Source organism: Strix aluco, chromosome 2 (genome assembly GCF_031877795.1).
Source record: "Strix aluco isolate bStrAlu1 chromosome 2, bStrAlu1.hap1, whole genome shotgun sequence".
NCBI lineage: Eukaryota > Metazoa > Chordata > Aves > Strigiformes > Strigidae > Strix > Strix aluco.
Genome location: NC_133932.1, coordinates 50,995,570 through 51,138,098, shown reverse-complemented (window position 1 = coordinate 51,138,098; position 142,529 = coordinate 50,995,570). Strand labels below are relative to the sequence as shown.

The 142,529-nt window shown below is 38.2% G+C and overlaps 2 protein-coding genes and 2 long non-coding RNA genes across 9 annotated transcripts; 1 reads left to right on the top strand and 3 right to left on the bottom strand.

Moving 5' to 3' along the window:
- Positions 1 to 3,471: 3,471 nt before the first annotated feature.
- LOC141919340 (uncharacterized) lies at positions 3,472 to 17,828 on the bottom strand. Its single transcript, XR_012621943.1, has 3 exons — positions 8,991 to 17,828; positions 4,655 to 8,808; positions 3,472 to 4,123 (listed from the first exon to the last, which is right to left on the bottom strand). It is a non-coding gene; the product is annotated as an uncharacterized LOC141919340 (long non-coding RNA).
- Positions 17,829 to 21,155: 3,327 nt separating this feature from the next.
- On the bottom strand, positions 21,156 to 31,830 carry EIF1AX (eukaryotic translation initiation factor 1A X-linked). Its single transcript, XM_074814681.1, has 7 exons — positions 31,624 to 31,830; positions 30,070 to 30,153; positions 28,158 to 28,261; positions 26,494 to 26,544; positions 24,848 to 24,929; positions 24,651 to 24,742; positions 21,156 to 22,524 (listed from the first exon to the last, which is right to left on the bottom strand). Exons 1-7 carry the CDS (start codon positions 31,637 to 31,639, stop codon positions 22,519 to 22,521), a joined length of 435 nt encoding a protein of 144 aa, XP_074670782.1. The 5' UTR covers positions 31,640 to 31,830; the 3' UTR covers positions 21,156 to 22,518.
- Positions 31,831 to 33,435: 1,605 nt separating this feature from the next.
- Positions 33,436 to 114,244, bottom strand: RPS6KA3 (ribosomal protein S6 kinase A3). 6 transcript variants are annotated; one of them, XM_074814677.1, is made up of 23 exons: positions 113,991 to 114,053; positions 99,769 to 99,825; positions 88,302 to 88,453; positions 75,972 to 76,088; positions 73,638 to 73,719; positions 69,732 to 69,812; positions 68,636 to 68,715; positions 66,119 to 66,225; positions 63,768 to 63,805; positions 63,234 to 63,376; positions 60,039 to 60,109; positions 56,039 to 56,127; positions 55,708 to 55,772; positions 55,503 to 55,605; positions 54,598 to 54,722; positions 52,458 to 52,583; positions 50,570 to 50,659; positions 46,149 to 46,307; positions 42,514 to 42,675; positions 42,246 to 42,322; positions 41,035 to 41,152; positions 38,749 to 38,889; positions 33,436 to 37,581 (listed from the first exon to the last, which is right to left on the bottom strand). In XM_074814677.1, the coding sequence occupies exons 3-23, from the start codon at positions 88,338 to 88,340 to the stop codon at positions 37,459 to 37,461; spliced, it is 2,136 nt and encodes a 711-aa protein (XP_074670778.1). In that variant the 5' UTR covers positions 88,341 to 88,453; positions 99,769 to 99,825; positions 113,991 to 114,053; the 3' UTR covers positions 33,436 to 37,458. The 6 variants fall into 6 exon arrangements, with proteins under 6 accessions (XP_074670778.1, XP_074670780.1, XP_074670781.1 ...); XM_074814679.1 differs by lacking the exon at positions 88,302 to 88,453 and having other exon boundaries at positions 113,991 to 114,244; XM_074814680.1 differs by lacking the exon at positions 88,302 to 88,453 and having other exon boundaries at positions 52,458 to 52,580; positions 113,991 to 114,244.
- A 169-nt stretch (positions 114,245 to 114,413) lies between these two features.
- LOC141919337 (uncharacterized) lies at positions 114,414 to 119,077 on the top strand. Its single transcript, XR_012621940.1, has 2 exons — positions 114,414 to 117,171; positions 118,718 to 119,077. It is a non-coding gene; the product is annotated as an uncharacterized LOC141919337 (long non-coding RNA).
- Positions 119,078 to 142,529: the final 23,452 nt, after the last annotated feature.

Genomic DNA, 142,529 nt, shown 5'->3' with positions numbered 1-142,529 from the left:
AACTTATGTCTGTAAGGCCCATCGCGTTGAGCCCTCTGATTGGGAAGGTGTTTTATTGCAGACGCTGGTTATTCTGCTTTCTTCATCTGATGCCCAGTTTGTCCTTCTGTGAATGAAACTCTGGTAATACTTGCTCCAGATTGTTGTATTTTAAAGTGTTTTTCTTTCTTTTATGGTGTGTTGTGCACTGTTAAAATCAACACCATTTTGGGTTTCTTCTGTGGAAAAAATTTTTCCCCTCTTATGAAACATTTTCAGCAGGTGCTGTATTTAAACAGGTCTGTGCAAATATTCATACATGATCTACAGTAGGTGTTGGTCAATGTAAGTCAGGGAAAATCTCAGAGGTAAATCTGCAGAGAGGTAAAGTCTTAAAGTCAGTTCAGGATTCAGGCAGAAGGAAGCTGGAGGGACTGCTAATTTTGCCACCTTAACAGACATTAAAATAAAAATTGTCAAAAGTGTAAACTAATTTTGAAAAGCTTGGCTTCTTTTTTCCGTGTTTTTTGTATCTTGTGGTTGTATCTATGGGACCAAAGCCATCTATCCCTAAGAGTGCTTCTGAGGGAAAACAGAATGGTGAGCCCTGAGCAAACTGGCCAAATCTACAATGTAACAAATCTACAGTGGTCCAGTTTCTGCTCTATTTCACCATTTTGAATCAATAGCCAACAAGTTGAGAACCCATAAAAGTGAGGTAAACAGAATGGCTGCCCGTAGTATTTCAGTTAGAGCAACTGGCCCAGCATCACGCAGACACTGTGTGCCAAAGATGGGAAATCCAGTTCTCCCAGGCAGTATTTGCCTGCTTTAACTTCAAAATCATCCTTCCTTTTCTAAAACTGCTTCAAGTCCAGTGCCTCATAACTTCTGAATGAAACTGAGTGCTCACACCAAAGTATTTTTATAGACGATACAAATTCATCTGAAGAGAAGTACTCCTCTTGATCAGGTAATTTCGTGTCCTCCAAGAAAAACACAACATGACTCAGGAGTTAAAAAGAGTGTTTTAACACATATATCAGAAACTGAAGAAAGGTGGTGGGTATAACTAATTATAGTTATTCCTGATTGTTGAAATATTAACTCACCAACTTAAGCATTCCCCTAAAATAGATTATAAATCATAATTATACTTAGAGAGTTATTGAGAAATAAGGTTTGCAAATGACAGAAATGCTCATGTTCTAACTGATAAGAAATCTTCCTCGTGAGGGATCTGTTTACACAAAAAATTCATGGGCACTGAGTCAATAAACTGAGACATGGTATAATAACTGAGAAAATCTTTTTTTCCCAGTTGCTTGAAACCTTTCTATAAAATGTGTTGGTGGTGTCAGTCTTGAAGCTAGATATCAACAACAAAATGGTGCTCTGTTTCAAAACCACAGGTTTGAAATCAAAAGTCATGGCTGTATTTCTAAAGGACTTCTACCTTTTAGTTATGAATGTTTTTATAAAATATAGCTGAGTTTTTCCTGGTGAAATGGCTTTGATTTCTGTTTGTCTCTTGCTGTCTAAGAAACCATGGGCAAAATATCCGCAGAAATAAAACTATCTTTTTAAGTTCCCTTGATTGAAGAGCAGGACCAATGTGCAGCTCAGTCTGGCAAAGTCTGAACTACATCTGTCTGCTTTATTTTTGTGTACTTCCATTGCTAAGAAATGTCATTCAGCGAATAATATCAGCCTAACATTAAAATAATTTTTAGGATTAATCATAATGCATTGTTTTTGTGTTTGCCATTTTAGTGTATTAAAAGTATATTAGTTCTCCTCCATGTGAAAATATATATTAAAAAAACCCTACATTGTTAAATCCACATCTTCTACCTCTACCCCAATATCCTGTGCCATATATGATTTTTTTATACTCCCAGAATGCCTTGAACTAGGGGCATATTCTCACTTGCCTCATACATTTATATTATCTTTTGATGTTCAGCTGGAGCTATTTGACTTGGAACAGGTTGACACTAATGGGGTCAATCTTCACAAAAATAGGTGAAAACAGAGAATGAGAGGAACTCTCTCATCACCTTGTCCTTCGTTATTTACTGACGGCACAGGCATTTTAAGTCATGTACAAACATAGCCCTGCCTTACACACCCTGCTTTACTGAACACAGTAATGGGATAAACAATAGAGGAATGCAGCACAAACCTATTTCACACCTGATTTAAATTGAATATTTTTTCATCAATGTCTCATTGAAAGGGTGATATATATTATTTCTCCAGTTCTTCCGTAAATAAGACCTTCCTATCTACCACCAAATACCTGCTCTTCTCCACATTCAAAACATTGTGAAGCACGAATCTTAAGAGCTGTGTTATTAATTGCTTTGCAGATTTATGGCCAGGTATCATTGGGGATATAAACAAGTTAGATTTTGATGAGTTTTTGATTGCTTTTGATTCTGGCATTAAACTACAGGTACTTTACTGCAGTATTAGGCAAAGAAAAGGCACAAACTCTGTTAGCTTTTCATGCTTTAACAGGATGTGACACAGTCTTAGCATTTGCTGGGAGAGGCAGGAGAAGATAAGTCTTGCTTAGGAAGGAAAGAATGTCTGCCCTGCAGCCATAGAAACGTTTCTCCATTTCTCTTCACCACCTGCTGAAGTGATTGATATTTGCCTGAAGGATTTGAAATTATTTGTAGTATTTTTGTTTAACTGCACCAGCGTACTTTGCCAGGAGGAGGAACATTCCTTCCCCAGCAGTACATCTATTCATATAAGTGAAGATTATGTTATATTCATAATATGATAGAAGGATGGACAGGAACATATCTACATCAGATTGATAATGGGCTGTTTTCAAGGTTATGGAATATCAAGTCCTAAGATATTTCTACTCTGATTGAATGCCTAAAATAGCATTAAACTAATTAAGTTTAGTTAACATTGAATAATAATTATACTGCATCAAATGGCAAGCAGTCAGCAGAGAATTAGTTTTTTACTTTTTTGGTTAAACTAGCATCCTGTGTATGAGAAATTAAGTCACCTTGAAGGGAAGGGAGGTCATGACTACCATGGGGATACAAAACCTCTGGAACATACAAACCGTGTAGGTCCAAGAAGCTAGGTGGTCTTGAGACTACATAAATTTATGAGTAGTACTGTATGTGCACAGAGGACTCTGCCTCACACTCACTGTGGGACCATTTGCATGCTTCGTGCTTACCCCTTCACATAAGACTGGTAAGTCCAGTGCCTCAGCCTTTCTGAGCACTATCTGTAAGATAACTCTGGGAGAGACATAATAATTGGAGGAGAGAAGTCAGTGTGGCTTAGGTCTGCTTTCATAACTACCTATTGGGAATCTACAACAGACCCAGATGTGACGTAAGAATATACTTAATACCTGCCCAGCATAGGAAAACAGAAGTTGAATTCTGATTGCTTTTTTTAAAAGAGAGAGAAAGAACATTGTAAAAGATGAGGATTTTATTTACTTTCATAATCAGTTTTCATTCTTCCTTAACTTCCAGAGACTGTGACATTTATTCATGTATGTGACTTGGCACACTCGAACATAGAGAATGTGACACTGGTCACAGTGATTCTGTGGTTGCTTCAAAGGAAGGTAAATCAGGCTATGCCTGTAGATGCTTACAGCCTAAAGGTCTCCTGGTTACTAAAATGAGATCAGTAATTTTGAAGCAAGCAGTGTTTGAAAAATGGTTGAGCTGAGCATTAAATCAATAGGTATAAAATATTATAGTGAACATTTTAACACAAAAAGGGTCTATTGACAAAACTTGTTCATCAAGAATGAAATGGATCCTCAGGCTGAGCTCCACTGACTTCAACACAGCTAGAAAAAATTACACAATCTGAACAGAAAAATCTGTTATTCCCGTTTATAACGTATAAACACTCAGCAAAGAAATCTTAAATATATATGCTAAAAAGATAAACTAACAACTATACAGAAGTCTCAGAGATGTACTTAGATAGTTGTCATGCATTTCAAAACTTGAGTAAACATCAGACATTAATCAAACATTAACTTACCTTAATTTCACACGTTAAAGATCACTCCCCTGTACAATGAAGGATCAATTTTCTGCCTCCCTGCCAATCTGGCAATTCATGGAACATGCTGCTTCCCCTAGATTTGAATTTTATAGGAATTATAACTAAGCAAACATAGTGAATGGAGTTTGTAAATGTTTACAAACCTCTGTAGCCAACATAAGAGACCTGGTAATTGCTAGTGGTTAATAAAAATAGGCATAACAGATTCTGTGGAAATAATGTAAAGGACAGTACCAAATGCATAATGTTGGTTTTGCAGTCATTTAGTGTCTTTTTGATAATTTAGTCTTCCCACAAACACACCCCTTGAAAATCAGGTCTAATTATGTCTAGTATGTATCTTGTAATTTCCTTTTTTTAAAAATTTCTACTGTTTATCAGAATGTTCAAAGTTTGTTTTTAAGTTAATTTGTGATAATTATGAGAGCAGTTATTTATTTACTCTGCCTTCAAACTCAATTTGAAGATACAACCTGATGCAACTAACCCAACTAGTTGGAAAAAAATTAAGATGGCTAAAACCAGTGTTTCTGTCAATGAGAATTTTGCCACTTCAGAATTTCTTTTCATTACGAATCAGTTAAAAATAATGGAAATTACTTACTTGTAGTTAAAAAATGTTTAAGGATTCTTCATATTTCTTCCTAGCCATATGATAGAAAGTTTTCATAGCACTCTTGCATATCTTGTTACTGCAGTGTAGTATCTGTTAAGACATCTAGGAATAGGTAGGTCTTCAAATCTGAGGACTTAAACTTTTCCATATTTATAGTTACTAAGGGTACTTCTTTTCTTTTCCAAATGACATGACAGAGATCAGCATTCTTGTCTAAAGCCAACCCCCAGGCTCTCTTAGGTACTGCAGGCTGATACTTCAGTACAGTATTTTTTATACCTTTCTTTAAATGATTTTAACTCAAACGTGATCCATGTTATACATACCATCCCTTTTCATTCTCTGAAGTCATTAATGCATAACGCTATTTCACCATCTTTATTTTTCTCTTCTAGCTTTCCTAAATGATACATATACTTCCATCCTGATATTCCAGCCACAACCAGAAACCCTCCACCGGCCTCTGTATTACACATTCAGACTCATTTGTTCTGGACTCTCTGTTTTGTTGTACCAATATAATAGCTTCATACTGGCCACCACAAGAGGCTAATTTTTACTTTCCCACTCTGTATTAGCTAGCAAGTGCTCTTATCGGTATTGGCACTTTCATTCCTCTGACCCTCTGATATTTCCTTCTTACTACATTATCATCATGCAGATTAAATGAGCCTTTCCCAGCTTTGTTCCCTACTTTTACATTTAAGCTCTTATCAATCAAATTAGCCTTGATCCCAGTCCAGAACTCAAACTATTCGGTGTATGATCCTCTTACAAGAATGTTTCCCAGTGGCAGAACAACCCTAAACCTTCCTGTAGGGTAATCTGTTGGTATTCACTGTCTAGTTGCATCTTTCCTCTAAATCTTTAAAGACCAGAAGAATTCCATTCCATTTTTATTGATATTTGCATTAACCACATTTATCAGGGTTGTAATTTCAGACATCTTTTCCATGTCTTCCTACTAGCAAACAATTGCTTCTGCAGCAGGAGCAATTTTCCCATGTTCATTCATGAGTCTTGACCCGCTGGAGCAAAAGTATGCAAGAGTCAGAAAACCCATCTCCTATGTGGTTTAGATTATCCAAACTAAATAAAATTATTCTAATACCTTAAGTAAACCACTACCACTTAACAGACACCAAAAAAACCCCCAGTGTTAGGTACTTAGCGTCAAAACCAGGAAGGCCAAAGCCCAGCTGGAGCTGAGACTGGTTGGCACTGTCTGGAACAGAGCAGATTCTGTGGGAATTCTAATTGGAAAAGCAAGTTCAAGGAAAATGGGCTCCTGCTGATGGAGGCCCCTAGTGACAACAGGTGTCAGTGAAAAAGCTGATTAACTCAGTGCCTTTTTTCTGCTTCTGTCTTCACATCCAAAGCCAACTCCCAGACCCCTGCCTGTACAAGCACAGTTGGGGAAGGAATGGGGCAGCCAGCAATGGGGGAGCAACAGGCTAGAGAAACTGGATGTATTCAGATCCATTGGGCTGGATGGGAATCACCCCAAGCTACTGGAAGGCCTGGTGGGCCTGAGTGTGAGGCTACTATCACTCTTCATCTTTAAAAAAGGCAAGAAGGAGGACTTGGGAAAGTCATGCCAGTCAGCTTCACCTCAGTCAATGGAAAGATCAGGGAGCACATAATCAGCAATTGTCAACCCAGAAAGGCAAACCGTGTTTGACCTGCCTCATTGCCTGCTGTGATAAAATGACTGGCTCTGTGGGCAAGGGCAGAGTGGTGGGTGTAATATAGCTTAATTTGAATTTGACTTTTGACACCACCTTCCCCAGTCTTCCCCTCTGGAAACAGCAGAAGCATGGACAGACTATTCAGATGAATTGAAAACTGGCTGTAAGGATAGCACTCAATATTTGGCTGGCAATTGGCAAAGCACCCTGGGGTCAGTACTGGCACCCATATCAAATGCCTTCATTAACAATCTGTCTGCAACACAGAGCTCATTCTCAGCAGATCTGCTGATAACTAAGTTAGGGGAAGTGGCTGCTGATTCATCCCAGAGGACCCTGAAATACTTGAGGATTGGACAGAGACCTCATGATCCTTATAAGAAGTATGGAGTTCTAACCCCATGATGGGCACAGGCTGGGAAGTGGCTGGCTAGGTCATAGTCCTGGCGGTTACAGTGCACACTGGGTTGAATGTGAACCTGCGACATGTTCTTCTGAATGAAGCTACATACTGGGTTACATTAGAAGTGTGGCCGGCACCTAAAGAGAAATTTGCTGATAATCTCTACTTGGTACTGGTGAGGCCATACCTGAAATAGTGTTTAGCTTTGGATACCTCTGATCAAGAGGGACATGGCAAAATTGGAGAGAGTTCAGTGAAGGGCTACTAAGGTGGCTATTGAGGAGAGGCTGAAGGAGCTGGACTTAGTGTGGTAGAGAAGGAAGGTAAGAAGTGAGGTAACATCAACCTACAACTGTTTGAAGTATTATTACAAAAGTGACAGAGCCAAACTCTTCTTGCTACTGCCAACTGGTCTAACAAAGGACAATTGCCATAGTTTACAGCTTGGGAGGTTCAGACTGGACATCAGAAAATAAAATCAACAAGAGGGTAGCTGGGCACTAGAACAGGTTGTCCAGAGAGGTGGAGGAATGTATGTCACTGAGGCTTTTCAAGACTCGGGCAAAGCCAAGAGTGACATAATCTAGTGCTGAGCTGGTCCAACTCAAAGATAGCCTCCACAGGTGCCTTCTAACCAACATTTTTATCTTGCAGGAGGTCTCAGGTCTTCACAACAGCTTATTACTAAAGCCCTATTATTCAAATAAACTATTAACTTGTTTGTTTTCATGAGCGGTGGTAGAAGATTGTCGCCTAGCCTGTTTGAAGACAGAAGATTCAACAGATGGGAAACACCATGTTGAGTTACGTAACTGAGACAACACCTCTCATCAACCCACTTTCTGGAGTTAGAACTATAACAAGAGACTCTAGCTAAGGAAGGGCATAAAGCCACAACTTCTGCTCCACATCCCTCATTCCCTTGCCCTGGCACTCGTCCACCTTTCTGACTTACTTTTGTCCTCCACCACATTAAAATCTAGATCTAGACTCAGTTGCTCCTTCTGCCATGTCCAAAACAAAGAGAACTTAAATTACTAATTAACCTTTTTCTGGCCTACTGTTATCAAAGCATTATACAACCTCTTTGCTTTGTGGGAAATGCTTTGGTATAAATTGACATATTCTGCTGTGAACTATATCAATTTCATACTTGTCAGCCCAGTAGTTTCCCACACTGGGAAAAAAAGGTGTGTCTTTCTCAATTGCATTAAAGTTTTTTTTCTCCATCAAATTCTGAAGATCATAATTTTCCTTTAAATCTGTGGACTGCCATTGCCTTTATCAGTTAGGAATAAGTTGCACGTGAAAGACAATTGCTTCTGAACAAAATATAAATTTGCCAGTTCTTCAATATAGCTTGACATGATGGAGCAGATCAAATTGTAATAGTCCATTTGATGCTTAAATCTTAATAGAAAGGTAATTTCAAAATTATGATTCTGCCCTCAATACAACAGAGCTATAGGGCACCCTCTGAAGCAGAAGAAATTGAAGCAACTAGACCTATGAATGAATGTTGGTCCTACATCTTTGACCCTCTGTGCTGGCCATAGACTTCTGTTCTAGCAATACTTAACGGTACAGGGGAGAATGCTTTCCAAAGGGCATGAATCAGATGGACCTGCATTCTTGGGGATCTAAAGAATGGAGGGTTTTTGATACTTGCAAGAGGCAAGTGGCCATGCTAATGAGAGTCTACATGATTTCTATAATCTTAGACAAATAACAATAAGGTCATTTACAGTCAATATGATTTTCAGGTGTCACCACTAAAAGAACTTGCTTTACCGTATTCAGGGGAACACTAATCTGCTTGTCTCCTGTTTAGAGGTGTGGGACCGACCCTCAGAGGGTAGTATATATCCATATATTCTACACATCTGAATTTTTCCTTTTTTGATGGATTTGACCTTGGATCCAGTATTCTAGGTTTCAGTGGAGAAAGGGTACAACATGATGTATCTAAAGGACAGGAGCAGAGCAGCCATACTTGGAGAAACTAGAAGCAGAAGACTCCTGATGGGATGCACCCAACGCACCTACGAGTGCTGAAAAATCAGATATTTTGGTTTATAATGTATAAACATTCAACAAAGTAATCTAAAATACATATGCTAAAAAGGTAAATTGATGTAACTTTACAGAAGTTTCAGAGAGATGTATTTATAGATCGTTGTCATACATTTCAAAACTTGAGCAAACATCTGATGTTAATCAAACATTAACTTACCTTAACTTCAAAGGTTAAAGATCACTGTCATGTACAATTAAGGATCAGTTTTCTTCTTCCCTGCAAATCACGCAATTCATGGAATGTGCTGCTTCCTCTAGGTTTGAACTATGTAAGAGTTATAACATCATGGAGCTGATGTCATTGTGAGGCCACTCTCACTAATCTCTGAAAGGTGGAGGTGATTGGGGAGATTCCTGGGGACAGGAAAAAAGCAAAAGTTACTGCTGTCTTCAAGAAGAGCAAAAAGGAGGATCCAAGAATCTACAGGGCAGGCAGTGTCACCTCAGTCCCTTAGAAGCTGGTGTTGCAAATTATTTCCAACCCTATTAAGGATAAGAAGGTGTTGGGGAGTAGTCAGCATTGGTTTACAAAGCGATCATCATACCTCCCTTATTATGAGATGATACGAATGACTTGGTGGAGGAAGGGAGAACAGTGGACATTATTTATGTTATTTATGTTTTATGTTGAATTGAGCAAGGCTTTCAGCACTGTGTCCTATAACATTCCTCATAGACAAACTGATGAAATAGGTAAATGGACAGTGAGGTGGATTGAAAACTGGCTGAAGTTCCAGGATCAGAGTGTTGTGATCAGTGGCATGAGGTCAAGCTGGAGGCCAGTCACCAGTGGTGTACCCCAGGAGTTAATATTCCTCGACATCTTTGTTAATGACCTGGATGGTGGGACAGAGTGCACCCTCAACAAGTTTTCAGACGACACTGGGAGGAGTAGGTGATACATCAGATGGGTGTGCTGCCATTTAAAGGGACCTTGACAGGCTGGAGAAATGGATCTACAGAATCCTTCTATAGTTCAAGGAAGGAAAATGCCAAGTCCTGCATCTGAGGAGAAAAAGTGAAGTACTTGAGGATGTACTGCAACAGTGTATCTGACCTCCTTTTTCTTTCCTTTTGTGGAAGTCCAAGCAACAGAAGTCTCCTTTTACCTGCATTTTGCCCTCGTCTTATGCAGATCCGGTACCTGATCCAGCAGTACAGTAAAAGCTGGTGCTGTTTGAACCACCAATGACTGTTGTTTCCATTCGTGTGTCTGTGACAGTTGCTACTCAGCCATGGAAGAGGTCTTCAACTTCTGACACTTAGAAGACTGATCTGAAGCTAGTGGTATGTCTTAGACTCTTTTGTATTAAATATTGCAGATGGAAAACTGTGACTTCAAGGGTTTGCTGATACCAAGGCAGTGACAAATAATTATGGCCTTTGAGTAGATACAGGTAGCCAGTTTAAAATGGGGCTTGAATAGACAGGCTGTCAGCAACAACAGTGAAGTTATTCCAGCAGTTGCACTTGTTTATTTCCTCAGAAGGCACCTCCCTAGAAGAAAGGCTGCGAGCTAATTAAGTAAAAAGATGAAGAAATGATCCTACAGAACAAACACTCAAACTGATTATAGACTTAAGAAAAATACTTTGTTTAAACATGAACTTAAAAATAATTCCAGAACCTCACAACTCAAACAAGTACACCTCTGAAGGTATGAGAAGTATGTCCTAGCCTCTATACTAGCATTCACTTTTCTCCGCTGGGATTCAGTAGATATAAATCAGACCTTTGAATCTTAGCTGGAACTTAAAAAACCAAAACCACTGAAATAATAGATAAAACCCTTTCCATGACCATCCTATGCAGCCAATCCCTTTTGGCAACCATATAGTTCTGACAGAAAACAAAACCAAAAAAAACTTTAATAGAACAAAAATTGGCAACTGAAAGTTGAAGAAATCTTAGGAGGGTAGCCTCAAGACAAAATAACTTGAATTTAAAAAAAGTCCCAATCTAAACTTGAGAGATAAGCACATATAAAATTTGTTATCTTGTGGAGGATTCTTTACCTGGTTCTGAAATCTGCAGTGACAGTCTGAATCTCACTTACTCTCCCAAATATGTTCAATGGCTATTAACAAAACTAGCTTCAAAAAATGCACAGTTGAAAAAAATTTTCAAAAATCATTCACAGGGAGTAATTAAAACATGATAATTTTTTTTCCCAAAAAAGTTTTCAGATCTATCTATCTGTGGTTATGACAGTAACCAGTACCATAGTCCACAGTGCAGTTTTCACTAGAGGTATAGGCACATCTGACTGCACTGAAGATAAAAGCTAGTCTTAAAAAAAAAAAAGAACCTCTAAATTTTTTATAATACCTCTCAATTATATTTTTTCACTTCGTGCAACTCCTCTGCTGAGAGAGTCACTCAGTTATCTTCTCTATCAGGGAAGTGAGTCAGGAGTTCTTGGATTCTTGGAGGTAAATTCAAGTCTTACGATTCAGATCAAGTACTCCAATGGCTTGGTAGTGGACAAAAAAAATCATACGCCAGATGCTTGTTTCAGTCTGCAGTGAAGGACAGTTATGTTGAAACTGCATTCGAAATACCACGTCATTTTGGGGGTCCCCAGCATGAGAAAAATGAGCGAGTCCAGCAGATAACTAACAAGACTGCTGAAGGAACTGGAGCACATGATACTGAGGAGAGGCTCAAAGATCTAGGTTTGTTCAGTCTGTAGGAAAGAATAATGAGGGGAAATCTTACTCCTGTCTGCAACTACGTAATTGGGGTGGAGGGGAAGAGAAGAAAGAGCCAGGCTCTTCTCAGGTGCACACTGTGGATGAACAAGAGGCAATGGACACAACTCAGAACACAGAAGATTCCAATAAGATGCAAGGAAGTTATTTCTTTTTAGCCATGAGGTTGTTCAAACCCTGGAACAGGTTTCCCAGAGAGGCTGTGGAACCTCCATCCTTGGAAACACTCAAAAAGCAACAGGAAAAGGCCGTGAACAAACTGCTTTATAACTGGACCTGCTTTGCACAGGAGGTTGGACTAGCAACACCCGGAGATCACTTCCAACCTATATAATTCTGTGAGTCTAACAACTACTTAAGGCCATGATTTCCTCAAAGTCTTCAGATGCTTTACCAGCTTACAACAGTCTTCATACCTCCACTGCTTTTCTCACTTCCAAGTGCCTTTCTCCTTCAGCTGGGCAGGCACTAATGCAACCTGAACAGGGGAAGTGACCCAGCCTAAAAACAGGTTTGCAAAAAAAAAAAAAAAGTTTTCTTAAGTAACTTAACTGCCCTGAGATGGTTCAGAATGTGCTGCACCAACTGTTGTATTGGTACACTATGACAGAGGTTCAAAATGAACATTGACAATGAAAATACCTAAAGATCATTTATACAAAAACATTGTCTTGCCAATGAACAGTGTTAGAATTTTTATTATTTCAGAAACTCATGTTTTAATAAATGTTAGTTTCCAACCCTTTTCTGTGCCAGTTATACCAATGCAATATTGTTCTGCCAACACAACTGTACAGAAGTAGAGTAACACAAATACCAACTTCATAAAGTGGTCAATACTCAACTCTATACCAATAAACATGAAACTAACCTTCAGTACCAGCAGGGGACTAATTTCACAGAAGAACTACGGTGGGGGAACTTTAGTTGAAAAGACTCCCACGCTACTGCGAATTCAGCTCAGCCCAAGAGAGAACACAGTTTCTGTGGCTTCTGATTTCTTATTATTGTATAATGGTACAACATAGTAATATCTGCTGAAGAAATCATATGGATATAGTACTTCAGCTATGTAAACTAGGTGCATTCATTATCGTTACCATGAAAAATATTAAAAACTATGTAAACAGGCAGGAGCCACTAATCTGAATCTCTGATTGATATGCAAGATGTAACAGTCCTTCTGATCTCCACTGGATCTCATTTTCTCCTCACATACCATGTTCTTCGGTGTGTTCTGAGGATCAGTGTTAACTCCCCAAATATAGTGAAAGTTTACATTTCTCAGAATTCTAGTCTGGGGAGTGCTCAGAGGTTTTCACCCTGTCTCTTTAGGCATGCATGCATCATCTACACAAGAGGCTCAAAACAGGGACTAGAGTACACTTAGCCTTTACTCCACAGCACAAAAAAGGAAGTTATTCAAAACCTGCCATCCGAAGACATATTCTCAATGTGCTACGCATAGGTGTGATTATTTGAGCTGGAAACATTTTTAGACCTATCACTACTTTCCTCTGTCAAACTATACAAGCAACCTACAAAAGGGAAAGAACATACCCCATCTTCTGGATGCATCTCATACCCAAGTTTTGTTGAGGGATTCAAAGGTAAATACAAAGGAAGGATGTACATTTTAAATAGCTTCCGATTTTCAGTAAATGAGTTAACTTTTTGCTCTAGATTGTCATGGGGTGGATGCCTCTAAGCTGTATATCCCCTACACTTTTACCTAGCCTCATACAGCTCAATTATGGTCTTGCAAACCTCTAAAAATAGAGACTGGAGGAGCACACAGCCAAGTCCACCATTGTATTTAAATGCTTTTGTTACGGCACACCAAGTGAAAGTTTGAACAGAGCTTGAGACAGTATTTCTTCACATCTCAGTGACAGCAGCAGTTCTTGAGAACACCAAAGGCTTCAGAGAAGCCCTGTGCAGCCCTACCACCACAGGAGGTGGTTCTGCTCTCTGACAAACCTCAGCAGACTGCTAGCAAGCAAGGCAAACACCACCACAACTCTATGAGGAGAATAATGAAGTCTTTTCAGATGGGGTAGGGAGCGCACAACATGAGCCTGGAGAGAGACTTGACTTGGAGCTGAAGGTTTAGCACTTTCCTAGCATGTGATGAATAGAACTGACCTCAAGGTTTTCTCAGTCATGATTCAAATATTCTGTGAGCATATATAGAGCTCTCAGTGATTTACAGCTGAGCTTTCTAACAGAACAGACTCCAAGGGGAAACTGCTTTTGACCAAAAAGAACAAATCTTGTGCTGCTGTCTTTAAGCAATGCCACTAAAATATGTATTTCTGATTGGAGTTGAGCACCCAATCCAGATTGCTGATACAGCCCCAGAGTACACCTGTGCAACCTGGTCACTTGTTGGATCAAACACCTCTTTCCTGACTTTTTCTGAGTGACTTCCATCCTCACTCCCCATTTCCCTAACTGAAAAGGGATGGGTTTATCATGACACAGTGAGCTCCAAGCGCTGGAAGTGGGAGATCATACAAGAAGAGAGGTTTTGTTGTATGTGACCTGTTTCCCACATTCATCTCTATCTGATTTTGGTTATTTCAAAAGCATGAAGAGATGGTCCAGATGGTCCTTTCAGTCTGACAGAGATTGGATATTTTCACATGTTTATCAAGTGCTCAGTTGATGTACCAAACCTGAAATATTCCAAGATACTGCAAGAGATGAAGTGCACTTACTTAGAGCCCTATTACTTAAGATTAAAAAGAGACTAATCAGTGAAGTGCAATGTGGTAGAGACAGGACATGGAACAAGAAACAGAATTTACTTTGCCACCTCTGGATTTCTTAATCCATAGGTTAAAATTTACTGGAAAAAGATATTGGTGGGGGTGGAAGATCCATGCCCAATACATTTCAAATCTACTTTCAAATCTACTTACTGTACTAGTAACTTCCCTTAGGCACTCCATCTCTTGTCACAAGAAATAGGCTGTTACTGGAAGAAAGAATTTAGTCTAACAGAACAGTAAGTGTCGGCTTTAGTAAGTTAGGTGTCAAGATAAGATACCTCTAACTGAATTATGATTAGTGAGTCGTGTGCTCTTTGAAGTAGTTGCCATACAAGGCAATTTAAAAAACATTTCTGAAAAAATATTAATATACGGCTTGATAAAGCATTTTCTAACTATAATGTCCACATTAAGTTATTCTGAAACATAGACATTCAGGTATGGCATACAGTTACCAAAGATTCCTTGATCCTTTGAGGTTTTTGCAATAAGACAGGAACTCAGCTAAACAGCTTTATTTCTGTATGTCTAAGTTGTAATTACACATATATACGCTGCCCTTGAGGAAAGTATGGTTTTTGAAGAGAGAAAAAAATAAAATATGCTCTCTTGGCAATTGGAAGGAACATTAAGTGTCATCTACTCCTTAGGAAAAATAGTAGCTGATGCTCCTACCAAGTTCATCCACTTGGTATGTTGAGGTAAAATAAAAAGAATATTATTTTTTACAGGAAGGACATGGAAAGGATAATTATTAGGGCATATTAAGCTATCAGGAACAACACTATGTTCCCATGATAACAATATTTCTCCTGATAGAGGAAATAGATACAAAAGTCCTGTGAGAAATCTCAACAACAATCAGTACAAGAGAACCAGTGTAATGTGTGGATGGCAAAAAATGAAGCTAAACAAATGCACGTGACCACCCAACAACAACTGAGAAATAATGAGTTCAAGGACTTTGAACCAGAAGAATCAGGTTTTCATAGGAAGATGAAGAGATATTTACTTATTCTTACTGTGCAATATGAATAAAAAATATAAGAATGTAAACTATAATTTTCTACAGTCATATGTGCAAATGATTATGTGAGTACAGAAAAAAAAGAATGAAAAAACTATTCAATTAAGAGTAAATATTATTTTGAAAACCAGTAATAAGAAAATTACCTGTTTTAAGGAGGGCTTGGGTATTACAGCAGGAAACTATTAGGTGCCATACTCTTCTTCCTTCCCCCTTATATTATTTTAATTGATTTAGAAGATTTCAATCTATGCAAGTAATCAGAAACAGTCACGCTGTCTTCTCCATATAAAATTATTGGCTACTTGGCACTCAAGCTGTTTCTTCTAAATGCTTCCCCATGCCCTAAATCAGACACTATCTTCATTTTTTTGATTCTTTAACATCCGCCTGTAATATAACTATTTCTAGGTTAACCTAAGCTGCCTACAGTAACACATATTCAGCTACTGGCTATATTCTTTCCATTATTAGTTACCATACATTCTTTTCTGTATTATCCTATACTAAATACTACAGTTAACCATGACTTTTGTACTCCTAAACAGTAACTTTATAGCAGTTTAGTTTAAAACATTTCATGAAGCCCAAGATCACTCTTCAGACCTTTGTAGACAAAAGGTACACCTAGCAATATGATAGCATCAATTCAGATTGGGGAGAAGAGAGAAAAAGGAGGAGGGAGTTGAAGATTACACCATAATTAAATACAGAGGGGCACTAGCTAATCTTGGCTTTTTCCACTTACTTTTCTGCAACTGTTTCATTAGGTGGTGGTAACAATACACTATTTGTTCCACTTCCAGGTGGCATACTCACATTTTCAGTGAAACAATCCCTATGCTGTTACGCATTTCCAACACCTCTGTGAAACTGATGCCCTGTTTTGGGAAGAGGTTTCTGCTCACTCGCCAACACTCTGGTTAACAGTAATGGTCCAAAGACACATTACTAGGTTGCAGGTGGTATAAACTGCTATTAAGGGGATGGACCTGACAACCACAGTGGGGTACAGGGTGCCCATTACTTCTGACCCAGTCACTCAAGTGGAATACAGTAAGACTGGACAACCACACCAATGGGTCCTAGGGCATCTTTTAAGATGTTTGCAGCTATCAGGGCTGGCAGAACCATCTAACATCTTTATGAATACTAAAATCAATAGATGCACCCATAGGTTTTCATTTCCCAAAGTGGCTAGTGCCATTTAGGTGTGAAGAACCAAATGTTCCATTAAAACATTCATAAGCCATGGGTTCACTGAGAATAAGATACTGCAGGTCCTTCTGGTTAGGCTAAGTCTAAACGATACCTCTCCAGAGCTTAAGAAGCTATTTACCAAATCCAGGGGGAACCTGTCCCTACACACACTAACTGATCTACAGCTTCTTCCTTTTCATTTCTATTCAGGCTTGTAAGTTGCAGTCAATTAGCAGCAGAAAACTGTGAGGTTATATTGCCAATCTGAAGATCCATCTCTAGATATTCCGTCAGACCCTACACAGTTACTTAGTACTGGCTACTTCTGCCATTTTCAGCAAAACTTAGGATCTAGCTGCCTATTGTTATTTGCTCAAGACACAAGGGTCCCTATGACTGAGCTGTTGCAAGACTCCCTCTGGTCAGCTACCTGCTGCATCAGTTGATCATTAACATCCCATACCCATTCCAGAGCTATTTGACAGGGCAATTTGAGACAGCTGCTGTCCATAGGTTCAGAAGGCGGCAAGGTGTTCCACACTGTTGCAGGGTCTTGAGCTTCTCGGTGAGTCTCCAGGACTACAGCTTTAACCACGGTAGCTTCTGTATACATCTCCAGTTCCAGCCATGAACAGGGGGGATCTTCCCACTGGGTGCCCTGGTTTCGGCTGGGATAGAACTAATTTTTTCTTCTTAGTAGCTAGAACAGTGCTGTGGTTTGGGTTCAGTATGGTATTTGGTATGAGAAGAATGTTGATAATGCACTGATTTTTTTAGTTATTGTGAAAAAATCAAGGACTTTTCAACTTCATATGTCCTGCTAGTGTGCAGGTGCACAAGTGTCTGGGAGAGAGCACAGCCAGAGCACCAGACCCAAACTGGCCAATGGAATATTCCATATCATAGAATGTCACGCTCAGCATAGAGATGATGGTTGACTGGAAAGCTGGCTCTCACTTCTGGGATTGCAGTTTTGGGATTCTCACTTCTCTGGGACTGCTAGCCATCAGTCAGCTGGTGGTGAGCAATCACATTCTGCACTACTCGTTTGTATTTTCTATTATTATTATTGTCATTATTATTTTATTTTACTTCAATTATTGTTTTCATCTCAACCCACAAGTCTCCTTACCTTTACCCCTCCAGTTCTCTCCCCCCATTCCCTGGGATGGGGGAGGGTGAATGAGCAGCTGTGTGGTGTTTGGCTGCCAGCCAGGTAAACCACAACACTGGGTCAAGCAGGAAGAGAGTAAAATGATTCTCAGAAACATTGTTAATGCATCTTTTGCCACCCCCCCCCCCCCCCCCCCCCCCGCCATGTACTACAATTCGTTTTAAAGCCTTGTAAGACAGAAGCTGTTTCCTGAAGTGCTTTGCAGCACTTGGCTTTCTTCTCTAAGCACAGAGGCTAGACACAGTAACTGCAGAGTCCTGTCTTAAGGATTGTCACAAAGCTGAATCCTCTGTGACAGCAGGTACCACTGATGGTGGAACGTATGTAACCTATGCAGGTCTGGGTCTCCCACACCGATCCTCCAGTACATCTGCTGCTCTTTGCTGTATTTACTACAGATGGGAACAGCAGTATTCATCATGGGTTGCTGCTAGTGACAAGCTTGCACCTCAGCCCATGCTTACAAGCTTGAATCAGCTTGCTCTTTAGGAAGATGACCTACTTCAAAAACCTTAAAAAAAAAATCTTAAGTATTTCCATTGCTGGGAACAATTACTGCAGACACTGGGCACTGCAGAGAACCTGAAACCCAGCGATAGAAACTCCTTCCTCCGAGAAGTTGAGGTAATCTGCTTGCTCTCAACTGCCAAGGTCAGTTTGGTTTTTTGCTTGTCTGCTCCCTCCAGAGGCCAAGCACGCAAAGGCATTTTGCTGATGATCTTCCTCAACTGGGAATAAAATTCATTAACTTAACCATAAAGAAAAGTAGAGCTGATTAAGGAATACAGATGCTAGTGATGGCAGAAGAGACTCCTATACCATCACAGCCTAGAGACACAAATACAAGCTACTCACTTGTACAAGAGGGAAGAATGAGTGCCTACAAAATACAGTAAGAGTACTTCAAAAGAGAATTTACTGTTAGGCAAGTAATGTAGTAACAGGCCCCATAACTGTTAACAAGTCTCTTTCAGCTTCTGATTAAGATTTCCTTTCTTGAGCTGACAGCCTGGATATAAATAAAACTGCTGTACAAGTGTCTTCTCTGTCTACAAACACATTGGAAAAAGCATGAAGAAAAGCTAACTCATAGGACAACACAGTCTGTGTATTTTTTGAAAGTATTTTTGTCCCACTAAGCATCTAAAGGGAAGTCTGAAAACATATACGGTCTAATTAAAACATCTGGATCCCAAGCATGGCCCAGGAGCAAACAAGCACTTGAAAGGAGAAGCAGGTCTTTAGATGCTTCTAGTGGTACCCTGATGCTAGTACCCACTTCCTAGATGGAATTACTACATGAAGGTACTCACTATTTTCAGCTTACCTCTCTAATTGGTTGAGACTATATTTTATACTCACAAAGTTGATCTTTGGCATTAAATTTGATGGGCAAGATATAGCACAAACAACCTGAATTAATCAATAGGAACTCTGACTCATGCTTGCTGTGATAAAAAAAAGAAAGGCATCCTTCCCGCTCAGCTCTTCTCCCTCCTTCTCCAAAGAGAAGGGCATACAAAGCCTGAAAAATAAATTCTGAAGATTCATTGTTCAGTATCAAAATGAGAAATCATTGCCAACAGCTACCTTCACAAAAGCCAGCAATGGGCCTCAAGTTTAAAGGGATAAATAAAGCTGCACTCAGACCACCCCAAGATTATTTCAGGTAATACCTCTCTCTTCCCACACATCTTCCAAAAGGCTGCACTTATTTTAACTTTCAAGTCCTCACTTCTATGAAGTGGTCAGACTACCTAAAAGAGAGCATAGCATCCACAGATGAAAAGCTAGGCTCCTGTCCTCTAGTGAACCACAAAATACAGGTATTCAAGTTCTGTGATATTCACGTTCAGTAACAGCAAATAATTATGGCTTAGATTGGAGGTTGCTCAACAGCAGGAAGAGCTGACACCCCAACTCACCTGAAAACAGGGCTTACCTTATCCCCAGAGGGCCCCAGGGAGCAGCAGTCCCAGCACCGGTTTGTAATGCAGCCGTGCCACGAGTCCTATCCCTTCACCAGGAAGAACCTGGTCTGGAGCACAGCTGGGTACTGCACCGAGCAAACGGGCACCCTCAGTCACCAGCTCATTTTCATTCATGGACATCACTCAGATGACAGAGCAATCGTTGTGCCAGCCTAACCTCTACCAGGTTGTATGCTGCACACTAAGTGTGTGTGCGTGTATATATGTGGTACCATATCTAAGTATGGCACTAGCACGTAGTACCACATATATACATACTAGCGCTATCAGTAGTAAGAAGTAAATGGCACAGAGCTTAACAATCATGGGTTACCTCCTCTTGCATAAGGAGGAGAGGTTTTGGTTTTGTTTAACGGTATACTTTTTTCAGTTAGTATGTCTGGACTATATCTGCTAAGGATGAGGTGGAAAAGCATTAGGGCTGTCCAACCAAATGCACAGCTGCCCCTGTTACAAGGTGAAGAGACAAAGATACGGAACAATGAACAAAAATCACGTTTCAAAGTTTCAACCACAGAGAAGACTTCAAAGTGGGAAACATCTTGGAGAACACAGTTTACACTTTAGCTACAGGAAATTAATTTTTCAAATCCCGCTTTCAGTTTTAGACTATAGGTAAAAGCCAGCAGCAACTCCCAAAGTTAAACAAGAATTATTAAAAATTTATCTAGAAAATACTCTTTAGAGATGAAGCACTTTTCGTGGCTTTACAGTCAGCAGTCTTGCAATCCTCTACCTGGCAACTGCTGTTCTACAACTGTTCTTTGCACGGAGACACTGAAAAGAGAACTACTTGTGCTAGCTGTTTTTCCCCCCTAAAGAAAAGAGAAGGGTCAATATAGATTGGGCTATGAAAGGAGCTTTAGCAGTGGACAGAGAAACAAGATGAGGAAATATATTCAAGGAAAGCAACACAGCCTGGCATGCAAGTAGAAACCAGATGGTGTTGAGCCAAAGCATTAGTAAGAAATTAATAGTTAAACAGAGTATTTCCTTAAAAACTCTGCAGAGTTTAGGCTGAGCCAGACACGAGCCTGGGAGCAATAAAGATTGGAGGGAACCTCAGGGCAAACCGTAACCAATTCTGCCAGGAAATTTCATCTTTGTCCCGCAGTTGAAGTCTCTGTTATACTGGAGAACTCTGGTACAGGGAAATATGTTGAGGAAACCAATGAGCTATAGAATGGTTCATAAAACCTTATCCTGAAATGTTACAGCATTTATGTTGCTTCACAAATGAACCTCGCTGGCATACAAAGACAGTAAATTCATATACTTTAAGATCAGTGGAGTAAGAATGCTGTACTCGTAGTATCTTTTCCCAATATTTAACAAGTTTTTACAACAACGAAAAAGAGAAGACATTTTCACAAAAGTTCTGGAAGTTCAAATCAAGCACTGAACTCCTCCTTAAAAATCATGTAAAGCAATGAGGCCACTCCATATTTAAAGCCATTTTGGTTTTATCTATTGGGGTAGTCACTTTACATCATACCAAAAAGACTGCATAACGAATACAAGTGTCAAGAATCAGATTTTTATGGCACAAAAGGAAGTTTTCCATTAACCTGCTTTCAGAGTTGTTAAATACATAATTGAAGACAAACTAAGGCTACCACAAAATAATATTTGCATGATGATGTTAGTCTTTATTCAGCTTCTTAACTGATTCCTCCAGTCTGAAGGTGGAGAAGAATCTTTCCATTAGTTTGTTTCAGCAATTTATTCTGGATGAAAAGATTCTTTTCCTATGTTTGACACAATTTTATTTTCCCATTCATATTGTTATTCAAAGTTCATCACATAAGCTTTAATGTTGTACCTTACAATGTATGGAATTTAAGATTAAAATAAAACTCTACTCTTAACATAACCTTTTCTATAATGTAAAAATATTCTACATGTTTAATGTATTAAGAATTGTAACCATTCACTTTGGGGAAAAACTATTTTATGCATTTTTCAGTACAAACCCAACAGTTAAAAGTTTTGTATTAACGTATCCCTGTTAAGTTGGGTGTCACCCAGTGTTCATCTTCTGCAACTACGGCGTGACTACTGCACTTACAACACAGAAGAGCTATGCGTACAAGACAGTTTTCAACAACTGCAAATTTGAGATGCTGCTTGCTTTTTATCTTTGCTTCTCCCCTACCCCTCCACTGTGGCAAATTTACATCTTTGAAATAATGAGTGTTTTTAATTATCAAAATCAGTATAAAAATAGCAGCATGCTACTAGACATGAAAAGCAGATTCATCATGCATTATGAATTTAAATGCAGATTTCCGCCTTCCTTTTATATTATCAAAATCTTTTTAAAGTTAACATCAAGGCAAGGGGTATAGGGACAGACACTGCATAGTATGATCTGATACTAATCTGAACTGGGTATTTGTATTTAATCAAAATCCATGATAATTACAGGGTAAACAATTTTTATTTCAAAATACAAGTTTTAACTGGAATTGTAGTGATGAAAGCAGAAGAGGGAAAAACACAGTCTTTTACAGCCCATGTTACTGTATCTCACTTACACGCAGAGGTAAAAGCTCTAACTGCTGAAGAGAAAATATTTGTGGCATTTCATTGAACCTTTGTGATAATCCAGCGTTATCCATTTCTAAAGAAATATAAATACTTTAAAACAAACATTGAAAATAAATCCTTTTGATGTAACAAACTACACTCTTTACCGAGAATTTTCAGTCTTCTTAAAAGAAAGGGACTTCACCCAAAAATAATCAAAGTATCAATGTAGAACAATCCTTGGAGGAAAAAAGTCGGAATGTAAACCTCTGTTCCAAATTAGATCTGAAAAGCAAAAACACCACACGATGTATTTAATTCACATGTAGTTTTCATTATGCAACTCTGCCTTTAAGCTGTTTTTATGGTTCTACAGGAGACTTCCTGAACTCAGTACAGTACTGGTTTTGCCTCAGCTCACATCCCGGTTTCGTAACGTGTGAACAATTACTCTCTTCTTATGTCCTACCACCACTATCACAATACTATAGTTACACAGGTGAGCAATTCTGCCAATTACATGTAAATAGTAGAGACCTGAATTAGTCCACGACTCTCAAAAACAAAACCAAAACCTAGTTTAAGGGTAACTTCCCCAAGTAGTGACTATCCAAATTAATTTGGTACCAAAATGAAGTTTTTTAACCATTCTTCTGACATAAACAACAAAGGAAAGGTGCCACCAAGTCTTTCATGTTAACTATGACCTTGGAAGCTGCACTTCATTCTATGTAGACTAGGATGATCCTCAGAGAGGTTATTCACATTTTATCTCTTTATACCTTTTTCTTTCTTGAGGCATGCTATTAATATCATATTGCATAGCTGACAGAAGCTTACAAACAATCACAGTGGCTCACTTAAATATACTATCCCACACAAAGATCCATTAGTTTGCAAATTTTACTATTTCAGTATTCCTGCAGCTACTTATTGCTTTGATGTCTTACAACAGCTTCATTATTAAAAGCATGTAGTACTAGAAAGTGTTTCTCTCTTCAGTAAGCTCAACCACTGACAGGTCCAAAGCACAATTTTCAAAAGCCTGAAGAAAAATTCAGATCAAATCACGATTTTGATATTTTTAAAATATTTGATCTGATACATCAAATATTGAGAACCTCAAAAAAGTCAAAATAATGTAAGCATTTAAAGAGAATTAGTCATATTACCAACTCAGAGAGAGGACTAAAAAGATGAAGAATTAAAACATAATAATATACTTAGAACAGTCTAGCCAATTAAATTAACTCACTGGCTTGGTAAATTACTAATCCAGTCAGCCAGTTGGCCCTGCCCTGCACACATTCATCTCTCAACCGTAAAATAAAGTGCATCATCTTAGAAAACACCTCACAGCAGATTCTACTTCTGCAATTTACTATATAATTTGAATTATAACAACTGTACTACTACAATTTAAGAGTGTGCATGGTCAGCTACTACAGCTTAGTGATACTGTGACAATCTGAATTCACAATTACGGTTAACTTTAGTAACTACTAAGGTGCAGCTTTTTATGATTTTTAGGTAAACGAAAATGGAGACTTAAAGTCTTTGTTTTTTAAAAACAAAAATCCCTCAATTATTTCTGTAGTTATTATTACATAGTGAGGTTGTTAAAACTCAGGGGAATCAGAAAGGTGAAAGCCACAGGTGTTCGTGCAATCTGCCAAAACACCTACATAACCTGTGACCCGTTCCAGCAGTTGGTGTCCAAAGTAGTGCGCATCAGCAGTTTATGGCTCACCCTGCCTCCACTGAAGTGGCCGCAGCCACTCTATGTGGCACAGGAGCTGACCCACCAGTCTTTGTGCCTGCTCCCCAAGAGGTCTTTCTGGCCTTCTGTGCAGGGGATGCAAGGAAATCCTACTAGTCTGCTAAACCATCCCGTATCATCTACTTCGCTTTCTGTCATGAGCTTGTTTTACAGAGAGCAGCGCTGAGGGCCACATTCAGTTCCTTAAATATGAACCTTCCCAGTTACATGTACGTACGCAGTCGTTGGTTTGTGTAACTGCAACGCCTCTCGCACGCACGCACACACACACACACGCAATCATCTGAACGGAGGCTGCTATGTAACTCTAGGTCTTTGGAGTCAAACGACTTTTGATTTTCTTTTAGGCATCTTAAGGGTAATGAGAAGACTGCTGCTCTCCATGTATGTTTTAATAGTATGATACTAAGCATACTATTTGCTTAGAGGTCAGCTGGAGGATGATTGTAGGACAGAGGTGAGAACAGAGAGCTGGTATGCACACATCCACACCACTTTCTGAAGCAGTCCCTGACAAGGTGAGCTATTCTGAACATTCATGTATTATTTTACTTGCTCTAAATGAAAAATAGCTTATTGCCAAAGATGACAGTTTCAAGCATATGATACAAAATACATATTTACTACTTACGTCATCAATATCTTCATCATCATCTCCAATATCATCAAACTGGATTTCATCATCATCTCCAGGACCAAATGTGTCTGTTTCATTGATTTTAGCTAAAAAGGAATTTAGAATGGTTAAGGAATGCACTTATATCAAGTCAAGATAGACTGAATATTCTTGTCCAGTATGAACTTCCAATTTGAAGTGAAAAAGATTACCATGTTCTGGAAGCTCCCCATATGCTTTCAGACTTCTGGCTTCATCTGCGTTGTACTTTAGAATAACATCAGCCTTGTTATCCTAAATAAGAATTTATTAGAATTTATTAGCAATCTATAAAGGAAAAAAACCTCCTTATTAACTTCGGCAGACTAGTAACATCTATATTATTTACAGAAGAGTAACACCTATATTATTTACAGAAGAATATCTTGTTACTCCCTCCCCTCCAGTTCCTTTAAATTTGAAGTAAAAAATGCTCATTTGTAGAGCATCTTCATTTATTCTGGGTGTAAGTCTTCAAGTGTAAGACAGAAATTTAGTTTCATGCCTTTGAAATTAATCTTTCTTCAGACACACACATTGTGAGGTATTTGATGGTCAGTCAGAAAGTGTCAAAACTTCCTAGTTTTAAGTAGTTTAATATATACAGTAAATGACAGTATCTCAAATGCTTTACAACTCTGTGTCCTGGTTTCAGCTGCGATAGAGTTAATTTTCTTCCTAGTAGCTGGTACAGTGCTGTGTTTTGGATTCAGTGTGAGAATAATGTTGATAACACACAGTTTTAGTTGTTGCTAAGGAGCACTTATCCTAAGTTAAGGATTTTTCAGTTTCCCATGCTCTGCCAGCGAGCAGGTGTACAAGGAGCTGGGAGGAAGCGCGGCCAGGACAGCTGGCCTGAAGTAGCCAAAGGGATATTCCATACCGTAGGACATCATGCTCGGTATATAAACTGGGGGGAGTTGGCCAGGAGGGGCAGATTGCTGCTTGGGCATTGGTCAGCAGGTGGTGAGCAACTGCACTGCACATCACTTTTCTTGGGTTTCATTTCTCTCTCTTTTTGTTATATTCCTTTTCATTACAGTTATTATAATTATTATTGTATTTTATTATTGTTATTATTATTATATTTTAGATTTATATTTTATTTTAGTTATTAAACTGGTCTTATCTCAACCCATGAGTTTTACTTTTTTTCAGTTCTCCTCCCCATTCCACTGGGAGGGGGGAGGAGTGAGTGAGCAGCTGTGCAGTGCTTAGTTGCCAGCTGGGCCTAAACCACAACACCCTGTAATGTACATTTCAGAAGCAGAATCTAACTTTGAACAACTGATGACATGACACTAACATTCATGAAAAGTATTTACCTAATGAAAATTTGACAACGGTTTTCCATTAACCTTTACATTAGGTAAAATTATGCTACTTCATTTTTGGAAATTTAAGCAGAAACTAATCTCTGATCAGCTGGCCTCTTAAGGTAAAAGCCTAAACATCAAGGCTCCAGAATTCTGAATACTACAACAACATGTTTGGTGCTTGGCTCAATCTCCCACAGGACCTAATCCTCAAACAGCTACACCTGGAAAAAAAGGCTCAGGTGTGATGTCAATAAGCACCTTCCCTCACAAAGTCTCAGGAAGCAATTTAGACAATTTAGAACAAGTTGAACCAGGATTTGTCATCTACTCTTGACAATCTTTCTGTAATACAAGGAAACTAAAAATCATGATTTAGCATAACTAAATACAAATTCAAAGAAAGTTAGATGGGAATTCCCTCACAATACCTGCTGCAATTTAACATTTAATAAAACTGTTTGTAAGATATTCTTCATTGGCAAATTACACTGAATTTTTACCTGGTAGTCTCTTAAGCCAACCAATATAATATCAGATGTATTTATCCAAACCTGAAAGAGAAAACATATGTTATACTGCAGGAATTCAACTTTTGTTGTATAACACAAGAGTCAAACAGTACATTTATGTTTACTGAAAGACACAAAATACAGCCACCATTTTCACTTTCTAACCAGAAAACTGGAAATACTCAATTTCATATTTTAACATCAAAACCAAGGTCATAAATACTCGTATTATTTCACGTGTAATGGGGCTATTACTAAGGTAAATCAAACTTCTTTGAAGAGCTTCCAGCCAATGAGGTGATTATTCAGTTGTAACTTCTGAGAAAACAAATAAAGCATCAAGCCACCACTCCGTGAACTGAGCTCTACAAGGGCAAAAATGAAAAAAAAAACCCTGATGAAGGGGGTGATGGACAAGCACAGTGAACAGCATGAGAAAATGAATGGAGTTGTTTCTAGCAACTGTCTATGCTAAGCAGTCAAAACAAAGCCTGAAGCCTGCAAGAATTTAAATGCACATGATAGTTCTATCCCACATCAGTTTGATTTTTTTTGGAGATGAAATATACTTCAGTTGAGATTTCCTTTCTTTTAGACAGGAGGAATAGCTGAGTGATGCTTTCTGTAGCAAGAAATTAATTCTGCAGCACCTAGCATTTATCTCACTTTCAACAGCTCATTGCAGTGCATTGCAGGCAGCTAGCAGGGCTCACATGGATACCAAGATATGGCTGTCCACCGGTCTCCAAAACCAGACAGGTGGAACAATCCAGAATGAACACAGTGAATGTCTGTTTTTACTGGGAACAGACTATCTGAGAGGGCCTCCTCCATACCATACACCAGCAGAGGACAGAAAGCTGACATCTGACAAGGGCAAGAGGGGACACCATCCAAAGATGGCAAAGTTAAGAATGCAAACACATACACCTGACTTCCCTGAAGCTACAGACTTTTGCAGATCAGCTTTGCATGAAAGTATTTTGGGAAATGATGAGGTGGACAATGAAACGATGGCATCTGAGGTGCCTGCAGGAAGCTATAAAGAAACCTTCCCAAACCACTCTTACCGAGCTATTCTCAGGTAAGTCACCCAGTGAGATGATGATAATTATTTAGTTCCTCCCCAGATCAAACTAAGTGGGGTATCAAACCCTGATTCTTATTGGTTTCAGGAAATAGCACACAAAAAAGGTGGCTTTGGACAATCCTTTTACACCTTTATTTCCTACTTTGGGTGTCAATCTTCATGTTAACAGAAGTTCTGCTGCTAAGTTCTGATCTAGTCTCAGATGTAACATACTGATTTTCAAAATGGTCAAGTTCCCCATCTACAATTAGGGAACTTTTTAATATTTGATATACATATAAGTTGCTAGAATATGAAAAATTAGTATTTCATAAGCAGACAAAAAAGTCTCCCCTGAAATATACCCATCTAAAGGCAGCCCTTCAACTAAGAGCTTCACCTCAAAAGCTAAAGACTGCCTATTGTTGTGCCGGCAAGACAAACAGAAGAACACACTAGTTTACTATCAAAAAAGAAGTTTAAGATATTAAGTACAGTAGAAATATTAACTTTTTTAACAAGCTACATACTTAAATTTTTACAATTACATAACATGCATAATGCTATTGCAATGCTTCAGAATTACCTTTTTTCTTAGTTTCCCTCTAATATGACATAACCTCTTCACACCATCAAAACATAATGCCTCCAGTCTTCCATTGCCTAACATCTTGATCACCTGGGCATATTCTGAAAGAGACGGTAACATATAGCAAAACTTCTAAACAAATACTGCTTCATGAAATAACCAATAACTTTCGCCACCATAACCAAAATTTGCTATAATGTTTTATCAAACATCAACAGCTGAGAGGAGCTTTGATCAGCAACACAGGCTGCTCAATGTACTGCAGTTCTCATATCATCATTGATGTTAATATTTTCAAACACTGATCATTCTTGGTTGTGTCCATGCTTCTGTTCCCTCCAAAATGCTTACTACAGGTAATTTTTAGACCTATCAAGTCACGCTCAGAGTTTGAAAGTTTATGATAGCATCACAGCACCTGTCCTGACAAAATCTGGCGCTATCATTGAGGGAAGAGGAGAAAGCAGCACATCCTGTGTACCCCACTGATACACCAAATCCCTTCTGCTGAGGTTCTGTGAAAAAAAATGCTGTTCGTGAAAGGACACGTTCTGGTGTTCTCAGAAACCATCTGAAAGACAAGTACCATGCTTCACCTGAAAACTATGAAGCTGCTCTCCAACACCCACCCTCAACCTCTCACCTTGTATTTTATCTCCTTCCCTCACTGAGTTCCAGAAATCACTACTGAAGTACTTCACACAATTAAAGTTTGCAGTATAATGTATTAGCATTTAACTAAAAAAAATAAAGCTTGTAAGAACTATACCATTATTATTATAAAGCTTGTAAGAATTATAACATTATCTGACCACCCATACTTGTCAGGAAAAAATATTTCTCAATTAGCCAAAGCTGTATTTCAATATCCTAAAATCTTTCCTTAGCACAAGTTAGATAGTCCAACAAACCACATGAGACTATTAATAACTGAGAATAATGTTTCATTAAGTAGATTTTACTTGGGAGTTGAAAAGGATTTTAAGTTTTATAGGTGCATCAACATCAACTCCTTTTTTGCTTAACTGTCACAGAATATCAGAAAGAGCTTAAAAAATGAGTTCAGTGGTCACTTCTTTTACAGTGATCTCAGTCAGTACTTTTCTTGTACTTCTAACAAACCAGCTGATTAATTGGTCACTAGGCAAGTACTCACATATACATGAGCAACAACAAGAGTGTGACACTCAAGACAGGCTAAGCCAAAAGGGAGGTGAGCTTACTGTCACCAAAAGGCAGGGGAGAGGGGAATCCTAGTCATCACCTTCCAGCCGAACACTCCTGTGGCTTACTTCACCCAGTAACATCCAAGCAAGGACCTTACCTATTGCTCCTGTTTTAATAATTGTTAGGCATCCCAACCTAGGAGCCAATTTAACCAAACCATCAGGGGACAGCGGAAGAACAGCGAGATGTACTGTTGTGCCAGGTCAGTGACTTTGGAGAGCTCATCAAGGGATCCAAGAAATGTTACAGTTGGTATAAAACAGAAAGCGGGACTGTGCATCCAAGAGGCAACAAATACTGGCAACACTGAACTACATCAGCTAAGCTAGCTGCTTACAGACCCTCACACAGAGATACTCAAGGGATTTCTAGGGAATGTTTACACACATACTGTATTACACATGGCACCACAGCAAGGTCAAGGAGAGGCCTTAGTGGTAAAGTGGTAAATTCTTAAGTGGCAAAGTGATTTAAAATTTCCCTTTTCCCAATGTCTTCCTCCCACACTCAACACGTCATTTAGAATTCAGATACAACCCCAAGAATACCTCTCTTTATTCCACAACAACTTCGTATTTCTCAGACATCCAGATGTTTTCTTTGTGCATTAACTTCCAATGTATGTCACTTACAGTATCTGACTGAAAACAATGACACTACCATATTATAGTTAAAAACTCACCTTGCCCATCTTCCTTGAACACCAGTTCTCTTTTTTCTGATTCATTCTCATTCTTACCTCGTCGTCTGTTTTTACCTCCTTTGCCTAAATTAAAAGGGTGAAAAAAGAGCATGTGTTACTATCTCTGAATATAATGAATGACTTATGAGGACTTCTGTGCTTGTTCTCTATATGGCTGTTTGAGTATCCTATCCAGATCTAGATTTTTTGCTTGCTGTTAACATTTTTAGCTCTAAGTTTTTTACTGAATAGTAATACAGTAATTAAAAGATTAGAGCCTCCACTATTTAAAATGTCCTGGTTGCTCTGGAGTGACGATAGCCTTCAACAAGGATTTGCCCAAGATCACAGAATGGTTTGGGTTGGAAGGGACCTTAAAGATCATCTAGTTCCAATCCGCCTTCCACTAGACCAGGTTGCTCAAAGCCCCATCCAGCCTGGCCTTGAACACTTCCAGGGAGGCCGCGGCCACAACTTCTCTGGGCAACCTGTTCCAGTGCCTCATCACTCTCACAGGGAAGAATTTCTTCCTTATGTCTAATCTAAATTTACCCTCTTTCGGATTGAAGCCGTTACCCCTTGTCCTATCACTACGTGCCCTTGTAAAAAGTCCCCCTCCAGCTTTGATGTAGGCCCCTTGGAAGGCCACTATAAGGTCTCCCTGGAGCCTTCTCTTCTCCAGGCTGAACCACCCCAACTCTCTCAGCCTGTCCTCATAGGGGACGTGCTCCAGGCCCGTGATCATCTTTGTGGTGTCCTCTGGACCTGCTCAAGCAGGTCCATGTCCTTCTTATGTTGGGGGCCCCAGAGCTGAACTGCCGTTTTCAGTTTTTGTGGCCACTGCTACCAAATGTCATAAATAATGGTGGGATGATCTGATGCTCATAACCACCAAAGAGCAGAATAACTTGAGAGGCTATTGTAGTGCTGAAATCCCTGAAATACTCAGGGGAAAACTTACGATCCAAGTGAAGATGCCCTTTTTAAAAGGCACACACGTGGCAACAGGGTTAAGTGCTCTTCATGAAAACACAGAAGAGTAGTTCATACTTCCCCCCTGTTAAAAAGCTGCTGCTCCCTTCCTCTCACTTTCTCTTCTCTTCCTTTAAGCAGCGGGGTGGGGGGGACGGCAGAAGCAGCACTCACCGGCGAGTACACCGAGGAGCACGCACACCCGGCCGCTCCCTGGGCCCCTGACAGCCAAGCCCCACCAGGGCCTCCCCCTCCCGGCCGGCCAGGCCCCAGAGGCCTCCGACAAGCCACTGGGCTGCGTAGGACAGGGGCTAGGCCGGGACCCGCGTCCGGGAAGGGCCGGGAGCGGGGAGGGGGAATTGCCCCGGCGGACCCGCCGGCCCGGCGGGAGGGCTCCTCCGCCCCCTCCCCGCACCGCCCGCCGGCACGGGGCCGCGGCGGCACACACGTGAGAGGCGGCGGCAAGCGGGAAGTGGGGCGTCCCCGGGCCTCCCCTGCGCGGCCGCGCCCGGGCCCAGCCTCGTCGCTACAGCGGAGGGACGGGCCGCCGTAGAAGGCCCGGCGGAGGGGAGGGCGCCTCACCTTTATTCTTGGGCATGGCGCTGGGCGCTCCGCCGCGGAGGGGCTGCGGGCAGGGGCGGCGGTCGGGGCTTCACACGGCTCCCGCGAAGCGGAGGCGATCGGCGGCGGCTCCTCGCGCGGCGGGACTGGGGCCGGGGCCGGGGCCGCGCTGACTCGTGCGTTCCGGCCGCTGGCGCCGCTCCGACCCACAGCGCCCCCTGGCGCGCGGGCGGCCTCGCGCCGCCCGGCAGCGCCGCCTCTGCGCACGCGCCCCGCGGGGCGGCTGCGCATGCGCCTGGCGCCTTCCTGGCAGCCCGCCCGCTCCCCGCAGCGCAGCGGTGTCGGGGCGGGGCACGCCTCGACGGGTAGCGTCATCGGCGGGCGCCGCGCGATTGGCCAGAACTCCGCGCCGGGCGGGCGGCGGCGGCCAATCGGGGGCTCCAGGGAGCGGCTGTGGCGGCGAGGGGCGGGGCCGGGCGGGCGCGGCAGCCGCGTGGTGCGGGCGGGGCCGGGCAACACCTCTGGGGGGCGCGTGAGTCTCACCGGAACGGGCCGGCGGGCCGGCGCCACCGAGTGCTGGGGTGATTGAGGCTTTTTTTAACAACGCCGACCCCAAAGAGCGGGGCCGGCAGGCGCCCTGGTGCCGCCCCCCAGCAGCCCGCCGCCGCCCCGGGACCGGTCCCCGCCTCCAGCCGCCGCCCTCCCGGCGCTCCCCTGCCCCCGCGCGGGGCCCAGCCGCAGCCTCCGGCACGGCGGCTCCCGGGGATGGCGGGGACTTTCTGTGGTGGATTTCAAGGAGCAGAAGGAGGTCTCGCACCTCCGGCCGGAGCAGCGGGCAGCGTCCGCCCCCCGAGCCCGGGGACCCGCACACTCACGCTGTTACAAACGCGCCGGATAAACGGTTACTAGCGTGAGGGTAGGAGAGGGGGACGGGCTGAAGTAAGGCACGATAAGTGTGCATCATTGGGGTGCCGTGTCCTATGGCCCTCCCTTCCATGCCAGAGCTTCTCAAGGCATACAGATTATCCAGTTTACATGAAAATTCATATAAGTTTTTCAGAGAGGCAGGACAAAGCCTGGTGTTGGCCCAAGGCCACACCAATACACATCTCGGATCCACGGTGGGAATTTCACTTGGGAGAGAACGCTGCTCTCCACCCCCTTGTTTTCTCTTGAGCTTTGTTGAGCCTGTTACCAACTCTCTTGTCCTCTTACAGTTTGCTTTCAGTACACTTGGAGAATAGAAGAGGAACATAACCAGAGGTCCTGCTATCACAAGTACTGTAATTTTATGTAGACTATGCAAACTTAAAAAAAAAATCTTCCATCTTTTCCAGGTTGCAAGGCTAAAAAGGATTACAGTTGTAAGCTTCCAAGTTGTGGGAGTTGCTGAAACATGGGCAGATTGCTTATGAAGTACTTACGTACATATTTCCATTTTTCAAATGTTTAAAAGTTCATTTGCAGGGTCCAGAGCAATGCAGGCATTGCAAGTATTATTTAGCAGCCTCCCTTTAAGTTGTACTTCGCAGTTGACTGGAGTCTTTACACGGTATTAAAAATACAATATTCTTGCACTTTGGTCTTGCTGTGTCATATATTGGGTCCAGAGCATCTACTGCATACAAGTGTTTTTCCTTTGTGTCCCTATTTACCTTACTAATAGTGATCTGACTAAATATGCTGTAATATAGTGACAACTGACAAACACTTATTAAAAACTTTCTGGTTGGAAATGCAGATGTGGTATGCTGCAAGTGTAGTTCAGTGTTAGTGATGAACAAACAAAAAGTTTCATAACTGAGCAGAACCAATGAGTAACCAAAAAAGCACTTTAAGATGGTTGAAAGTTTATTCATAGTAGAAATTTCAATTTCTTTTGAAGACTACAAAACCTGCCATGAGACAGGAGTACAAGCATTATCTTTCCAGAACTGTTCATAGTTACATCTGGAACAGTTCTAATTACACATTAATAGCATGATTGGAACATTTCCTAGATCAGACTCTGAATAAAACAATCATTTAAAGTATTCAGTACAATTTATTTTTTTTTTTTACTAGCATTTCAGTTCTATGACAGCAGTGACAAGCATCTAACAGATGCTAATGTAATGGTCTAGAACAAGGTACAATACCACTGTTTTCCTGGAACAGTACCTTAGACTCACTTACATGCCATGCTGAGAAAACTAGTATAAAGTATGATTGTATAGAATTGTAGAAAAATATTTTATCTGTGATTTTGTCATTTTTTAAAAATGTTTTAAGTAGTTTCCCCCCCCCAACTAGGTTGCAAAATAATTACATCCCTCATAAGTACACCTTCCCTTTGATTAGGTCAAGAGTATCAAGATAAAGCTAATCATTTACATCATTTTCATAAGTGAAAATTCATCTATTAACCATTGCTGCTTACTAAGGACCAGCATACTTTGAATCCTTTCCTTCCAATAATAGAAAAGCACAGCTTTAGTTGGTACACCACATTTACAAAAGCAAAACACACACAAAAAAATCCCAGATGCGTAAATCTATTTTCTTATGCCCATGTCTCTAGAAAAAAGTTTTAAATAGTCTCTTGAAAAACTTATAAGTTTCATTCAATGTTATAGTGATTACAAGTAAAGAACTTTGCCCTTACAGGATACAGATGACATTTAATGACTATTGCAACTACACTCTTCCCTCTGTTCTCTCATGCTCTCAAAGCACAGTAAGTGGTAATTTCACACTAAAAAAAAAGAACCACGGCCCACATATAGAAAATTCACCTGTATCTGCAGTCCTCCTTTTTTATCCTCTATGACTCTGTATCCTAGAGTCACTTGCTATGCTTTGCAGACAAAGCAGCAGTCCAGCAATGAATTCACACAGTGTGTCATATGTACTCACATTCTAATAGAAAGGTGCTGGGATTCAAAGAAGCATTATGTGGATTTCTTTATAGCTTCTAACAACTGCAGCTACAAAAACATAAAAATAAATGTGAAGGTTGTGAACATGGATCCAAAACAGGAAGTAAGGTACATAAAACCATGTAAATCTAATCTGTAAAATACACCTGCATAATCAGGCCCTTTATACCTTGGTAGCCCTTTATACTTTGGTTTAGAAAGTAACTTAAAAATATAGCGGATCTAGACTTCAACACACTCAAGTTAGCATGTGCTAAACTGCTCTGTTTTATTAGCATTTAAACTGTTCATCCTATGCTGCTATATACCTGACACAGTAGCAACATCTGTAAAGTCTAGACTAAATTAACAGCTTACTTGAGAATGTAGATACATAAAATACAGGAGTTAACTTTGCTTTGCTATTTGGCTAATGATCAATGAGCTTGAGGGCCACAAAATATTGCTAAAATAAAACTACTGAAAATACTTTTATATTATTTTCACATGGATATTGCCAATAGGGAAGCAGTTTAACACTTCCTCCTTTCGGGCTGTTCTTTGCTAGGTACCTGTATATACACACTGAGAACACACAAGAAATTTCTTCCTGAACTGAAATGCTATTATTGACACACTAGCAAGTACTGCTATTCCTTTATTTCAACAGTATCAGTTTTAAATGTTGTTTGTTGACAAGGTAAGATGATCTTCAGATTGACACATTTAAAAGCTACTCTGGAAGGTACAGTTTCTTGATTTTGATAAGCCTGATTTACAATCGCTAACAGGCTGAAAATATATTTTCTGAAAGGTAAGGTTTTACTGAATTACTCTGGAACTGCAGACACTGTCAAAGAAAAATTAAAAAGGTCTTCTTTTGCCTCTAGTTAAAGATGTTTCTTGAAAGAAGGGTAGATGCATCTGTACAGCTAAAGGGAACTTCAGTGCTAGAGGACCAAGTAAGGGAAAAAAATGCTAACTGCTTGGAAGAGCCATGTGTTCAAATTTCTGAGATCTAATTTAAAAATAAGAATCCTTATTCATAAAACCAATTCCTTAAGAACTATATGAGGAATTAAACATTTAACAGATTTTTAAGGGCAATAAAAGTGGGATCCTTTGCAAGTCTAACAAGGAAGCTTCCCCAAGGAACTCAGAAAAACTTGTGGCAGAAGGAATACTCTCACAATCATTTAGAGCAAATCTGTGGTGTCATAAAGATGATTCTCCCTTTCAACAAACCTCTGATGATTTCAGGGAAACTAGCAAATTAATGACCATAAAAGAAATATAATACCCCTAAATCAAGAAAATACCTTCTTATGCAAAACACAAAATTGCACCTTTTAAATGGTATTGTTCACATAGAGCTGTTCACCCAGATGCATATTTATTAAAGCTGGAATTCCAAATAGCCATTTTCATATTTGAATGAGTTGGTGTAGCGTATCATTTTGGTAGAGTGGGACACTCACTGAATCCAAACACACTCCAGTGCACCTTCTCATGTGGGCAATTTGATCTTTCAAGAGTAGCCATCAAGATGCACCTTTAATTACTTAAGACACCAAGAGGCCCAGAATATTAAAAGTTTAGATATTAGTATTTAAAATTAGTCTTTCACCCTCCTTACAAACTTGCTTCCACCTGGGGAGAAGTGAGAACACTCACTCTGAACAGCTTTGTCTTACCTGACTGGGACAATACTATTTTCCTGGCAAATTATAACGAACCTTTTCTAACCCCTGACGGATCTGAATGACTGTCCTCTCATTTTGCTTTGGATGTCAATTAAAATTATTGGAAAATAACTGACAGAACATTAGATCCAACCGCAATGAACACAGTTTAAACCTACTTTTTGCAGGGTTCTGCTTATTAGCGGACAATAAGTTTTGCAGTATCTTCAATGTTGCCTTTCTTCAATAATGCCAACATTCACTGAACAAATCCTTTGCAGCTTAAAAGTCACAGACTAGAGATAAAATATTAACAATGGATTATAAGAATAAACAATATAGAAATGTCCTCTATCAGAAAGTATTTAGCAATGATTCCTGAGTCCAGAGATTAGATGGGAGAGAATAAATGGGAGGGGGGGGGGAACAAAAGACAGTGAGATACGGAGCAAGTTATCTTTTTTCTGGGTTACACTACCTATTGAATATATAGCATGGTGAAAGATCCACTGTTTCAGTTTTGAATACTATAAACAGTATCCTGATTTTCATAGCATGACATGCAGCGTCAAAAACATGGAAATGTAGAAAAGACACAGGCAAGGAGAAATACATATTCATAGTATTACATTCAATAGCTGTTTAACAGTCAGGCTTCTCTTAGAACTGTCGAACAACACTGATTAATCCAGGTGAACTGTTTAATCAGACTTAATTGTCAAAATGATTAATAATATCTAAGTAAAACAAGGCATGTATACATTAAAGAAAACAGCACGGAAATGTACTGCTGTGAACTGTTTACAAAAACATACAAAATGTTGGATGGCACAAAGTATATAGTGCTAATATAAACAGATTGTTTAAGCTAAGTGCTTAACATAAACTGTCCATCTCTACCTGTAACAAAGAATATTTTAGGGGACAAAAAATATTCCTTATAAAAATAATGCTATGTGGTGCAGAGTGCTTTATTCAGTGTATTTTTGACAGAGGTGGCATTCATAATTCTTCTGGTTTATTCAGTTGTGAACATGATTGTTTTTGTTGTGTTTCCACTTGTCACTCCATTTGAAGCTCCAGTAAGATCAGTAACTTGCCATCAACAGTTTAAAGCGAGAATAGATGAAAGCAGCAGCAGCAGCAGGAGCAGCAGCATTATAGGTACCAGCTGGGACAGAGTGTGCTTGCAGGTATCTGTCAGATATGTGCTACCTGTCGCCATGATTTGTGCTATCATCTTATGCCATGGTACCAAATATCTGGTTGAGGTCACTTCACAGGGCTGTTGAGGTAATTTTTTTTATACCTCTCCTCTGAGCAAGAGTAGAACGGCCGACTGGCTCCAAAACCGGTGACTGATTACGATTCAAAGCAGAGTAAGTTGCTGCCATTGCACCCTGTGGGGCAGAGGGGACAAAAACCAAGAAGACCACTTGTGACTGATGCACACACTAGAGATCACACAGCTCTAAGTGCCAGAGATTCTGAACGAGTTTTAGCTTCCAGTCTACTTTCATCTACAAAACAGAAACGTACCACTGCATTATTCAAATACTAGTAGTGTTAGGAGTGAGTGTTTTTTAAGGTAATAAATAGTTTTCAGATCAATCTAAAGCAATTTTACCTTGCTTAAAAAGCCAAACCCAGAAGGTAGAAGATATATTGTTAAATTAAGTTCTCTATCCATGCTTTGCAAGATAGTTGGGGAATGAAATCCCATCGTTATGCTGTTTCTGCTCATCACTTATATAACCATTTTGGTTTTCAACAAAATAAAAAAATCGCCCACATTATTCAGCACATGAAGAATTATTTAAAAAGTTAGAAAGTTGTGAGCCGTGGAATCAGAACTTCCGCCTCTTTCCACCTGTGTGTTTTGGATGCTGGAAATTTCTAATAGGTGACTCAGAGAGAGTGTTAATTATATTCTTCAGATCCCTTTTATGTTGCATGACAGAGATTCTTGGATGTAGCACTGAAGGCAGAGTGGAATAGACAGAAGTAGAATTGAATTATTTTTGATTTCTGCTTGTTCAAAATGAAAAGTTTATCAGAGTCAAAACCAGATTGTGTTTCAGAGTGCAGAACAGTATGATACCATATTAATTAACACTGCCTTTTTGAGTTCTTTTTAGCTTATAATGTGATCATGAAGTATACTGTTTTCTTTTAGTCACTGACAATTAACCTCCTCTGAAACTGTAAAATTAGCCAAACTATTTTTCAGCTCCCTTGTAGTCACCTGACAACACTTTCACTATCAGAAGAATGATTTCTTCTATGCTGGCTTCTTAAGGCAGTTAAGCTTCCCAGTGTAAGTCAGTCCAAAATATTTCAGACCTAAGAAAATGAAAGTCTTTTGAAAAAGTGTTATCCATGAGTGGGTTCTTATGAAATCCTACTACATATTACAAGCTCACTATATGGCTTAGTGCAACTCCCACTCATAACAACTTTTAAATAGTATTTAGAGGAAACACATGCTACAGTAAATTTTTTTAAAAAACATCCTTTTGTTTACACTAATTTTGGCTACACAGCAAGCTGAACTAGTATCTATTTACCTTCACTAAATGGGGAGCATCCTGCCTGTTCAGCTGGTATTGAGGCAACTGGTCACAGTGAACTATCCAGGGGTGACCAAGAACTTGGGCTGCAGTCAATCTCTGATGTGGGTCAACATGAAGCATTTTTGAAACAAGGTCCTGTCAGTAATATACAAAGAGTTAATGCAAATAACAGTAAAACTTCAGCTTTAACACAGATTATAGTTCAAACTTGAAGATTTTAGTGCTATAATAATGTCAGTTTGAAACAGCTGGAAAACTGCCCAGCAATGCCTTAACACTGTATTTTTTAATTATGTGATTTAATGGATGTTTAGTAACACAACAGGAAGGCATCCAATTAAGTGAGGCAAAAGCCACAAACAAAAATATGCACCTTGGGCTAGAGTAGAGGCCCCACTATACCAGTATTTTAACAATGACAAATAGCAGATATGTAGGAAATAAGTATTGAAAAAGGAAAAATCAAGAAAACAGAGATGATCCTTCCGCTTGCATGACTTCCCTGTGTCTAACAATCTTTCAACAACTGTGCAAGGTGAAAGTTGAATTTTAGTACTCCTGCTGGCCATATACATACCTATAGGGATTTTTACCTCACCCCATCTGAACTAATTTTGCTGCTTATACTTTTTTTCCCCCACCCCTTCTCAAACATCTTTCACAGTTGTTTCACAACTAAGTTGTGAACCTCATGAACAGGTATTTAATTTTGTTTGGTTTTTAACTTCTGCAGAATATATTAATTGAATTATTCCTGATTGTCCTAATAAAATCATATGAGAAAAAAGGAATTAGTCTTTCCTTCTTTGTACCATCAGTAAGATGATCTCTTTTGTCTGTCATGTCAGTCAACTCTGCTGAGATGAAACACCGTATTCTATTTACTCGCTTTACATGGAAGTGGCTCTCGAGATCTGATCAGATTTTCACCTTCATTTTGGTACATCCTTTTCTATCACCTTTTCAACTTCTATTTTATCTTCTTCAAATTATGGTAGTGAGAATTGCATACGACACTCAAGATGAATTGTTGAAAACAAATTTATACAGCAGCATAATATTTTATAGATGACTTCAGATGTCAGTCAGTAAGGGTAAAGTGTAAATAACATTTCTACATTAAGCAATTACTTGTGGAGAAAAACATTTAGTTGACTACAACTAGATTTAAGATAATTGAAGTTACATGAGCAATACTGGACATTTTCATATAAAACACTATTTGTTTTATGTTCAAACTCTTTTTGAATTTCAAAGATATTAAAAAGGAATCTAAGATTTTTTTTACATGGCTGATAGGTTTTTGGTTCATTCTAGACTCCCAAGTACAACTGAACATAACGGCACTGAAGGAAGAAAAAGCCAATGCTACCAGATTAGTGTAAACATGTTATTCTAATAGGTTAATTTGTCAATCAAATGAATGACGTGATTTGTGGGAACATGGTGAGTTATGAGAATAGTACCATTAGAAAGCACATCACAAATCAATTAGCAAGAAAGAGCACAATATATTAGACGACCTTTTTGGGAAAACTAGCACTTTACTGTAGCTACCCAGAAGGGACATAAAGCATATTGCACAGTTAAGTTTAGAGTCTATTTGCTATAAAAAAAAAAATGTACTTCTCAAAAAAATAAAGTTGTCTAAAATTTTTACTTTGTACAAACACAGTAAGAAAATATAATACTTCAGTGGTTTTTGTTTTGTTTTTTTAAGTAGATATGACATCCTTAAGGACCAAAAGTTCTTAAAGAACTTAAAAGAATAAACTGCTCAAATCCTAATGAAAGAGTATGAGATAAACTGTCTTGGGTAACTCTGAAGAACTGACCCGAACAGAAAAATGTGAAAAACTATTTATTTTTCTAGTGTGAATCAGTGGAGGATATGGTAATGATCGTAATATTTTCATTATCCTGATTTAGACTATCTGTACGATTTTTTGAATATCGTGCTTCCACATGAAGTTTTGTTACAGCATTTCTCATCATGATTGCGCATGTGTGTGAATACTGATAAAATACACTATATTTCTAAGGACAGTTGTTAACCTCTATAGTATAAGGCACACCTTTTTTTCTTCCTACACACAAGTGACTGTTGAAACAGTGATCATAAATAGAGAACACAGTTCAAGGCACATAAAGGATCAGATCAGTATTTTAAAATAACAATGGGTGGAACTTAGTCATGTACAATATAACATATACATTATAAGCAACATGTTACATTGCAATCCATTTCCATTGCTCGAAGGACAAAACAAATATACTTGCCTTAGCTGTATCTGAAACGGTATTCCAATACCCACCGCTGAGAGAGAACTTTCCACTACCTATTCGGGCCAAAATCTCCTCTGGGGTATCATCAGGACCATTTGCAAACGGAGTGTAGCTGTTTAACCAAACAATTTCAATATTAAGAACTTTCATAACCTGGACCTTAATAGTTATTACAAGTCTGATCATAACATTCAGTGAGTTCAACATAATTATAGGCAACAGATAGTCAGATAGGTGTAAAAAAAAATGATTCTTAACACATGAACACGCATGCACTGACTACAGATCTGTTCTTACTGTATATATTCCCTCTATATCAGGTCTGAAAACCAGATTTTTCCTATAGCTAAGTACTGGATTACAGAAAGTATTCCTTAAGCCTTCATATTTTAGTGAAGTAATAAAACAAGCTGTTATAAAATTAAATGTGAAGAAATTATGAGGAGTCTGAAAAAGACTAAATGATGGTTTGATACTAGAGGAAGGAAGGTATAGCAATTTTCCTTGCTTCACTATAAGCATTCTTGCTGCTACCAGAATATCCACAACTAAAAAGAAGATATATTTAAAAACAAATATGTTTGTCACTTATTTATTTTAAAATGCCAAAATGTCTCTGAGGATGTTAACTCTTAACCAAAGTGGCAATCTGAATAATCCGGCAGAAAAGATAATCTTATTTGGCAGGTGCAATAGCAACTATCTTTTGAACTTGTGGAACTATAGCTGAATTTATTGTTCATCATCTTTTATACAACTAATTTCTGTTGCATAGATAAATGCATTTCTATGCATGTATTACATCCTAACTGCATCACTTCAAACTATTCAGTGGCTGAATTTTGCACACAATCATGCTTCGATGCATTGCAATTATATTTGCAACATGTATTTCCTTCAACATATATGCTGCTTAATCAGCTAATTTTCACATGAAACAATTAATTCTTACTCCTAAATCACTATAAAGCAGAAATGAAAACACCTAAAATAGATGAGATCATAAGAAGCCAAGAATTTTTCACATCAGTCCCTGTAAACTTGGATTCTACTGAAGGCAAAGCATGTTCTACGCCCACTGAAGACAAAATTGAGATTAATCAGTGCCTTGATAGAAAAATCTTCATCAGTGGGCCTACATTTATTATTTTTTTGTTTATATTGGTTTGCTATTCTACAGCAAAACAAACTAAAATTACCCTTACCCAGTAAGCATGGTGTAAAGTAGAACACCAAGGCTCCATATGTCACATGCAGCATCATAACCTTGCCTCTTTAAAACCTGAGGAAACAAACGTTTCTTCTGAGAAAAATGCTTAGAAATGCTTTGATCATGCCATAAAAATAGTGAGATTTCAAATTTTAGTGTTTACAAAGTGATTTAACTTGTTACACAAGAATGAAACAAATGTCTAATTAGCAAAAAAATCCAATAAAAATAAATCAAGGCATATAAGCTATCATGGTATTTACCTCTGGTGCAACAAAGTTTGCTGTGTAACATGGAGTCATCAGAAGACCATTTTCTGCTCGTAGTTGTTTTGCAAAGCCAAAGTCACAAATTCGAATTGATTCTGGATTACCAGATTCATCAACATAAAGAATATTGCTAGGCTTCAAGTCTCGATGCACAACCTAAAGAAATAAAACAAATCACTAAATACAATAAGCTAAACATATGAAAGGCTTTATATTGTAATTATAAATTCTGCTACCTAATTTAAAATCTCCAATCAGCAATCAGTTTCCAGATTTCCAGCTTCTAACATCAGCTGCAGTATTCTGATGCTCAGTGGTGTTTAGAGGACTACAGGTCTACCCAGGAAACTAAAGACCCCTCCAGACATCCCACTCCCCCTTAAAAAATTTGTACAGACAGTTCCAGATGTCTTGTTCTAATGGGTGAATATTTGTATTTCCTATTTTAACATGCATACACCTTTGGCTAGTAATATCTTTTGGAGTCATGGATATCCGCAGCTGCTGATGCACCACTGTGCTATGTAACAACACACTAGTTATTGCTGGAGTAACCCTATATATTCCATTTTCTTCATTCAGATAGTCTGAATTAATCTCAAGTGCAAACATTGAAGGCCTGATTAAGGAGGAATTTTAATACAGTTCTGCCAAAAAATAACTAAATATATCAAAGAGCAATGGACTCCTAATGGACTGTCATGTCAAAAAAAGCCCGTACTGGTTCCCAAGTGCCGTTTTGAAGGGGCTTGAGATGTAAAAGGCTTGACAAAAACTGTAGAAGTTGCTAAAGTTTTGGCAGAATCAATCTGATCTTATTTGAAGCTATGTTATAACAAGCCTGAGTAAAACCTGGAATGTGCAAAGACAGTCTTTGAAATCAGATGACCTGTTATATTTTCTTCACAAGCCTTCTAGAGTCTGCTCTCTGTAAAGAGCTGTAAGACAGCAGAGTGGATCTAAATGTTCTCTTTTAAATATTTAAATAGACTTGCTATGAAGGCCTTTATCTTTCTGATTGTTCTATGTATTTGACTAATAATAAACACAGCTTTTCATGATTAAATTTGAATAGAAGAGATTGTGGTGAAATATTTTAAGAAGAAAATCACATTAGAATGAGAAGATACCCCAAAACTCCTGCAAGTAAATGATGGGCAGAATCAGAAGTTCTATGCACTCCTCCAGGAAGCTAGCAGTGTTTCAGGAAAGTAATATAAGACCAAGAAGTAAAAGACTGCAGAGGGTCTGTACATTGTAAAGCCATTCAACACAGCAGGTCTATCTATTAGAGGCTTTTTCTGCATGCAAATACGCTGCAATTCTCAGATTTAACAAAGCAAATACTTAAAATTATGGAAATAAGCACCTTGTAAACTGAAATACAGAAGTGATATTAAAGAATTTGAGCTGGAACAGTAGATGTTAAGGGGAACATCCTGGCTTCAGATGTCAGTATGAGAGAACTGGCTCTTGATAGCCTTCATTTTTTAGTGTTCAGACAGACTAGAATCCTTTATTTTCTAAGTAATGAATGAAAACATCCTTTACTGCTCCAAGAGGCAGAAGAAAAAAACCACAGTTTTATTCTAGTTGGTGGGGTTTTTTTAAATAGATTCTAAAAGGGGCAGGAAAGGAAGAGGTGGGCAACAGAAGCAGCACAGAGCTGAGGATTTGGCAGACTGTTTCTACAACCAGTCTGCTCTAGTTGTACTTTTTTTTTTTTTGAAGGGGAAGCAATTCGCAAGTGGGCGGAAGAGTAAGTGTAACAGTCTAGTTCAAATCCAAATACTAATTCCAAGGCAATCAAAATGTTTATGTCAAAGAATAATAAAATACCTTCCTGTATTAAGCTGTTTTCCCAAAGGTGAATTTTAAAAAGATATCAGATGTTTAGATTATATTGTATTTTGCACAGAAATAACATTTTATTGTAGAGCAGAAGAAGAGAGCAAAACAGTATGCAGGACATTTCAGTTCTTTATTGTTTAGCATCATGTTTTGATTAGCAGTCTCAATCATCTACCAGCATGCAGAAGTATTCTGCTCCAAGATGACATGATACTTCTTGTTTATCCTTTTTACAATGTCTGCTGTGCCAACCCTTAATTGTTGTATGCTGGCCCTAATACTTTTAGAATGATTTGGGAGAGAGTTGGAAGTATTGCTTACCCTGAGGAGGAGGACTGCATTCCTGCTTAGCTAATTTTCAGTTCAAAAGTATCCTATGAATGTCCATGAGGAAACTCCTTCTGTGAAGGGTTGTGGAGGCTGCACACAGATTCAGAGTCTGTCAAATCAGATATTACCTAATACCATATTCAAATGAGCTATCTCCTCTGGTGTCCAGAACTACAAAAGGAAAATCCACTGAAGACAGGGAGGACTCTTCCAGATAAAAATTAGACTACTGAAGTGCTCACTATTTACATATATGGCCACCTTTCATGCAGAAGTGTACTTAACATAAGATGACCCAAAAATTTCCAAAAGTAAAAGTTCCAAAAAGCATGTGATCTAATGCAAATTAAAATGCCAATATTTACAGAGATCTACAGTAGACAAACAAACAAAGGCCCCTAAAATCCCTTGATGCAAGGACACTAGGTCTTTTTTGGCCACATGTGGTAAAAAGGAACCAAGTTATCATTTATGTTATTCTATTACTTATATTTCCAAACAGAAGGTATCGAGGTTTATTCATAATTCCCATGGATGCTGCTGGCCAAAGATTCTAGTCCTGTACACACAGGCTCAAATAAAAACCTACATGTGAGCAAGCAACTGAAGAAAGTGATGAATCACAGAAGATACACCAGATAACTTTGAGCGTAAAATTTCTAAAATAATAGCTCCCAGAAATGACAGTGTGTGCTGAAATGTTATTTGTTTCTTAAAATAATTTGAGTACTATGTGTTCCAAAGCATCTTTTCTTGGATAACGATATTAGGTGTTAGCAACTTGACTTTTTCCTTGCACCCTTGCTTTCTGCTTTTTCTCTATCCCCCTTTTCTTGTTTACTTAAAAATGCAACACGACTTGTCATTCTTGCCATGCTATTGTCACACCGGTCTCCTCTACCTTTGAACTACTTCTCCTGTCTCCAAATTTATTTCCTGAAGCATTAATTTTCTTTCTCCTAGCAGTCCACTGCAACTTCCTGACCCTATGGCACAGAAGTTAAAAGTCATAAGCCATGCTCTTCAAAACCAAGAAGTGGAAGAAATTGCAAGTGTGATAGGTGGTGGAAAATAAATTTTCAGGTTCTATCACAGGATGGGTTGAATTACATTAGGTCCTGTGGCTAAGCAACAGTACCGGTCCTACCATTTCTTCCTCACTTACTTCCTCTCATATCATCTCTATTAATCATTATCTGCATATTCCACAGAACTGCTGACAGACTGCATGAAGGACAGCAGAAACAGTTGCATAATCTCCGTTATCTGGACATCTACACAGCTTATGAGGAATGTTCTGATTTCGACACAAATGCCTGCTGCAATGTAATTATTTACCAGAAATGACTCAATTACCATACAGAAGAACACATCAAGATATGAGTTTATAATTCTGAAAGGGAAAAATATTAACATCTATAAGCATTTTGTCCAAGATGAAAACTTACCCCTTGTGCATGGAGATATTCAACCGTTTTTGTTATTGTGAACAGAACAGCACTAGCTTCTCGTTCTGAGAAAAATTTTTGCCTGAGGATTTTATCCAGCAATTCTCCTCCTTTCATAAGTTCTGTTACTACGTATACGTATTTTCCATCATCATACACCTGCAAAGAGTACATGAAGATGTAAATTTCAAAATATTTATTCTCTACTATCTTCCTGTGAAATGCATAGAGATAGTGCAGGTGCATCCACAAGCTTTCTTCAATTATTTTTCCCCATATTTCTCACCCCACACACTATCCAACCACTGTTCATCTTCAGAAATGAACACAAAACCTTCTACAAAAAGGCAGTACAGTAATGAAATAACATAAAAATACCAGCATGTAACTGTTTAAAGACAAAAAAAGATGAATAATATGTAGTTTTCCCCACATAGTTTTACTGAAACAAATTAAACTAGATATGGGAGAAATTAAGAAGTAGTAATAAATGGAAACTAGTCTAATTAAGGCAAAACCAGAGCTAATTCTAGAAGCAGTTATTGCACCAAATTACAAGTATGTTCAGTTGGAATGATCTCTGTTCAGTCAGACAAAAAGAAGAAATAAATCTAAGTTCAGCTCAAATGAAGCTCTACGAAGACTGAAGTTAATTCATGCAAAGCTGCGATAATAAAAGCCTACAACTTACACATTACCCTGCACATAAAGCCTAAACCAAAGTCTGAAATTATTAAAATATGTATATTTTAGTACTTATTTCTAGTTATGGAAAACAGCTTAATTTTTGCATGGCTTTTATCTTTTATGGAAACAATAGTTGATAATTATTTATATTATCACTAGGGGGCACTACAGACTGAACTATACCAAAACATATTCTCAGGCATACTTAAGCATTTCATTTCAGTTGCACTTTCTTGGGCTTTTAACTTAATCCAGAAAGTGGTTCCTGCTTTAGCAAAACCTTTTGCAGACTCTGCTCCCTATTATTTCAACCTATTTTTTACGGTGACGTTGGAATTGTTCTCTTCAGTAATACATGCGAAATAAAAATTAGTTTGTGTTTACGTAGAAACAATTATCCAAGTTGTAAAATAAATTTAGGGATAGATATCAGTTAAATAAAAAAAAAAAAGAGCATTCATCCCAATTTCCTTGTCTTAAGATACCTGGGAAATACAGGCTACTAAAAGTTTTAAGCTTAGAGATTTTTGTGCTCTTATAAATCCTTTTAGTATAGTCTTTCTCACCAAATAAAAAAAGGGGAAGAGTGTTAAAGAAATAATTCTGCAGGCTTTACAAGCTTATGATCTTAAGGAGAGGAAGACATGACAGGTTTCTATGTTCTAACAGCAATTTTTTCCCCCATGAAGTAAATGGCCGATCATCAGAATGTGCTTGTATTAAGACTTTAAATATTACATGGTGTTAAAAAGCAGAATTATCTAATTCTAGATACTAAACTGGATTTTAGATTTTTTTTTAATAGGCAAGTTCTCTGTAATCCTGGTATAACATGAGGAGATAAGCTTTTTTCATCTGACATGACAGAGCATACACATCTCAGTACTGCAGAGGGCATTCAAGCAAAATTTGCATTTGATTACTATTTTATCTGCTACCCCTTGCTGGTCCTGTCTGCCTGCCAAAAAAAAAAAGCCACCACAAACAAATCATGCCCCTCACCCCGATTTCTCTAATGGTATTATCAATTTAGTTGTTTGCATTAAATGCTGTTCAAGTTTTCTGCACAGTATTGTGCTGAGATCATAAATGTGATGCTTGTTTTTAAAATGAACTCCTGGCACATGCCAAAGATCAGTCAGTATGTCTTCTCTACCAGGCAAACTGGAAGAAACTATGGTGAGAAACAGATGCAGGCACATGAACAAAATATAAGGTAATGAAGAAAGAGAACATGTTTTTTGCAAAGCGAAATAAGATTTCACATACATATTAGGCGGTTTTTTGAACTCATAATAAGCACTTGGACAGGGAGACTGGATATACTGTATTCAGGTTTCTAAAATGCTTCTGGAAAAGATTCTTCAGCCAATGCTTTAAATAACTCAAAACAGGGCAAAAGTTCTGTTATAGAACAGTAACTAATAGATAAAAAGGGTAAAATACATATAATGGTCCGGCACAGGAAGCTTCTAGGTAATGGTTTGTTGGAAGCCGTGTGCTTCCTCCATTCTTACACTGTTTCCTAGGCATCCACTAATGGCCACTGTCAGAGGCAGGATATTGGATAAGAAGGACATCTGATTTAGCACAATATAGCTCCTTCTTTTGTTTATATACTGTGTAACTGAAAAAGACCACTGATAACAATCAGAAGGAAAAACCCCAGAGGACTGTGCATTGCAGAAAGAATTTGGTCTTTTGAATATCCATTGTTTCAATCCAAACACCTTCAGAATTAAATTACACAAAAAGGCTGAGCAAGAATGAAAATTTCCATTCTAAGCTAAATTCAAATATTACTGCATTCATTCTTGAAATACAAGAAAAGAAATAAATAATTTCTCACAGAACAGTGATTTCTAAAGGCATGTACTTAAATGCTGAAACATTTTATGTTGGCGCTTCAAAATAAAAACATTTGAATTTTGGTGTGGAACTGAATAAAAAATTGAGCCAAATCAACATTGAGTTTTACCTGTACAATAATACATAGAGCTATTGATGAGGTTGAGACCTGAAGGCCAAGTACTCTTTATTCTTTCCTCTGAAAGCTGTAATAACACACCACTATATTGTGGGATATGCAAGCAATCTACCCCATGCATCTATATTAGAACAATGAAAACTTAAACCAATGTTAAATTCTTACAATAGTGGATCTTATACAAATTTCTATTACATATGAATCCTTTTACATATTACATCTATTACATATGAATACTTCTTTCCTTACACTGGACATACTTCCCTAAACTCTGCTTGGGGAATTGATCTGGAGTAGAAATAAGTGAGAATTACAACCTTTCTTCCTCTGGGGACTTAAGGGTTTTTTTTGTAGTCTCCTTTTGCTATTTGTGTATTACTGTTGGTGTGAATGAAAGATGGCTCCTGCTAGAAGATGACCAATGATGATGAAAAATTAATTACAAAGTAAAATAATTCAGTATATGTGGCAACTTTTCAAGGCTGCCTGGGCTTCTCTGTTCTCAGTGTAAAATATCACAATGCTGAAGTTCAGGTAAGTACTCCTATTCCTTATGTTTGTCTTCCTGCTTGAATAACATAACCTCTATTATGAATTAAAGTGACACATAAACCTAGCATGCAGCACTAAAAGCAACATGAATGTTGATGCAGGTTCCATGTTAGCACAGCTGCTTTCAGGTAGCTTTACCGTCCAACCATGTGAAGCAGAACAAATGATATCTAGCTTGCAATAAGGTAAGCTCCATGGTTTGCCCCCTTGTATATCTGATTGACTTTGTTCTCCCAAGAAAGGGCCAGACTACATGATATTGATAAAGTGAAGACACATTACAGGAGAACTTTAGGCAGAGTTCTCTAGTATTCATCTCCACATTATTTACAAGCTATTGTTTTAATAACTTCAGAATGTTTGAGAACCTCCCTTCAGCTGAGCTCAGCTTCCTGGAAATGGTTAGCTCTTTTGCTTGAGGTTTGGTTTTGGCGACCAGAATACTTTCATGCAGACTAAGAAAGTAATTAAGCATGTGCCTTTTTGATTTTTAATCCTCTTTAATGCATAATTAAAGCATAGGAGAGAAAGACAATTTTCTGTTTCTGTTAGATCATCAGAATCTACTGTTCACTATGAAAAACCTCTACCTCCCAACTTATGTTATTCTTTGCTTTTTATGGTCAAAGTGTTTCCATGCTCAGAGCAAATCATACAAGAGAAAAATAGCTAGATAATCTTCCATACAAAGATCAGATAAAGATACTATGTAGAAGTGATGACCGTGGATATGAAAAGATTTTGTGCACCACTGAGTAATACTCATTACTGTCCATGAAAATTACCGTGGGTATTGTGTTAACAGTGAGTCCTCAGTTATGTAATGTACTTTAAAATTGCTTTTGACTAATGTAAACAAAAGTACGTTCTAAGTTAACAAGGCAATCAAAAAACTTTATTCCTTTAAAAACAGAGCCAATGTTGAATGAATTATTCCTGTGCTAGGATTTATGAAGGATGAATTACTTGACTGTTTAGGATTACACTGTACCAAAACATGAGCATCTTTAAAAGAGAACAATGAGACATCTCAGTAAAAAATTGGATATTGTTGAATTGCATTAGAATGTTGCTTTATTTTTAAATACTGAAAAACATGAACATACATCTAAAATATGTAGTTTGTCATCTCTTAAATTAGAAAGTGATATGCAATTACAATACACTAAAGGATGTCTTTAAACACACTACTTACATCTTTTAGGGTAATTATATTTGGATGCTGTCCATAGCGCAGCAGGATTTCAATCTCCTCTGTTGGATCTCTTTTACTCTTGTCAATAATCTGTAAGAGCAAATAGATACATAGGCATAATTCTTCTTGTGAATATTATATAGTCTAATACTTTGGTGTGCTTACTAGCATAAGCAGATAAGCAACACTTATTGTTGTTGGTAAAGGGCATGGATTATAACTAAAAGTTTGTTAAACTGGAACAGCAAGGCAAAGCAAAAAACATTGTAAAAACATGGAAAAATCTTTCAGTTGAAAACAATTTTGGAGGATAAATGATCTGATCCCTCAGGCTGTAATAAATAATGCAAGGCTGTTCAGTAGATAAGACTTCAGTCACCCATCATTTAATAAAATAGGAAGTTTCTAATTTGACATGAGATACTGTTTTGACGATGGTAATGAATGGATTTTCACAAAGCTAATCTCAAACAAATGTTTAGTGTAGCAAAAGAAAAAGCAGGAGAGTAAGGGAATCAAAAATAAGACATTGAAAAAATTTCTCAGAGTTAATTCAGGCAACCATTCTGTTATGGAAGTTCATTTGAATCTCTGGAGACTTGCTATCAGGCTCTGAAGTTCTTCCTGTGCAAACAAGAAAAATATTAGTTTGCCCTACTTAAAAAGTATTCTTATTCTTCTTTTCCTTTTTTCCTCTCCCTCTGAACTGTAGGATTTCCTCTAATGTCTTCTCTATCTTTGTCTTACCCCTTCTTCGTCTTGACATCCTTAAGCCCTTAACTGCTACCAGCACCATCCTAACACATTGGACACTGATCACCTTATTCTTTTTTCATGATTCCTTGCGGGAAAAAAAGCCACAACAGAGGCAACAGAAAAGTAAGACAATCTTCACAATAAATGCTACGGCTTAGAGAATTAACAGCAATGCCAGTACTTTCTGCCAGTTTCAAGAAATTACTTCAAATTGCGAGCACAGAAGTCAAATCCGTTCCTGGCCAGAGTGAGAATAAAAGACAAGTATGTAACTACCAAACTGAAATTGGAGGGCTTTCAGTGAACAATCTACGTACAAGGATACAGCAAAACATACTAAAATATGTAAAATGCAAAGATAAATTCAGTAGTAAACTGTTCAACAATTCAAAAAAAGAACCACTTCATAGTACAGGATTTAAATTTCTCTCTCCCCCCACCGCCCCTTTACAGTCTGCTAATCCATACTCCTGCTTTCATAGTAACCGTTCAGCCCCAAAGTTTTATATGGAAAGACAAAAAGTTAACCTATCATTCCACTTCTGGGAACTCTCTGATTTCAACTAAGAATTTAATGCCTTCAAAGAAGCCCCAGAAAACCCAATAGAATAACATAAAAACTTTAGAAACCTTGTTAAAAACTGACAAAGACTTTAAGTTTATTCTGGAAGGTATACCAGACTTAAGCACTGTTATGAACTCCTAGCTTTCTGACAATTTATAAATCTACTTCGGAAGCATCTATAACTATGTTTAAATAAAAGTAATCAATCACATTTTTAAAAAAATGATGAAAAGTTGTGCAAGTTTTTCATAGCACGTTTCCTTCTAGAAGCAGTCATGTAACTCCCATCAGTTCTACCGTAATTACACAGGTGTTTCAGAGACTGCAGATTGCTTTTCACGACCCAAACCAGCATATGGATAACAAACCCCATAGCAACTCCGTATAAATATCTGCCAGTAAATATTCTATTTGGTTGATTAGTACAATTCACATTTTCATCTAAAATCTTTTTATATTAAAAAATTGTTCTAATTTGCTATGTTATTTATGGCAAATAAATTAATGATGTCCAATGTCTATGATGCTAAAACCTGAAAACAGTGTGTTTTATAACAAAGTAATTACCTTTACAGCATATTCCATGTTTGAGGCTTTATGAATACATCTCTTGCAGATAGAGTAAGACCCAACTCCGATATCCTCCTTTACTTCATATCCATCAGTAAACTGAATGCTGTTCCTGTGCAACTGCTACCAAAATAATATTATCAATTGATGAATATTCTAAATATATAACTGACCTTTATATTAAAAATAAGTTTTTGAATTCCTACGGATTTGCTTCAGGTTTCAAACTGAGGGCTGTACTAGCTCAAAGTGGTCTAAATAGCCACTACCTTCTTTTGATATTAGTATGAGATAAATTATACACTAGACACTGTAAATAATGCACACTATTTTAGAAACTGACAACGTGACTCTTCTGGTTACTGATTTATTAATTTAAAGATAGAATCTCCAAAACAAATAAGACCAGAAGACTACATGGTAAAATAATGATAAAATAATGATAAAAAATCTTCACTGTTTCTATTATCTGAACAGATGAATGCCAGCTGGAAAATTCAGACATACTGAATAGAATCAGATTAACCAGAAATTGCATGAAATGGCAGTCAAAAATCCTTTCACAGAAATAAAAAGCTGAAAGAAGGACAAGTGTTCACTCTTGCAAGGGAAGGAAATGGTGTTCTAGTGTAAAGAGTTTGTGCAAAGGATGCAAAGCATTTGCAGGAAACCATCTGGGTATCCTGCAGCACTGAAAAGAGGAAATAGGAGTGAGGAAGCGGTTGAGGGGCACAGAGGAAAGGCAGCAGAGAAAAAGACCTTTACAAGAGAAGGAAGCCATATACAAAGAGAAAGAATTTCATCTACAAAACTATGTGGGAAAGGAGCATGGAAAAGCTTGCAGAAAATTTTAGCAAGGCTTCAGGGCCAGAAATCATTCTGATGCGTATATCAAATCAGACACCTCCTTCAGAATAAAAAAAGATCCAAAACCCCTTGAAATGTAATGGCTTATTACACACGAAACAGGTAATGTGTACAAAGAAGCACGTCATGACTATTCTAGACATGAGAGGATTAAAGAAATAAAAGAACTATTCATGTTCTGAATAAACTGTTTCTGAAAAATTCTCTCAGACATTTGCAAAATATCCTTGCAGTGAAAAATATAAACAAACCCAATCGTACAGCATACATTTTTATTCCTACCTATACACCAGTAAGTTTTCAACACAATTTAGATCACCAGTTGGTTTTCATGACTCAGTCTTCCTTGCTAATTAGAATTATTAAAAGCAGAAAGAGGAGGTAGAAATACAATTTTTGCAGAGGTCTTCCAGTTTTCTTTCCTGGACATGCATCTGCTCCTTTCCCACTGGTCGTAAACTCTCCAGTGTTGAAGCATACTTTTAGGATAACCTCAGCCTCGTAAGGAGGCAAGGCATGCCTCTCCCCATTCTAGCATGAGGTCCACCTTTCTTGCCTCATACAAAACTGCACCTAACCAAAGGTCTGTTGTCCAAAAATAAGCAGTTATGGCAGTAATAGAATATATAAGAATAGCAACTGTATTAGGCTATTAAATGTGACAACCTCACAATTATTAATATGGGAGACTGTATTGGAGTCATTCTAATACTGCTAGGAAGCCAAAGCTTGTCTGCGTACTGTAACATTGACTTGTATGATACACTGAAGTTAATTACAAAATATCACAGATTAGCACATTAACTTAAAGTGGCTTGGGAGGGACAGACTATGTCCTGGGTCATGGGTTCCAAAACATATGGCAGCCCCAAATATCCAAATACAATTCACAATTGTACTCCAGTGCCTCCTACTGCACTGCAGGAATCAACTGATATTTTCATGCATAGGAGAAAAAGATCGAGATGTCTGTTACTCCTCTCCACCTTGTAATTATGGCTTGATATTAAAGAGTTAATACAGTACAGATGGTAGAATGTTTTCATTTGAGGGTTGAAGCGTATTCACACCCATGGCTGCTCAGTAATTACACAGGTCCTGCACCTTCAGAGGTTTTCTATGGATAAAATAATCTAATTTTTACTTTTCTTGTATAAAGCTGATAATGACTTTGTCGTGGTACTTCCTTCTGTGATGAAGGAAACATCCCTCCACCAAGAGACAGCAATACTGCTTTATTGACTTTTTTTTTTAAAGCAGAGGTACTCACCTGGACAATTGAATGCACTCCAACTGTCTGCATTGCTTGGCTTTCATCATCTGATGCAATAGCTACAAAACTAAATCCCCGAAAAAGTTGATGTGCATTAGCACTAGGTGGGATACCAGGTGAATCTGAAAAACACATCATCTACTTACAAGCAGTTTTTAAAATGTATAGATGAGATTATGTCTACTCCGAAGAGCAAACTACAGCTTTATTGTATAAAGTACAGAGGAGCTGGAATTTGCAGAAAGTGTTTCTGAGGATCAGAATAGAAATAGTTACTGAATTGTTTTGCATATACCATCTAGATGATCACACAACTGATAATCAATGACTACACAGATCATAGTACTGTCAGACAATACTATTTACATATAGCAGCATATCCATGTTACACTTATGGATGAGAAGTCTCAAACACCGAAAATCTGTAAAGACAAAAATTTCTATCATATTTTGAATGGATCAGTGTAAAACTATGCAGAGATACATTGCCTTGAAACAGCAGCTTTGCCACCCAAAGCCTGAAATGACTAAGCTTCTACATATAAATAGTATGTAGAGTCACCATCATGAATTAAATGAAGCCACAGAACATAGCCTTTAAAGACACGGATAATATTTTTGAATTTAAAAAAAAACGAGATTACCTTGGTAAGTAAAATTGAATTTATGTGTATGTTCTGTTGCTGAGGATTACTTTATTTCTAACACAGGACAACTGAGTTGTCCCTCATGATATATTTATATCAAAGACCACAAAAACTTTTACGAACAATGGAATACTTGTCTGTGAGCATTTACTTAGCCCAGCAACATCTGCAAGAACAAGACACTTTACATAAGCTGAACAGGAACAGTGTTTCTAGTTTTTTAATATGTAAATTGTTTAATTCTTCTCTTTTTACCTTTTGGAGTTTTTGCTGTAAACTCAGGGTCAAAATAAAATGTATCTTCAGGTCTGCCAGTTGCAGGTTTAAAAGGGGGATGAATTTCTCTCCTGTACAATTTCTGAAGAGAAGGCACAGGCCAGAGTGAATTAAAAAGTTATATGACACCACCAAACACTTAACTAAGAAATGTACTGAATTAAATTTTGAATTAGAAACTCACATTCCAATCTATTTTGGAAAAGAATGCATGCCTCTTAATTTCTTCAACTCCATCTGGACCTGCTCCTTTTATAAGGAAGGAAAATGTCTGTGAATTATTTTCTTCTTGGTCAAAAGAATGACTAGCAAAATTATATTTCTTATCTTTTTCTTTTTACACGTATAAATAGCAGAAACTATATTTTGTTCATTATAAGAGTAAACAGGCAAACTATGTTCTTACTTCAAAGCCTGTTTTACACAAGCAACTGTAAATTTATTTAGTCAGTTTAATGATCATTTATGTTATCAATATTATGATTATATTTAAAATAGTCTGCTAAACACTTTACCTAATCTGTTTGCTGGGTTTCTTTTGAAGAGCATTCGCAGAAGACTCTGTGCTTCAGGACTCAAGAACTGGGGCATTCCAAGTTTGGCCCTATAGAACAAAGATAGTTAATAGCATACAAACATATTTAGGTAAGAATTAACTTTGCATCCCCCCGTCCTTTGTCATTCAACAAATCCATATCAAACAAAATAGCATCACTGAGAAATTGCCTTCAGACATCAGAAACAGAGCAAAAGTGCTGTCAGTCATGTAAACATGTAATTTCTTTTTTTTTTTTTTCCTGTTTTGAGTAGTATAATATTTTCAGTAGTGACTCAAGAACTAAAGTAGAGGAAGAGGTGGTAAAAAATGTAGAAAAGAATAGTTACAGGATAACAGTTTACAAACTTGTAAGTTTCTGTAATATGCTTTGATCTACTTTTAAGTCCATTTATTACCAAATGACACCAAACAAGCAAATCCATTCTGATAGCACAATAAAAGACATTTTAGAAGGGGTGAGAAAATTATCATAGTATGACATACACCAAGAACATCCAAGCAAAACAGGAAAGCTAAGCTAGAAGATAGAAATTGAATTAAGATAGGACAGATCTTACAAGATTAGCAGGCAAAAAAAAAAAGAGAAAAAGACCACTCCCTTCTTTCTTTCTTTTTGCTCCCCTCAGTCCATTTCAAATATTACTTTCCAACTTGCCAGTCTTGAATTTTTAGATTTAAGTTTTTGTAGTTCTGTCATTTAATTTTGTTTTGTAATCCTCGCCAATTTTTCTTCTCTCCGTTTAATGTTGAGCCTCCATACCCTCACCATTACTAGGTCTCATTTTTTCTTACAAGCATGCTCATGGTAAGGATGGATATAATTCCCTGCTTTCCATCTCCTATTCAACCTGTAGCTTGAATATTTTCATAACAATACATGGCATAAGCTTTCTTGTGCTTTCTGGTATTTCAACCAGAAAACATGTTTTACCTTGTGTTCCAGCTATTTTTAATGTCCACCTCCATCTGACTTCAGCGAGTGCATATACATTGTCATTGATTCACTATTTATTACTTTAAAACCAGAATTTACTACATCTTCCATTCCTTTCAGCATTAAAGAAGCTGGGGAGTGGAGAGTCTGAAAAACTTTGCCTTCTTTGGGCTCTTCAGTAACATACTACAGACAGATGAAGACCACCAATGGAGTGGAGGAAAGAGCAGTGGGCCATCCAATGCTTCCCTGCTTGCTGTGCACCACTAGCAACTGAATTCTTACTCATGCACTTTACATGCAGTGATTTCATTGCACGTTCACTTGATGTAATTTCTGCTCACAGCAAAGTATCACAGAGCTACACTGTAAGAAGGAAGCAAGGAACACATTGTCTGCAGAAGCACAATGGTATCATTTATGATGTTACTGAAGGACAGAGAACAGACAACTAAATATGATAGGACTGTGCTGGAGTGGGTGAAAATCTTTGTCCTATTATAATCCAAAACAGCTCCAACAATAGGATGCAGCCCTGGAGGTTCAGCATGAGAAGCCAACTGCTTAGAAAAATCTAAAACTAGGCCAAAAACATAACTGCAATTAATCTTACTGAGAAGTGACTCAATGAATCACTGAATATGTAGAAGAAAATGAATATGTAAAATTCACTGAATATGAAAACATATTAATTCACTGAATATGTAGAAACTGAATATGTAGAAGAAATTCCATAGGACTGGTATGTACTACAGTCCACAGTGGAGTGAATTGGAGGCCCTTGGGCAAACCGCAGAGATTAAGATTGTCATTGCTCCCTTTCCATCACGAAGGTGCTCCTTTCACAAAATCCTTTACTGGCCACATGACACAGCAGAAGGAAAAGGTGATCACCAGGTCCTCTGAGTTCTTAGCTTACATGAGTGACAGCAGTTTTTTTCTGACATTTCTGATGGACAAAGACAAAACTTTATACGAAGGCATACCTCTTTAGTAAAGGAGAAAGGATGCTTTAGTAAGTTAACTTTATTGCTGCAAACTATGATTTCTTCAAATTGCAGAGTTTCTCAGTAGGTAAAACACACAAGAATAAACAAAAACTTGTCTTGGTAATGTTGTGAGAAATAAAGAGCCCAGAAACACATGTGTTGTAAGAAGAATACATTTTCTGTGGATTTTCATGAACAGAAGGTAAGAAAAGCAATATATCTTAAATGATACACTATGAACATATGAATTTGTATGCACATCTGTCCATTGTAAACATTTACTAGTATACAGAAAATAAAATTCCTATTGCCATTCCTATGGGGCCAGACAAAAAATGTGAATTTATCAGAAAATACTTTAGAATATCTTCTGGTTTTCAGCTGTTCATATTACCAACAGCAAAACAGATCTCTAGCTATGTAATAATCGTAAGTGTACAGAACATTACAACAGAGATAAAATTTCTTTACTTCATACCACATTTTTTGTGCAGCTCTGAAACTAGTAATAATTACAAAGACTAGAAGATAAGAAAGAAGTTGGAAAGGGAATGAGAGATACATGCTCAGATGAAATCTGAAAGTAATTATGAATGTCAATTAACTGGGGAGATGCAAGGATATTCTACATGGCAGCTGAATACAGAAGATTTTTGTAGAAACAGTGGAAAGACTGTTGAGGAACAGAGTGAATTCACATGCAGGCAGAGGAAAGAAAAGAAAGGTGACTTGTGAGACATGGATAGAAAAAAAAATGCATGGCTCCTGAAACAAGTGAGAGTGCAGTAGAACTATTTCAGACTAGCTTCTTGTAAATAGGAGGTGGTCAGAAGGAGTTTATGCTTGCTGTGAATAGATAGAACCTTTTAGTTAAAGACATTCAATAACCACAACATGAAGATTTGAACTGGCATGGTATTGAGGCAGCAGAAACTAGCATCACTAAATACATTTGCAAATGTAAGATGAGGAAGAAAAACCAAGGGCAAAGAATAAAATAACATGTATGCATTATGAAAGCAAAAGCAAGGAAAAGAATGAGTTTTTCTAGCAGTTTTCACATTCTAATTCTTAGAAAAAATATGAAAAGAGTTTCATATATTTACTTTTGAAAACAGGATGTTGATGCAAAAGAAATGCTGGCTTTGATATATGGGTAGACAAGTAGTAACGGGACTAAGAACAATGATAAACAGTGAAGCAGAAAACAAATGAGAAAACTAAAATAGTCTTAGGAGCTTTCATGGGGGGAAAAAAAAGTATTAGTAAAAAATGGATGGAAACAGAGAAGTGACACTATGATATGAGGAAACAGAGTTGTTGCACAGTGTTAGGCTACAGTCCCAAAAATGGGACAATTATGTCATAGGTTGTATTAGTTCAGAGAATATGTAGGGGACCAGCAAGGAAAAAAAAAGCAGGCCTTCATTAGCAAAAACGAGAACGTTAACTGCATGAAGGAAAGCAATTTCCACAATATAGCTAATGCAAAATCTATACTTGAAATAGCAAAGGGGAAAATTGGAGCTTGGGCAAGTCATAGGAGAGTACATAAGGGAGGATGCACTTTAGCAAATAGGGGAATTATCAGGGAAGCAAGTTGTTGGCAGCACCAATAATATAAAGAAGTAGGGTGAGGAGCTAGTAAGATAGAGAAGGATAAGGAGAGTAAATGCTTTCTTAAAAAAAAAAAGAAAAACCTAAAACAAAAAAAAACCAAGGAAAAAATGCACAGGTTATCAAAAAGGATAAGAAAGTTAAAAAATACTATGGAAATAAGATGGGAAAGATCATGTGGTTGGAGAAGTTATTATTACAGATTAAAGAGCTGCTATGAAATTCTTTGTACCTGGTATGGGGGAGGAATAGAAAGGCAAATTAGATAGGTGGCAAAGAGAATTAATAGTATGGAATAGGGAGTGAGGATTTACCAGTACCTTTGGAAATGAGGGAAGAGTAGAAATTAGATATTGCAGCCCGGAGGGCATCCCTGTAGAATACCTGATGAGATATATAAATAAGAGTGTACTCACTTGAGAATCATAGTCATGGTTTCTTTTCTGTCTTTCCCTTGGAAAGGTAGAGTACCAGTGAGCATTTCAAACTGTATAGAGTAAAACTTTCATCAATTACATTACCTGGACAAAATCTATTTTTTGACAAAACCACTTAGCATCTTAACCTTCCAAAATTCATGCATGTTAACAATCAAGTCTGTGCAAAACAACTTCTCATTGTACAATTTAAATTACTATGAACATTGAGCAGCCTTTGCCATTTTTAAAGCTGCAAAATATTTTCCTATATTGATACCTTGCTTTACATGCTTTTATCGGAACGATTTAGACTATAATGTTCTATGATTAATTTCTGCCTAAAGAGTTTATTCTTGGAAGTCTCAATCTATACAACTGTATTTTAGTTTTCAAGAGAGTAGGGGGTAGGGAAAAATTCCCCTTTCAAAAGTTAGTGATGATTTCTCCTCATGCAGAGATATCTAAAAATGTCAAAAATTTAAAAATTGGCATGTACATAGCCTTCATTGGAAAGGGGAAAAAGGTTAGTTGATTGACAGAGACATGCATGATGAAAAGTGGTTACTGTATGCATACAGCGGAAATAAAGCCTGAAGGAACACGTAAGAGCTACACAGTACGTGCATGCACATTCTACAGTGCCTGGTAGTAGGCAACAGACACTGTTAAAATACTGATTTGTTCTGAAAGTGACTGAGTAAAAATAGATAAATATGAAGCCACTTCTGTTGGGCTGCAGCATACTGCAGGGATATCAGATCTAAGTGAGGTAGTGAAAGCAGCCCAGCAGCAGTCACAGCAGCCACTCTAAGGCAGAAATCCTGATTTTTGGTTTAAGAATTGCAAAACAATTTAGTTTAATGAAATTTCACGGCATACACTTAAAGCCATCAAAATTAAAATAATCATAAAGGAACCCTCTGAACAGCATATGCAAACTTAAGTGATCCTGAACACAAGGTATCCTCTATTTCCCTGTTCTGGTACGACCCAAACATTCAGCCTTCTAAGCATTAAAAATGTACATTAATAACTTGAGTGAATAATGTGGGACTAGTATTATTAGATCTACAATAAGAGCACGAAGTTGCACTAACAGCATTCTTTAAAACCCCTTTTTATTAAAATTTTAAATTTCTTACTACCCTATAAAGCATTCAGACAATAAAAGCTGCCAACTCTTCACTACTGCTAGATACTTTTTACTCTAAATATTTTTTTTTACATATATATATTCAAATTTAAAATTTTAAATTTAACATAATGCCAACATGAAAAAACCCTACTTTTAACACTTCTTAAGACAATTGTCAGGAAGATGTGAGAGGCATAAGTCAAAACTATAAAAAAAAATTCACCTTTCACTTGTTTATTAGTTTAGAATTATCTTCACAAATTGCACTTGCAAAAAAACTTTTATAAAGGTAAATTTGTAGTGCTGCATGTTTCGTTTACACTTACTTCAAATAAGTTTCTTTAGCGAGCTCCTATTTGTCACAAGCATACACACTTGTATTAACAACTCAGCACGCTTGTTCTTTGTCCCTGGCCCCCAGCCCCCCAGACTACACTCCAACATCAATAGGCTAATAGTACTTTAAGAATAAGCCAATACTGGCCTTCCCTAGTTATCATCTTTTATTTCAGCAGCAGAGTACCTCAACAAATACATAATGCTTCTGAAAACTTTAAATGAATTTAGATGTCTGGCATCCCTTAAAATAGTCACTGTTTTAAAGGAAAAATTGGAATATAATTCTCAAGGATGGTTTAAACATACTTAGTGTCTAGCAGCAGGAGAAAACAGGCCAAATGATTTGTTGAGATATCTTTCCAGTCTCCATTTCTATGCTATAACTTCTCATACCACACTAACGACAACTTGAATTCTCAATCAACACAGATTCTAATTAAGAGTGATTTAGGAGTGGATACATACAGATTGTCTATGAAAATTGCCATGCAAACTAGAAATGCATGCAACAAAAATACGTCTTAGAGAAAACTGCACTGTATTCCATATACTAATTTAAAGAATTTGCTTTTTAAGGTCATATTTATGTATTCAAAGTAGAAGCCAAAGTGTTTAAAATGCAGTGCACTTAAGATTGTGAAAACTACATCAGTCACGTCTAACATCTTTCAGCAATTTTCAATTTTAACATATGCATTTTATAAGCACAAAATTATGTTTTCCAGCTTTATAAAGTACAGCTGAAGTTTAACTGAGTTATCAACAACAAATATTCTGCAACTACACTGTAATTATCTTTTAATTGACTGTGTTCTTATTGATAAGATGTGCAGTTGTGAGGGTGTGTGTCTGCAGAGTCTGGTTATCAGGTGCTACTTTTACATAGTCAGTTTTCAGATCACAACAGCATTCTAGATGATTAAAAGGTGACAGGATGACTTATTTTCAGACACAAGAGTCCTTGTACTACAAAGAGCACACGTTAGTTGTACTGTTACAGTCATATGTAGCAGCAGCAGTAAGAAACAAAAACATTTCCTTTAAAAAGACAATTATTTAATCTTTATGCCAAAAATGCACACAGAGATTATAAATATTAAAAGCCATTCAGCATTCCTAAAATACCAAACATGATTTTTCTTTTCCAAAAGCATATTTGATACACACATTATTTCCCCCGACCCTGTAACTTCACAGAATTCCTTGCAGAAACACCATAAGCAACTGAGCAACTATATTCCATATCAGCTCAGTGTCATTTAGATTATTTTGATATGTGAGAGCAACAGCTGCCATTATTGCACTATGTTGTAATTACACTGGAGACTAATTAGAAAGTTATCAGTCATTTTTTTCCACTTGAGAGTAAATTAAAATTTAAAAATCGGATCTAAATTTCTTCCCCACCTTGGAAGAGACAGTGCTTTTCCTGTATACTTTAGTATTCCTCTTAGTCTCTGTAACATTCAAACTACAACAGAGGCATAATATTTCAATTTAACAATAACAAAAATATGGCATATTGTTGGTGTTGATATAAGACCTAGTCCATATTCTTGATCCAAACTCTGTTGTGGTGTTATTAATTTCATATAATCTGGAGTTTTTTTGGTAATTACAATTCATTTAAAGCTCACCTTAAAGTTTAATGTTTGATTTGTTACACCAAACCTCGCAAAGCACAGTTTTGCTATTTTTTACATTTACCAGAAACCTACCATTAAAACACCAAAAGACCACCAGTCTGCACTCTGTGTATGGCCTCGTCTATTAACGACTTCTGGTGCCATATATTCCACTGTTCCACAGAAAGAGTAGGCTTTTTTTTCGTGATCAATTGATTCCTTACTTAAGCCAAAATCTGGAAGGAAAAAAAAAAAAATCGTTCTAAATGTAATTTTTTTTTTTTTTGTTAAAATCACTCACAGTTAATACTTTCACCATAATGTGAAATGGAATGCTTGTATCGTTTATATATATACCCATATTGCACACATATGGTAATTACAAAATTTCCCTCCCCTCCCCACATTATCACAGGTCCATAACATCAGCTATACTTGTAAAGCAGATATTTAAATATTTATGTATTTCATTTATTTCGAACTAATTACAGTCTTTGCTCCATCGAAAAATTACCTACCAATTAAAATTACTTATTTTACCATATTGCTTTACCAAAAAAAAGGAAAATGAAAAGATTATATTACAAACAGAAAAAAACCCAGGTATTACAATTTTCCGTTATTCACCTGTCAATTTGATATGTCCTTCCTCATCAAGCAGGATGCTAAAAAACAATAAAAAGAATAAACCAAACTAATTAAAATATCTTTTAACTGTTGTTTCAGACAAAGTATGTACTGACAACATTTAGGAATAAACAGAACAGCATACATGAAGACGAGCTGATTTGAACATGCATGAAAACGAATCATTAGGAGGAAATACTTTGAAACTACACATTTTCTTTTCCCTCAATTATTTCTTTTTAAGGATTATGAAACATCAGCATATCAGAACTTTATTTGACTATTTGGTTAAATGCAGCACAGTATGTAGAAACATTTATCTTGAACTTCCTGTTTTGGCCGTCTGCAGCATGTGTCATCACAACTGTTAAAACTAGAGACACAGTTCCATTTCTCTTAAACTGAGCATGACATGTTAATACAATGTATGTTTGCATATGTATACAGAATGAGTATTCATTTGCAATTACTGTTTCAAAGGGTGTTGACCTCTTCAAATAACATCAAGTAATAAATATGTTGTACCAAAGGACAGGACCCACAGGCGCTATACTTAGAGCAGGCCTTGTGCTTCCGCCTGTTTATTTTAATCACAAAAAAGCCCACACTTCTCTGAGATGCCAACTACCCTTAACTGTCACTAACTGCAATTCAAAGCATGCAAAGTATTCAAGAACTGGACTCTCTAACACCACCTACATAGCAGACCTAGTTCCTCCAGCTTCTCCTGTGTGTAGCTGCGTTTCATCCTGAGGATGAGACACAACCCAGGCACACAGTACTTGTCCATTTCCCCTACCCCTCCCTTTTCCTCCTTGCAGTTTCCATGGTGGGAAACAGCTCTACAGTATAGTACTAACTCTTACTGGCTGTATCTATCTCATCCATAACTTGCAAGTAATTTCAACCTTTGACAGGTTTTAAAATCAGATACACCCAAGGCTTTTAAATAGGTATAGACACGACACATACAGCGTGTCACTGAACAAACTATGTTTGAGGCAGTAGTTATTTAGTTTTCTGACAATTACTATTTCACCCTTTTCCTCTTGGAAGTAAATGTTAGCAAAAAGTTCTCCCGCGTTGCTTTTTAAAGATCTTTTTCCACTTGGTAAGCTTATTTTTCCCCACTTCAGAATTACTTAACAGAACACTCCCTAACTTTAAATGCAATTCATTCCCTTTTCATTTGTAAGTGCAAGCCCATGCCAAAAGTCTCCAAATTTCTGATTTTAGTATGAATATTTCCCTTCTTGTCAGTCAGGGCTAAACATTTTCAAATTTGTGTCTTTTTCACAGAAGATGCACAAAAGGCCAAGCTAGCCTAATGGAAGTTCCATGGAACAGCCAGGTTCTGTGATACTTGTATTTATATGAGACAGTTATCTCACACAGACTTTTCAGATTCTCCATAGCCATAACAGAGAAGTGGGATCACCAAGGACATCAGGACTTCAGAGTTATTACAGATTTCCTGCCAATGAGGCAATGAGGCAGAGTATGTTAACCATCTGATTAAGCACAACAGAAATGCACGTGTTACATTGTCACTTAGATTCCCCTCCAGGTAGAGTAACACTACAGCATACATTTATATCTGAAAGGCTCAAATGTTCCAGATGATAGCACTGAAATTTTCTTCTTCACATCTTCTAAAACTAAAAAAAAATTATGGGAGGAAAGACATGAACAGGAGACAGAATTCAGTCATTTGAATGAAGCATGGATGACTAATATATTGAGACACACCACCATACCGGAATTGTAGCTTCGAGCTTATTTTAAGTTTTCTTATTTTAATTACATCATTGTCAATACACCAAATGAAGCCCGTCACTTACTATTTTTGTATTTTACTTTAATATTTAAACTCCTTTCTACTCTTATGGCAGTGCATTTTAAAAATCAGCGTGGGAAAAAAATGTTTGCTATTAGGCTTTCAAAGGGAAAGATAGAACATTCAACTGTAACTTTGTATCACACATTTACTCCAAGTTTACCTCTAGTCCAGAAATTCTACAATAATGACAAAAACAAAAGGCCAAGACCACCTCTTCTCCATTGTACACCCTAAACCACCTGGAAAATGAATGCTAGGAATATTTCTGTACACTCTCTAAAGTAACATGGATTATAGTACTTGGCATACCACTGAAACTAGATGATCATGTTCTAGTGGAAATGAAATCCAACCTTTTTAATTAAAATAGCACACGAGCTTCCCCTACCTCCTCCCCTGTTCAGTTTACATAGTAAATTACTGAAGTTTAACAGCTGGAAAGAGAAGTGCGTAGGTCGAAGTGCTACAGAAATTAATTTAATACACTGCATTTGCCGCAGAGGAGTCTTACTTTTCTGGTTTTAGGTCCCGGTATATTATTCCAAGACTATGTAGATGGTCTAAAGCAAGTGCTAATTCTGCCAGGTAAAATTTAACATCATCTTCTGTGAACATCACCTGAAAAAACAAAACAACATATTTTATATGTAAAATCTGTAAAGCTTACACCAGCACCAACTAAACAGTGGTAGCAATGGTTTTGCAGAATGGTTCTTCATAGTACTTAATTCCTATGCAAAATCCTAGAAATTCAAATTTCTTGGTTAGACAAAAACTAGAATTTTATAATCTATACTATTTCACAGTACATACTTGAAAAAGAACTTCTGAAGCCAATATATTATTCTTTCTGCAAAACTGAGCTTACTTGCTTCTAATTGTTCAAGAGAACAGACAGACACATTGTAGTGGAACTGAAAATTTTTGGGAAGCATTTAAAGAACGCCTTTTTACTGGATATGACCATTTCATTTCCAGACAACAAATGGACTAAAGTCCAAATGCCTGCATTTTGTTTACAAAGAGAAACAAGAAAAGCATATGCATCTTGGTTTTGCACAGACTGTCTCTAATATCTACGAAAGAGAAGTTACAGTGATGGTAAAAACCCCAAGATGCAGCCTGAGATACAACTGCAGAAAAGGTAGATCAAAGAGTAAACTAAGGAAATAGCCTATGTAAGAGCAAGGGTAAGATCTCAGGTAGCAAACCAACATTTGCTGTTAGGAAGATAAACTAATCCCTGTTTACATTCAATGAAATGAACATGTTGTCCCAATTATATCAACAACCGTTGTGACCCACTGACAGAAAACATTAGTTAAACCTTTCTGAGAATTTAGAAGATGATAAAAATCCTGCATTTGATTCTACCTCAGTTACTACTCTGGCTTTTTTTTTTTTTAAGAATTTCAGACAAATGTCTTTAGATACAGCATATGGACCTAGAAAAAAGAGTGGCAATGGGGAGCACATATGAACATCATTTTAAGCAAGAGTTAAGAACAAAGAATATAATATATTTTCCCCTTAGTAGTTTAAAGAGAGAAAGTGATATCAAAGCTTTTACAAAAGGTTGTTGCTGATGTTACTTCTACAAAAGAGCCAATATTTAGTACAGACACATTCAAGAAGGGAAATCTCTGTAAAAAACATGTAAAAGCTCAAATAATGAAAGATCTCCTGAGGATGATAATACACCCACACTATGTTCTTTAAAAACATTGCATGGAATTCATCTCTCCTAACCTTAAACATCTGCAGTGTAGACATCTAGCTCTGAATTAATCAGTAGTCTATGGGGAAAAAGCAGGAACTTTTAGGCTGCAGTTCATCTGATCTATTTTAAAAATCACATGAATTGATATGAGGATGACATTAAATGCATCCAGCATGCCCATTTCACTCTATCAGTTATAAACAATTAGCTTAGATTCAGGTACCTATAATGAATATTTCTTATCTAATCATATTAAATCTTACAAAATTTGAGCGGCTCAAGATGAAAGAGTCAGCAGCAGCAAAGTGATATACAGTCTTTCTTGGGAATCAAGAAAGAACTACAGATTTTAAGAAAAAAGTATCTCAGTTTTAGAGTACTAATAACTTTCTACTTATCTGTGGCAAAACTAAAAGAAGCAACTTGAAATGAATGGCTTCACTGAATTAAATGTAATAATTTTTCTGGTCAGCACAGAAATGATGACATATCTATACACAAAATGCATTGCAGTCTACTCTCCCCTTAATAACCATATAGCTTTGCAGTGCTGACCCAACTGTCCCAGATACTCCGCAGCATGGGAAAATGGAAGACAGCTACAATTACAAGTTCTGGTTACCAGATATACATTGGATGTATTTATATCTTTATCCCATGTGGAAGTTTTTGCACGAGTGATGGCAAAAAAAAAAAATCTGATATATGAAATGTTAATATTTTAGGAGTTATAATCAAATTAATTCGAGGTAATCAAACTTTCCAAAGTCATTATTTCACATATCTACGCAGAGATAATCACCAGCTTGAGAGAGGCAAAGTGTTCGTATTTGGAAAATTACTAAAATAAGTGGAATACAATTCTTGCTTTTTTGATATTTATAGATAAGGTAATTTTGTGTTCATGTATAGATCATTAAAAAATAAATCTGACATTAAATTCAGGATATTAAAACCAGACATAAAACAGTTAATTTGAATATAATTTCTTTATATAAATCCATGCTCTGAGACTCATCTTTAAACATGATAGCAATAGAAGAAAATTTTGCAAGGTGTAAAAAGCATCACAGAAAGACTGCTTGTCTAAGCCTTTTTTCAGAAACTATGTATATTACCAACAGCATTTTCATGAAGTGACTACTTTGTGCAAAAAACCCCAACCAAATAAAAAACCTAGCTGGTTAATAAAAAAGATAGTCAAAATTTTATTCAATGACAACTGAATTTAAAAAGTAAACTCTCCTAATATAGAAAATTTATAGTAAAATTGTATCAACAGGCAATTTTCAAATTAAAAAAGTTTACCTCTTTGGATAAACGTGTAAACAAGTCTCCTCCCCTGAGAAAATCCAAAATAAGATATAGCTTCCCTTCTGTTTGAAAAGCTGAAAAGATCAATTAAAAAAATTAAACATCATCTAATTTTACCCATGATCAGAAGAATAACATACCCAATAATCCACCCTTACTTTCATTATCAAAATGAATTATTCTTCTTTCTCCTTTGTGGAAAAATTTATTTAAATGAATTAAGTAACTATTCCTTTATCATGGACCGAGTAACTCCCATGCCATGTGAAAGCAAAGCAAGTCATCAATGGAATTTCTAAAAAAATAAATTATACTTAGGTTAGTCAGCATTTCATTCCAGATTTTGGAAGTAAAAAGCCTAGCTTTAAAAGGGCAAATTACCAACTAATGCACATATTCTAAAACCTCTGGAAACTCATCTTAACAGGGAGATCTAGTCTAGTTTGCAAAAGAGTGACAAGTAGTGAAAGCCACATTATTTAAGCCACATCAGAGAGTGATACAGATCTCAGCTTTGAACTATAGGAAAAATTGGATCTGAAAAAAACCCCATAAAATGAAAAAAAAAAAAAGAACAGAAACTGTTATTTTTTTTCAGTTTACTTTCTGCATGACATGTTAAGAGTACTGATTTCCTCCCCCCTCCACATGAATATTTCCTTATGGCTGCCCATACTATTAAAATTAAAAGACATATTTCCCACCAATTTTGATGCAACTGGCAGTAACACTAATGTGTATGTTCTCTATAGAGTACATAAAGCAAGGATAAGAAATAAGTAAAAAAAGCAAATGACATACAAGAGATAAGAGGTTTTGGAAAAAAATGGCTAGACATAAACAGATAATTGCTTTTTAATAACACAAAGGGCTACAGACTCTCAGAGTCATAAAGATTTAACACTGCATGAAGTTAGCCATGTGCTTACTTTGCATGAAAATCACTACACAGCAAGTATTTGCACAATCAGGATTCAGATAGCACATTAATTTTCTACGATTCTCTGAACCACAAAGCAAATATTAGGTACTATCTTGACAAGCACCCATTTTTACAATATAAAAAAAAATGAATTTTTCTGCAACTCACCATAATGTAACTTGACAATAAAAGGATGGTTAACTTCTACTAGGATATCACGTTCCATTTTTGTCCGAACCCGATCTCGAACTACAACAGAATATGAGCAAAAAAAAAAAAAAAACAACCAAAACAAAATTTACATGATGAATCAGTATTTCTCTTATGTTTCCCGATGTACTTCACACTGTATCCCATAGTATAACAACTGTCTGCAGCTCACTATACTTTACAAGAGATTTGAGACAGAATTTGATTTGAGACAGTGCAGAGTTTTCTGATAAATCTCTTTATGCATTTTAATTTGCTTCAGTTTCTGCTACTGGCAAAATCTGACACTTGGTAAATAAACTTAAAAGCACATGAGAAAACATAAGCACCCTTCAGTCTGCTCTATACTTAGTTAACCTTTTAAACAGTAGAGCAAAACTGCTGCAGCTACATATGGAAAACACAGCCATTTTCTTTACTGTTGAAAAGTAGAGAGAATTAAAGTTAGATCAAAACAAACTTATAACATAAATACAATTATACTATCATAAAGATGCTTATATTGGTTTAACTCATTCAGATAACTTGCACTATTAAGTACATTCACGACTTGAAAGGAAAAATTTTTAAAATTTCCTTTCTTTATGGACTGACAATAGTTTCTTTATGAACTGACAATAAAAAGAATATTCAATCGATGCAGTGTGTACTTCAGACAATATTTTTGATTTTAAAATGGTTTATTTAATGTGTGCAGGAAGAAGTATATCAGACAACAGAAGCAGTTACTGCTCAAGCTGCCTGTGTTGTCCCACTATGGTGGCTCAGAATGGGACATGTATCTGCTTCTATGCCACTATAGATTAAACTAAGCGCACAGATATCCCGCATATGGAGTGGGCAATCCATGAATACAGGCAGGACAGTTAGCTGAGCATGGCACTTGCTCCAGCTGTCTTAGACAACTCCCCTGCCACTCCAGCCAGTGCCTGGTTCCCATCTGAAGCTCCAAAACAGCCAGGATGCAGACAAGATTCAGAACTCTTACAGATGAGAGCTAGTAAAGTTTGCTACAGTCGTTTAAGATGTTGCATTTCTCTTTCTTTTCTTTATTCTACATTTTGTTACTGCCCCTTTCCCAAATGTTACAACTTCTTGACGGAAGCACCCCAGAGCAACGAAGTCCAGTCCAAAGTTTAAGTTGCTGGCATTCCTTTGTACAGTTAACAAGCCAGAGTTCTCAGATACTAAAACATAACAAGGCAGGAAAAAAAAGTCAAGCAGCAAAAGGGTCTTTTAGAGGTTTAGCTATCTTTTCCTAGAAACAGGCACTTACAATACAGGTACTTGTGAAAAAGTTATATAGATATATTTTCAAGAATTAATAAAGCTATCAAGTTTCCATCTACCAGATTCCTAAAAATGGAAGCACATGTAATAAGTCCTCTCCAGACACAGAGCAAACATCACATTTGAATTTTGACCTTTACATCTAATGTCATGAAAATGTCTCAAGATAGTTGTGCAATTTCACTGTTTTAAGGGTTCATCTGAATCACAAAATTGAAATTCAGAATATTCTTTAAGGCAGATTCAGTTGAGAAAAAATTTCAAAAGACTTCTAAGTGCCTATAGCTATGAAACAGTTATTTCTGAAAAGCTAGAGAAGTTCCGATTTACAAAATATCAACCAAAAAAAGTATAAGGAACTGAGCTTTCCAATTTCAGACATTGGTATTAGCCATTATTTGATGTAAAATCTGACTTTTGTTGACTAGTTTCCCTATGTGTGCTGCTGGAAGTACTGATTTTTCTTAACACATTTGATGCTAGACTCTCTAGCAATGATTTGGCCCTGTTTCTCTCTCTCACCATCATAAAGAGGCACTGAAAGATGATACCTTCTATCAGAGTGTATTAATAAACTAGTCTCTGCTCTAAACAAAGTTGTATGTGTATATTCTTGGATTTGCTCTAAACATTAAAAGGTTGGTCTGTGCAGTTACATCAACGTGATCTGGCTAATATAGTTGCATTCCTATGAGAATATTCTCTCTAAATTTGATTTGTGAATCATGCACACTGCCTTCGATTAAGAAGCAGTATTAAAGGGCATTTTTATCTTTAATTTTAGAACACAGAAATAACTTTATGAAATAGATTTGAAAGAGCTAAAGAACCTTAGACAAATCCAAGTAATACAGTGTTTAATTACAGTGTAATTTAAAATTACAATATTAGATCTCCAAAAAATGTTGCAGTTATGGAAAAAATAATTAATTTCAGTTAATATCATATTAAGATTTCAACAGTAACTTTCATTTGTTTGCAACTCTGCTCTTCCTAAAACACAAATTGCAACCAAAAGACACTCAAAAGCATCTGAAAATTCAGATAAAGTTTTGAAAAGCGTGGCATTCTCCTGCTAGTGTCACTTCTTTTGCTCAAGCCTTTTGCATCCTTGAATTCTTAGTGCCTCAAAGAGTCTGCTTTTCCAATGAAAAGTCAAGCTTCCAATTTCAGCATTTATCAGTCTAGGCCATCTGTAGGCAAAACTAGATCCACAGCTTGGACTGTAATTTTAACACGTAAGGTTAAACCACAATCAAAAGGTGATGGAGAGAAGCCCTCAAACATCTAAAAAAGCAACTGCTGAATGACCTCTGACTCCAGTTCTGAGCTATTAAAAGGCTGGAGAATGAAAGGCTACTGAGGATATCGAAGTAACTTAAATGAGTGGAAATCAATTTCACAAAAATAGGAAGTAAATAATGAGAATAACACATGCCATAAAACACAGAGGAATCAAAATATAGGAAACTGTTCAAAAACACTTACACCTTCAGTTTTATGTGAAAGTGATATATAATGAGATTTGCGAGACAGGTATTCAGAACTAGATCTTAGGCAGAAAAATCTCAGGTTCAACATTTTAGCAGAAGTTCCCAATTTAATGTGAGTTTTTGTTCCCTCCATCATTCTATGAATATTTTCAGATTAAACTATTATGTTAAAATTGTAGATCAGTATAATAATCAATAACATAGGTGAAGTACTACAAGCTGTTCGAACTATTCCAATATTATCATTACAATTTCAGTGCAGTCATGAGTTAGAAGAACTACATATAGACAGAAGTATTAAACGATGGCATAAAGCAACAAATACATTCTGGTTATGGGATTAGTGTGAAAGATCACTTTCATTTTAAGCTACAGTAAAAAATACATTCTTTTTCCTTATATAATTCTTCAGGACAGAACTGAGATTGTTCAGATTTAAACTTATTTTGTTACTGATACCATTCAAAACCAAAACCAACTAAGAAACAAACAATTTACAACTCATTTTTGCTCAAGTAACTTAGGTGATTAACTTAAGATTTTATCAAATATATTCTACATCCAGAACAAGCAGAAAGAGTTTTGGGAAAATGTACGGTATACTTCTGTTTTAAAGAAAGACATAAATGCCTGTGCTTCGAACTTTTAGAATAAGACAGCTGATATAATGCACTTTTAAATATCATGACCTAAATATAAACTGAGCAAAAGGCATTAACTGTAACCTTGGTGATACACAGCAAATGAAAAAAGGAAGGATATTAAGTTTCAAATAACAGCAGCTCAGGAGTAAGTCAGGTGGCAGATGTAACCCAACTAGTCTATTAAACCACCATCACCTAACAAACTTCGTATGGAAAGGAACCCACTTTCCCCTATAACTTTCAGTATAGTACTATTGTTTATGTAATCCTCCTGGGTTAACAATACAGGGCAGTGTATTCTGCTATCTGCTGTTACACAGAAAAAAGTTCTAAGACACAATCTGTAGAACAGCATGTGTAAATATCAAGTTTTGGTATAATGTCCCTGATTTATCCCCCCCTCCCCCCACCTTGCCCCCTCTCTAAACTATGCTTACCTTTCAATGTGGCCTTTTTCAACACCTTCATTGCATAAAGCTGTCTAGCATCTGATCCTGAGATTTTTTTGACAAGAAAGACCTGCATTGAAAATTAAAAAGAATTCTTAAAAGAAAATAAAGACAAGCCAGATCAATATACTTTGCTATGAAATTCAAGTAGTCAGTATTATTTCAATGAAACTCAACCTTATTATTTCTCCCAATACTATTATTAGCTTCTTTGAGTTTTAGATTCTTCAAAGCCCAACAAAAATTTCTTCGCATTTTTTCCTACTATTCCTTCATTTCATAATCTAAAAGGTTCATTCAAGACAGTCTGCCAAATTAACTTCGGTTTAACTTAATTGATTCCAGTGAGTAAAAGAAAGTATGATTGGACTCTCTCAGAAGCTGAAATTTGAAACACAGAGTTCAGCTTTTTAATATTAATCTCTAAATAGTTTTGTCTTATTAAAATTCATAAGATGGCACTGCAAAAGTGCTAATAATTGTTGGATATGAAGATAAACATACATACAAAAGTTGATCCAGAAAACTATATTAACCAATGCATAGCAAAATATTTTTTAAAAGAATAACCTATAAAATTGTGTCATAAAATAATATTTTTTTATGACATGCTTTGGATGAGTTTTGCACTTACCAATAAAGGACAACCAACTTCATTTAAAGTGTGTTTCATTTCCTTCTTTAGTGTAATGGGATTTATTGAGTGGGATTGTTTTTAATATCCTTAATACAAAATGAATTCCAGTAGAGCCAAATTTTAGATTTAGAAATGAAGAAATAAAAATATACCTGCCACAGTTTTCTGATTATTTATGAAAAAGCATAGAAACATGTTGTGGTATATGAGAATGTTAAAACATGTTATATGAAATTAGTTTTATGTCTGTTTTTGTATCCAATTCTCACTTATGTTAACATCCTTTTGCATTATCCAGAGATTACCAGAATATTTTCAAGAGACCTTGAAAAGCATGCAGAATTAATAATTTTAAACTGAATGGGAAGTAGTGACATATTCCGAAATTATTAGAAAGAAGGGATTATGGGCTTTGTAATATTAATGCTTTTTCCATAAAAGCTAAAACAACTGAGGATAAGATTGGCATTTCTGCAATACTTTGAGTCAGCTAGACAGTTAATTATTTTTGCTTTTTCAAAACTTGTCCCCTCAGTTATAGCATTGAATTTAGTATTATCAAGAAAATAAAACGGATTGTTGAAATTATCATTTATTAGCTTACATTTCCTTCCCCCTGAATGGTTTACTTCTGATCTGAAGATTTCCAAATAAAAACTTGGTTATGATTCTGGATGAAATCAAACAACATAGGAAATCACCTTTGGAATCATGTTTCTCGGTGAATTCTTACTAGTTTGAGTACAAAATTTTAGTGTTTCTAAACATCTACATTTCCAAGCTTAACTCGAACTGCTACTCCAATAATGTGACTAAGAGTAATTTCCTACCACCAAGAGAGAAGTGAACCAATTATTCTAATTTTTCCCCCGTATCTAAGATGGATTTGGCATTATACACTAGAGCTTAACATCACATTTAGAATTGCAGTTAAGGTTCAAAATGGATGTAAAGGCTCTGTTGTCTTACTCTGCATATTCCACTCTGTCTCAATGATCTGTCTTGCCACATGAAGTTAATATTTTGCTTCCAAGTTGGATTTGGACAACTAAAAGTATGAATCATGTACACCTAAATTAAGATGCCAGTGTGGACAGTACTCACTAAATGGCAGAAACATTGAGTCTTTAACAGAGCTTCAAATAAATATCAAGGTACGTTGTGCCTTAACCAAATTATGACAGATAATGCCTAGCATGAACACGACTACAGTATATCATGTTTTCTTCAGCACCCATTATTGTCTAAAATTTGTTTGTTATAATCTGCTACAAAAATAGATTCTGCCTATAGCTTCTGTACTGGTGATGACCTACCATTAGCAAGTTAGCAACTAGGAACACTTACTAGAAAAACCTTTCAACCCTCGCCCTCTGAAACATAGAAGAAGAGTAGTTATAGAAAAAATGACATTCTGTTTTAACAGTGAATACCCAATTATTTCATATCAAGCCAATTTTTTTATGGAACATTGAGATTTATGCATCGTACAAACTAGAAAAAAATCTACTGCTTTAAAAGGATCTGCCACAACTACAGTGGCTAGTTAGCACTAATTTAGAAAGCAGTTTTCACTTGCAACATTGCCTTAATGCAAGATTGTGACTGTTCTAAATATTTCACTCCTAATATTATCCAATGCTATATTCCTGAATAATTGGCTCCACAAGCATTCAGTTACCAACCTTTCCAAAGGATCCTTGTCCTAGTACTTTTAGAAGTTCAAACTGTGAAGGGTCTGCTTTCTCATGCCCTTCCTTTACATGGTGAGTTATTGCAATTTCTTTGATATTTCCTTCTTCCTGACAGAGGAAAAGAATGGAATAAATTTACATTAGTGGTGCATCTTCCCAAAATGTTTATAAACTCACAATATGTTGAAAAATACCAGTGCCACTGAATCCAACCAACTACACACTCCCAAATGTAGATAAAAAAATGCTGAACAATGCTATTTGCATAATTAAGACACACATAAAAAGTTACAAAAGGCAGTATTAGTTCAGTAATGATGTGACTTAAAACTTCCAGGGATGCATCAGAATCCAGACAATAACAGTTGACAAAACAAGGCAGCAATTTCCAAGCTTTTGTGCTCAGGCCCATATTGTTTGGTTCATAATCTCCATTGCAGATTCACAACCCATTAATGGAAACCAATCTTAATTTAGTAGTCTTAAAGCACACCTGAAGTGCATCAAACAGACCAGATCTCTTAGGAATGGCCTCCTTTTTAACACTTCAATGAGGACCACTATGATGCAGCAATGCTAATGCTCATCTTTATAAGACAGTGTAAGGGTCAAGACATTTTCCTCCAAAGCAGCAACCCCCACCCCCACTTCAGCAGCAATAAACTCTCCACCTGTCACTGAGAAAACTCAGTCAAGGAAAAGAATCTCACTGCCTCTCTTCTCAAGGAGGACAGTCTGTTCTATAAAAGCTGCCAGTCTTCAGCATTTGCCCTTCTGTGAGAAACTAGTCATCAGAAAGCTGTAAAGGGCAGTGGATCTTCTAGTCTTTTTGTGCTCTGCACTTATTTCAGTATTTTCTGTATAGAATTTGAAAATCCCCCGAAAAGCAACACTCCTTGCCACAAAGAACGTAACAGCAATTGTTCAAAAGTAAGTAAAAAGCTGCATGTCATCTGAAGAAGTATCCAGGCATCACACACAATCCAACTTAAGCAGCACTGACTGTAAATTAACTTACATAATATAAATATACTAACTACAATTTCAACTTTTTGTGCATTCTCTTTCTATTCCTTCTACTGGCTATAGCGGATAAAATAAATCTGAGAATAGACTTCCTCTATTTAATGAGGAAGTCTCAGATCTATTTCACAGAATCACAGACTGTTTGATATTTGAAGGCACCTCTGGCAGTCATCTCATCCAACCCCCTGGCTCAAGCAGGGCCACCTACAGCCAGTTGTCCAGAACCATGTCCAGGCAGCTTTTGAGCATCTCCAAGGCTAGAGACTCCACAACCTCTCCGGGCAACCTGTGTCAGGGCTTGGTCACCCTCACAGTGAAAGAGTGTTTCCTGATGTTCAGGGGGAACCTCTTGTGTTTCAGTTTGTGCCTGTCATCTCTGGTCCTGCCACTGGACACCACTGAAAAGAGCCTGGCCCCATCTTCTTTGCACCCTCCCTTCAGGTTGTTTAAACATGATTTCACCTGTGTGAACCCCTGCTGATTAACCACAGTTCTCTTTTCATCCTTCACATACATGGAAATGGTTTCCAGGATTAGTTGTTTCTTCACCTTCCCAGGGATCAAGGTGTGGCTGACCATCCAGTAGTTCCCAGGTCTTTCCCCTTGCTCTTTTTGAAGATAGGAATGACATTTGCTTTCCTTCAGACCTCAGGCACCTCTCGCAGTCACCATGACCATTGGAAGATAATCAAAAGTGGCCTCGCAATGACATCTGCCAGGTCCCTCAGCACTCATGTGTGCATCCTGTCAGGCCCCATAGACTTATGTATGCCCAGTTTGCTTAAATATTCTCTAACTTGACCCTTTTCCACCAAGGATATGTCTCCCTTGCTCCAGACTTTATCTATATGCACCAAAATGTGCACTAATGAGTTCTAGGGACTAAAGGGAGCATTCTAAAGCTGTGTTTCAGAAGCACCAATTTATGTATTTTTCAAGTATTCAGCAAAAATGTATGTGCATGAACTATTGCTGAAAGTATCCTTTTGTATCTGGTCATTTCAGTACCATATATAAGTACACAGCAACTGTCCATACACATCAGCATGCTCAAACACATGCTTCTCCTACATCAACATTTAGCTGTCAAAAGATTATTTTTTTAAAATATTCCAACCGAAGTTAGAAACAAACTGCACATAACAAATCCCAAGCATGTATGTGTGAGAATGTGCACATATAAAAAATTCTCAATGTACACTTCGGAATAATGCACAGAACATCCTGGCAACTTTTAAAATCAGAAAGTGAAAAATTATTTTAATGTAAAGAGCTTGGATTTGTCTTGGGTGTTCTAAAACTATGATGACCAATAAGGATAGGTGCCAGGTTCCACTGTACGACAGCCAAAATTTTACATACGTGTGCATGTATGCATGCCGTGTACTACTCCTAATAAACCTAAACTCCTCCTTCCTTTCAGTAGAAAATGCTACCATCATTGACTCAAGGCTGAATCTTTACAGAGTTTGAAACAAATACTGATTCCTTCTATTTGTCAAAGGAATTATTTGCTGGTGGACATTTGTGTTTTCATCTTCTAAATTAGTATATGATCAGTTCAATTACATACTACTTAAACCACCCAATGCAATCTTAGAGAACCCCATGGGAGGAATAGCACAATAAACAGATTGCCAAGTACACATTACTTGGGACACTTTGATCTGTTCCTGCTTAACTGTTTTATCTATTAGCTCCCTGGAAATCTTGGGAAAGTAAAATGTCTGAAACGGAACTTCTTTGGATCTTTCTGTTATCTACTCAGATTCAGGGACACAAAGTGATCATGTGGACACACTGCTTTGAAAGCATCACAAAATGTAACAAAAACAAGAAATGAAGAAGAGATATTAACTTGTTCTCTATACACAAACAAAAATTATTTTTGAATGCAATGCAATTATTATGCAACCAACTTTCCAGTGGTTATTTTGGGCACTGTCTAAAAAAAAAAAAAACCAAAAAACAAACACAACAAGCCATCACTTCACATTCCTGATACCAAAAGAATATTCCCAGTCTTCACAGTTTCTCAGGGTTCAGACACTCTTCAGTCCTCATAAGGCTGACCTAATCCAACTCTGTTTTATCTCACTTTAGTAGTTTGTCCATAACATATGTTTGGGAGCAAGATTTATGATTAATAGTTACCCACAAATTTGCAGTTTCCTTTTCTGACATAATTGCTGAACGTTTGTTATTTAACCTAAACAGTATTTTGCAAATGCAGTTAAAAGTACAAAAGCTGAGTCTTTTATAGAAATGTCAATTACATGCAGAAGTTAAATCCTCACTGTATCCACGATCTACCTGAATTAAAATACAAGCCTTTCACAGTATAAAAAGAGATCTCTCTCAGCCAACTGCACTAATTACATTAGTTGATAGATGCCGTCTTACAGTAAGCTGGAAGAGAAGCCTGGTACTGAATTTGTCTTAAGCTCCATCTCTGATCATTCCCTGATATTTGTAAAAAACATTTGTCCCATGTGATAAAATCAAATTAAATGAGATGATGAATAGGGTGCTGAAAGACTCGGGTGGTCCTCTCATTTCTTCCATTCCCCAACAACTTTCACACCACTACAGACACTCACTCACCAGTGATCTGGCGATTGCAATGGTGGGATCTTCTTTCCAGTTATAACTACATTCTACTGCCTGTATTTTATTTCTGTTATTTATAAGCTTGAAAAGCTCCCTTTACTCAAGTCTAGTAAGTCCTGAGACATAAATTTCTTTTTCTAGCCACACAGCTCTCTCTTAAGACTTTCTTCACACTAGAAAGTAAAACTGTCAGGGAAGCCACATTAAAAAAAATAAATAAATACTGTGTTAGTCAACTTAAAGTGGTTGTTACTGGCTTCCGTTATCATGAAACTAAATATAGAATACAAGGAAACAAACAGAAGGTAACATTACTCTGAGTTTCCTTAACATTTCCTTAACAGTATAATAGTGTTAAATCAACACTGGCCTAGAAGGGAAGTGAGTGACAAACAAGTTTGGGTATGAATTTAAAACACCACTATTTCAGAATAACTTCCTGTACTGATACAATTTGCAAGTCAGAACTATTCTGGTCAGTAAGTATCTCGGTATAAGTACGCTCTTAGTAATGTACCTCACAATATATGTCTATGCACAGGAATGCATACATACATAGAAAAGAACACTGAAGGGACCACATTCCACAGACAAATCAAACCTAAAAGACAAAAGCTAAAGAGGAAGAAAAAAAGGGATTCGGCAGCACCAAGGCTGACTCATTTTTCTCTTTAGGAATCAGCTGCACATTACAATAGGACACATGCTTGTCAGGAAAAAACAAAAGAAAGATACACACCTTCTAGGCAAGCAGTGAAAAAACTGTTTAACCATTATTTGGCTATAAAAATAATAGCCTAATCACCTTGCTGAAAAAAAAACCCCACATTTTTTTGGTACTTAGCAAACTTTTGTTCTAGTAATTGAATTTGTTAATTTACTTTATGTTCACTTTTTAATTCAAGACTAAATTAACTCTGCTGTAACGTAAAATACTTTATTTGTTTCTCAGATCTTATTACAGGAACAACTATTAGATAATGTATTAAAAGGAAACTGGACTTCAAACCCTAAAGGAAGTAGAAGAGCCTTACTAGGTAACTATTTCTCAGTAGTAACGAAAAAGCCCAGAAAAGGAAGAGAAAAATGTGAGTTTATCTATACATAGAATCTTCCGTAATTTATCCTTCATTTTTCTGAATTTTCAGTAGATCTGAAAACAGTTCTGTGTGTAAAGAAGTGGCCTATGCCGAGCTGCATGGCATAACACACTGCTTGCTTTACACAGGTAAGTTTATCTCTGCAGACCTTTTTCTGAGCAGTATGTTCTAGGGACAACTGAAAAGTTGGTCTACGACTAGTAAACTGGGCTCTGAACTGCTAGGAGAGCTGCCTGTGTCATCCACAGTACCATTCTTATTGTTCTCACAGGCCTCTAATTTCCACTTCTTTTACTACTCCTAATAATTCCAATCTTTTTACAGATTGATTTTATTTTCTAAGCATGAATACAGCAGCAAAAAGAGTACATAACCCTTTTACCTTTAAGTTCCAATTTCTGAAGATAATGTGACAGTGGTATGAAAGGAAAAGCAAGTAAAAGGGGTCCATGAGAGAATTTTGGAGTCTGAGCTTAAACCACCTGTAGACACTTTAAGAGAGGGTTGCTGGACATGCACTTACAACAACTATTGTGAGTATCATATGCAATATATTCTTATGACACAACCTAAATCTGACAAATTTAGAAGATATAACCACCACTCATTAGAATTTAAATAGCACCTCAAAAAATAGAAGCATTCTTAGTCTACAAATTTCATATAAAAAGGACAGAGAAACAACCAACAAAAGATTAAAATAACTAAAAACAATATTAAAATGTATGCTCTGACACTAACAAAGTAATCTACAAGAAAAAAGCTCTGAATCATCTAAATAGATGGCACAGGATCATATTTATGCTCTTACTCGTATCAGGAAGATGAAGGCTATTCAGAATAAGGAACATTAGCACATCCAAACACCACAGGGGTTCTGCTGCATCTAAAATTCTCAGTTTCAGGTTCTTGAATAGACAACAGCACAATAAGAAGTGCTTGACAAAGAAATTCCAAAACACTGGGACAGAAATGGGAAATTCAGCAAGTTACTTTACTCTCGAAGATGTGCAAGAATTAGACGTAAATTCATTTAGAACATCAAAGAATAAGCTGGTATGTCATGTATGGAATGCTTACTCAGGAAAGGTATTCCTGGAAGACAGATTCCTCCTTTTCTGGGTACTCAAAATTATGAGTAAAATATGAGTAGAAATATTTTAAACACTTAACTCTTTATGACAGCATATTTTAGATAACAGTTATTAATTCAATTAGTTCATCGGCTTCACAGTGAGTGACAAAGATCTGAGCATATATTCTTCAATATACTGAAAGTATAAATTAAAATTCTGGTATATATAGAATACACTAAAGGGAAAAAGCAGCAGTTATCTGAAAAATGTAAAGTTTTACAGCAATAATAATAATTGAATGGTATATTGAAATTGTTCCTACACATAGGTGACATTTAATGAGTGTAAAGTCATGAAGTGACATAGAATTGGAAAGGTAAGAAAAAATACAGGGAAACATTTACAGCTTAAGACATCCAGAGCATTCAGGTCTGAAAGTAAACTAGACCCATCCTGAACAGAAAGACTGACTGCATCATCTCTGTTGTCAGCTTCAGTGAAATTAAAATGAAATCAGATGAAATACAGAAAGTTAACCAAAACCGAGATATCCAAAGGTAAGCTCTCTAACAAAGATACGCACGCACAAGACTGGGGGTGGGGAGGCAGAGAGTTTTCATTTGATAAAAACAGTGTGGGGTTTTTTTAAATATATTTGTGGTCAACTATGCACAGAACAACAACTGGCAGTTTATTTTTTATGATATCAAGAGCAAAGATTAAGTATGTGCAGTATATGCTATGAGTACCTACAGATTAAGATTCTTTCTGAAAGAACTTTCCTTTTATTTTTGACATGCTAAAACACTTCAAAAGAATTGGCATTATATTTTTTTACGACTCTGATACCTGTAATTGTCATCAAATAAGAACACCCATTTTCCACAAAAAAGGGAGTAAAGCAGTTAAAGACTAAACAAAATAAATAGCTCCTTCACTATACCTGAATTTCACCAGGAAGCTTCTAACAAATTCCGAAACAGATTCCTGGGAAAATTATCTCTTTTACAAAAAAGTTCAAATATGGATTTAGAAAACCCCAGAAGTTCTTATTGTGTGAGATATGTGATGAATAACTGTATCCTATCTCGAATCCTTTGCATCAGGAAGGGGATATTAAAGATAACACACAACATCCGTATTATGTTAATAAAAGGGACAGAAGTGACTGCAAAACAAGGTTGCATGTTCACTTTCCCATGAAATGAATGCTACCTAGACATAGGTGAAAATCTCCTGAAAAGTGCAGTGAATTTCAGCTGGTAGACAACCAAGTACTGATCAAAGAACCTTCCCTCTGCACACTTGCTGGTTATATGAAATATATCAAGAAATACAACACCACACCTCTAACATCCGAATAAAAGGTTTTATGGTGAGAGAAAGTAAAAGACCACAGACCTTTCTGCATCTAACAGAGATGGAAGTTATGAAATAACTGACATAAAAAAAGAACGAGGATAAAACATTAACCCTCACAGTTATTTTAAATAAAACCTCTGAATTTTACAACACTATTTCTGGACAAAAAAATATTATGGTGTGTTTGCTTTTGCCTCTCAGTAGGCTTTTAAATAAACATTATTTTTCCAATAAGAGGCACAGATGACCAGGACAGACATGGCTATACATACTGGAGTTTATCAAAACCCAGTGGAAAGGAAATCTGGCATATGCAACAAATCTTTAGACAGCTCCCCTATTCAAAAAAAACCCCAACAACTCTTCCTGGACAGCATGGTTGACATGCTGACCAAAAACTGTAAAAATGCGCTTAAGACTTTGACTTAAAATAAACATTAGATAAACAGATTAACAAATTTTAATCTCAATGAATAACTAAAACATGTTCTAATATCTAAGCCAGGTTAAGTAACTACTGGAGAAATTAACTTTAATACTGATACTCCTGGTTCCAACATTGCCCAGGTTTCACCTTTATCCGTTAATTCTGTACTGCTCTTAACAGACTTAAGAAGGTACAATCAGAAGCATCTTCTACATATAGTTACTTACAAACTTAAGTTATGACATAATTTGCCCCTTAAGATAAGTAAGAGTTCAGATTTTTCGCTGTAATGTGACCTTCCAGTTCGTGGTCTTGTAAGGTCTCCTCTGAACAAATTTTTATTTTTAATACTTCATTTTTAATGTTATTTTGGAAGCCCTTGCATCCCTGCTACGATGGACTGCTTTTACACTGCATATAAAGCGATAGCCCCATACTACTCCTAGCCACAATCTTCCTGCCTCGGCCTGCAGAGACTGCAGTTGCTAAGGCACTGACCATGAGGCTGTACTCAGCTGAGTGTTCAGTGGTATTGCTAGTCCTTTCAGAGTCACTGCCTGCCAAAGTCACACCCCCAAATTGTGCAAGATTCTTTGTTCCTAGTGCTCAAGTTAGCGTTTAACTGTGCCAACATTGTAATTTTAACACTGCTTCTGAACAGACACTATTAATACATTAAGAAATGATGGGATCCCACCAGAAACTCTTCCAGGAAGTGTTTCACAAATATTTTCCATTTAAAATAACATTTTAAAATGGATTAAAATCTGGTTTATATATCTATTTTGTATAGTGGTAATTTATACATGAGAAACAGCCAGAATCACCATTAGGAAAGTTCACCATTCTGGAATTTCAACTTCTATACAGTCAGGAACCAGAATGAGAGGGGAAAAAAAAAAAAAATCTTTCTGCTAGTTTTAATTACATCAGCTAAGTCAGATCTATACTGCCAGTACTGGTGAACAGGCCCCTCAAACATTAGCCATCTTACAAAATAGGATGACAACCCTAAAATAAATTTTAGAATTAAGTTTCTGAAATAAAGATACAAATATTTCAACAGTATTAAAGTGTAACCCTTTTGCTATAAGATAGGTAATAGTAATTTCTATCAGTGTAAAGGACAATTCATAGTGTACTTGCCTGTGTAATACTGTTCAACTGCACTTAAGTAATTTTAACTTATATGACAAAATCACTGCTGTATCAGTTTACACTATTGACCATACCATTTTCAAAAAAAGAAAATCCAATGAATAAAGAGCTAATTGCAATCTTTTCCACTTGAAAGTTGAGCAGCGGCAAAAATACTGCTTTTATCAGTTTTGACTTGTTAGTATTAGGTATGTAGCTACATAGATTTTTTTTCTATTTTCATTACAGGATTAGCAGCTTTGTTTTCACTCCTCTCAATCTCATTTTCAGGAATGTTTTGCTTCCTCTAGACAAATGCATGTTCTTGAGGCACATGTACATTCAGTACAGTGAAGATCAGGCTGAAAACAGAAAAATGGATTCCCCAGCAAGTTACTTAACACTGCTCCAACTACAGTTGCAGGTTTCCTTTTACTATTTTGTTAGCCTTCATTGTAGTTATCAGAGCTCAGATGGACATTGCTGGATTTTGCAAAATATTTTTCTGTCCATCACAGGCAGACTAATGTTGATTCCTGTAATCAAATAGAAACCATTTCTGAAATATTGACTATGATATTAAACCTTGGTGCTGAAGTTACATAAAGCAGTTATGTCCTGTAAAGACAGTAAGCTTATTGGATATCAAGTGATTTTAAAAGGATGACTCAATGCTAGCACAATTCCCCAGGTCATATACATAATTTCCTTTTCCTCCCCTCCCTTCAGTCAGGAAGCCTCCTAGATGCATTTTTACTTTCCCAACTTGTTATGAATGTAGGATTAATTTTCAGTATTACCTGAAGAAATAAAACCCATATGAGCTATGCTTTTTGAAATAACAAAGAGCCAAACTGAAAACCAATGACTTTTACCTTTTGTATTAGGAAATCTTTAAGGTAAAAATGGGAATTAAAAATGTGAGGAATGCACCAGTCCAGGTATTTTTAGAAATCTCAGACACATTCTATATACATTCTTACACTCTATACTCATTATACTCCTACCTATAAATTCAAAACTGCCTTTAAAAAAAATAAATTCAAGGTCCAACAAGCATTTCACAATCTCCCATTACTTCAGTAAGCAATGTTAGTGAGCTAAACCATGGAATAAAACACATTCCCTATATTTGTGACTAATATTCAATTTGAGTCACTTAATAGAACTAATGTTCACACACAAACAATTGTTCTAAAAAGCTGATTAAAAATGCTGCTTTTGAAGTAGCAATTATTATAATAAAACACAAAGCAAAGCACTACCATGCATAAAATTCAGTCAAGTTGACTCAAGGGTATTCTGTGGATGTTGTCTGTTTTACACTAGTACCAAAGAAAAGCAAGAATAGAGCAGAAGTAAGTTCTAATTAACATGGACATTTGAAGTCAGAAATACAGGTTTCCACAATTTATGTCTTTGCTTCTTTTTAAAAGATGTAAAAACTTACATTTTCAACTGACATCAAATTACTTGTTGCAGATGGTATGTATTGTTTTACCTGACAGAAAATAAGATTTCCTAAAAGCAGAACTTGCAAATGTTTAGTTTCAGGGTTTTTTTATTATTCTTAAATTGTGAAGTCTCTAAGAGAAAAACAAAGCATAGAGATAACAAAGAAAAATCACTGTATTTATTCCTTACTCTCTATACTTTCTACTCCTTTCCATTCCTGGCTTTCTACTACTCTTTTGAGATCTAGAAGGATGTCTATGTCCACATTTGTTCCAGGTAGCCAACTCACATAATGAAAACTGCAGACGTGGTTACTGAGACTGAACTCCTCCCATTCTTTTGGTGTTATAGATGAAGCAAGATAGGAGTTTGAATCAGAGTCCTGTCCCAGAGCAACAAGTCAAAGGATAGATGAGACCCTTTGGATAAACATGGCTGGCCAGGCTGGGAGGGTAATTCTGAAGATGCTTTCCCTCCTCAGAATCAAAATACAAAGGCCAGGACAGAAGTGGGACTCTACTCCTTCCTTCCCAAAGAACCTGTGAGCAGTAGGTTGTTTAGCAGGTAAAGCTGAGGAATTCCTGTAAGCATTTTAAAAGCCCAATGCTGGTCACCAAAAGCAGTTTTGTAACGCAGTTCTCTTTTGATCAAACATCACAAAATTATCTCATGAACTAGACTGTGCATGTCAGCATTGGAAAAAAATACTCATTGGGTGGAACTTTCATTTCCCAGTAACTTTGATATAAGTTTTGTTCCTACTTTGTAAGCACTAACATCTCAGACCATTGCAAAGTTAAAAAAAAAAAAGAAATCAACAATTTAAAAATAAAAGCATATTCAGCGCTCATCTATGAAAGCTATGATTCCTGTTTCGAGAAAATAACCTAAATTTACTATAAAATGTGTATGGGCTGAAAACCCTTAGTTTGCTCTGCCCTGTCTAGCATTTTAAAATCAACAGAATGTTAAAGACAATATAATCAAGCTGCCATAAGTAGATAAAATAATATAATTTTTTTGATAAAACTTCTAAGAAATACCTTTCATGTTGCCTGGGGAAAAGAACTGTAAGTTGATAAACATTTATTTTACAAGGTTTATATTTAAAAACCTGTATATAATGCAGCCTATGTTCTGTTGTCTTAGGTGCATGTCTTGTTTTAGTGTTTCAGTTATGGCAAGCAAATTCTATTTCATTTTCTAACACATATTGCAAATTTTAAGAGAGTACATAGGCTAATAGGTGTTAAATTACTATCCCTTTTACAAATCAGTAGACCTGCTTCTTAAGATATTAAGACAGTACACAAGAAGATTGGGTCGTGTGTCTTGTGTGTGTGTCACACCCCCCCCCCCCCCCCCCGAAAAGTATCTGTAGACTTACAGGAGGAGAAACATGAGAAGTGATTTGAGTTTCAACAATAAAATGCTCTATCACATTCAATGTTTACACGTATTGTTAAATAGTTTTGAAACAGTCCTTGGGATAATACAGTTCTCCACTAGAGATATTTTTCAACTTAAAACAAACCTTTTATATTTAAATATATGCTCAACAACAAGACAAATTACATGAATTGTCTGCTAAGACTAAATTATAAAGTTGAAACAACCATAACATTAACTGTAATGCATGCAAGTGTCACTATTCTTAATACCATTTCAGAAGTAAATTTAATAAGACTGTTATTTTAACTGTCACTCCACACATATTTTACAGTTTAAAGTACTACATTAAAATGTAACTATTAAAATAACCACTAAGTATTAATTCTAAAAAGACAAACATTTTTAGTAAAACTAGACTCTCAGCAAGAAAACTTAACCTACAGCTTAGCTCATACATTTCTGGAGAATAAAAGGCAAGTTTTACAGTATTTACATACAAGCAAAAATTTCCCAATACAGTTAAATTATCAACAGGTACCTTAGAAACTTCTACAAAATACAAGCATACAACAAATCTTTTTTTTTTTTTTTTTTAAGAAAATACAAAAGGCTTTGTATACAAACAGCACTGATCCCAAACCAGCGAAAGACTAAAATTTCTTCGAAATGATAAGTTTAATTAAAATAAAATTTCCCCTTTTCCCCCTTATTCTTTTAAATAAGAAACTAAGCTCACCCGGACAGAACGAACACGTAGAGCCAGAAACTTAAACATGACTAAGAAACCATGATGTTTAGATTTTCTGACTGAGCGATCATAAGTCTAAGAGGGAAGACCAACCCTGGCGTTTTTGCTGTGACCAGCTGTTCCGGCAATTAGAAAATTTCCTGTCAGGCAAGTCAGACACAGTCGGGGGGGTGGGGAGAGAGAAAGGGGGGAAAAAAAGGTCAAAAAAAAAAGACAGACATTGATTCCCCCCCTCTCTACCCCCACAGTAAAGAAAAACTGGGCACCAGTGGTACTTGCGTGGCTGATGCTGTAGAGATCAGCACAGGAAACTTAAGTAAATTGCCTGATAGCAACACGCTCTTGCAGATGTTATTTAGTCCTGGTACCCAGAAAAGAACAACAAATACCAACATCTATTTCAGAAATCATGCTACTATGCAACATTTCACTAGTTAAGCAGAATAGCAACTATTTTAAGTCCTACATGTGATAACTGTATTTTTATTAATTTTAACTTGATTTTACAAAATATCTTAAGATATATCACTACTATTTAGACTTCAATGCAGCGAATGCAGTATGCATATGCTTAATGACTATTTTTATTTACTAGTTGTTAGAGGACCAAACTGACCTTGTGCATAGCCCTTTGAAATCCTGCACACAGATGTTATATAGAGGTTAGGGCAAAGACAGGCTGCAGAAATTATTTGAATTGAATAACCCAGCTCAAATGTCTGACTTATGCATCAATATCATATCGCTCTGTAGAGTGAAAAATTTCTTAGAGTAATAAATCTAAACTTTCCTTCAATGTTTAAAAAAAAACACTTCAAAAGTTTCTGAGAATTAGAATTCAATCTCATTACTTCAAACAGCTAGAGATGAAGCTTTTAATTTGATCTCTCTCTAGATTCAGTATGAAAGTTATTTTTTCTGAATATTGACAGTATCTTTAGCTTTTTTGATATTTATTACAAATGCTGAACTACACAGTTCAATGCTCTATTATAATATGGAGCAAGACTGTTTTTCTTCAAGCAATAAATAAACAAAGACAAGTAACAACATTTAGTCAAAGGTATATACAAGTACTCAGCTATGAACAGATCCAGGTGACTCCATGTAGTGACTGGACCAAAGGAAACATACAGCAAAATACTATACTTAATCCTACACAAGTCATTAAAACTAACAAGCCCTCCAAATTACCTCCTTTGATTGGGGTCTAACAAATATCTGGATCACTGCAATTTTTTTAGATTTTAATTCCTCTTCAGAAGACAAAGCCAGTGATTTATTTAAGTGACAGAACATGTTGCTTCTATCCCTATACCACACATCCTGGTTGTCTACAGTATCAGTTTCTAACTTTGCCTTTAAAACCTGGATTACAGGTCTCCCCAGCATGAGTGAAGACCCTCTTGGCCAAATGCAGAGATGAAATAAAGACCCTGGCTTTATCAGGACCCCACAAGCAAAAATGTGCCTTTTTTGTGTTCTTTTGTAATCTTCTGGGTCTTTATTTATGTCACATCCTCAGGGATGGATCTTTTAAACCCTATGTACTGAATATACACAATTATTACTGTAGATTACACAGGCATTCAGCAAATACTACACCCCGAGTCCTCAATTACAATGTACTTCTTGCAGTCCGGTGTGTTACAGCCTTTTTGGAAGAAACAGCCTCTACTACAACAGCAGTAGCACAGCATGAAAAATGATTCAGTATTTTGTTTTGGGATAAACAAAGCTTCTTGAACACAAGGAAGTTACTGCAACACAAGGGTTTCAAGTATTTCATAAATAGTACAAAAATTACTTGAAGCTTTCCTCTCTTCAATTGTTTTAAACTTCCAGCTACTTCCCCCTCAAAACTGAAATATCTCAAGAATTGCAGTTTAACAGCAATACAGTTGCTTACACTTTGAAGACTTAAACCAAATTTAAATAAATAAATGGGAGACCATTCAAGATCTCTGCCTTACCTTGTCAAGAACACATATGAATGCACTAAAAGCAGAGTAAGCAGGAATCTCCAAGTCACTAAATTAAACGCTATGGTAGCAAAGAGAGCTAAAAGCAGAAATAGAGAGTAAGTGGTAAGACCTACACTAACTACAGTGTTCTTTAAAGATTAAAAGATACTGTGGGTAAATAACCATTTTCTCTTCTTTTTGTTGCAAGGGTATGAGTGTATTCTGCTGCAGATAAGCTCTATTTGTGAAGGGTGACAGAAATAAGGCATTTCAACTGCAACATTTGTACAATTACTGACTACTGCTCTCCCAAACCTTTTATGTGACCTCCCAGTGAAGTACAAAGCACAGTGCTCAGGGGTCAGCGGGGTTACTTCACAACAATAGTTCTCTTATAACTGGCATGGGTCTGCAGCAGGTGGAAGAAATTTCTTGTGTTCTGGGAGAATAAAGCCTGCATGGTTCCCAAAGAGCACTACCAGCCAACCAGAAACATTAAGATATATGCCACATAATTTATTTTGAAAATCTCTGAGAAGAGAGTTTGTCCTTTTAAATATTGCTTCGTATGAGCAGGAGACAGGTTAGAGGGCAGCAGTCCCCAACAGGGAAGTCTGTGATAACAAGGACAAGCTCCAGCAAATTGCTCCCCTTACCTTGAAGTCTTTGATAAGGATTTGTGTTATACATGTTTATCACGAAACACAACTGTCTCCAAAACAAAAGGAATTTGCTATGCCCATCAGTGACAGTGCTGTCAATTGCAGCACTCCACTTGCACAATGCATTTCCTCCTCCAGAACAGAAATATAAAGCAAGTTCATCTCCCATCTTCCCCACCTCTTTTAAATTGGATGCTCTGAATTTACAAAAATGAAGAGAAAATGTCATCTGACTTGCTGTCCAGGCGTTCAAGAGAATGAGGCTCACAGCCTTCATAGAGAGCAGAACTAAAAGATGCTGGAGTAACTCTCAAAGCAGTACAGAACATGTGGGAATCCATAGGTTTTGAATAAAATGTGCATGCCACTGTGAGATGCTCACTTTTACACATAACCAGAAGAAGTTGAACCATTTCACCTAAGTGGAGTCCATTAGGTAGTCTGACACTCTTCCTATACCATCAGTCTGAGAAGTGTAATAACTAATTAAGTCTTCATGCTGCTAGATAAGCAAGGCTCTGTAGTACGGATTGCCTTCAATTAGCTGGAAAAAACAAAAATGGAGTACACATAAGGAATGAAAAGCCCTCATTTGATGAAGGTCAACAGTTGAGGAACAGAGAGCTACTTTTTTGGTTTTTCAGAAGCTGAATAATGTACTTCTCTTCGTAATAAATATGTTTGTATAGCCAAAGCAGCAATATTCTATTAATCAGGGGGTGTGGCAGTTCCCATCTGCTAGTTTACAGGCTTTTCAGGGCTACCATCTGTTTTCTCTTCATGGAACAAGTAAGCAGCTTGACTTCCAATGTTGCTTACACTCTCAAATCATTCAATTTTCTGACCAAGATCCAGAAAGTATGCTGCACCTAGGATACCAAGTGCAAAATAAGGCACTCAGAAAATCCATTAGAAGACATCAGTGAAAGAGTTTTGCTGTAACCTTTCTTCAACATCTGATGATATCTTGGGGAGGAAAAAAAATATTCCAGGGCTTGCCTTCTCTAGATGGGTTTGCTATCTAACAGTTCACATCTCAGAGTAAAAAGCCTTCCACTGTTTATAAGGATGCCGTAACTTCTTATGCCAGGACCACTAAGTCCATTCTTACACAGGTAAGATGTGTGTACATCACTAAGTTTCTCACAGAATTCATCCAAGCTGCAGCACAGCACAGTGCTTTGGAAGAGAATGAACTTCCAATTTCATTACATTAGAGGAAAAAAGGTATTCTGCCTTTTACAAATCAAAATCCGGGCATTGAGAAGGGAATAACTGGATTCAGGTTTTACAGACATAAATGGTTTGCCTGTGAAACTTATTTGTTCAAGAATCAAGTTATTTGACTGTAAAATAGAATTACATACATGTGTAAGTATATTTAAGTATATTTAGTACAATATATTAGAAGGAATATAAGACTTATGGACCACCTTAAAATCTGAGTTTAGTAATTGTAACCCAGATGGTTTCCTTCACTCCATTACACAGTAGACACTGTCTCATTATGTGGCCAGGTTATCGTCTGGCTTTAACAGAAACTACAACTTACTTCATAACAAGGAACATGGTGTTATACTGAATTACATATTATTGTTTCAAACAACTGGATTGCTACTGCTCTAAAGAAAGCTTGCTCAGATTGATTTCCATATAAACAAGTAATAAGTACATGTTCAAGAATGTGTAAGCAATGTAAAAGACTAACTTGACTGTATACCTCATCTTTCAGTAAAACTGCAAAAATACTAAATTGTCACTGTTTTACTACTGATAAGCTGCACAAGTAGCTGTTTCAGTATCAGTCTGTAAAAAATACAGAATCCCAAACTCAGCAGTCTACAAATACTTGTGAGTCCAAACATTTCTGTAGTATTTAAGAAATTCTAGCTGTCTTACCACCTCCACCACAGAGCCAAGAATTTACATCAAAAAAAGGACAAAAATACACATACAGAAAATTAAAATGTAAAGGTTATACTAGCAAAAGTAAAACAAACAAATCAAAAATGATCATCAGAAATATGTTGTCATGTTAACACACATGATTATTCTTGTAACTGGAAACTGTTACTGAGCAGCCAAACAGTAATATCCAAGTTTGGAGCAGTCCTGAAACAGTGCTTCAAGCTGCCAAAATGCAAACAAAGTTTTGAAACTAAAAGCTCTCACAGGTACAATGCTATAGCATTAAAAATAGAGGTGACACTAAAAATCACTTAAAGCCTCTCTCAAAATCTAAATATTCGCCAGTTTAATTATGCTTTTTTTGTTGAATTACTTCATTTTAACATTCTTATCTTTTGTTATTTTCATGGATGGTGACACAACAAATGAGATTACCCCAGATTACTGCCATTTTAGTATTATTGCCTGAGTGACAGGGGGCTGTTTTACCCATGACTGTAACTGGTGAGTGATCTCCCTCTCCTTACCTTGACACGTCCCTCCCCGCACCACCACTGCCTGTTGACCAGCGTTTTATAGATTCATGGCACATTTTACAGTATACATGCATTTATAATATAGAATCTCAATGTTATCATTTGTGGTGGGTTGACCCTGGTTGGATGCCAGTGCCCACCAAAGCTGCTCTATCACTCCCCTCCTCAACTGGACAGGGGAGACAAAATATAATGAAAGGCTCATGGGTTGAGATAAGGACAGGGAGAGATCATTCACCAGTTACCGTTATTGGCAAAACAGACTCAACTCAGGAAAACGAACTTAATTTATTGCCAACCAAGTCAGAGCAGGACAATGAGAAATAAATTTTAAAACACCCTCCCCTCACTGCTTCCTTCTTCCCAGACTTAACTTTACTCCCAATTTCTCTACCTATTCCTCCTGAGTGGCACAGGGGATGGGGAATAGGAGTTGTGGTCAGTTCATCATACGTTGTCTATGCTGCTCCTTCCTCCTCAGGGGGAGGACTCCTCACACTCTTCCCTGCTCCAGTGTGGGGTCCCTCCCACGGCAGACAGTCCTCCATGAACTTCTCCAATGTGCACCCTCCCTGCGGGCTGCAGTTCATTAAGAACTGCTCCAGCCTGGGTCCCCCACGGGGTCACAAGTCCTGACAGCAAACCTGCTCCAGCGGGGCTCCTCCCCTCAGCTGCTGCCAGGAGCCTGCTCCAGCGTGGGCTTCCCACGGGGTCACAGCCTCCTTCGGGCACCCACCTGCTCCGGCGTGGGGTCCCCCACGGGCTGCAGGTGGAGATCTGCTCCAGCGTTACCCTCCATGGGTGCAGGGGCACAGCCCGCCCCGCCATGGGCTGCACCACGGGCTGCAGGGGAATCGCTGCTCCGGCGCCTGGAGCACCTCCTCCCCTCCTTCTTCACTGACCTTGGGGTCTGCAGAGCTGTTGCTCTCACATATTCTCACTCCTCTCTCTGGCTGCAATTGCTGTCACTCAGCAACTTTTTCCCCTTCTTATTTATACGTTATCCCAGAGGTGCTACCACCATCACTGGTGGGCTCGGCCCTGGCCAGTGGCGGGTCCGTCTTGGAGCCGGCTGGCATCGGCTCTGTCGGACACAGCGGAAGCTGCTGGCAGCTTCTCACAGAAGGGGGGGCTACCCCTGTAGCCTCCCCGCTACCGAAACCTTGCCATGCAAACCCAATACATTACTACATATAATTGACTGATCAAGTTCAGTACTTCGACGAAGAGACTATATTGCCCACATGCTTCAAATTAGTTTTCTAACTTATATTAAAGCCTTTTCTAAGGTCATGCTTTCCTTATAAATTCTTCTGTTCAAACACTGATTGGCAAGACAAAGGTCTTAATTTTTATCTCTCCTGACTGCCTACAGTTGTTTTATTTAAATTATACTAGAGAAAAATAAATGAAAGACATTTTTAACTACTGACTTTTCTTTGCAAGCATTTCTTATGCTACCTTTTGACTACCCATTAACTACAGTCTTAGTTATCTTAGTTATATATATTTTTCACAGAAAGATGACAGTTACTGAGATTTAGTTTGTCATCATCCAGATCGTATATTTTAATATACTGCTTTATGTTTTCATTCTATTTAATTCTATGTATGCTTTAATTCTGCTTAAAGTAGGATTTTGTTTAAAGTTTTACCAAAGCATACAAGAACTCAAGTGTACTAATATTACCCAACTACCTCCATTGGAGAGAGGGCTTACTTTTTCATCCCAGTTGTTTGAGCCTGAATAGGTTCCACTCTTGCCTGTACTGAAAAAAGTAATCTTCAGTCCTTGCAGGTTACCAAAAAGAAACATACGTGAGTTTTCCTGCAACTTACAAAGTATTACTGAAAACAGCTTTTCACAAATTTTTGGAACCTAATATTTCTGTATGTTTAATAATTATAGTGAAGCTAGTAGAGTGCAGTAATACATCAGTAGTATTAAGTGTTTTAACAGTTAAACTGAATCCAGGTAACAGAACATAACAAAGATGGCAAACAATATGCTTTTCACATATATACAAAAATGGGAAGCTGTAGTTTCTGGTAAGCTTTAACTAGTAAAGCATGCATCACGATTGCAAGAGCTCAAAACAATTTGCTCAGTTGATTTACTCAATCTCTATGGACACAGATAGAGAAAGCAATGGCAGACCGCATGCATGAGAAAGGTAGCACATAAAAGGCTTTAAATAGCTTCCCCTCTTTCAGTAATGTTCACTTCAGCTTTCACATTAGGTCAAGCTTCAGCCAGTTGTTTCCTTGTTCTTACATTTATTTCCTGTTGGACCCAGATCATTTATGAGATACATTACATAAAAAATCTTGACAGCAAGCTATAAAGTCAGATATAATCAGTATATTCATTCTAATAAAACTAGACTACTGAATGATTCTTCTTTTAAGAGGAGCAAGATTTTGAACTATACAGCATCTTGGACTCCTCAAACAGGTATGTACCATTACAGCTCCTGCTTTTCTTAAAACAAACTACCTAATTTGAATCCAAGCTATGCAACACAGACTCTCCAGTCAATTAACTTTACTTTTGATCAGAAGAAAAGGGATGTAATAAAATGAAATTTATCTTTTGATATGCGGAATACTAGACAGACTTCCTATGTAGATAGGACTGTGTTTGTCTTTAGCAGTTATTTTAAATGTATCTGATTTGCATTATCAGCACACTATCCAAACACTTAACACAGCAAAAGGATGTAATATTTCAAGTTTTAACCTTCTTCTCCACAGAACTATGGCAACTGTCTTGAACTTGCATACCTTACACACCTAACAAAAAATTTTGCCTTCTTACCTGATGTCCTAGCCCTGTTCACTCTACTGTTCTCAGTTACAGCTGAGAAATTGCATAAATTGTCAGTGACCATGTGAGTGTTCCAAGTCCATTTCAGTTCAAAGTTAAACAGAAGAACTTCAGAAGAGAGTTTCAGTCTTTATCTTGCACCAAAACAGATATGAAGCACTGAAAGAGTATCACATCACAGCTAAAGTAGTATTTTATTAGCTGACAGACAGCAAAGGCTAGCTTCCAGTTATGACTGACTGAGCAGCCATAGTAATTTTTTGTTTAAAAAAAATAGATTATTTTACATCACTACTGGCAACCTTTTACTCAACACAACCTAAAAATAAATGCAAAACAAGTTCCTAAAATACTGGTCTGAGGCATTAAAAAGCTAACACAATCTTAATCAAGTAGGTCAAGCGTAATAGAATATTAGAGAAATGCTTTAATTTTTTAATAATCATATTGTGTTAAAATACATTGCTCCCCAAAAAAGCAGCAATTTGGAAGTGTCTGAAGAAAGTACAGGAAACTACTTGTAAATAATTCTGCATGCTCCAGCATGGGCTCTCCACCAGCTGCAGCTTTCTTCAGGGCACATCTACCTGCTCTGGCGTGATATCTGCTCCACCATTAACCTCCATGGGTGCAGGGGCACAGCCTGCCTCAGCAGGGTCTTCACCACAGGCTGCAGTGGAATCTCTGCTCAGGCACCTGGAGCTCCTCCTCCTTCTTTCCTGACCTTGGTTCTCTCATGCTTTTTCACTCCTTACTCTCACAGCTGCTGTGCAGCATTTCTCATCCTTTTGTAAACATGGTATCACAGAGGCACACCACCAGTGTCCTTGATGGGCTCAGCTTTGGCCAGTGGTGGGTCCATTTTGGAGCTGGCTGGAACTGGCTCTGTCCTACATGGTGGGGCAGCCCCCAACCTCTTCTCACAGAGGTCACTCCCCCTCTCCTCTACCAAAACCTTGTCACATAAACCCAATACGATAGACAAAGAATATAATTTTAGTAGATAAACACAAAACAAAAAAGCTCATCAGAAGAAGGTGAAGTTACAGACTCAAAACAAGGAAATCAGCATCAAGCAGTGGCACTAGTCAGAATAAATTAACCAAACCAAAACTGAACACTTTTCCAAAAAGAGATGTTCTAGTTCAAACAAGAATTCAAGCAAGCACTGTAGTCTATGCTATGAAGAATATTAGAACAAATGATATCCTTCTAGTATTGCCTTCTAACCACACAAATATTGTTCGTTTCTTACTCTTCAACACTGCACTACTTTAGAGTCACCTGTCAGCACTTGCCTTGTTTCTTCACCCCATGTTAAAGACAGCAGAACCTTGCATGCTATGAGGAGGAACCAAAAGCAGTTATATAGTGCAAGCTTTTAATCTCCTAATGTTCATATCAGCTTAAGAGCTACATCTATTACTGGTACGTTTGAAGACAAGCTTGGAAACGGCAGCTCCACTCATTAGCTAAACTGGCTCTGTCCACAACTTCAGCAGAAACTGCTACAGCGTTGCAATTATATCCACACTGCGTAGACGGAAAAGCTTCGACCATCTAAACACAAGCTGAGGTCTGCACAATATGCAATACCAGCATATGAACCCTGAACTCCAATCAAATGTGCATTTCCAAAACCTCTGTTTTATTGGTAAGGTCATTTATCACCAGGCTTAACAGTCCACTAGTACTCTCTAACACAAAACTACAGGTAAACACTGAAGTGCCTTCATGCCTGAGAAAAAGTCACAGGCATCACACTAAGAAACCTGAACTCACTGGTATCTTCACATTATGAAAATTTGTGAACTGCAAGTTTGACATGAAGACAAGGAACTTAAATTATCAATGAACCTTCCTGACTGATCTTCTCTTCAGAAGCAACTTCTATTTTCAAGAAGCCTGGGTTAAGAATTCCTTTGGTTAATGCCTCTCAATAACTAAAGCAATGGAAACTACAGTTTCACAGTCCTTGCTCATCCTTGATCTTCCTCTGAAAGACTATTGAAAGTTGAAAGCAGAAAGGAATATGAGGTATGAGCTTTTGGAATTTATGGGTAGCTGAAATTAGAAAATTTTTTTAAAAAAATGTTATGTGGAAGGGAGAAAAAAAGAGTAGATATCTGTTTTGTTGTGTTCACTTGGGAGTTCAAGCTCAGAGTGACCACTCTACTCCTATGTGTGCTTCACAATGCATTAGTTAAGTGTTTACTGTCCAGATGTGATTTACAGCAAACACTCAAGATCTACACTAATAGTTCAGCATCACTATGAAAATTTCACTAAGCATGTTTCAGCATTTAGCATCTTATCTGAGGCAGGGAAGGGGTCTTAAGTCGCCATCTAAATTGATAGCTACAGCTATCATCTTCGAGTACCTTCACACAAACATTTCTGGTGCCCTCAGCTTTGTCAGCTCTGAACCAATGAACAGAAGTTCTCTTTTACTTCAATTTAGCCAAATTAGCATCACAAGAGGAAAGCTGGAATCCACATCAACAGAGGAAAGATTTAAGAAACACCCCCACCCCCGGCCTCAATGGACTAACTTTGCTGTTCTTGAATGTACTCCAATGTGACACATCTAAACTTTTCAATTGAAAGCCCAGGAAGAGGACCTAAAACTTTGTATCTTGGGTTCTCGGTTCTATGGAGAAAGGAAATAGAAAGAATCTTCTATGATAATTAAGATTTATTATGCAAATAATCTAGTTTTACACAGGTCAATAAGGAAAATACGAAATGACTAATGCTAACAAAAGGGCACAAAGAGATACTGCCAAGAAATCTTATGACAGTATGGAAAACCAAAGGTGATAGCTGCTGTTACATGCTGCGTATCAAAATAGAAGGGGAAAAGCTGTGGTGTACACTGCCATACTGAAAGAGTCATATTTCATACAGTAAGTGCACATGCATCTGCAACTGAATCTGTGTGGAATTTAACCATGACAGAATCCTTTGCTGTGACACAACCACAACTGAAACCCTAACTATTAATAAAGCATATTTTGGAACTCATAGATGTAAAATATTTGCACCTATGCACTGACTAACAGAAGTCAATGGAAGTGCTTTGCTCGTTGGCACTAGGAAAAGCGGACAGTAAAAAAGAACTACATGTTTTTAATGTCTGCTAAGCTAAGAAAAGAGGAGTTGAACCTCCCTCCCTATTCAAGAATGCTCTAACTAGCCACATCTTACTATCAAACCTTCTCACTCCCCAACCCAATTATAATTTCTATCACATTCAGCTTTGTGCTTCCCACAGAAAAGCCTGCCTCATACTAAAAATACTAGGGAGAGCCTGTATCATACAAAAATACTAGGGAAAGCATAAAAGTTCACCAGAACAAACAGTTGGATACAGAACCAGACAGAATCAGAATCAGTAGGAAAGAACATGTCTCAAAAATATTAGGATCCTAGATTATACCTCATGTCTAGTAAACCTAAACAGCAAAAAAATAGTGGCAAACTGCCTGTAAATTAAGTGATGTTTGTTACGCTATAACACTGTACTACCTATCTTTATTATAACCATCTTCTACTCACTGTTTGTGGGTTGATATCATCTTCTCCCATAGGTTCATCCACAATTTGCTGTCCATTCTATAAAAAACAGACACAGCAAGTTACTAGAATGCTGAATCCAAGTACAGAAATAACTATATTGCAGATGTGCTTTTATAGCATGCTACTGTACAGGATCAAGTGTTCTCTTCTCCACATTCTATTAAAAAAAAAAAAAAGTCATTGAAAGTAAACACAGAAGACTGCGTATTCCTGGCACACAATGCCACTCTTGCTTTGATTCTCATGTATTATCAAATTGAATGAAGTCACAGTGAGAAATAGATAAAACCATCTGGCATTTGAAGCCTTACTACTACACAGCTAGACATTATCTTCCACTACTACAACTTCTGCAAGAGTTAAACCTGATCAAGACTGAACAGCAAAAAAGCCACAACAATGAACAGATAAACATGTTCTTTCTAAAAGCAAGACTTTATGTAGCATGTCAGTCGTTACTCTACCATGACTAATTCAAGGACATTTATAACTACAGTACAGCCTTATAAAAAATATGAACTTCATTAGCCAGTATTTACTACTTTCTGTACTTTTCTAAGGACCATTCTAACAAGTCATACAGAAATAGGCTTTTGAACTGGAAATTTAGCCATATAAAGTTTAAAAAAGGTTAAATACCTTGTTGGGCAACAAATGCTTTATTTTCCTTGTCAGTGATACTATACTTGAAGACCCTCTAAGAGACATTTTTCCTAGAAAGACTTGCTTACATAACAAGCATGAATATTAGTGAGTTATAAGCAAAAAAAATGTGCTTCCTAAGTTATGCTATGGGTTATCACCTGGGCATTAATTCTTTGATCCTAAACTTTAACAGAAATCCAATATGATTTTAGAAACAAATGAAAAACTATTAAAAAAGGTTACATTTCCCATAACTACTCGAGGCAGAATTTAAGTTCATTTGTGCATTGTTTCCCTAGAGGGCACAAAGCCTAATTAATCTATTTTTCAGAACATAATCTACTTGAAGTTACACGCATGTATGGATAAATATTTTCTAGATGTTAGAAAGTTAATAAAAGCTGCTCAGAGAATCAGAGATTGTAGCTTCACTCTACACCTTCCTTCCCACAGTTCAGTCTTTCAGCAGACTTCTAGTGTGGAACCTTCCTAGCATTTTTCTGTAACAACTTTTGATTAATAGTCTTCCAGCTTGCACATGGCTGGAGGAGAATCTTTTATATGAAGTGACAGATGTCACTGATGTGAAGTAACCACTTATGAATTCTAATTTTCAAATATTGCAAACACACTGAATGTTCCATCTCAGATGATTACCAGCTCTCTACCAAGTTTTCTCCTGCACATTTTTTTGCTAAAAGATGCAGCTGGATAAAGCTAAATTATGACAATTATGGGTTGCCAAAATATGACACATGCTTTTTTTTTTTTTTTTTTAAGGGGGTGGGGAAGGAAGGGAAGAAGGTTGGGCTTCTGATTGTCTCTCCAGTGCTGAATTCTGGCACATGGTAGCACTGCCATTTTCTCATCTTAACTGGCTTCAGGAAAATACTAGAGACTTCTGGTATGATTCTAGTCTACTCTAGAAGTCATCTTTCCATGATGGAGGACTAGAAAGAAATGAGCTTCACATGTTATAGGTTACTACAGAGGTGAATATAATCTTTATAAACTGTCTCAATTATGGGAAGTCAGTAAAACCTACTAGTTGTACAGCTAATGGTAATTTGATGAGATGATGCTCCAAAAAGCTTAAATTGCCCTCACTGTAGCATCTTTTACTTATAGTGTACAGGCAGCTAATATTCTTCCTTAAGATACATAAAAAGTTGAAATTTTTAAAGCCTGTAAAAAACCAGCTTAGCTAAGTAACAGAAATTAGTATTTTTAATAAAGCCTGTTTACAAGGAAGCATATTGTGTCTACATATATCATTATCATCAAGGCCACAAGTCATATACTTTCCCTTTTCTCAAATCTACAGCATATATTTAAATTAAATTAACATTTGTATTTTAGCTACACATCTGTATATTCTGTTCATGCAACAAGACAGCTTCCAAACTACCTTGGCAATATTAAAAAAAGAGAAGAAAAACAGTAGAACAAATAAGTCAATTGACTTTAGCCAAAAAGGAGGAGTCTAAAATGTCCTAACAACTAATGATGGCTAAACTCCGGGGCCCAAAATACTGCAATTTGTGTATCAAAGCCATGTGCTCTAAACTGACTCCACATGCAGATTTTCAGAAATGGTTGTTGTAGCAGGAATCACTATTCTGCTCAATAATAATGTACATTAACTGCAGACTAAATAAGAATTTACTACACAGTAAGCTTTGAGACTTCACATTTATTATTTTGAGGCAACCGAAATGTAGTTGAAAGTGGAATACACTATCGAAAACTTGAGACAAGCCTGTCTTTGAAGACAAAAAGGCGAGATCAACCTCTGTTTTTAAAAAGGCTCTAATCTTTAACCTCATTGACTTTTTCAACAGTTTATCAGCCTACCAGAAAAAAACCAGCAAACTTTCGCAATGCAAATGAACTATTTTGTACAATCTGGTTTTCCTGTTTAATCCTGCATTGCTTTCAGTTACTTTTCAGCTGAAATCAAGCAATGCATTCCAAACTCACTTATTAGAACTAGGAACAAACTCAAGAAATCAGCATGTGCGCCACGCGGTCATGTCTGAGCCAGATCACTGGATTAGCAAGATCTTTTTAAATAGGTCTACCCAAGCAATGATTATGCTAAAGGAATCACTGGATGGTAGAACCAGTTTTTCTCAGAACAGTCTGAGCCATGTAAGGTAAAGAAGAATATGTATATATGATTTAAGGTTTGCTGATATATGATACTATTTAATGTAAAGCAGCTGTGTATTCAGAAAGGCTGCAAAGTGTACTGCTTTTCTAATGAGTTAAAACGTAAAGCCAAAGGGTTCCTATCGGAACTGGCAATATTTAAACCACTGTGGAGCAAGGAGGTCAGCAGCATGCTTAAGAGGTGAGCGAATGAAATAGGTTCCGTTTTGCTGGGCGTAGACTCCCTCCAGTATTTAACTAGAGCCAAGGACATGTCTCGGTGACATAACAGATTGGGACTAGATATAACAGTCTAATGAAGACAGAACAAGAGAAGGCTGAATATATCTTTCAAATGTACAGACTGGTCTAATTCAAAAGACAGAGACTCTAGACCTTCATTATTGCTCAGCTGCACGCCTCCCATAGTGGGACACTAAGCAAGCAGAATGGATCAAGGATCTGGTTTCCAGTACTCTGGCTCCAAAAGTAAAACATATTTCAGGTGACCATACAAGAGAACTATAAGAAAAAGAACAGAAAAGGTCCACAGAAACTTTCTACTTACACCTAAACACATTAGCAATCAGTTTACACCATGGAAGGAGGGTGCACATCCCTTATAAAGGTAACCTACAAAATACTCTTCCAACCCACTCAAATTCCACTTCCGATTCTGTTTTCCAGTGGAAACAGCCACGTTAAGTTAGCTACAAATTTGACTCCCAAAAGCCTTTAAACCTGTTGCCACATTTCACTAAACTAGTAGAAATGAATACTTAAACACAGTTGTGTTTCAGCAGTTTCGCTGAAGGCACATGGACAGGAACACAGAAGAGATCCTACAGGCTCCCTAATTAAGCGTAAAGCAGACAAACATCAGGGAATCTGCACCAGGCAGCTGGTACATGAATGTCGTCCATATGAACCGACAGAACCTCTGACACAAAAGTCCATCAACTACAAAACAGGGAATCAACCACCAATATTTCTAGCAATCAAAAATTACACGTTTAAACCCACTGAACTCTTAGGATGTAATCAAGTACTTGATTTTCCTGGCAAAAAGACAGTTTAAAGAAGGCTTTTTGGTGTTTTGTTTTGGTTTTATTTGTTTGTTTTGAGTTTCTTGGATTTGTTTTGTTTTGATTTTTAAATTCAGATTATTTTACTTCTTGACCAGTAACACATGCCCATAAATAACTGCACTGGAAGGGACCAAGAGGTATTAAGTAGTGGCATATGTTTAGGTATTAGTATTGAGAAAATATAATCATATTACATCCTTTGTAAGAAAGGAGTACATCAAGAAATGTAGCCCACATCCCACCCACAATCAATTAATCACTTTTTGTAAAGTAGGGAAATATCCTGCACTCTACACACTACAAGTCTATATTGATCTACAGTCTTAATGTCACTCGTAAATTATTTTTTTTTTAAAATTATGATTCCAACATTTACTGCAAGAGATCCAATTCATCTCAGAAGTCTGGCAAAATTGTACTATCTTGGGCACCTGCACAATAAGCATAATGCTATTCCCATCTATCCTTCTGCTTAGCACTGGACCCACACGGGTAATCTTGTATGTAAAATACACCATCTAGCATCCCTAACAGCAACTTGAACTTATCAACTTGGTGCAGAATATCTTATTTTGATAATAATGTCAGGTACCCATCATTCCCATCACAGAGGTTTTTTACAGGTATTTAAAGTGTATTAATTGAAATATTAAGTGGACAAATCATTATGTTTCCAGTAGCACTCATTTTTTCCTATTTTTCCCATTAGTTTCATCAATAATCACAGAATCACAGAATGGTTTGTGTTGGAAGGGACCTTAAAGATCTTCTAGTTCCAAACTCCCTGCCACAGGCAGGGACACCTTCCACCAGCCGAGGTTGCTCAAAGCCCCGTCCAACCTGGCCTTGAACACTGCCAGGGAGGGGCAGCCACAGCTTCTCTGGGCAACCTGTTCCAGTGTCTCACCACCCTCACAGTAAAGAATTTCTTCCATATGTCTAATCTAAATCTCCCCTCTTTCAGTTTAAAACCGTTACCCCTCATCCTATCACTACACTTTCAGATAAAGAGTCCCTTCCCCATCTTTCCTGTAGTCTGCCTTTAAATACTGGAAGGTTGCTATAAGGTGTCTGTAGAGCCTTCTCTTCTCCAGGCTGAACCACCCCAACTCTCTCAGCCTGTCTTCATAGGGGACGTGCTTGACCATCTTCATGGCCTCCTCTGGACCCGCTCAAGTAGGTCCATGTCCTTCTTATGTTGGGGGCCCCAGAGCTGGACACAGTACTGCAGGTGGGGTCTCACAAGACCGGAGTGGAGGGGGAGAATCCCCTCCCTTGACCTGCTGGCCACACTTCTCTTGATGCAGCGCAGGATACAGTTGGCTTTCTGGGCTGTGAGTGCACATTGCTGGCTCATAGTCAGTTTTCCATCCACTGCTACACTCAAGTGCTTCTCCACAGGGCTGCTCTCAATCCACCTATTGCCCAGCCTGCATTTGTGCTTGGGATTGCCCCAACCCATGTGTAGGACCTCGCACTTGGCCTTGTTGAACTTCATGTACCGAGTGGTCCATCTATCAAATCCACATCTCTCCAATTGAGAGACAAGGATGTTGCATGGGACAGTGTTCAAAGCTTTGCACAAATCCAGGTAGATTACATCAGTTGCTCTTCCCTTATCCGCCAGCGCTGTAACCCCAGCATAGAAGGCCACTGAATTTGCCAGGCACGATTTGCCCTTAGTGAAGCCATGTTGGCTGTCACCAGCCACGTCCTTATTTTCCATGTGCCCTAGCATAGTTTCCAGGGGGACCCACTCCATGATCTTGCCAGGCACAGAGGTAAGACTGACTGGCCTGTAGTTCCCCGGGTCTTCCTTTTTTCTCTTTTTAAAAATGGAGTTATGTTTCCCCTTTTCCAGTCCTCAAGCTTTTGTCCCCAAAGCTTATTCAATATTAGACATCACCAAATATCTTCTTCCAACCCCAAAAGATCTCAGCTTTGCATTTAGACTATTGCTAGACTATTCTGGGATTTTAAGTATCCTCTCTGCCGACTATGAGTCAGTTATTTTAACACCCCTTATGAAATTGATAGTAGTTATAGCTTTTGGTATAATTCTTCTGCCATTAACCTCAACATTTCCTAATTATTAATATTGGGTTTGAGCATGTAAGTTAGCAACCAGTCTTTATATAATATAATGAACTCTGTTAATAGTATAACTATTGACTTTTCCATGTAATTGATGCCTTTTAGCAGAAACATGCCCCAAATTAAGATATAATTTTAAAAGTGTTATGTTCTTAGACTTAACAACTGTACAGATCAAGAATTATGAACTGTGTATCAGTGCAGGATGATATTTTGAGTACACAAACAAGCAGACAAGACGTCTGAATCACACCATTTAAAAATCATTATCTAGAAGTTTTAACATGCCAATGAGTAACATAGGTGATGATTTAACTATGCTTTGGAATTATAATTTAAATAAATTACCTGGATAAGTCTGAAGTTTGTCCAAAGTAATTCCTAGTTTTCAGCTACTGAGACTTCCAGACTTACCCAACAACTTTTAAACAGTTATGGGATTTAATAAAAAACATTTTTCCCCCTTTCCACCTTCTGAAATAAAGTTTAGGATACCAAAAATAAATATTTCAGAACACACAAGAATTTTTGGTATTATTTATTATTTAATCATTAAAACACTGGCCATATATAGATCTGAGCACTTACACTCTGGTGTTTTCAAGGGATTCTCAACTGACAGATAAAGCTCAACAACCATGTGATCCTTGAATTGAGTAAAGCTGTAACAATGCTTCTGGCTTGTTTCAGAGCAGCACAGAATACAGTATCCCCACTGAAACATTCATAACAAATTTGCTGTTAGCGACACAAGGCGCTGCATGGAACTACATTCAGTAAGAGTCTTTCAAACTGTACATGCTCAAACTTGCTATTCTAAGCAGCAATGATCTACCCTGAGAAAAAATTCATAGGTCCACAGAAAAATAGTTGAAAATAGACCGAGAGGACCTTGAGAGGTCATCCAATCTATCTCAGTGCACCAAGGCATGATCAGCTATTTCTACAATGTCGCTCACAAGATGTTTATGTCTAACCCCTCCTTAAGTCTTCAGTAATGGGAGTTTTCCAAATCTGTTCCAGTGCTTAACTAAAATATAAGGCTTTAATAGGATCTGAATTAATGACTTGTGCCCTAACTCCTGAGCTGTGAAGACACACAGATCTGAAGCACTTACCTAAATCCTGACCTGATTAAAACTTATTATATGTAAATAGCAGAAGTGAGCTATCATCTTAGACTTCTTTAGCTGTTCTTTCATAGCAGGTATTCAATACATTTTGCATATACTGTTAAAATAGTACACACGAGTATTAAAAACTCCTTACATTTTTTTGAAAAATCAAACAAAAAACTAAAGATATGAGTCTTTATTTTTATGAAACATAAAATTACTGCAAGTATTTCTTTTATATAAATCTTTGTTACTTCAAGTTCAGTAATTCCACATAATTTATTCTAAACTTTATTGACTAAGGTGACTGACTTCTTCCTTTTCTGAGTATTAAAAGAAACAGCAGGACATTGAAACTTGCCTCTCTGTAGACAATCAACCTCAGCTATAAGCCATTAATATGCAAATCAGTTAGATACAAAGCCAAACTTCCTTAAGTTAGGATACTTGGGCAACTATGTGATTTTGTAAGCCCTATCTACTTTACACTACCACCTTCTTATCTGACTCAATAGCATAGTTTAACAATACAGAAAAGCAGCTCCCTATCCTCCACTGCAATGCTTTCCTTGGCACTGGCATATGTCCAGCCCTATGTCAAGTCAGGTCAGAAAAGGAAACTAAAAAAACATTTGCAGCTTTCAGTGAGTTTACTTCTCTGAATTAACTCAGCTTGAAGTCAGACAAATGCCATTGCACTATCCAAGACACCAGACATATAGTACCAACCACTTGCTGTAGCTAAAACAAGCTCCAAATTGTGTATGTTCATTTGTTCAAGGAAAAAAAAAAAGGGGGTAGGGAAGTGAAATTTTCATATAGTTCCTTACCTGTATGGGTGGTAAATTATTACACTTAACACATCAATTCAGCAGCCTTCGTAAAGAAAAAAGAAAACAAATACCACACCACCTATTCTCTGTTCATCTGCACCAAAGAGGAAGAAGAAACATACTTCAATACATCCAACCATTGCTGCACATATGAAAATAAAAGTAATTCCTTCTCTGCTCACAGACGTTATCCTAGGAGTGCCTCTAGCACCTGACAGCACACAAATCTTATTATGAAGACTATATTTGCATGAGAAGCAGGTACATTTCATGGTCACTGCCTCCTGCAGTGCCAGGCCTATTGAAATGCCCTGCACCTGCCTGGGCCCCTTCAAAACAGGACCAGGGCACACACACAGGAGTATGTGCCACATCCTTCCCCCGTGAGTCGGGAGCAGCTGACAGGCACAGCAAGGCTGTGTGCTGCAATTCCTTACAAAGCAGACACAGGAATCTCTTTGCATGATAAATGACAAAGGTTGAAATTTAATATTGAAGTCAACTAAAGCATTACTCATTTATGGTCATTTTGTCATTTAGCTATTTTAATAAATTCTATTAAGGAGAGAGACCGAGCTATGGAGCAACTTCACTCTTTCCTAAAATTCATGATTTCCAAGCTGACTACACAACAATTGTCAAATGCTGGAAGGCAGGAGGAGAAAGACTCCCCATTAAGTAAAAAAAAAAAAAAAAAAAAAATTGTTTAACATTCAATCCTGAATTCTAACAGTAACTAATTTTGGCAATCACATTATATAAGGAATAATACAAATAATATTCATCATGGTCTGATTACATCCTGAAACCACCCCTTTTTGAGCCTGCAGGACAAAGAAGATTTTATTTTTCAAAGCTGTGGTTCGCTGGACCAATATACCATTTCTTCACAATAAAATACCATTTCTTCACATCTTCTGTATATGCTTAATCATGTTCCAATAAATTAATGCTTGAAATTAAATGTTAAATGGAAATTTAATTAATTAAATTAGGTTAAATGGAGGCTTAGAAATTGTGTCAGAAAACAGACCAAGATAATAATAATGTATTTAGAAGACACGTGCTACTTTTTACACAATTGAATTGCTTCACTCAAAAAAAAAAAAAAAAAAAAGCAGCACATTTCCTCCAAAAAGAGTTAAGTGGAGCGTTAAGCCTACCACAGGGGGTTCCTTGCATCAAAGGGAACATATGGTAACTGTTACTGATAAGAAGGAGCTAGCAGTAACTTTGTGGTTGAGCCACTGGAGTAGGTCCCTGGAAATCAGCGTTCACTTCCTAGCTCTAGAACAGACCTCACAAATGATGCTAGATGGGGTCACTAAGCTGTTGAGCTTCATTTTCCCATCTGTTACACAGGATTTCCACACCCCCCCCCCCCCCCATTTCCAATGGGTGACACATTTAATCTTATTTCAGAGAATAAGGAGAGAATAAGTAGCACCATATCATGTATGCAAGCATATAGCACAATACTTGCAGTAATCAACCACACTTCAGTTGGTCTAAACTTAAAAAGTCCCTGAAGATATTCTAACCTATCCAGTTTTACTGATTAAATTATTCCCCTCTATGAAAGTCACAAAGACTGAAAAAACAATTACAAGGTTATACTCTTGCTGAATATCTGCTTAGAAGTTTCATTACTGGAATACAGCTATGAATTATATTAAAAAAACTGAAACACAACACCACCACCACCAATCCCCCAAACAACCTAAACCTGGTATCTTGAATGAGTTCTTAAAGTTCATAGATCTGCCAACTGCCAAGATCAATCAACTCATAAAGCTAATATTTTGGGTGTGCAGGAATAATTAAACACCTACCTTAGTCTATGTATCATTGTGAATCAAAGTCAAGCATTTGAAATGACAAACAACTACGGTTAGCGTGACAGATCACAATCAATTCAAAGACAACAGACACGCCTTTAAACATGTCAGTGCTTACATCTACTTTGTGTTAGATGTTCCAGCTGTGGCAAGAAATATTATGTATGCTATAAGGAACAAAACAATAACAAGCTAAGAACTGCCGATGTCATACTAACAGAACAATTCAAGAAGTCAAACTTAACACCTTCCATGAGGAAATCAAGAGCTGCAGAGCGCACACAATACTGCATGAAGGTACTAAATTCAGCAGAGTGAAGCATCTGCCCACTCCCACCCCAGCCAGCTGAGAGCAGGAAATCAGTACTATGTCACATAGTACAAATGTGTTAACTAAAACCAAAGCAGGTAAATTTGTACCATTAAGAATCTGAAAAAGCTGAAGAAAAAACCCCACACACCTAAACATCTTTCATGCAGATGATATGTTTCTCAAGACAGTATTTACATATATATAACATCTGTTATCTGTCTATCACAGCAGTTTGTGGAATACAGGGTATACTACTTATTTAGATGAGAATTAAATTGCCAAGTGCCACTTTCAACCCAGTGTAAGAAGTGTCACTCCACAAATCTGGGAAAAACCCAGATTTCAGAATGCACTGTACTGACAGCAGGGATGTATGAGAAGTGATAGGAGAGTGCTGCAGAGAATTCTGTCTTATGATGGAGAGACAACAGTCTTCAAAATCCACATAGACCAGTCCATTTAGGTGATTCCACTTTGGCTCTGAATTGTTTACCTGTGTTGGCTATACCAGAAATGACTGCAAATACAGCCTTTGTTCCTGTGGAACATAAGTACAACACTGATTATACAGACTAGTACAGAATGTAAAGAGACAATCACAACTGCAGCCTCATGTCTACAAGTTGCAAGACACGTGACAAATTTCAGATTCCACGCCAGAATATACACTGACGGAGAATGTCACCCTGACATCAGAATGGAATTACAAAGCAGAAATTACATTATACCAGATTCTTTAAAGCATCAGTATGACCGTTACATGCACCCTTGTCTTGTGCAATGTTCAAATAATTCTGGATACAGAAGATAAAACAAGGAATTCTGCAAAAAGAGATTCATACCATAGATGTATTTAGTCACCTAAATAGGTGATCATAAATCCCCTGTCAAGAGCAGTGGAAAAACCTGAACTTTCTCCACAGCCAATTTAGAGCACCTAGATTAAAGCTCCTAAGGATAGATAGCACAAATGCTTCCCAGAAAGTCTAGCAAACAGCATGTCCTTACAATGGCCAGCTCTTTCAACATACAGGTGTTCCAAAATTTGGCTGCCATAACTGAATTCATTCTCCTCCAGTCGATGCTAATATGCATTGCTGGGAGTACAGATCAAAGGATCAGGCTAGTTATTCAGGCATTCAAATACAAAATAAAATAATCAATACTTAATTTGCTTGAAAGCAGATGAATTGAAGTAACAGGCACATTCTCACCATGAAAAACAAACCTATGCTTGTTATAAATCTTGAGTAGACCCTGAGTCAATAAAAGACAGCATCATTGCACAGGCTTTAAAGGTGTTGTGATTTAAAACATGAAACATTAAAAACAAAACCAAGCCACATACTACTATACTATATAGACAAGTTATGTTTAAAATAGTGTAACAACTTTACATATTGAAAAAGCTGTCAGAGATGCAACGTGGATTGCTGACCTATTTGTACCTCTACAACCAGAAGTCCTGCAACTGATCTCTGAAAACTATAAACCCATATTTTATCTAAAAAAAAAATTGTTTGCATTATTTCCTAAGAAGGACCTGCTGTCCTGAACACCTGAATTACAGAAGCTATTTATGGTTAACTATACTGTCTTCCAAAATAATGCTAGTTAAAGGTATTCTATTCCTCCTACTAAACTTGCTCACACATCACAGCATATCACCTCCTCAGTGGTACTACTATAAAACCAGATACAGGACTGCACTGGGAAACAAATAAAAAAATTAATCCAAATAAAAACTCAATGAGTTGTTAAGCAAGGAAAGTGTCCGATCTGAGTTTTAAAGCTCAATAATTTGTAATTCCATGTGGATAACAGTGTTACAAGAACTGTCAGCAAATCTGAGAGGTTAGCAGAAACTTACCTCCCTCAGTATTACAGCTAAAGACATTATTACTATTAAACTATAACTGAAATCACAAGGAGTTTCCAGGTGGATGTAAAAAAATTTTTTTGTCCAAGGAAACTCCTGCAGGATAAGGTCTGTAAGTAGGCTATTGCTATGCTACAAACAAACACAACTCATGCAGATTGAAAATGTGAGTTATGTATTTAGGTCATTTGTTTATGTATTAAACTTATCTATTTTCATTGAAACATCTTTTCTTAAAGACTCATTTCAGGTAAGCAACCTATTTAAGTCTACCCTTTTCCTTTTGAGGGTCATCTGAGAAGCTTTTACAAGTACAGTCTGGTCTTTTCAAGAACTGAGTGTTTATTCTAGACTAGGGCCTTAAAGTGCAAACCTGTCAGTTCACTGCTGTTTCATATTTTGTTAGCGGTCCTAGAAAAATTTTTGGTGATAAACTGCTGTAGACTCATGTAAGTGTTTATTTTTTTTACAAAGAGGTAAAATACACTTGTTTCAAGAAGTTTATGACAGCAGTTTAAAAATACATCCTGTCTGAAATACACTAAAACAAGTAATAAAGTATGATTAATCATGCACATACATACATTTCAAATAATGTAATCTATTTTGACATCTTTCCATCATATATACCATCATAGAAGTTACACAGACTACAGGCAGTGAGCATGGAAGACTAAAGTAACAGTTAAGATCTTTTCTCTAAATTATTAGTCTAGGGGGTCTTGCAGAAACATCTCTCCTATCCCCTTCTACACCGCCCGCAAGCATTACACCACTGTTGTAGCTACTCCCCATTAAAAATAAATAAATTGTCTAAGATCACCACTTCAGAAGTCAGTGAGTAACTGGCAAGAATTTAGAAGTAACTACAGTAACTAGCAAGAATTTAAAAGATATATCTGCCTGTCAGATTAGAACCGAAATTATTCTGACCCCCAGAGATGCAATCACTTTAAGCAGAAGACTTAGACAAACATCAAAAGGACACATACTTCTGATATGGGAGAAACTTTGCATTGGTGTCTCTCTTTGCTTTGCTCACTATGGAGTAAGTTCTAACCTAGCGACTAGTTGTGAGCTGGCCCGAGTCCATACCGCTCAAGATCAGCATCACTTGAAGCAGCCTGGCTGCGTGTCAGCTGGAGCAGATTCAGGTAGACGCTGCACTGTCAGAAGCAGGTATTTCTTTTCAGATGGGAGTCTGGTCGCAAACTGGCACATGCATTGTGGGCTACTAGGGAATCACAGAGCAAGCATAACTGACTGTGTAGGTGTAGTGTTTACATAGATCCAAACCAACACAGTAGTACAGTGTAGGAAAAAATGAAAGTAACTGAAGGCAGCTATGGCCTCGGTGAATCTAATTTCCAGCCACTCTCATTATCTCTGCCTAGGAAAGCTGACACGCGTCCTCCCTAACAAGGGCAGGAGCACAACGCGAACTCCCCGCTACGAACAGCAGGAAACCACACTGCGCGGCATCTCAAGGATGTTCCCATAAACGCCGCCAAGCACAAAGCTTCACCCATGCGAAACGTCCCTGCGGTTTCCCAAACGCTTGCGAAACTGCAGAGACAACCCCATCCTGCTTAGATAAGGGGGCAGCGGCACCCGGGCGGGGACGGCCCTTGGCCGCCGCAGGGGGAGCAGCGGCAAGGCGAGGGCGCCGGGCAAGGTGAGGGCAGGCCCCGGCCCTCCCGGCCGCCCCCCCCACCGCAGGCTCCCGGGCCGCGCTTGCGGAGGCGGCGGGGCCGCCCCGGGAAGGGAAACTCGCCGTGACAGTAACCAGACACCGCGCTGGAACAAAAGCGCCCGAGTCGGCCGCCGCCGCCGGAGCAGGTTACTCCCTCCCGGGAAAGGGGGCGGAAGGGGAGGGAGCGAACCGGGAGCAGCCCGGTCCCGTGAAACACGCCCCGAGCCCCAGAGCGGGGGAGTCCCGGCCGGTCCCGGCCCTGAGTCAGTGCCCCGGGGAGGAAGCGGCGCGCAGGGGCCGGCCGGGCGGCAGGCGCCAACGTTCACCCCGCGCTGCCCGCCCGGGCGGCCCAGGGGCTCGCTGCCCCGGTCCCCCGCTGGGCCGCTGCCCCACCGACCCCCGGCCCCGCGGTCGCCGCGCTGCCCGCCCCGAGCGCCCGCGAGGGCAAACTCTGCCCGTCCCTTGAGCGGCGGCGGCAGCGGGAGCCCAGGTTCCGTCCCCTCCTCACAACTTTCCCCAGAGCACACACATTCCCCTCCGCCCGCCCCGTACCTCGGTGCTGCTCTCGGCCGTGCTCTCCACAGCCATCTTCTGCCACGGGTCCGCCAGCTGCGCCAGGGGCATCTTCCCCGCCCGGCTCCCGCAGCCTCCGCGCTCCGCTTTCCCGCACCCCGGCGGCAGCGGCGGCGGCAAGGCAGGTAACGAGCCCTCTGGAAGGCGAGGGACGCCCCGGCTGGCTCTAACGGCGACGGCGGCTCCTGCGGCGACTGCTGCCCGCTGCCGCCGTCCGTCCTCCCGTCCCTCCCCCCGCCCCCTCCCCGCTGCCAGGCGGAGCCGCGCTTCCGCCCTCCCCCCTGCCCGCCGCTCGGGCCCGGCTTCCGTTCACAACATGGCGCCCGGCCCGTACCTGCCCGCCCAACGGCGTCTGCGCGCGCCACCGCCGGGCGGGGCCCCCGCCGCCCCGGCCCTCACGGACCGCAGGTGCTGGGCCGGGCCGGGCCGCGGGGGCTGGGGGCAGAGAGGCGCGCCCGGCTCAGTGGGAGGCGGCGGCCGCGCACGGCGGAGCGGAGCGGAGCCGAGCTGCGGGAAGAGACTGGAGCGCGGCGCTGCTAGAGGCCCGGCAGGACCGGATCAGTCGCGGGCGCGGTGATGCCGCCGCCCCTGGCCGGCGAACGGGTGAAGCGCTCGGTGACGGCGGGCGGCCGGGCCGGTGCGGGGCCGGGGCTCCCGGGGGCGAGGCTTGTCCGTACTCCGCTGCTGCCCGGCCTAAGTCGTTTTGCCGCGCGGGGCAGCGACGGGCAGGTCTGCTGGGTTGAGGGGTGACAGCGACCGAGGCGCGGTCCTTGATAGGACGTGCCTGTGTGGGGTTTCACCCTTGGGGCTGCCGCGTTCAGGAGTTCCCCCGGCGGGAAGGGCTGTTAAAGCTGCGTTGGGAAGCCCGGCCAGCGCCCGGGTTTGCCGCTGCTCAGGCAGATGAGCTGGGGGGAATGGGAGAGACGAAAAGCTTGTTTGTACAAACAGAAGAAAGGGTGGAGAAGTTGGGAGGCGAGTGGCGATGAGGAGGAAGACGTAGTGTTGTGCAGAATATCATTAGGCGAAGAGGGAAAGGAATTGAGATGCAGGAAATTTTGTTTGTATCAATACCATTAAAGTAGTGGTTGGACTACATGAGTAAGAGTTGCCTGAAGCGGGAAAGTCGTACTTCTCCAGGCCAAGAGACGTGAAGATAAAGCTGTCAAACCCCACAGGTTCTGAAAACAGCCCTTATTTTACTTTTTATTCTCAGCTGCTGCTTAGTATGCGAACAGCTGACAAACATATATGGAGATCCACGAATGTGCACAGTCTTACAGGGTTCTCTTAAAATGTTAAGCACTGTAATAAACACCCATCCTTTTGCAACGTCAAATGGCTTGGCTGATGCAGAAGAATCCTTGAAACATTAGACCAGCAGCTGAAGTTGGGTACTGGTGTCAGACGTCTTGCTGTTGAAGCCAGATTTTTCAGAGCTGTGTTTGAGAAGGCCAGTTCGTTTTCAACAGCCCCCACTGTCCCCAAGCATTTCTAGATTTTGACAGATCACGTGCTTTGTTTCATCCTTGATAAAAGTTAACATTCTTTAAATACTTGGAGTAGTTTTTGGGGTGGGAGGAATAGAGAGAGTGCTAGTAATTAAAAATGTGTGTGTGCACAGGCACACACTACTGTGATGAACACAGGCTACTTCTGTTTCTGCTTGGTAGCATTTTTGATCCCACTTTATATTCATGTAAGCATAAATAACTACAAAGAGGTACAAAGGACTGTATAGGCAGTTGCTTGTAATGAATCAGGCTTAGGCTGGTACGACAGAGGCTTCCATCCATATCTGGAGTAAAAGGACATAGTTTGAGTGGTCACTTGAAGCCATCACCACTGCCAGGAGAAGCAGCTGTGCCCTCTCCTCTTGCTCACTGCTGTTGGGTCTGGCCCTTGCATCAGCCTCTTTTAAAGTGGTGCAATTGCTTGTACTGCCACGTGGTTTGTTAAACCGGGAAACAGATCTACATCAAAACTAACCCTACCCTTTTTACCTTCTGTTGTCCTCAAAAAACCCCCCACCAACAAGCCCTATCAAAGTTTAAGGTTGAAGAGAGGTCAGGACTACTTCCATTAAAACCAGGGGTAATTTGCAAAACTCTGGCCAGTTACTGGTATGAAATTTAGAACAAGGTAATAGAAAACAGATAATTCAGTAGTGCTTGGCAGCTTTTATGCTTAATAACAAGGAGTAATTTTTTGGTAGTCTGTTCAGTACAGATCACTTCAGTCTCAAACTGGCTGCTGGAATGTTGACTAGAAAACTCATATTCACAGCAGTCGTACATCATGTGTTTGACACACAAATCAGGACTTCTTAAAAAATCCTCGAGTTCATGTAAAAATCCATTATGAAAAAATGTTTCCATCCATCCCTCAGGAAACATCAGTTTCTGTTCCCTCACAGGGATAATTTGCCTTACATTATCAAATCTCATGCATTTGTAACTGCATCAGCTACAGAGTCAGGTACATACATCTGAGATGTGCCATTAGGGGGAAGAACCTGAGCAGCTGAAAGGTGACAACCACAGCAGGAAAAAAACCCTAAACCTAAGCTTGCATTTAACATAGTTCAAGCAATCCTTCTTTATAAGACTTCCTTCCTCTAAATAAAAAATTCCGTGATCTCCTCTTTTCCTTTCATAGTTGTCTAGTCCTTTCCTGCCTAGGTACCTATTCCAAATTATGTATTTGAATTAGAAACTCTTTTTAGAAGGAGAGTGGGTGTTACATTTCAGTTAGCATCTCTAAATTTTATGTGTTGGTCATCTTTTGTCCTTCCCTGTGTGCGTCCTATGAATCCAGAAAAAACAAGCAAAGATCTTATGCGCTAGCATATAAAAGGGCTGCAAACAACAGAAGTCTGACCTTTTCCCAGGCACTGAAGTACAGAGGATAGGCAGAAGTATGCCGTTTCATTGTTTAGGGGTTTAAGTATTATCACACCACACATTTAAATTTTATAAAGGAGAAAGCTGCATCAGGATTTTAATAGGAGCTACTATGCAAGAACAGACTTCAGGGCAAGAAAATCATCTGGAAATTGTCTCCATGGGGAAGAGAAACACATCAGTTAATCTGTGGAAGATGCGGGGGATTCTGACTTTCAGATCCTGCTAAGCTCAGAGTTGGATCATCCTCCCAATGAGAGGTAAGACGCTGAAGATACTTTGCCTCGAGACAGCAGCTCCTATTTTTCATTCCTTTTGTCTTAGGTCAAAACGAGATCGTGCTTTCACCTGTGGCAGCAGACCTTTCCTTTTACCCTCTTTCCCTCCAGGCACAGCCATCACTACTTGACTGCAGTCACCACTAATAACTGTCTGTCACCAGACTCGGTTGTGTGGGTTGATTTCACCTTTGCATAAGTGGTTGCAATCATATTGCATCCACATAGTTGTTTTACATGCATTGCAGCAGAAAATTTGATCATGTTTGTTAGGAAAAAGATAGCATATGGCACTGAAATGACAGTGCTTTATAAAATCCTGTTAACCTGTCATCATGTGAATTAGGTGGGCTTCACAGGCTGCACCATATTTTGATCTCACTTCTAACAAATATCACTGAAATGGCACCCTATTGAAAGGGAGACATCAGCTTAACAGAACTTAACTGTCCCCACGGAAGGCGTCTTGATGTGTAAGTGGCAGAAATTGGGGAAGCTTGCTGATGGTCAGTGGTCTAATGCTTTGCCTAGCTTTGAAGTAGTACCTACTTACTCTTTGCAATTAAGGCAGAATTCATGGCAGAGTTAGTAAGTCACCATAGACATACCCAAAAAATAAATATAAACCAGGATTAGTTTGCTAATATTACTTGCATTTTTAAAATACAAATAAAAGGGGAGAAAAAACAAAGCAAACTATTTATGGCAACAAAAACCACAATCTGACACTCATCTAGAAGGTACTACACCTTCTAGTTTATTCTAGTATATTAGGTATGAATTGGAATGCAGTATCTCCTGAATTAAAATGAATAGAATATGAGAAAATAAATACATTCCAAAAGTGTGAAATTCAGTTACAAGTATTACAACCATAGTACTGAGGTGTATAATTTGAATTTAATGCACAAGAAAATATACAGAAGTTACTGTCCAAATTTACATGGGAAAAACCTCCAAGGAGTTAAAAAAAATCAATACAATTTATTTGTATAGCTAGTAGATGCAGAGAATCTCTTACTCTCAAGACACCTAGCAGATCACAAAGGACAATTGTGTTGTTTAGTAAGTCACTTAACATAGATGAGATTCAACTAAGGAGACTTAGTCTTTCTTAATGATGTTTTCAAAAGTGTGAAGAGGCCTTGATTGGAGAAGTGTAAATACATCCTGCCAAAATAGACTAAGAAAGCCTTAGTGATAATTAGAACTGGTTGCTCCATGCTTTAGTTGTAAATGTAAAGAACATCTCCTTAACCTCATTGGGATATTGAAAGAATGGTTTTACTGATGTTTGGAAAGCTGACAAAGACAGGGGGAGAGAGACAACAACGTGCTGCAAGAAGTTTCCAGCTGCTGTGAGTTGTCATAGCAGAGACACCAGAAGGATTCACTATACAAACCAGGGTTAAAGAGAGTTATAATCAATAATTAAAAAGGGAATAACTGAAATGAATGTCTATTGTATAGTAAGACTTGACCTGACCTTTTAAACAACATCTGCTGAAGGGTGCTTTCACCATTACAGGCCCCTGGATGATGGAATCATACAGGAATGCAAACATTTCCTACAATTTCCTCTGGCAGGCTCTTCTTTGAAGTCCTGATCCTGCTAGTATAGCAGAAGACGCGATAACGACAATAAGAATACTTCTATGTATATTAGAGATATGGTGTCTGACTCATCGCTTAAAACTCTAGCTTTTCTGGATGTATATATGTTTACATAAAATTGCATTGAAAGAGTAAAGGCTAATGGATCAGGCTTGATGGTATTACTGCTCTGAGTTTATCTGTGGTCATTATACTAGCAGGAAATATTGTGTCTGTGGTTTCTACATCCTGAGTGGAAATCTGGAATTCAATAAAATATGGTCTCATTACAGCATACCTGTCTCTTAACATATGTTCTCATTTTAGTGTTTCTGTACATACAGATAGTTGAGATTTATCTTCTGAATGATAAAGCTTATCCTGTTCACCCTAGAGTATGAGAAACCTGCTGCTGAGCTTTGAAATCTTACATGGAAACTTACTATCAAATACTGAACGCAAGTTGTCAGCCCATTATGGTGGGACATGGAGAAGCAGATCAGAATTTTAGATTGTCGTATTTTGAGACATAAAGGAAACAGAGTATGAACAAGGATCAGTCTCTGAGGGTTGGGGTTCTCCTGGCTTAAATATGACACAAACTAGCTGTTCACAAAAAAAAAGATAGAGGTGATTGAATAAGCTATGATACAAGACAGCATAGCAATCACAAATTTGTCAGCTTCACAAGTCACTGCTATACAACACACCAGGTCTGGAGGGGCCACAACATTATATATACCCTACCTGTCTCCTCCCCCAGACCTAGGAGCTTAAGGGTCACATGCCTTTCTATTACTACCAAATTAGGTCTGATTTAGAGTATACTGAGAAGCAAAGGCCAGTTTGTCTAGCTTTTTTGGGGTCTAACCTTACTACCTCAATTTCCTGATTTTATGTTCTCCCAATTAAATAGTTTTAACGTCCTTCCCCATCCCTTGGTCTCTTCAAAAGCTACCCACCAAATCATCTACTCTAACAATCTCACTCTTCACTTCCTTTTATAGATTACCCAGTGTCTCTTAGCCAAGAATCTCTTTTAAATCTAGAAAGCTTTACTTTCTTTTCCTGACCCTTAATTGCCCTCAACAGGATTCTCCTGACTGAGCTAACAGCTGTCCTTTATCCTTGACAACACCTGATCCTCATTCCCAGCAGTCTGCTGATCTTTTCTGAAATACCTGCTGTTGAAGTGATCAGACCTAAAAATATAGTTTGCTACCTCTACTGGTTTGAAAGATCCATGCATTCTCTCAAGATAGTTCACTCACTCTCCCACCAGCATCTTACATTTGTGCCTTGCTTTTCCCCTGTAGAGAACCAAGTGGTGCCTTTCAGAGGGGGGCCCAGCTTTGTGTCCAGCCACCATGTCCGTACATTTTCTACCGTGACAAATAAAACCTGTAGCATCACCATCGAATGTAAATCACTGTGGTGGTTTGACCTTGGCTAAATGCCAGGTACCTACCAAATTGCTCTATCACTTCCCCCCCCTTCCCCTTTGTTCTCAACAGGGCAAAGAGGGGAAAGAAAATAAGATAGGAAAAAAAAAACCCCAACCCTTGTGGGTAAAACAAAAGCAGTTTTAATATAAGCAAAGCGAAGCAAAGGTCCGCACATGGAAGCAAAAAAGAAAACATTTATTCTCTACTTCCCACTAACAGGCGATGTTGGGCCTTCTCAGGAAGCAGGGCTCCGATAAGCGTAGTGGTTGCCTCGGAGGACCAAGGGTGACCCCCCCCCCCCCTTCCTCCTTTCTCCCAACTTTATACTTGAGTAGACGTCATATGGTCTGGAATATCCCTTTGGTCAGTTCGGGTCAGCTGTCCTGGTTGTGTCCCCTCCCAAGATCTTGGCCACCCGTGACCCAGTACAATCACAAGGGATCGCAACTGTGCATGGTGTACAACAGGCAATATGTAGCATTTTCCCCATTTCCTTGTATGATGTTTGTTGTTCCACTGCAGCTGGGGAATTCCTGCCGTGAGCCCCGGCCTCCTTGTAATTCAGGTATGTGAGAGATTCACACTCCCATGTATTGTTGATATATGACTTCTGTGAAAAAGGAACTTTGCTGATGGTTGATTTATCCTGAAGTGTTTCTTCACCACTCAGTATGAGCTGGGGGTCGGCAAACTCCAAAACATTCTGGTACCCTTCCTTACCTCCTGTGGGTGATTTACTGGTGAAAAGGACAGGTGCCTACTCTGAATATGGATATTTTAGATCCGCAGCAGTCATTCCAGGAACATGTGATGACACAGTCTCCTGGTGAATGCTCATTATTCCCATCACACAAAGCCAGTGCTCACTGAAGGGGAGGCATGAACATAATGAAAGCCAGATCATTATCTGGAAGGAGTGAAGAGAAATGCGGTAGCTGAAACAACCATGTCTCCCTCGTGGGTACTGCACTCTGTCCCTACTGTGTTGACCCACTTTGCCCTATTTGATGGAGCAAAGACATCCTCAAGGCCTTGCTCTAGAGTTACAACCTTGCCAAAAGGAGTACCAAGATGAGGAGGCAGCAACATTTATCCAGTATTGCAGGGCAGCTGAAGACTGTGTTAAGACATGGTCCCTTATTTTGAGCTTTGGTGTTGCAAAAAGGTATGTATGTGACAGGTGAGTCAGAATTGGTAAAGTCTGTGCTGTCTGAGCTGTGAAAGGTTCTGGGCTATGGTGTGCTTAAGCTAAGAAGTGGTACGGACTTGACCTACTGCTAGATTGGGCAAGATACTGTAGGTGGAGGAGGGGAAGTTGTAGAAGATTTTTGGCTTGTTGGTCATTCTCCAGTAAGTGAAAAGGAAGGTAATGTAAGATGTAGGAGGAGACAAAAAGGGGACGCTGTGAAGAGGAGATGGCTCTTTAAACAGGGAAGAGGAAAAAGAGCAAAACAATTCTATAGAGCATATAAAGAGCTGTTGTGTCTTGGAAATGAATAGCCAGTTAATACTATGTAAGAATTTTTGTGTCAATATTTAGTGAATCACAGGAAATTGGAAAGGCTGATGTGTTAACAGTGATAAGCCATAGAGATGCTCTAAGCAATTGTAGAAATCTGCCAATATTTTCTTTTTTTAGAGTCACTTGATACCAGATTAATGAAACAAACAATCATTCAGTGTCTCATTAAATCCATTACAACCAGATACAATTTCCAGTGGCTTCAGCTAAATGTTTGCAGTGAGAAGCAAATTTTTAGCTCATGAGTGGGCCTACAAGTTAATAGAGTCTTTGGTATTACATCACCACAGACAGTAGAAAGGATTAAATGAGTTGTCAGGATTATATTCCTCCTCTACTGATTCACTTTCAGCAAAACTGAAACTTTATCTGACTTCAAAGAAGCTATTTTAAAAATCACAATTTTCAGGAAGGAATGACGTTATTTTGCCTGCTTCTCCAGAATGAACGCTCTTCTGCTGAGCACAAATGAGCTGCTTGCCCTAGTTGAACAAAAGCTACGATGAGGGCTTTGATCAGTGTTGACAGTGTTCCTGCAGTATTTCAGTGTCTCATTCCTTTGTGCTTTCTAGAACCACTACTAATGACGTTGTTTAAGAGAGTGTAAATTGCAATAAGATGGCCATCTCCAGAGAGTACTGAATTGGTCTGTTGCAAGGATTCTTTAATTATTAATTTCATTGCTACAGATTTTTTTGGTTTAATAGTTCCTCAGGACAAAGAGATCCCTTATGAGTGCCTTAAAGCACCACTCATCTATATTACAAAATTTGTCCACTTTAGTCCACAGAAACGCCTTTTACATTAGTGACACACCAATGCTCTTGTTTAATGGGTTACATTCCACACTGGGTTTATTTTTCCTTGGAGACAAGCAGGAAATCTGTCACTAATTTCCTTCTAGCCAGTTCTGACTGCCTTTTCTCAGTGCTCTTAATCCTGTGTACATTTATTTTTCTCCATTTTATCTTCTGAAGACAGACCTTGTTCTCTTAGCTTTGTTCTTGTGTTTCCTTCAAGGTATTCTTCATCCTTCTCACACAGCTCCAAGCTGGCACTTGGCAGAAGAAGCAGGTTGCCTGCGCTCCCTGCAATACATTCAGTGGATCTGAGGTGCTCACCCACCTTGTGTACTTCTATTTCCTCACTTACTACATCTCCTCTCTCCTGCCCAATCATTTTATTTTTACCTATCTCCACATTACATGTGATACATCCAAAACTTTGCTTCCCCTTTTCACACGTAATCCCTTTCTTTTAATAACTTCCCACTTACCGTGCAAGGAACCTCTCTAATCCCACTTGTCAAGTCATCAGCTCCTCATTAAATCGTGTACCTTCAGGAGCTGTGTATTTGCAATTCAGCATTTCCTGTCTGTTGCCATTGCCAGGACCTGCAGTCCAGTTGCTGCAACATTCTCATCACTTCACGTCTTATCACTTACGGACAAAGCCAGACTACTCCAATCTCTCTTGACATTTCCACACCTTCACTTCTTTCTGCTTCTTACTCAGGTTCATCTTCAAGGCTCAGCAGAACTCTGTCCTGGTTTATTCCACTTTTCTTATTTTATCCTTTACCTTGTTCGTCGTTCTGTATCCTTCTGCATCTTCTGTGCTACTGCTTCTCAGCCTCATGCATTTTTTATGTCACTCTGCGCTTCAGGCTTCTCACGTAGAAAGCCCTGCTCTTCCCCAAATTCCCTCGAGTCTTCTTGTATCCACCTTAACAGTGTCTCTCAGCCCCTGTCCCAGAAAGTGTATTTTTTCCAATTTAGAAAACTCTTCAAAGAGCAGCTTTTGTACTGTCAAAAAGCAGAAGTTTTTTCACCTCCACTTTAAAAGTAAGGAGTGCACTTGAGAGAGAGATATTTTTTCAGATGTAGAGCCACGTTCTATACTGTCCTCTGGGGCTCACAAGTTGGGCATCGAAGACTGACAGACTCCATATAAGGTCACTTTTGAACATTTTGGCAAATGGTTTAAACTCTTCCTTGTTTTATTTAGGTGCAATTCTAAAGTATTTGGAGGACTTGTTCCCACTTAATACAAGGGTAAAATTGCTGTAAACCTTATGTATGGGTGCTCTGCAAAGAAAGAAAAAAAAAGTTTTATTCAGTTACAAGCCTTTGAAAAATGCATAAGCACGGAATGACGATTGCAAAAAATACATAGTTTGAGGGAGTGGGTGCAAAGCAAATATATTAGGAGTAGGCATGAGAAAAAGGTAAGCTTCCCTTTCTCTCTTTTATGCTTCTCTTTCACCAGTGCTGTGGAGACTGAAAATAACTTCACTCTCAGTGATGTCATCACCATTAGAGGCACGCTGTCAGCTTAATTTGTTTTCTGACTTCAGCAGGGGAAATAGAATCTGACTGCTGACTCACTTGTTAGGTCTGAAGTAAAGTAGTTATGTTTATTTCATCTATTTGGCCATGAGTTTGGGGCTTTAAATATCCTCTCCCTTTGTAGCAGGTACAGGTACTCCTATTCATGAAGGAAAAAGGAAATGAAGAGTCTGAAATAACTCTGCACTTTGTTATCATAGAGAAGATGTTGTCTAAAGCAGGAACATCTAAGATTTTTGCAGAGTTGCCCTACTGAATAGTTTTATTCTTTCATACTAGGCCACAGTGGTGGTCTGGTAGTTGGTTGTCTGGGATGGTTGAGTTGTTACCTTAACCTCAGCCTCAGCAGCTGACGCAGTACGGGTGGTGTCAGCAAGCAATGGTTTGGCTGCAGATCCATTGTTCGGATGCTTTTATTTTTCTTTCTTGGCCTGCCCCCTAATGTGTCTGCAAGCTGAAGAGAAGAAGTCTTGTGGAAAATCAGTGTGCAACTGGACCCTCTTTTGTCCATTTCATTATACTTTGTTTTCCAAGTACCTGTGAGGTTGAGGTTGGGCAGAATTTCTCTTGTCCACAAAGAGTATTTTTGATGTCTACCTGATATATTTTATGCACATTTTGAAAAAAAAAAAAAAAAAAAGTTGCAGTTTAGTTTGGACTAGCAAAGTAGCAGTAACTAGACTTTTCCTGACAGCATACTTTTTTTTGGCTCTCCTTCTGTATTTAAGTACCCAGGGGCCAGATCCTCTGCTGGCAGAAGATGAGAGGGGCTGTAACTTTTTTAATCGCTTTACATCTTCTGGGGATTAAAAGCTTTGACTGCCACTGACTCACTTAAGCAAAGTGGAGTTGTGTCCATAATCAAAAGATAAGGCATATTTGAATGCAATGAATAACTCTAAATATTTAGAGCAAGGAAGAACACACACAAGAAGTAAAAATAAGGAAAAAGATACAGGTTGTTTCAGTCGTGTGGTTTTCCTCAGGATGTTTAAGTAGCGTTGCCTTAGTTTCAATTTATTTTTCTGTAATCCTTAGAAGTTATTTAATATCAGATCTAATCTTATTTTCTGCCTTTAACTTGTTTGGTTCCTCCTTCTAGAGTTTAGGTTGAGACCTGCTCCTTGCTGTTTTTTTACCCTTTTGTTACGATGCAGGAGAAAAACATGCTGGCATATTTCTAAATTCTCATGGACTCAATGAATCATTTTTTTATTTGTCACACTTTTAATCATGTGCATGCATTTTAATGATAGAACTGTGTATTTCTGTAGGAAAAAACAAGGAATTCTAGAAATTGATGTCACAGCAACATTAAAAATACTCTTTTATAACTCTTACCCCAGGGATTAATTTCAATTGTAAAATGTATCTTCTTAAAAAGAAACTGTGAAAACTAATGGCAACATTTAATTTAAATACGAGGTACATGGGAAGGTAATGTACACAAACTATGAATATAATTCTTTTCCCATTGAAACCATAGGTATAATTCAAATAAATACCTACAGGAGTAAAACTCAATCTAACTTTTAACTTTTATTTTAAAATGGGAAAGTTCATCCAGACATAGAGGATTGCTGCATAGCATCTTTCAATTTAGGAGCTGTGAAAACAGTTTTCTGGTATAACCATGCATTTAAGACATTGTCTCTGTACACAGAATCAGATGCTGGCTCTGTGGTCATTTTTAGGATGGTGTGAAGAAGACTGTCATCCTAATGCTGCAGACTATGGTAGTCTGATTTAATCCTGCTTTAGGAATTCTCCTAGATTCAGGATAGGATGAATACAGGATGAGGAAAGTTTGCAGTACTAACTTAGATATTTGTATCTCTGGCTTAAATGGGCTACACCAATACACATCGTTTCTGTGAAAACACTCAAGTATTTATTTTTCAGCCTGTAATGATTAATGAAGATTAATGAATAGTTCATTTTGCTCATGGACTGGTAAAGGACTTTAACTTCGAGAACCAAAATTTCCATGCTTCAAGGACTCTGTGTCATAAACAAGACTAGGAGGGACTTCATCTTCCATCCCACAATAGCATCTAAAACGTTCATGCTTAGCCTTGCTTTTTAACTCTGCATACAGTCTGGTGAACGCTTCACATAAACTGCTCTGCATCCTGTAAAGCAATTTATGCTCATGGATTTTGAAAGGCAAAGACCATTGAAAGCTCATGGAAATTTTGTCTAAGAACCAAATAAACTTTAACTAGAAACCTCAGTATCTAGCCCAGAGAAAGCTAAAGTAAATCATTCTTCACTGTTACTACTGGCAGTTACTGAGCCTGGTAAAGGTGCTGAAGGACATTTCAGCTAAATAAACAATATCTAGGAAATAAAAAATGATAAATATAATAAGTAAACAGCATTACGAGAATTAGGAACTCAGCCTTCTTGATGGATAGATGGATTTTAAGTTGTTCAAAACCATAAGTGTTAGTACTTTGGTGATGTTTAAAAAATTGTGAAAACTGGATTGAGTGTCATGCCTTCATAGGTGTGTGTTCAAACTCACTGAATTTCTACATCTAAAGACTGGAGGAGCATAAAGGACACCTAAGCCATTTCTATGTTTGATACTGTGTGCATTAGCTAAATGTGCATCCGAAATAGAACAAAAGTGAAGAAACTATGGAAGGAAAATTCTTGCCTTATATACTCTGTAATTTTGCCTTACAAAACAGAGTAAACTCCAAGTTTTCTAATGACAATGTCTCAGATCAGGCCCTGAAATAACCTATGTATTTGTTTCATCCATTGGTTCTTGGCACATCTACTGATTAGTCCTGCTGCTTCTTTCTTATGGGTTAACCATTTGTATGAGCAATATTCAAAATAGTACCTGGGAAGCAGCTGACCTGCATGCTTTATTCATGTCAGCAAAGCAAAAGAAATGCAAAACCCAAGACAAATTCAGCAAAAGGTAGTTCAGCTTGACTTTTTAGCTGAAGGAAGAAGCTAACACTGGTGTTAATTACATGCCTTTAAAAATGCAAATCTTCATTACGGTTATTGTTTCCAGTTCACACTCAGTTAGATTTACTGTCTATCACAATTCCTAGCTGCAATTCTTAAGCACCAGGAACTGCCTCTGTACAAAAGGCTGCAATCAAGGACTTGCCAAAATTAAATAGACGCGTGCATCGACATGCTTAATATAGCACTTATGATGTAATAAGTGCCAGGTGGAAACATAGACTATGACAGAATAAAAAATACAGAGCTATCCCAGCTTTATAAGTTTGTATTGTTTTGTAAAACATATCTAATGCCCTTTTTTTCAGAGGCATTGAGACAACATATTTTCAAAAAACTTTCTCTAGGATGGAGAGGCAGGGTTTATTATGGTTGAGAAGTGTTGGTTCTTCTAGCATGTCTGCAGCACATTTTGATGGTAATGCAGATAAACTTCGCTGCAAATTGTAAAATAGAATGTGGCAATTATCACTGACAATATTTTTGTATTGAGGTCTGTGCTGTTAACTTTTAACAGTCTTTAAAATCTGCAAACAATAGAAAGATGTAGCTTATATGTGGTTGTGTATTGGGTCACTGCCTGAAGATGAACTTGAAAATGTGAGGAAAAATGTAGCCATTTGAAATCAAGCTTAGTGTTGTATCTGGAGGAGGCTTTCTGCACTCAAACAGTACTTTCTCAAGTGGAACAATGAATTATCATTTTTCTTGTGGGCAAGCCTCTACCACGCTTCTCAATCCCCTGGGCAGCCGCTGGCAGGGCCTGTGTCTCAGGCTGCTACTCTCACATGCAGACCTTTCTCACCACCCTAAATTCCCTGTCGTGAGGGGAATGCAGATGTGAGGAAGAGGGAACGTACCTGGCAGAAGTCTCTTCTTTTACACGAGAACAGTGTTGAACAAAAACAATTATCCAGTCACTTTAAGGATCTGGTGGGAATCCTTTGGCATGGCACCATACAACTCTGCCCCTAATTTTGAACACTTCTTGCCCAGAATGCAAGAGTGCCCCTCTTTTCCACTCTCAGCCATGAATTGGATGACATGGTAGGAGATACCCATCTACCCTCCAGCCCACCACATCTTAAAGACAGTCTTGTGTGTCTGGACAGACTTCACAGCAGCCTCAAAGCTGAGAGATGCAAGAGGGGTCTAACGAATTCAGGTGAGATCTGACCCTCCCAGGAAGAAGACGACTGGTGGCTGCACCTAAATAGGATGCATCTTTCAGAGTATTACATGGGTAGCCTCTGTATGCTGACTGACAGTGGTGGGCAGTCAGCAGTGTCCTGGTGAACCTTCACTCCTTGGGTTGAAATGGTAAAAAAAAAAAAACAACCCAAGCAAATTAAAAAAGTGACTCCTAGTGGTTCAAAGTGCCAAAATACCTGCAGTGATAAGAGCAGGAGGGTTGTGGTCAGGGCAAAGGCTGGGAGTGACCCTGAGAGCAAAACTCGGAGGAGAGCCATCTGGGCAAACTACAACCCCCAAGAAGTTACTCAGATAAGCAGGTTCAGAGGAAGTCATAGTATTTGCCTTCCTGGTCCTGAAATGGATGGACAGACCTAGACCTACCTTGTTCACCTGCCTTGTCAAATCAGTCATGACTGCTGGGCTCCTAAGTCTGGGATTTTCATTCAGGAAAACAGTCAATTAACTTCTAACCATAATTTTCTTTTAGACAGTGGCAACAGCTTTTCCACAGGTTGTATGGACTTGTCCCGTGTCTGTACTGTCTTTGGCCATTTCAAACAATGAGAAAGAGCAGAGGGGTGTAGTCAAAGGCCGTTTCCCCACCATTGCTCTAGCCCTGCTTGACCTTCCCATGCCTACACTCAGGAACAATCTGAGAAATGATCCTGGAAGAAAAAGCCTGTGCTCAGATCATAAAGAAATCCCTATAAACCTTTTCCTTTTTAAAGTTTCTGAGTGAGAAAAGTCATGCTAGTGAGTATTGTTTCTTTGATATCTAGGAGAAAGTGTTTTCCTCAGCAGCTCTCCTTATCCCTCCTGCAGCCATGGACCAAGCTGTTCCATAGTCTGTGCTCTCAGGGATTCCCCAGACCAGTTCACCAAACTTTAACACTCTCTCAGGTCTAGGTCTGTCCATCTATTTGTTCCAAGACCAGGGAAGTGAGCAGTAGTCTAGTCCCTATCTTCTTCCCAATATCCCTTCCAAGCCCCATTGCTCTCTTCCAATTCATCCTTTTCTATCCCAACTTAATATCTGGAGTAATTTGGTCCAAGTCGTTCCTGTGAAAACACATCTCATGTATCTCTTTGGTGTTGGGTAATTCAAGGCCAAAGGGGCCAGTGTTTACACAGAGTGGGTGAGCCTGACTGACAGCGTGGGAGCTTTGGTTTTCACTTGTTTGGGTTGGCCAGGAATGGTGTAAGCTCAGAGAGAACTGAGGAGCCAGTGGAGAGAAATGGGACATATACGGCTAGCATGAGACAGAAATGGCCTGAGGTCCTAAGCAAGGGCTGTATATTTTTACATGGGAATATGGCCCACGTGTCCCAGAGTCTGCATGACCTTTGGTTTTAGACATCAAATTAGTACTAGAGTTTTACTGGAGATAGATGGGATGAATTCCAGAGTGGGATTTATCTACCTAAATTGCCTTGGACAGCTATTTAAAGTTAATGAGCCTGGCCACTAACATTTAGATGGCTAAAATTCTATGAATGAAACCATTCCCTGCATAAATATCCTGGGGAAAGTGTTGTGAGAGCGCTAGGTGGGAATGATGGAGGGGATCAAGTGCTTTGGGGGGTATTAACTGATCAGGATCTGTCTATGAGCCACTAATGAGAAGCTTCCTTGAAGGGCAGTTCTTAGATGTGTCAATTGAGGTAATTGTAGCAAAAAATGAGACATATTCATGCAGGTGTGTGTGACTCTGCCAAAACCTTATCTGGAGTATTGTATATGCTTCTGAGCATCAATGACTGAGGGAAAGGGAATTCAGACAGGAACAGGTGCAGAGAAGTGATGATGGTAATGAAAAGTGTTTTATTGAAGAGAGCTTGCTCAGCTTAGAAAAGCAAAGGCTGAAAGAGGTCATGGTTACTCTCTGTGAATGCAGAACAGGTAAAACACCTGGAAGGGAGGGAGCCACTTATGCTAAAGAGCAATACTGACATAGGAATGAATGAATATAAATTGGCCATGAATTAATATAGATTGAAGGCTAGGATGGTTTATAACCATCAGAGCAATAAAGTTTTGGTTGTTTTAAAACAACAGTGGAAATAAGGGAGGACAGGGTCTATGTAGTTTTAAACAGGACTTGGTCGGTTTATAAAAAGGAAGATGCAGGTTGTTTGCTGGTAATACCAGATAGGTAGAACTTGATACATTAGGAAATTCGATGCAGTCTATTGCTCCTGGCCCAATCTCTAGCCTTTCTACTTGGGCAGACATAGCCAGTGTCAGTAACAGGGGAAACTAAAGCTAAACTAAAATTGAAATATTAGTGGCTTGCTGTGAGAGGGTAAGTAATTATTTAGAAGATAATATGCCCCTGTAGATACAAGAATTAAGTTCCTGCTGGTAGCATTCAGGTATTTAGGCATGAATGCCAACATACAAACATGGTTACATAAAGACAGCTAGGGTAAGGTAGGGAATAAAAAATAATGCCTTGTAAACAGAGACTACATTACAGAGGTGGCCTGGCAAACACCATTAACCTAGAACCTTGAAATCAAAGGAGTAAGACATTAAGAAAAAATATTTTCATTTCTACATGGTCTTTAAAACTCAAAATACTCAAGGGCTTCAGACTTTCGCTCTACAGCAACCAAGAGAGCAAGGCACCACACAACTTCTGAGCTTTGAAAGAAAACTTTACTGATGGCTGATACCTGTGACTGGAATAGGATATATTGGACTAGATGGGCCAAAGTTGTCTATTTCTAAATTTTTGTGATAGTTATTCCTGAGAATTATTGGCATTTCTGTGACATCTTCAGTGTATTCTTCATCCTCAGGAATAAGAATCACATTTTAGGATCTCTGATGCTAAAGTTAGAGTTTCTGGTAGTAAAAATCTGCAGAGTGTGAACCTCAAGGATCAAAAAGAATGGTATAGAAATGGAAGAATATAGATGGTAACACTAAAACCAGCACTCTCCACCTTTATTTTTTGACCCCACAGACTAAAACTGCTTAAAACACACGTACAGCACACTCAGCAGCTCTGACAGGGATGTCCTCTTCTCCTGTGGAAAAAAGGAGTCTTAAAGTCTTTCAGATAAGAAAAGTCTTAAAGGTAACCACTTCTCCACCTTTTTGGATTTGAATTTCAGCTCTGAAGATTTCAGATGCTATAAAAACATTAATGTAGTACAACATAGTATTAAGGCCATGTCTCACTGTACTAGTTTAGCCACCCAGCCTGACAAACTGCTGCCAGTGCCAAGCCAATGTAGATTTTTTTCCCCATAATTATACCATTTTTATTCCCGAGTGAGATTTCTCAGACATGCTATTGTCAGGGACATAAGACTCCATTGCCACTATGCTGAAAACTCTTCCCTGCCCCCACAATGCATTCAAATTGATCTTAGCTTTTACTAAACAATGGTTTTGTAATCACAGATTGAACAAAGTATAGTGCTTAATAGAAGTGCCATAGTACAGACATGGACATTTTCTTATTTAACTCTAAAAAAAAAAATCTATGTACAATACTATTTTGTTTTTTTAACCACCAGCATCCCTTCCCAAGACTCAGATGCTGTATCCAAATTTAAAAAAAAAAAGTCTTTGACTGGAGCAGGGTAAGACATATAGATGCCATGCCAGAAAATAATTAAAAATTAAAACAAACTGGAAAGCTGTATTGCACGTAAAACATTGTCCAATTACATCAGCAATTGATAAGCAGTAATTTGGGCTGATGTTCCTGTTATTTTCAGAAAAGAGTTCAAAAGTTCAGATTTTTAAAGAAGTATAATTTTCATTGTATTAAGTCTCACTGTAATTGATAGAAAGGCTCTTATTGATCTAAAAATAGAAGACCAGCTAGCCTCTTCAATGACAAACTATTATGGAACAGTCTTCTGAAGTTTAATAGCAGCCATGGCTGGCAGTGTCTGGCGGTACTGACAGACAATGCTTACCCACAGCAGAAAGGTGCTCGTTCCTTGGGAACTCCCAACTAGTAACAGGCTCCTACTTGCAGGCTCTTATCCTCGGGGTGGGTGTTCAACCACCTAGACACCTGCTGGGATAGCAACACAGCATCTGGCAGGAAACCCAGGAAGGTCCTGGTCTGCATAGGTGATGGGTCCTCATGGAAATGCCAGATGAGCTGAACAGGGTCAATAATTGACTTAACCTGCTTCTCAGGGAAGAGCTGGTGGCAGCTCTGGTCACACAGAGTGGCCCTGACTGCAGCAACCACAAGGTGCTGGAGGTTGGGGTCCAGAGGAAGACTGGGAGGTGGACAGAGGACGCTGGTCTTCGGTGGAGCAAACAGGGACTTGTTCAGGGATTGCCTGTCATGATCCCCCGAGGAGCTGCTGTGAAGGGGAAGGGTGCCCAGGAAAGCTGGCTGGTGTCTAAAGGCAACTTACTGAGAGCTCAGGAATGAACCATCTTGTCATTCAGGAAGACTGGGAATTTCAGGAGAAGGTCTGCATGGCTGGACAGGTAGCTTCTTATTGAACTAGCACACAAAAAGGGAGTGGAGAAGAGGTAGAAACAAAGACAGGCAGTATAAAGCAATGTTAGGTACTTAGTGTCAAAATCAGGAAGGCCAAAGCCCAGCTGGAGCTGAGACTGCTAAGGGGCACTGATGGGAACAAGACAGACTCTGTGGGAATGCTAGTTTCAAAGTAAGTTCAGGAAAAGCATGGACCCATTGATTAGTGGAGAAGAAGCCCTAGTTATGGTGGAGCAAAAAAGGCTTAAGCATTCAATGGCTTTTTTTGCCTCAGTCTTCACAAGCAAAGGCTGCTCTGGTACTGGCATGATTTGTGCGGGAGCGGGGCAGCCCTCCCTCAGTGGGGAGGGGTAAAACAAGTTAGGGACTTGAAAGAAGCTGGATGTACTTAAAACCATGGGGATGGGTAAGATTTACCTGACGATGCTGGAGGAGCTGGCCAATGTGATTGTGGGATCAGTATACGGGGAAAACATTTTTAAATTAAGCTTTTTTAAATAACAAAGCTGCTGTGAAGAAGAAAATGGAACATGCATGTGAACAATTCTAGCTGTAGCTGATCTACATTAGCTGCACTGGCTATTATAATGAAAGAAATTCTCACAACTGAGTGGGCCATGGGATTTGATTTTCATATTTCTTGTCCTACTTTTATGTTTGTAAGACATTACATACAGCAGCCTTAATTTTAAAGATCTGGGATTTGGTGTATCATATTTCTGCAACAAAAATGAAAGCTTTGCTGAATTTATCGCTGAGGGAAGAGGGAAAAATCCAACAGCAGGTGTAATGGTACTTTTAGAAGCTGGACTTGATATGAGCTTTCACAGCTGCTCTGGGCGAGATAGCTGGTACTCTGGTGAAATACTCATTTGACAGCTGGGGAGGAAATGCTGAAAGGAAGTGAGGTCTTACCACCAGTGGGCTAAGTCCCACAGTTTCTGCTTAGTTTTAGCTCAGCCAAATGCTCATCCAACTCAGCTGGACTTCTCTTTAGAGTTTAGATCTGCACAAGGACTGCGAGTCACGATCAAACTTATCCCCCCGGCAAAAAAATATTTACAGATCATTCAGTTTGTGAGTTGTCACTTGTGAATCTTAATTTCCACAGTCTGGCATCCGATCTGCCTGAGACTCCTACGACACTCATCCCAGTTCATCTTTCTCTGTGTTCTTTAATACAGAGCTACCAACCTTGCTATCCGTGCTTCCCAAGTACTGCCTTAGCAAGAGGGAGCACAGACTGGCAAAGCAGGGGGAGTAACTACCCATATCACACTGTCACCTTTCTCCTAGAGGGGTGACTGATTTGGCTATATCTTCTCTGCTATTTCCCCAGAATGTGTAGAAATATAATCTCCTGGAGATGAGTAGCTCTCTCAAGTTAAGGTATGTTTAGCCAGAGAGTTCAAAAGTGAAGGTGGGCAGGCAGACAATGTGGTCAGATAAGCCCCATCTCATTCAGAAACCAAGCTAAACATATAGTGAATCTAAGAAGGAAGAGAAAAAAGGAAGCTAAGGCTGGGAGTGAGAGATACAACTGAGTTTTGTTTTCACTTTCATTTGTGTCATTGGGAATTCTACTAATTGGTTTGAATAGGAACTGAACTGGACCCTAATTCAGCTATGTATATTTCAAAGAAACACATTTAATTTAGGAGGTGAATAGTGAAGTTATAATTTTAAAAGAGGAAAAAGGACACATTAGAAAAGAAGCAATGATGCTTGTTCCTTTTTTAAAATTTCTGTTTGATATTAATATTTGGACATCTATTGACACACTAATAACTGCTTTGAGGAACAATTAAAGGAAAAATTACTAGCTTTGGGTCTAGGTGAGGATATAAAGTAAATGTCTTGGTACCCTGGAAGAAATAGAGAAATAGACAGAAATATTATATTACCAGTTAAGAAACAGTGAAAGGGACTTATTTAAGACTAAATGCATAACCTCAGCATTACTATTTTCTCTCTTGCTGTGCTTAGGCAATTTACATGTTCTTTAAACGTATGTGCTTTTAATGAACATACAGGTGATACAGTGTCAGTGTATATACTGAGATCAATTTACTTTCACTTGGGTTACCAGTTGTACATTCTGAATGCCTATAATGAAATGTAGTTATTACAGAGGTTTTGTCTCCTAATTTTTTAAACCTAAAATTTTATTAGGATCTTTTCTAGCAACGTCATCCATGTTAACAAACTTTCAACCTGCTTCCTTCAGATTCAGCACAGGATGAGCACTTGCTTTGTTAGTCTGACCACACAGTTTCATAATCATTCAGCACTGGTGTTATTAGTTCTTATGGACTTCATTTGGTAGGGTATGAGATAAGCAGTGGTTAAATCTTTCATTTGGTCAAGAGCTTAAGCATATGTTTAAAGTTATGTGAATTCTGCTGGACAAACATGTCCCTTCTCTGAGTCGTACCTATGGGTGCTATGATTCACCACGCGTATTCAGGCACAAGAGAGAAAAGGCAAAGAGAGGTGAGAAGCTTTTCTGACACAAACTTGTCTTCCTAGGAGCCTGCAAATGGCTCTGGGCACCTGCGACGTGCAACCTCTGGATGTTTGGAGGTGAACCAGACAGGAGCTGACTGCAACTTAATTCCTTGGAGAACCAGAGAACATGCAGGCTTGTTAAATAAGAATCCATGGAAGTTTTCTACTTCAGGGTTATTGTGCTTAAATTTGCAGGCTATAATTTAAAAAAAAACAGACTAGGCATCCTCTGACAGAAGGATGTCTACTGCCTGACCACCTTCTTTGCTCCTTCTTCTTTCTTCCTCCTGTCTTCTTCCCAAAATGGGTCTTCTGTGTTATTCTCTTGAGGTAGCTTTGTCAGTGTCTTCTCACAATATAATTTATTGCTTAGTTATCACTGACCTCGCGTATTCAGAGCTGAAAACTGGTTTGCCCTGGACAAGAGCCAAGGGTGTCCAAGAGTGACACATGAAAGTGTCTGGTCAGCCCCCGTGGTTCCTGTTAACCCTGTGCTCGATGCAAGAACTAGCCTTGTCTCCTCCCATAGCTTCTGTGTCAGCTGGGAGGCCAAACACAGCAGAGGAGGCAAAAGAGACAAACACTCAAAATGGTGTTTTCAGTCTGACCCCTGTATGCAGATGCCTGATGAGATTTAAAAGCCAGACTGAAACATTTCACAGAGGTCTACAGTAGTTGGGACTGTTCACTGGACTGCCATACACCGCACAACTTTCAGTCCTAGGCAGTAAGCTGTCAGATTGGCTGAAGCATAGTATGATTTATAGGGGAAATTCAGTATATAGGATGAATAGCTATATAGAGTGGAACTTCATGAGCTTATGAAAGCTGCTCTTGGTTATGTAGAAGGAGAATGGCTAGGATCTGAAACTGAACTGCTAAAATGCCACTTTCTCATCTGATTTATAAATTCCAGTTTTGGGCTGTACTTAGAACTGTAATCAGTGTTTTGAAAGGAGTTAATCTCAGAGCATGAGGAGTGACTAATACTATTATTCTCCTTTTAGATTGCTTGCACAGAGTTTCTCTTTCTGATTAGCAAGAATTCTCTACCCAAAAGGCCCATCTACTTGCAGCCTCTGCATTCATAGTCAAGGATTACTTTCATTTAAGACATTACTTGGAGAATTTTCAAAATCTGCTCAACATTTTCCTTTCCCATCTTCCACTTTTTCTCTTGCCCATATTCTTCTCTGGCTTGCAATTTACAGAGTGCTATCCAAAAAGCAGAGAGGTTGTTACGATCTTGCCTCTCTTCCTGCAGTAGTTTTGAAGAATTATTGTGGAGAAAGTGAGTTTCAAAATTACCCTCTTGTGAGCTTCCAGCTCCATTTCCCTTCTCTAAAGAAAGGGACATCCTTTATTAAAGAGGCTATCACCTCCATAGTATAGAACTCAGCAATTCAAAAGCAAGTAAAAAAATATGAACTTTTCTGCTGCTCGGGAGATGTGCATTGGCTTAAACGTCAAAGTTAACAGTCAAAATTATGTGCAGGCAGAGAGCACAGACACTAAGCTTCAGAAAAGGGAAAGCCTTCCTTGTCTTGCTTCTTTTCAAGACATTAACTCATCTGCTTTTAATAAGCTCCCTTTTTATTGCAAGGCAGTGCAGTTAGCAGTGGCTCAAGCTTCAGCAGTTTGTTGCTGCTCTTTTTCTACTTCTCAGTTTCAGAAGAGATCACCACATTGGGTTTGAACTTCCCTTCCAGCAGATGGTTTGTCTCGGTTTCCCAATAAGCTACTCCAGCCTTGCCAGGCCTGATAACACTTTCTCTTCCTACAGGCACTTGCACAGAATAGCCTCTGGCCTTTGTGGTTCCCTTCTGGGGCCATTGCACCCTCTCAGGGGTAGGTAGCATGTTTGGGACTGCAAGGGAATAAAGCTCATCCTTAGAAATGTATCTCAGCCCAAATACAAAACTTTTCAATCCTGATAATCATTTCCAGAATGAAATATTCCCATCTCTGACCTGTATTTAGCAGTTGCTGTGAGCTTAATCATAATTTGTTCCTTGTAGATTTTACATTTTGAATGTTGGGAATTACAAGGGTTTGATGTAGAACATACTTAGCTACAGGAGTCTTTTTATAGATTTCAAAGAGCTCTTTATTATTTGACAGTCCTCATTCAGTAGGAGGTAGACATTTCTGGCTCACAAATTGGTAACATTATTTTGTTTTTCTTTCGTAAGTAACACTTAACTACTGTTTCTAATAATATTGCAGCTAAACAGATTCTAAATATGACAAAGTGTTGAAAACACTGATATGCAGGGGAAGTTGTATAATTTAGTAAAATCTTCACTTCTTATGCCCAATACTTTAATCTAATCCATCTATTCAAAGCCTAGAGGTTTCTTGGTCTTTCAGCTGCACTTATCTGATAAATGAGCTTTTAAAAATAGAGATGGGACTAAATTCAAAAGGAGTATTCAAACCTCTAAGTACTGGGAGGGTGCAGATAAACTGGAGTTTATATTAAAAGCAGCTGCTGTGCTAACAGTCTACAAACCCAAAAATAGGCCTGAAGTTGAATCATTTATTGAAATATCACAGTATTTGGTTATGGTGTAATATGGTTCTCCATGTGTTATTCTACCAAACAAAACATGATTCCAGTTCAAGATCAGTATCATTATCTTCTGGAAGGCATATGCTGTTACTTGTGTATGCTGACAAGCTACACACACGTGTGCTAGGAACTGGCTGTGGCTTTGACAGCTGGTCCTAACTAATTGCCTCCAGCAAGATAAACATGGTCCTGGAGTTTGATCAACTACTTTTTAGGATAACGGACAAATGCAAAAGAGCTATGTACTGTGAGAATCCGGGAGATGAACAAGAAGAAGATTAACACTGAAAGAATATTGCTGTATCAAGGCAAAAATACCCTTACACATTTTATGCTTATAAGGTACTTTCTATACAAGCAAGTTAGAACAATCTGTGATTTTACCTTTGATACATCCCACAAAGAATATCTTCTTTCCTGCCATTTTATTCAGTAATTGTCCCAAGCCATTATACTTCCTACACAGCAATTCACAGTCAGAAATGTAAGTGTGAAGGGAAACACATTGCTTCAGTTTGTGGAAGAATATGTACCAACTCCCTCTTGGCATGAAATTTTGATCTGATTTGTTTGTAACTGTCCATACAATCTATGGTCTTATTACTGAGCTTTGCACATGGACTTGAGTCTTGGAGAAAAATTTGCCTAATTCTTTATATTGCTGTTGCACAGGCACAGACTTGACAGATGCACCTCTCCTCAAGCCAAACCTAAGTGCAAGAGGAATAACATGAAGAATGCTGAAATTTGTTGTGAGTTGGATCTGGGTTTGTGTTTTGTGGCATGCACTAAACTCTAATATTCCATTAAGACAAAGGATAAAATTCAATTTTCACTGTGGTTTTATTTCAGTTGCATGCAAATTTCTGGGTGATGAGGCTGTTATGACTTTTCAGCATCTATAAGGAATGGAATCATCTTATTACAAAAGAGAACTTTGAGAATAGGAAGCTCAGAGAAGACAGCTAATTTAACTTTGATATCATCTGAGTTTGAGAGAATTAAGGTTCCTGCTTGCCAAGTATCTCATGATAGTTCTACCGTTTGCTGCCTTTTCTGAAAACCCAGAGTGTTTTCTCCCCAAAATATGAGCTAAAACTTCCTCAAGGAGAGAAGTGATAATAAACAGGGTGAATCGTCCCTACTCCGTCATAGCACTGAAAGATTAACACCAGGCGTACAAAAGCATGAATGCAAAGTACATGAGCACGTTCACTGTACAATTACTCTGTTTGTGCAGTCAGTTGCAGTAATTGGATAATTGGGTCCACAACTGCCTAACTACATCGGTAACTACTCATTACTAAATTATATGTGAGCAATGTATAAAAAGCCCCAGTGTCTAAAAGCCTTTGTTACAGAAACTTCTATTTCATGAAGGCTCATCCTACTTAAAAAAGCAAGCCTATGCACCATGATCTTTTGTTTGTTCATTCCTTTTGAAGCAGCAGAGTGTAGACAGAAAAAGAAACACAACTGAATGGGAAAAGAGGTTGCTGTGAACACAGGCCCTTGCTTTTCTCTTCTGATGATCCACAGAGCTTTTCAAGGAATGCCATGGAAAGTTAAATAAGGAAGTTTTAAATGTCCTGCCTTAGAAAGGAGCATTCTGATGTGGTCTTCCAGTGATGGGTTGTTACTTTTTTTCCTCTCCTGGCCTTTTTACAACTCTTATTTCAGTTACTTTCATAATGACTTCAGAATATCCTGAACCTGAAGGAGTTTTGGAAGACTGAGCCTTGGTAATGGTAAATCCATGAAAAGACAGAATGCTTTAAGTGCCACCACATGGAGAGTTAACAGTTACCAGTAGGACCACATATTTCACCTCTAAAGAGATGCAAATGAGAAATAGCTGAACAGTACTAGGTGTAGTGTACAGCCACTTTTCTCTCACCTACAACCAATAGCCTGGATACCAGAGGAATGGAAATGTAGCAAATGATGATGCCTATTGTTGAAAGGAGTTTCAGGGATTTTAGAAGATTACAGACCGGTGTTGGCCTTAAAAAAATAGCAAAATTATTGGATATGTATGCATATATGATACTTTGGGCAATATTCTTCATGGTTTTGTAAAGGCAATTTATTCATCATAAATCTATCAGAGTTCTCTGAAGGAATGAACAAGCATGTTAATATGGGAGATACAGCTGATATGGTCTCCTTGGATTCCTGAAAGGTACTTGACAAGATCATTCACCAAAGGGTCTTAAAGAAATTAGGACTGGGATGAGGTAGACAGTTCTGACATGGATATGCAACCGATTAAAAGAATAAGTAGTTATTTCTCTTACCAGAGGGACCTTACCACTGTGGTCCCACAGGGACTTATCTGAGGAGCCCTGCTCTTCATCACATTCATAAAAGAATGGAAAAAGGGTGAAAAATGAAGTGGTAAAGTTCAGTGGCTGTTCTGAACTCTTCCTGGTGGAAAAAGCAAAAGCCAGCAAAGTGTGAAGAGTTGCTATGACATCTTGTGATGCTCAATAACATGGTGGAGTGCGGGAAGAGAGTGTATGAAAATATAGAGAGTTCACAAGAGAAATCCTAATTTAATATATGCAATTACAGACTCTGAAAAAGCTATTATCAACTAGTACAAAGATTCTGAAGTTATAATAGCAAGTTCTGTAAAAATGTCAGCACAGTGCTGAATGGCAGCCAATATGAAGTAAATTACTAGGGAAGGAAGGGAGAACAACCCATAAAACAATATTAGGCTACAATATCTTCAATGCTGTGGACATTTTTAGCCCTCATATCACTATATATATAAAAAAATAGGACCAAAAAAGGAGCATAGTAGGGTGACAAGGGCAATCATATATATGAAAAAGGCTCAGTACAAAAAAATCAAACATATAAGAACTCCAGCTATGAAAAATTTGACTCAGAGAAGATATGAAAGAGCTATAAAATCATGTATGGGATGGAGATCAGTAAGGAAGGATCATTTTGCTCTTCTAAAATAAGAGGGAACGTCTAAGGAGATCACCAGGCAGCAGCTCATCTGTAGAACCCAGGCCTGAGGATGTTCTAGGTACTAAAAATTTACATTGATTCCAAAAGTGATTAGACAAATTCATGAAAATAGAAAAAAAAAAACCAACACAATAAAACATCGAAGCCTATTTAATGCTGAGATTAAACATGCACCTCTGGCTTGGGAAATGATTGTCTACCTCTTTGCCAGAGGCTGGGAGAGTATCTTCATATTCTTGTCCTGCTTTTATAATCTTGCCTATACGTTTGTTGTTGTTCACCATCAGGTACTTAACTTGATGGCTTTGGTCCAGTTCTGAATGACTGTTCTTATGATAAGTACAGGGATGCTATCAAGTTGGAGACGTTTCATTAGGAGACTTTGGCTATGATAACAAGCAGAGTTGCTGCTTCCATTGTCCCTTTATGATGACTCTAACTTTTTAAGAAGAGAAGTTCTCACACTGACAATACCTTTTTTTGGCACATAGTTGCAATGGAAATAAACAGTAACTTGACACAGGTCTACATTCTTTTTGTTTTCATGCATAACGTCTTTGAGAAACTCCAGATCAGTGAGTGACAGGGACATTTTGTGAATGAATTTAATTTTGTAACCTGCTCACACAATTCTTGAGTTGTCAGAATAGTTTATAGTAACTAATACGTACCAAAACCAATCACTGTGTAAGGGAGGTTTTCAGCTTACCTGTTGCAGTATCATGTTGAAAAACAACCAAGTGTCCCAGCAGGAAAGCAGAGGGAAAAAAAAATAGGTTTGCAGCTTACTTTTAAAATAATTCTCAACTTTTGCAGTTGATGATTCATAAAAGGGCCAGTGCCAGTAGACAGCAAATCTCACCATCTTCAAACAGTTTTGATTATAGTGTTGATCTCAAGTGTCTGCTTTTTTTTTTTTTTTTTTTTTTTCTTTTTTTAACCTGTGCAAGCAATTTTTTATCTTTCTTGTTCTGGCTTACAGATTTTATCTCTGTTTATTTTGCTTTTTCACCATAACACCAGCATTTTCTTGATCTGGGCTTTAACAGTCCTTTCTTTCTTTGTATGTGCTTGAAGACTTTAGAGAGGCTCCCTGATTTTTTTTATATCTGGAACACTGTCCCTGTCCTTCTTCCTTCTGAGAGCCCTCACAGTCATATTCACATGCTCACATTGGATGAAGTAGCTCAGAGAAATGACAGTTTCCCTTCAGATTGCCATCTCCATGACTCAACCAGCTTCTGAAGATGGTCAAAATGAAGATGGCACAACCCAGGATCTTTATGAAGTGCTGAAAATTTTACACTGTGAAAGTTATTTGGTAAGTTTTAAAATTGGAAACAGTTTTATGTGATAGCACTGCATAGTTACTAGTGGATGAAGTTGCAGACAAATAAATTATGTTTGTTCCTTTTTCTTGGAGGGTTATCTTTTTTCGTGGCTATGTTGTTGAAAGTACTGTAGTTCTGCCTAACATCTCTGTCTTATGACTATGTCACGCAAGTGCCCCAACCGCACTGCCTGCCAGCTGGGTCTGGCAGGTGGGAGGACCACGTCTTGCAATACCTGAAAAGTTGGGGTCTTCAGGATCCAAATATTTCTTCCTCTTTCACATTCTCCTCCTGAATATACATCAGATCAATGCAGCTCCCCTTGTCTGAGCTTCCAGGATATATAGCACAGCTTTTTGAAAGTCCTAACCCA

Coding starts and splice junctions, on each gene's coding strand:
- EIF1AX (XM_074814681.1), bottom strand. Junction 24,930..26,493: donor TTGGCTTAAGAGACTACCAG/GTAAAAATTCAG, acceptor ATTCTTATTTAG/GATAACAAGGCTGATGTTAT. Junction 24,743..24,847: donor TGGGGAGCTTCCAGAACATG/GTAATCTTTTTC, acceptor ATTCCTTTTTAG/CTAAAATCAATGAAACAGAC.
- RPS6KA3 (XM_074814679.1), bottom strand. CDS start 114,062: ATGCCCCTGGCGCAGCTGGCGGACCCGTGGCAGAAGATGGCTGTGGAG. Junction 68,716..69,731: donor TATTGTCAAGTTACATTATG/GTGAGTTGCAGA, acceptor TGATCTTTTCAG/CTTTTCAAACAGAAGGGAAG. Junction 55,773..56,038: donor AAACCCAGCAAACAGATTAG/GTAAAGTGTTTA, acceptor TCCTTATAAAAG/GAGCAGGTCCAGATGGAGTT.